The 126,908-nt window shown below is 36.8% G+C and overlaps 5 protein-coding genes across 11 annotated transcripts; 3 read left to right on the top strand and 2 right to left on the bottom strand.

Annotated features, from left to right (window-relative positions):
* Nucleotides 1-12,191: 12,191 nt before the first annotated feature.
* On the top strand, nucleotides 12,192-60,239 carry PRKD3 (protein kinase D3). 4 transcript variants are annotated; one of them, XM_070932523.1, is made up of 21 exons: nucleotides 12,192-12,270; nucleotides 12,807-12,907; nucleotides 17,171-17,244; nucleotides 17,918-18,172; nucleotides 33,571-33,709; nucleotides 34,188-34,319; nucleotides 35,331-35,482; nucleotides 36,194-36,383; nucleotides 38,851-38,928; nucleotides 42,351-42,537; nucleotides 43,834-43,957; nucleotides 45,109-45,186; nucleotides 48,525-48,801; nucleotides 49,371-49,423; nucleotides 49,888-49,960; nucleotides 51,785-51,891; nucleotides 52,211-52,372; nucleotides 53,635-53,733; nucleotides 54,167-54,434; nucleotides 56,651-56,736; nucleotides 57,946-60,239. In XM_070932523.1, exons 3-21 carry the CDS (start codon nucleotides 17,191-17,193, stop codon nucleotides 58,117-58,119), a joined length of 2,688 nt encoding a protein of 895 aa, XP_070788624.1. In that variant the 5' UTR covers nucleotides 12,192-12,270; nucleotides 12,807-12,907; nucleotides 17,171-17,190; the 3' UTR covers nucleotides 58,120-60,239. The 4 variants fall into 4 exon arrangements, 3 of the variants coding, with proteins under 3 accessions (XP_070788624.1, XP_070788623.1, XP_070788622.1); XR_011599744.1 differs by lacking the exons at nucleotides 12,192-12,270; nucleotides 12,807-12,907; nucleotides 17,171-17,244 and having other exon boundaries at nucleotides 17,287-18,172; nucleotides 57,946-58,389; nucleotides 59,345-60,239; XM_070932522.1 differs by lacking the exons at nucleotides 12,192-12,270; nucleotides 12,807-12,907; nucleotides 17,171-17,244 and having other exon boundaries at nucleotides 17,287-18,172; nucleotides 42,354-42,537.
* Nucleotides 60,240-60,669: 430 nt separating this feature from the next.
* NDUFAF7 (NADH:ubiquinone oxidoreductase complex assembly factor 7) lies at nucleotides 60,670-74,080 on the bottom strand. Its single transcript, XM_070950363.1, has 10 exons — nucleotides 73,883-74,080; nucleotides 70,631-70,794; nucleotides 69,800-69,880; nucleotides 69,493-69,603; nucleotides 68,173-68,380; nucleotides 67,086-67,144; nucleotides 65,473-65,586; nucleotides 64,704-64,847; nucleotides 62,419-62,592; nucleotides 60,670-61,466 (listed from the first exon to the last, which is right to left on the bottom strand). Exons 1-10 carry the CDS (start codon nucleotides 74,040-74,042, stop codon nucleotides 61,284-61,286), a joined length of 1,398 nt encoding a protein of 465 aa, XP_070806464.1. The 5' UTR covers nucleotides 74,043-74,080; the 3' UTR covers nucleotides 60,670-61,283.
* Nucleotides 74,081-74,290: 210 nt separating this feature from the next.
* CEBPZ (CCAAT enhancer binding protein zeta) lies at nucleotides 74,291-94,885 on the top strand. Of its 2 annotated transcripts, XM_070932517.1 has the most exons (17): nucleotides 74,291-74,451; nucleotides 76,152-77,689; nucleotides 79,192-79,423; nucleotides 81,334-81,490; nucleotides 82,067-82,155; nucleotides 83,455-83,508; nucleotides 84,126-84,228; nucleotides 84,322-84,390; nucleotides 86,028-86,094; nucleotides 87,844-87,944; nucleotides 88,759-88,816; nucleotides 91,221-91,414; nucleotides 91,663-91,746; nucleotides 92,409-92,464; nucleotides 92,550-92,631; nucleotides 94,066-94,204; nucleotides 94,426-94,885. In XM_070932517.1, exons 1-16 carry the CDS (start codon nucleotides 74,329-74,331, stop codon nucleotides 94,200-94,202), a joined length of 3,144 nt encoding a protein of 1,047 aa, XP_070788618.1. In that variant the 5' UTR covers nucleotides 74,291-74,328; the 3' UTR covers nucleotides 94,203-94,204; nucleotides 94,426-94,885. The 2 variants fall into 2 exon arrangements, with proteins under 2 accessions (XP_070788618.1, XP_070788617.1); XM_070932516.1 differs by lacking the exon at nucleotides 94,426-94,885 and having other exon boundaries at nucleotides 94,066-94,224.
* On the bottom strand, nucleotides 88,792-98,876 carry CEBPZOS (CEBPZ opposite strand). 3 transcript variants are annotated; one of them, XM_070932519.1, is made up of 5 exons: nucleotides 98,777-98,873; nucleotides 96,123-96,248; nucleotides 94,534-94,578; nucleotides 94,250-94,334; nucleotides 88,792-89,862 (listed from the first exon to the last, which is right to left on the bottom strand). In XM_070932519.1, the coding sequence occupies exons 2-4, from the start codon at nucleotides 96,226-96,228 to the stop codon at nucleotides 94,252-94,254; spliced, it is 234 nt and encodes a 77-aa protein (XP_070788620.1). In that variant the 5' UTR covers nucleotides 96,229-96,248; nucleotides 98,777-98,873; the 3' UTR covers nucleotides 88,792-89,862; nucleotides 94,250-94,251. The 3 variants fall into 3 exon arrangements, with proteins under 3 accessions (XP_070788620.1, XP_070788621.1, XP_070788619.1); XM_070932520.1 differs by lacking the exon at nucleotides 88,792-89,862 and adding an exon at nucleotides 93,889-94,166 and having other exon boundaries at nucleotides 98,801-98,876; XM_070932518.1 differs by lacking the exon at nucleotides 88,792-89,862 and adding an exon at nucleotides 93,889-94,166.
* A 1,114-nt stretch (nucleotides 98,877-99,990) lies between these two features.
* Nucleotides 99,991-107,252, top strand: SULT6B1 (sulfotransferase family 6B member 1). Its single transcript, XM_070950351.1, has 7 exons — nucleotides 99,991-100,186; nucleotides 101,544-101,656; nucleotides 101,993-102,082; nucleotides 103,551-103,677; nucleotides 104,497-104,591; nucleotides 105,582-105,738; nucleotides 107,122-107,252. Exons 1-7 carry the CDS (start codon nucleotides 99,991-99,993, stop codon nucleotides 107,250-107,252), a joined length of 909 nt encoding a protein of 302 aa, XP_070806452.1.
* Nucleotides 107,253-126,908: the final 19,656 nt, after the last annotated feature.

The raw sequence follows: 126,908 nt of genomic DNA, 5'->3' as shown, positions 1-126,908 counted from the left end.
AGTATGTCAAGGTGATGGATCTAGCCCAATAACTCACAAGATGACTTCTCTTTCTTAATTAAATTCCTTTATTTCAGGCCTAGATAAATCCTAGGCCTTATGGAGCCAGAGGTCACTGACCTTGGACCTTTCTCTTTCAGGTACACATCTGGAACAACTGGAATACCTCGTAGGTGTGAGCTATTATACCCAGGAGGAGGGGCTGGGAGGTAAGGAGTGGCTATGGGGGTGATGGGATATGTGGTTGGTTAACCCTTACAGAGCTGTGTACCAGTGATAGCAATACAGTTAGGCATTTACCATAACAAAACCCCCTCTAAATGTCTAACTGGATACAGGTGTGCAATGTTTACATACATGTTTATATACATGGATATGCATAGATTACATATAAACACATATTTTTGACATGAGGTATGAGTGTTGTTTATGTGGCAGGGGCTTTGTGAGTATGTCTGCGGTTTGCTCCACAGTATCGCAATGTACGGCCTTAATGAAACCTATCTCTGAGAACTGCCTGATTTGTTTGCATTTGATATCAATGTGCCTTGACCGTTGACTTACGGCATTGGCTCTTGATATTTTTATTGCTGCTTTGTTATCTTTGTGAATGATTATTGGGTATGAAGGTTCAGTCCAAATACTGTTGAGCAGGTCATCGAACCATACCAGGTTGTTTGTGGCCTTGGATAGGCAAATGAATTCCGCTTCAGTGGTTGAGATGGCTACCAGTTTCTGCTTCCCTGTATACCAATGAATGGGACAGTTGTTAAGCAGTAGTACATAGCCGGAAGTGCTTTTCCTGCTTTTTATGTCCCCAGCCCAATCAGCATCAGCGTAACAGGTCAGTTTTGGTCTTTCGGATATTTCTGGTTCGTGGCAGAGCTGCGCATTTATGCTGAATTTTAAGGCTAAGCAGCCTTTTGATGGGATATGGTAGGTTTGCTTATGTGCCTGGACAGTAAGTTGAGGGTCTCACATAGTTGGTGCTGCGGGTAGCGGGTTCGAATCCTGCGGTTGATCGTTCCTGCAGGTAGCCGGGCTCTGGCACTTGTTGTTGGTGTGCACAGTTTCTCTGGGTGGCTGTGATTCAGTCGCCCGGTCATTGTTGGCTGTCCTGATGTCCTTTTGGCTTCCAGGATTTCTTTACTGGCTTTTGGTTGCTGTGGGAGGCTTGAAAGCGGAGCTAAATGCGGCGGTGAGGTTTTCGATCGCCCTTTGCACCTCGAGATCGGTAGGTGATCTTTCTTTGGGTTGTGCCTGCTCTTCGTGGTCACTTTGTGGGTGCCCCTCGTCTGTTTCGGGGTTCTGACTTTTTATTTATTTATTTTATTTATTTTATTAAATTTCTATACCGCCCTATTCCCGAAGGACTCAGGGCGGTGAACAGCCACAAGATAAAACACATAAATACAAAAATTTAAAATAGATTAAAAATGAATTAAATAATTTGGCTGAATTTAAAATACCCCATAATTTAAAACAAATTAAAATTTATATTTAAAAGGGGAGAAGATTTAGGCCAGGCCAGCTTGATGAAATAAAAAAGTCTTAAGCGCGCGATGGAAGGTGCGCAGATCTGGGATCCTCCGTATCTCTGGGGGGAGCTCGTTTCAGATCGTAGGTTGGGGCCTAGGCATTTACCATAACAAAGTGGTTTTAAAGAGACAAGGGAAACAGCTTTTTCCCACTCTATGCATGATTGCTCTGTGCCCTGAGTTGGCTACCATAGTTCCAGTTTTATAAAAAAGGAAATAAAAAGAAACAATAGTATCAGTTAGCCAAAATTTGTATATAGTGTAAACACATCCATTGGGTGGTTTACCGAATCTTCTAAATGAAATCTATTTAACCCTTTTTAAATTGAATTTACAGTTCATAATAACTAGCTTCATTGACACAATAAACTAAGCCAACACCAAGCAAACATTATGACTGGATTAACCTGATCAGAAAGTTTTTTTATTTTTTATTTTTTCCAACACACAAATTACATCTTTTCGGAAAAGAGCCCTGATCCGGTCATCAATTTATATAGTTTTTTTCCCCAGCTTTAACAAAATTTTGTATATTCTATTTTGCCATAACACTTATTTCTTAATCTTAACTCACCTATCTCAACTAACACCATCTTAAAAAAAATTAAATCAAATTTACTTAATCAAAACAATTACCCTTCTATTAATCCATTTTAAATCTCAATTCAATTAATATCTCATAATACATTTCACAATTCTTAGCCTAAATCCTCACTATTAAGAATACAGGTCAAACATGTTTATGTTTCAAAACCTTATTTCCCTTTCTAAAACTTCCCCACATTTTTTTACTTCGTATAATGCTCAATAAATCTTTATTTCCCTATTACTTCACCAAATTTAGATCCTAGCTCTAATCCCAAAAGTATAGCAATTTAACATTGAAACATAGTTCTTAATTCAAATAAGACTACAATACAATTTTTGAATTATTTCCCACAATTCTATCTCTTTAACCATACCATTTGTATAAAAACCAGTTTGAGTAATTCTTATTTGTAATTCATAGTCCTATATTATTTCAATCTTCTTTTCTTTTTTGCTTAGATATATTATCAAAAATATTAAAATATTAAAGTTATTGAAAATATTCAAATTATTGCAATTGTTATAGGTATTTAAACAATATTCCAGTTTTTATAGTCATCAATTATTCTCAAGTAATATCATGTAACATCTTAATAAAAATTGATTCATTATGTCCATTGATATATTTTCTTTTAACATTGTCTATTTCTCATATATTATAGCTTCCATTCATATTTCAATTTTAAGTATCTGTAACATATTCTTCTCATATTTCTGTTAACCATCATTAATCTCAATATAGTTATTTTGTAGATCAAAGTCTTGGACTTTTCTATTTTACCCCATATTCCCCAATTCTTTCACTGTTAATCCCAGTGTAATCATCTTTATAACTATTGTTTTTCACAATATAGTCTCTAAAAACCTCCTTTTTATTATTACTATCCACCTGTGCATTTCTTATTCATATTTAATCACGTTGTCTTTGTCTTCTTTATTTCCAGCCATTATGTCTTGTTTCTTCATTTTCTTGTCTGCTTGCATATACTTCATTTCAGCTTCAATGTCCCCTAATTTTGTCCTCCATGTGGCATTTTAATTATTTTTCTTATTTCCATTCCAAGTCAAATACATCGATTTGTTCCTTCTCTAATTCCTGTGCCATTTTATTTTATTTATTTATTTGTTTAAATTTCTATACCGCCCTTCTCCAAATAGGACTCAGGGCGGTGCACAGCCTAAGTAAAAAACAAAGCATACAAAATTTAAAAAACAGTATTAAAATAATTAGATATTCTGGCCGCAAATTAAAACAACCCAATTTAAAACCAATTTAAAATTTAGCTCAAGCCAGTCTTTAGTCTTTTTAAGTTGATGTTATCCCAATTGTAAGAGTTTCATTGTGGTTCCTCGTTTCTTTTCTTTTTTTCCCCCCATAGTCAAGCTGCCTGCAGACAAAGAAATCATCCTCCACAAATTCTCACGGTTGTTATCTATAAAGTTCACGATTTCCCAAAACAAAAACCAAGTTGTAATGTTCCTTTTTACTCCAGAAGGGGTCTCTCTGCAATCCACAATTTCCAATTGTTTAACAAGTATCCATCTTGTTTCAGTTACATAACAATCTTATTGGCTTCTCTTTTTAGCTTTAAAAGTATCAAATCTTTTTATTAAAGTCCAGTCCAAATTTAAAGTCTTCCAATCCTTTGACCATGTCTCAATGTTTAACATTTCCAATTAGTTTTTTTTCAAAAATCAATTTTCTATCGGGTTTTTGTCTGTTTAAAGTTATATTTCAAAATCTTCTTTGCCTCCATGCTATTTTATCGCTAGGGGTCTTGTAGTTAAAAGATGTTTCCCTTGATGTTATTACAAGCCTGGGTTGGCTGTCACTCACCTGGCTTCGAAAAACTCCATTCCGTTCCACTTTCTTCCTGCTCAATACTTGATCCGGTTGTCCCAGCTTCGTGGCAGCTACCATGGCTGCCGCCCCCCGCCGCCGAGTCACAGAGAGTTCCCTCCAGCCTCCGAGGAACTTGCCTGTTTTTCTTGGTTGTCCGAGGTGCCTCTCTTTCTTCCCCGTCCCTGCAGGACGGTTCTAGTCCGAAGACCCATCGGTGGCGGTTCGTCAGCCATGGTTTTCGCAGGGCTCATTGGAGCCTGCTAATTCCCAGACTGTCTCACTGTGACGCAAAACTGGAAGTCATAAGTGGCTTCAATTTAAAGGAACCACTGGAGTTTTTAAATATGGAAGGAAGAAGTCAGGCACTGAAACTAACCAAGGTACCTGTTCTTCAGCAAACTGAGAGTGCTTCCAAGAAGTGCTTTCTGATAGCTGAGTTGCTTGGCAATGTATTACAATGCCAGAAACCCAACATTTTAGTTTAATCCAAAAGGTAGTTTGCTTCTTTGTAATTTAGCATATGGTATAAACTCTACCACAGTTTGTAAACCACAAATACTGTGTTCAGAAAGCATTATTTATTGAACAGTAGTTTAGAATATTGTGTGAGCATAGTTGGGTTAATAATTTCCTCAAGATTCACACCAGATGTGCCTTTATATGTGGTGTAAAGACATTAGCTGTCTGCCTCCTCCTCTGGGAGATAACTGGACATATGCAAACTATATAGAAAGACTATTATGTATATATTGCCATGCTGCAAAATATATTTAGATTAAATGTTTTTAAGAAGGCCATTCAAAGAGATTTTGATGCATATTAACACTGCTGCTTCAAGTTATTATATCACATTCAGTACAGTAATCAGAACTCACCACTGGGAGTTGGATATTTCTCTCCTGGGTAGATAATTTCCCTTGTTGTCAGAAAATTAGAGGAATCACAAAAGAAGGAGGGTCTTTATCCAAGCTGCAGCTGAGCTGACTGCGATGTGTTCAGTAATTCTGATTCATATCCTGTTATGAATCCGGCTGCCTTAACAGCATTGAAGAAGTGCCAGGATCCTGACAAAAGAACATCAGTGTTTTTGTGACTTGAGGATACTTGTTTGAATGGGATTATTTCTTGCAGAGTTGCATAGAACAATGTCAGCAATAGACATCTAACTCCATGGTGGCATTCACACAACATGCTGAGCTACAATTGACTTAATCTAATTTTCTGAGTTTGCAGACTACACCAAGTCATAAAAGAGCACATGGACTGGGACCACAAAACATCCTAGGCACCAGGAGCTGGTTGACTAGTTCGTAGTTCAGTGTGTCATAAACCACAGTCATTACACATTCACCCTCTCTAATAATTAAGGGCAATTTATGCTATCATTACCTCAGTCCAGCTCCATTCAACTAATCTTGATTTCAAATTTTGATTTCTGCAAAGTGACAATAATAGCCAAACTAGGCTTATGGCCATTTGATTAATTAGCTCTTTAGGATAGGAAAGAGGGAAGATGATAGTATAAATAGCCAAGCATTAAAGGGACATCTCTTTTTATGGAGTCAATTAGAATTTTAACCTAGCATAAATTCATATTTAAAATACTGTAGATTTCTTGCACAATTGTTGAGCATAATGTTACAGTGCCACCTAATGGTTTACTATGCTGAACAAACTGTTTTGACCAGTGTTTATGTACAGTACACGCTTTAATTAAACAGATTCTCAGTTATTGAATGACTTTTAGTTCTGTGCAGTTACTGTTGAATTTGATACAATCTATATCTGTAACCTGATCATGTTTGATAGTTAAAGGAGGAGGCTGCATCAAATATTGCAAAGTCAATGAATCTCTTCCATTTCCAGATTTGGATTTAGGATGACAGATATTGGATTAGGCACAGGTATTTTAAAGATGTGCTCCGTATTGTTGGACCACACCTTCTATAATCTCCAACCAGCATGGAGGGCACCAAATCAAGAAATCCAATCTGGCTATAACAGTTGTTGGAAGGTGACCTAAATTTATGTGTAAAAGCTTATTCAAGCTGCAGTTGGAATATTCATGTTATATTTTATTTTACACAAAGTATTTTGACTGTTTGTCAAACTATTTATTAAATGCATAATCTAATATGTAACTTTTGGGGGAAATTCTGATTTTTTAAAATAAAAGTTGGCTCAGAAGTAAGTGACATGAATTAAGTAGAATTTATTTTTAGGTAAGTAAATGTATACTGTATAGGATTGCAGCTATAGTATAAAAATGAGATGATGTAAGTTCTTAAAATTAATTGGGGATGAATGAGATGATCTAAAATGATTGTCTTTATTATGTAGTGAGATCAGGACAGAATTGCCAATGGGCCCCCGGAGATAGCTTGTTACGTATGTTGAAGTTTGTCTGTAGATGCCATCGTGGATTATCTAAAGTCAAGAAAGTCAACAGTTATTTAAACAATAGGTTGGTGTTGCAGGTCTTCCTGCTGGAAATGATTATAGTCTGAACTTCCAGAATAAGGGAGGGGCCTGTTGGCAATGATGTGTTCAACTGTGAGATTATCTTCTGGCACTACTGCTTTCTGGCTTGATAGTGATGGTTGCAGCCAGATGATTTCTAGTGATTTTACACACACACACACTAGATCATATCAAGTCCCATGACATTTCACATTTCTTTTGTGTGACAAGCACCACAGAAAGGGATAATATTCCTAAAACAATTGGAAGTTAATATATTTGTCATAATTGGTCTATCTTTTGAGCTACTGTAAATCCCATAATTGAAGACTGAGCCTGTAAATTTTTTGGAAGCTTCTCTGCTTTGAAAAAAGTTCTTGTCTTCATAGATTGTGTTAGGGTGGATGAATGAATAGAAATGTCCTTGCAGCATTTGTTTTTTGTAAGAAAGTAACAACAAATGTATGTGTTTTTATTCACAGTTCAAATTTTAACCATTTATTATATTATTTATTATATTTATTAAGTCTAATTTTGATGATAAAGTCTGAAGAGGCAGGTAATATCTCAGCCCATTTCTAATTTCTATCTCACAATCTTAAGTATAAAATCTTACTTTTTTTCTCTGGCTTTTGGCTACAATTAAGTTTCTGAATGATCAAAAAAAATTTACTTGCTTACATCAATAGATTATCAGTCTTAAATCATTTGTAACATTGTGCAGTATAATTACATATATGAACATTGTATTTGCATGATTATACGTATGAATGGTTAAATCAAAAGCTGCACTGAGTTTTAATTTCAAAAACAAAATAACCCTTTACCTTAGAAATACAGAATCAGAAAAAGGTTTAACATAAGGTTTGCAAATGGATGTTAGTGTTATTTTACTTTGAATAATTTTATATAATCAGCTCTCAATTCTGATCCATGTAAAGGAAGCTAAAGGGCAACTAATTATTTTGTTGAATCTATTGGATGCTTAATTTACAAAGATGCTTAATTTCAATTTAGCAATGGTTCTGATAATACTCAGCATCCATCTGTTATTATGTACAAACTGGTGTATGTTTGAGAGGAACTGGAAAATATATGAAAACTAAGCTTGATTTCACTTTTAATACTGACTACTGCTTTGGCTTAAAATGTTTATCTAATCAACTTCAATAATGTACAAAGTGCTTGTGAGGGGATATTAGTCTAGATTTAAAAAATGATTTATCAGAATTATTTAGCATGGCTCTTCACAATAACTTAAATAAACTAATAATAAACAATATTAAAAGACATTAATCTTTTAAATTTACAAATGATCAGAGCTCTACTGGCAGTTTGAAAGGAATATTTTAAAAAACTATTTTCTATTTACCTGCCAAAATTGTAATATAACTATGATATTGATATTACATAATACAAAATAAAAATGTACATTTTTGTTATTTTGGAATGGCTAAGACATAATATTTAACTATAATCAATAAATGTATGCAGTTGGATATGACATAGACGTATGACTTCATATAAGGTCTCTGAAACAATTCATAATATTCAATGGTTTGTTACTTGTCTTTTAATAAAGCTTTTAATACAAATACGTTTTCAAAATCTGTATATTAATTATTTAGGGATACTAAAAGGAAGATATTTCAAAGTAACACCCCCCCTCTTTAATAAGTCTTAATTATTGGAGGCGCCAGTGATTAAAGACACCGAGCTTGTCAGCTGGAAAGCCGATGGCGTGGGTTTGAGATCCCAGCATTGCATAATGGGATGAACTCCCATTACTTGCCCCTACTTCTGCTAACCTAGCAGTTTGAAAGCATGCAAATGTGAGTAGATAAATAGGTACCACTTTGAGGGGAAGGTTCTGTACGCCTTGGTGTATAGTCATGCTGGTCAATAATCACAAAAATATCTTCGGACAACATTGGTTTCCTCACCTAAGAAATGGAGATGAGCACTGCCCCCTAGAATTGGACACAACTGGACAGGGGAAGCTTTTATCTTTACCTTAACTATTATTTATTTCCAATTATAACTAAACTTGTAGTACCAAATAACTTCAGAAAATATGCACATGTCCATAGCTTGCAATCATCCTGAATCAAATTAAATGTGGCCATGTCATGGTCAAAGCATATAAAGAACAAGCCATAAATCAAAGGTGTTTCAAACTTATCTTTCCTAAAAAAATTGCCCCATCCCCCAGAATTTTAAAGCTGAATATCGCTTCAAAATCTGCTTGAAATCATGATATGAATGAGTTAATGCAAGCTGCTAATGTAAGTTTAAATAGATATTTGGATTCTGTTCAAATTCTGGGTTAGATAGTTTATTACTTTCCTTACTACTATGAGGAAAAATCAAAACATAACATTAAATATAAGTGCAAGTTGTGGAAAATGTACAACACAATATTTAATGCCATTGGCTCTTTGATTATCAAACAATTCTTCCAATTCACAAAACATTTCACAAAACATTTCATAATGCCATTATTTGGCATAATAAATTGAAAAACAAATTAGCATTATTCTCAGGCAAGTAGAATCTTTCCTTTTCTTCACTTCTTAGAGTACTACATTTAAATTCCTGAGGATTAGTTAAGCTTCATTTAAATCAGACCTATGGTTATCAGGTTGACAAACCAGAATTTTCAATTACATCTAGGAATTGATTTAAGACAGGAAGTCCTCAACTTATAACAGTTCATTTAATGACTGTTCAAAGTTACAGCACTGAAAATAGTGACTTATTACTATTTTTCACACAACTATTGCAGCATCCCAATAGTCATGTGATCAAATTTCGGATGCTTGGCAACTGATTCATATTTATGATGGTTGCAGTGTCCTGGGGTCATGAGATTAAGTTTTGGGACTTTCTGGCAAGCAAAATCAAGGGGGTAGCCAGATTCACTTAACTACCGTGTTACTAACTGAATAATTGCAATGATTCACTTAACAACTGTGGCAAGCAAAGTTGTAAAATAGGGCAAAATGCACTTAATAAATGTCTCACTTAGCAACAGAAATGTTGGGCTCAATTGTGGTTGTAAATTGAGGACTACCTGTAAATAAAACCTTACAAGCAGAGTTTTCTGAGTTGGATAGTAGGAAGTTATAATGAACTGAAGATTTTCTAGGATATGGTTATATCTTAAGAAAGAACAGGCAGCATCCCAATTGCATAAATAAGTAAACAGCTTTTAAAATAATTTAGTAAACTGAGATTATTATTCCAGAACAAATTGTAGTTTGCACTGTTTACCTAATATGATTGGTTAATGTGCTTTGTATTTAATTTCTAAAAACTTCATTGTTTGCTATTTGTATACATAAAACCCTGTTTCTTAACTACAAATATTTTTATGATTTACAAATACCAATTGGTTTAAAAATATTTACGGATTGTGTTCCAGAATAAAACCCAAGATGTATGCATGAATTCATGCATGCAGTTTGAGTAATGGGGATAATCGTGTGCAAAACAGATAGAAAAAAGAAAACTGCTTTTAGATAGCCTATGAAATTACTATGTGTTTATTCTCCAAGGGATAATAAGTTGCCTTATTCTAGATTCTTTTTGTATTAAATAATGGCACTGCTAAAATATGAACAGAAAGGCACTTTTAAGTAATAGATAGAGTTTGTTAAATTTCTTTCATATTCCATGCCTCTAGGAAGCACTGAGACCAGGCACCATTATTTAGTGGGAACTAGCAAACCACCTCCAGCAACCACTACAAATGATTTATCCCCAAACTGTATCTTGGTCAACAAAAGCAAGAGTAGCTGGATTCAAAACTCATGTTAAGTAGTAAATTGTTCAAAACCATGATCGCTGGGATCATCCATTAAGCCAGAACCGACAATGCATAGTGTTACTTAGTGCACTGTGTGAACTCAGCTATTGATCTGGGGTATTAACAAAACTTACATTTGTAATATCCTCACTTCTGCTGGCGAAGTGCCAGGAGGACAACAAAAAGCTACAGTATACCATATCCATTCAGCCTGAAAACGTATCAGTGCTTGAATCTGACTTCTCTCTAATAATTGCTTTGGACAGAGTTCAGACCAACCCAAACTCTTTTGTCATAAGGATAAGAGTACCAAGCTGTCAGTTCTCTCACATCTATTATATACTAGTTGATCAATCTTAGTGCAGAGAAAAGCAACAATGATGATTTAGGGGACTAGAGGCTAAAACATATGAAGAACGATTACAGGAACTGGGCATGGCTAGTCTAGTGAAGAGAAGGACCAGGGGAGACATGATAGCAGTCTTCCAATATCTGAGGGGCTGTCACAGAGAGGAGGGGTCAACCTATTTTCCAAAGCATCTGAAGGCCAGACAAGGAATAATGGATAGAAACTGATCAAGGAGAGATTCAATCTAGAAATAAGGAGAAATTTTCTGGCAGTGAGAACAATCAACCAACCGAACAGCTTGTGTTCAGAAGTTGTGGAAGCTTTCATGAAGAGAATGGGCTGTCAGAAATAGTGTAGGTAGGATCTCCTGCTTGGCTGTGTGTGTGTGTGTGTGGGTGGGGGTGGACTAGATGACCCACAAGGTCCCTTTCAACTCTGTTATTGCATTATGTGCTGGCATATCTGGGGGGCGGGCAGCCAATACAGGTCAGAGGCTGCTTTGTTCTTCCATATTTCGCAGGATCATTATCTTTTTACTGAGCCCCCTAGACCACCAGTCTTGACTTAGGAGTACAGTATACAGCCCACCAACACTACTGGTGTAAGCAGATAACTTTGAAAACCTTTCCATTATAGGCAGAGCTCCAGTGCCACGTTGACCCACACATTAATCAGCTACCATCTATGCTCATGTGGGATGGAATGGACCCAATCCAAGGGCTTCCTTTTTCTGGTTGAATGTGTCCTGCAACTCCAGGAAATTTGAGTTAAAAAGAATAAACCGTAAACCAAGTCGCAAAAATACAGGGAAACGAAACGAAGAGGCGCTCTGGAGAGGCAAAAACCTTTGCCACGGCAGCAGGCTTTGGAGGCCTATGGGGCGACAAATGGAGTGGATTATCCTCCTCAAGAGAGGAAGACACTGAGGACAGAGGGACGTGCTGGACGGTCGCGGGAGAAGGTGATGATCAAATGCGCTTGGAATTTGGGACACGAACAAGCGAAGCTCCGCTTTCTGGCTTCCTTCATCCCAGAGCTCGAGAACAGCGAAGGGGCTTGTAAAAAATAACTCGACTGAGGCTGCTCAGCGATGAAAGAGGCGAACCCAAATAAAACCTCGCGACGTCTCTCGGACAGGGGTTAGTTCAAACTTAATTCCTCCTCTCGCTCAAAAAAAAAAAAAAAAAAAAGAGCAGCAGAACCCCCCCCCTTTTCCCCCTTTGACGCCTGCATCTCCTGCTCAATCCCCCCCTCAAGACTTTTCTCCGCGTTTCAAGGGTCCCTGCGTAACACCCCCCCCCCCCCGCTCCCATTTTCGCTATTCAGAACATCAACCGCCACAGGCACTAGAAGTAACGGAAACTCGGTGCGCCTCCTTGGCGCCTGCGCCATCTCAACCTTGCCGCTTCGCCGCCGCGACGGCCTGGCGGTCGTTGTAGTTCTTGATGGCTTTCATTTCGGGTGGAAAAAGGGTGAGGGAAAACTTCACTTCCCAGCATGCTTCTCGTCCCCTCCCGTGTCTCTTCTGGGGCGGCTGAGACTTTTTTTTTTAGTGTATGTGTGTGCGTGTGTACATATATGTGCGAATGGGTGTCTGTGTGCGCGAAAGTGGGAGCGGCGGTAATAAGGTGCGTGTGAAGCCACCCCGGTCCCGGGGCGGAGTGGGAGTTTCTCGAAGCTACAAGTGAGTGGTCAAGAGTTACGGGTCGCGAAGGTGAAGAAACCCAGCAGAAGGAGATAACATGGAAAGTTATATCAGTCCGTAGGAGGCGGTAGTGCCGCCCTTCCCAGGGTACCGAGAGAGGGAAGGGAAGGGGAGGGAAGCCGAAGCGGAGCGGAGTGAGGCTCGAGTTAGAGGTGAGGGTTTGACTCGGAGGCACTTCAGCTTTTGCGCCAAAACGGCGACTGCCGCTTCAGGACAGATGTGACTGGGGGAGGTGTGTGTGTGTGTGTGTGTGGGGGGGGGGGGAGAAACAGGCCGACCCGGTCGCGTCCAGGTGTGGCAGGGCGAGTCTGTGAGTCTGAGGCCACATCATCTTCGCTCCCCTCAACCTCCCCCCTCCCGCCCCCAACTCTGAGGATGCTTCCAAGAAGAGTTGGCTGCTGCTTCGCCTTAAGAAAGCCTACTCCCTTTCTGAGGGAAGTTTCTTCCAGTTTAGTATAGCCGGAATCGAGATCTTAAAAAGATTAAGGGGAACTTTTTCTTTTCGAAATGCACAGACGCTCATAGAAGAAAAAGGACATCCCGAGAGCCTGGAATGGATCTCTCTGCCTGCCTTGGCCCAAAGATTTGTAAAGTGTATTAACAAGCACTGGTAAAGGTATAATTTCCCTGTGGAACTTTTCTCTCTCTCTTTCTCCCCAGTTTTCAGTTTGGCAGATTTGTAGCTCAGGCCTTGGTGCTTCGTGAATATGTTTCGAAGAGTGATTGGTGGAGCTTTCAATGATAGCCTGCTCGTAGTGGGTTTACATGGAAACAATCACACCGACACTTGTGAGTTTGAGGAAGTGGCGCATGGACTACTAGAGTAATTTTTGGTGAGGGAGTGTAATTAGGAATCTTTTTTTTTTAATTAAGGATGTTTGCAATATGATGATAATCTCATAATAACGGAGCGATGGTTGTTAGCCATAAGCTGTGAGTAATGTTTGATTGGGAAACAATGGTGTCAACAGAAAATGGAATGAGTCAATTCTGATGGGTGATTTTTCTTTATACATGACATCTACAAACTATGTTGGGATAATGCAGTTTCCAAACTTAGGTGGCCACTGATAACTTTACCAGAAGTTAACCGCGTTAGAGCAGTGATGCAGATTGGTAGTAAAGAGAAAAATCATGACTTACAAGCTACTTTCCACTTTTTATTTTTCAGTCATTTCTTATGTTTGAAGTTTATCAAATACAGATTGTATTACTGGTAGCAAGTCAGTTCACATTTTAGGGTCTGCATCTCAGTTGTCTGAATGAAGTATGTTAGTCATCTCAGTTACATTATTTTGTGTTATAGAGAGCTTCACATCGACAAGGTTGTTTTTTTTTAACCAAAGACAAATGAGCTTAGCCGAATTCAAATTTCCCTCCAAACAAGCATATGTAAAGTTGAGTTGCACAAACTCCTTTGTTATCTGCATCATTGTGCTGAATAATCTTTCTTCTTACTGCTGCAGTGTCTTATCCAATGTATGAAAAAGATATAATTGGATATTGAAAATTAGGGACAATTTAAAAAGCAAACAAACTTTGTGGCTCTCCTCTCCTTTTGTTGGTTTGGCAACATTTCAGTTGTTGTAGTTTCTTCTCTACAGTGTGGCTACTATGGAGCTTGCCAATTTGTCCATTGTGCAATTGAGATATTTCAGCAGCCAAACAATATCAGCCTTAGACTGCAGAGGAAATCACAGAATAATTACATTGTGGTTATAATTCATATGGGTCTTTATTAAAGATAAAGACTCACGTGAAGTCTAGGATTAAGATAAAGGATGGGGTTTGTCTCCACCATAGTAGAAGCACGGAGAATGAAAATATGGAAGTCTGCTTCAAATTCTTGGACCCAGAAGAGGCAAAAAAGGTTATTTAACTGGTTAGCAGTGAAAGGGTTAGCTTTTAACATTTCCAATGTGAAACTAATCACTTGGAATTTATTTAACTATGAGTGACCTATTTTTGAAGAAATGTCAATACAAACGGCTATTAAAAACAATATATGATATATTTTTTCTGAATTTAATTTTGGTGCTACTGCAGTTTTGCATGTGAAAGAGACATTTTTAAATTGAAGATGTAATCTGACTAGAGCGGTTGCTCCTTTCACATATATAAATATTAATTCTAAAAATTTAATATCCAGAAGTTATAAAATGTTGTCTGCAATGTGGAACTTGATGTTCAGCAGCCCTTGAGCTTGCCAGAGAAGAAAGTAGGAAATAAATAAAATAAAAATGATAGCAATTTTTCTTGACTAAACTTTTTTCTTGATTAGCTTGATTCACTGCTTTTGTGCCTTATACTTGAGAATTTCTTTACCACTTGTTAAGACAAACATTTAATTATATGACATGAAAAAGTTTTTTTAAATGTAAATATACAATAGTTAATTTAAGTGAATCTATTTTTTTCTTTACACTATCCATTTTAGCACATACAAAACTAGTATTGAGAACAATAAAATATTAGTCTTATAATTTTTATAATAAAAATAACTATAAAAAACTGAAACATCTGTGTCTTGGATCTCATGCAGGTTGTTGCAGCTTCCTCTACTTAGCTGGCTTTTTCTTCAAGTCAGAATGCTTCTGCTAAAATTTATCTCTGTTTTGGTCAGGTTATATGGTCAGGCTATATTTATTCTAGATTGTTCAGCACTGTGTAAACAGCATACAGTAATTATGCATGAAGATAAGCCTTATTGAAAATTCTATTGTTATCTTCTTGATTTGTTGAAGATCTCACTGGCACACAAATGAATATGTTTTTTCTACAAACCGTTTTCTGTAATTGTAGTTTTGGAGAATGTGACAGTGTAGAGACCTTGAAAAGTCAATAATTTATATCCATTTATGAACACTTTAAGGAAGTTTAAATTTGCTATCTTGTCTTTGGTTCTGTTTGTGTTAAAGTTATGTAACTTTGTTGCTTAATCCACTAAGAAAAATCTTGTTCTAACATTGAACTGAATCCAGATTTAGTCATGCTTAGAGTAGAATTGTTAAAACATTAGGACAAAGTATGATTACATCTGGGTGAAATCCACTGTAAATAAATAAAATATTGGATAAATGCTCCGAGTTTAATATAGCCATTACTCTACATTTCTTTACATCTAAAAATGTTATTTCTTAAGAAAATATGCAAAAAAATTGTCTTATAAAACAATACATGCTTATTTCCCTTGAATGAATGAACTATTATCTGAAAAGGGCATCTATTTCTATTATTGGTGTCAAGAGATATACATTTTAGATGTTTATGAAGATGTATATAATAGTATAAATAAGTACATATTATGCATTTAACACAATGCAATTTACTCTAAATAATCTCATTTTGAATTGCAACTTTAGTGTTGAATAGCAGAAGTAGAATGGCAACATATATTTATCAGTGTGAATTTCATTCCCATATGGACTTTGTTTCAAGTATTTTCTCAAGATTGGAAAGCAACATTCTATAAGTCATGAATGGTTTCTGTTAGAATAATGTCTTGCTTCTTCATTATGTTCAAGAGATGTATGTTCTGAATATGCAAATGGTGTTTCATTCCATTTATTTCTGCAGTTCAACATTTTATTAAATATGTAATCCTAACCATAATATGCTACTTCTTAGAAGTTTGTGGTCACAGCACAACTTTTGAAATATAAGAATGCATTTTCAAAATCAGAACCAAAAGAATTTATTATTGAATTTAGATAATGTTGAAACTAACTCATAATATTCTATATGGTCTTGCTTCCTATCCTAAACTAAGGTCAGGGCAAACAGGGTTTTTTTTTAATCATCAAGGTTATATACATCTCTTTTGGCTAGTGACTAAATTGTAATTTAAATTAATTTTTCCTAATGATTTAAACCATGATTTAAATTGATTTAATATTTAATATAATAATATTAAGTTGATTTAATTTAAACCATAGCTCACCCCGTTTTGAACCCACATAATGCTCCACAGTTCTCATTATGGGGACTAGTAACTAAATTGCAATAGAAGATAATAGTGCAGTAATTCCCAGATTTTTGGGGTCAATGGCACATTTGGAATTTTGAGAATTTGGGCACTCCCATCAAATGGCTGTCTTGGCCAACAAACAATGCACAAACAGGCAAGCAAGTAAAGTTTCTTGCCAACTCTTGCAGCCTCCCTCTACAAGCTATCATATGATCATTTTATTTTCTTTAGTAAATAGCTCTTTTTATGTATAATATTTCATGAGAGCATCCATGTAAATGAAAAGCTGACATAGCTTTTTTCCCAGTTGGAGAATTGTTGAGGATTGATAACTACATGAAATCAAAAATGCCAACACACTGCACTTTTAAAAGTATATTATATTGGGTTTCCTGTAATTGCAGGAAAATGTAGCATTACTGCACAGAATGTATCTACTTTGTATCTGTGTTCTAGATACAAAGATCAAAGATTCAAAGAGCACATTCCTGCTCTTGTTTTGAGAATAGTTATTTTTAATTTCTCCAAAATTACTTTTCCTATAACTTTCTATAATCAGTAACTCAAGGAAATTTAAAATTATAATATAGAGAGAAAGTTGACCTCTGTAAGATTGTTTACCCATTTAGTTCAGGGTAACTATCAGCAACCTTCCAGGCTCTTTCAGATCCCTTGATAAATGATCACTTTAAATGAATATGTCAAGGATTGAAAAGCTTGCATAAATGGTACCACACTTTGCTCCTTCTGTAACAGATATAACAATAAAGGCAATTTTTTCCCAATAAAATGAAAGCAGAAATTGTGACATGAGCAATGGTGAATGTAGTATTGTTTCTGGTTTTAACTGGAGTGAAGATTATGTAATGTTGTTAATATATGTGATATAACATGTTATTTTTTTCTTTTTAGGCAGTTCATAGCGGTTGAGAATGCTGCAGACCATCAATGTGAACCCAACACTTCTGTTTGATATACACATTTTAGTACAAATTTTGCTTTTTACTTTTAAAAGATGAACATTTTTCAGAATATGAAAACTTGGAAATAATTAATGTTCTCTTTTTTCTCATCATTGTTAAATGATAAAAGAATTCCTGAAAACGGAATAGCATTATTCAAGGCAATACTTATGACTTGAGACACTAATTATCTTTAAAAAACTGAAACATATGAACATTTAATGTAACTATTCACATATTGAATTGTGAAGTGCACTATTTCTAAGTGGGGCAATTTGATACTACACTCTCCATGCACAAAACCAACTCTACAGTTGTCTCAAAAGCAAAATGAAGATCCTCTGTGAAAAAATATTGTATATTTCTGTTTCTAAAGTGAACAATTTCATAATGATGTAAACTTCTCCCAATATCTGGATGTGGTGCTAAAGACAACTCATTTTTGACACAAGCTGTACAAAGAGAACCTTTCCTTAAAATAACTTCTAGCCAAATTTATACTCCTCAGCATGCACAGAATGAAAAGGAGAGTGAAGATGATTTAGACAAGAGGATATTTCTTGAATCATAAAAGGAAAATGTGAGATTCAACTTGCAACATTGCAGAGAATTTTTTTTGTCTGTATGTTGAACAGGTCTTGGTGGATTTAAATCAACTCAGATGTCATCAAACGAATCTTCTCCTCCATCTTTACAGAAGTTTTCTCCATCTGTATCTCATGCTGCTGCTCCACCTACCCCATCTTTATCTTCAAGTCCACAATCTGGAGACTCAGGCCGACTTTCCAATGGCAGCTTCAGCACACAAAGCCTCACCAACTCCAGAGGATCTGTACATGGAATCTCTTTTTTGCTGCAGATTGGTCTCACTCGAGAAACAGTTACAATTGAGGCTCAAGATCTCTCCCTATCTGTTGTTAAAGACCTAGTGTGCTCTGTAGTTTATCAAAAGGTACAGTAGAACACAGAGTTTTACTGATTTTAATGATCATGCTACTGTTATCTTTCTCCCTCCTTAGGTATTTAATTCAGGTTTGAATGAACATCCAGGAAGAGCAAAAATTAACATGCAAATTCTTATCTACATTGTCATCCATGGTGTCTTCCATATTTTGAGGATTTGATAGCATGAAACTTTTTCTACCCATTAGTACTGCATTGGAAATTTATAATAATTCTATTTCAGAATTCCAAATTCTGTGAAAAGATTATCTGAACATAGAAGGCTACAAGAGTTTATTGTCAATATGCAAAATGAACAGTGAATGGGATGGGAATGTAGGGACAGAATTTGCTTGCTTGCTGTTGTTCAATCCTTCTCTCATTTGTTTGTTAAAGCCTTGAACAATTGAATAAGCTTTCTGTGAATAAGAAAATATAGATTGATTATAGATGGATTGGGGAGCCAGTTTATGGTAGCGGTTAAGCATCAGACTAGAAACCAGGAGATTTGAGTCCCACCTTAGGCACAAAGCTAGTTGGTGACTTTGGGTGAGTCACTCACACTCAGCCTAGGAAGTAGGCAGTAACAAACCACTTCCAAAATCTTGCCAAGATAACTGCAGGGACTTGTCCAGGCATTGACCAAGATTTAACACTGATTCAAAGGGACCAAACAAACAAACAAAAAAAAAAAAGAATAAGAATAAGAATATGCATTTATTTATTAAATTTATATACTGCCTATCTTTCTGAAAAGCCACTCTGGAAAGCTTACAATTAAAATCTTAAATATAAAAAATATTAAATACATTAAATACAAAGACAAGAGGCAAAAATGGCAAGATGAATATGGAGATGGCCATTGGAGCAACCCTGTCAAAACCCCAGGGTAATTGGCAGACCCAGTTTTTATGCTCTTCTGGAAGGCCAACAGGCTGGGGGTGGATCTCACCTATATTCCATAGAATGGGGGGCCACAGCAGAAAAGGTTCTTCTTTTACACCTCACCAGCCACAGCTTTTTGACCAAGAGGGTCCACAGCATGTCCCTTTTACCAGAGCGAGTAGGATGGGCTGATATCATTGGGGCAAGACGGTTCCTCGGATAACCTGGATTAGGATTTAACAATGCAGTCCTTTGGTTGTCTGTTTAATAAATAGTACCATTGAGTTCATTAGATTTTTATTCACATGTTACACAATAATAGGCTTGTAATCTTTAGTGGAATTATGAATCTTGGAATATATTGTTTATTTATGTCATAGGGAGGATTTAATTTAAAATTTAGCATCATGGAAAGTTATTATAGTTTGCACATGATTGGCAATTTTTCATCCAAGTGAGTATTTGTATAATATGACTTGATTTATACTTCAGTAGTAGTATAGCATCTCCTTCAAAATTGGCAGGTTGTATTAGAATGAATGCAGCAGCAGAAAGTATGGTAGATTGAGACCCAGGTGTATGTTGTATTTCTGATACTATTTCCTCACAGAAAGTTTAGGAGTAGGCTTTAAATTTAGTATTACACCTTGCACTGCTGAGAAAAGCAATATAATATTTATATTCATAAAGAGAGCAGGAAAAGTGTGTGTGATTCACTGGGATTCACACTCAGTTTGTCCCTGGGAAAAATCTTACAGGGAAAACATCAGCCCAGGGGTGCTTTGGTGATTTGCCAAAAGTCAGACAGGAAATTTCTTCATCAAATGAGTATTTGAATGTAATCTTTTTACAACCAAATTCAGCATCTGGGCATCTATATTACATTAATCTTTTTAGATAAGAGCTCATGAACTCTGGTTTATCCTACATTTGCATGTACCAGCAATATAAAATAAAAATGCTAGTATCAGAAAGCCGGACTTCCTTTTACTTATTGTGGATTAGAGTGTAATCGGTTGATCGGACATAGGATCTAACATATCCTATGTTAAAAATGTATGCTTATTAACTTATGATTTGAAAATTGTATTATAGTATTTGCAAGTGAGATTTTAGTGGAATTCCCAAGAAATTATTACAGATAAATTTGGCAAGTAACAAAGCTGGTTTCTTTTTGGTCAGCTTGGAAGTTTATATTACCATTTGTGTAGTTCATTTCAACACTTGGACAACATACTTCATTTTTAGGAGAAATCTTACATTTATATCTTACAGTAAACATTCCTGCTTTCAAACTCATTTCTCATGTATATGCATACTTTAGTTATTCTAATATTGTTAGCTACCACTATTCTTTCTGTATAGATATTGGTTATATTTTTTCTTTATTCAGGCTTTTAAGTTAGTATCTTCCTGTTGATTCTTGGCAACTTCCAATTGTACAAGCACTTGGCTAAAGTTCAGAAGCATGTTATAGGAAGCCAATTGTACTCTAAAAGGAGTATAACTTTGGATTCTGAGTTTGTCCTTTCCAGTTGGCTTTAGAATGGTATATATGAACGAAAGCTCTTATTATGCCCATAGCAGCTGCAGAGTGAGCATATGTTCCATATAGACAACACACTTCTGATCAGGAAATAGGGAGGAGGGGTGCTTATATGTGGTGGATTTCTTTTTCATAAGGATTTTTGCAGCTGGTGCACAGGTGGCAGTATGACTCCAGTTGCATAAGTAGATCTCTCAAATGGATTGGACCATTGTAATCTTTGAGATGTACAACACAGTTTTAAAATAATATTTTAGACCATGTATTTAGATAATATATGTGTTATGAGAATATTTCACAAGAAGCTATATCGATCATGAGAAAAAAGTAATATTGAGATAATATCTTTATGCAGTGTCCAGAAAGTATATAAAATATTGTAAACATTTAACTTTCTAAAAGTTTTTAATCAGGCAAGTGAATTCACAACCAGGAAAGAATAAAGGAAAAAATAGGACAGATATTAAAGCAATATGCTTACAGGGTTACTAATTTGGATTTCTGAGAGAATTGGCACACCTTTAGATGGATATTCTGATATATAGAAAATGTATTGTGTTCAAGATTCATGGGGAAAAAACAGGAAATAAGAGTTAGTCACTCAAATGTGGCAATATTAAATCCAAGCTACTAATATAATCTGTGTCCATCATTTGAGAAATACATTGAGAACAGAACAGAAATTGATTAGGCAGCTGTTAAAATAGTTTCAATTATATAGTCACTTGCCCAAAGTAACTTGGTTGGTTTACATGCCTGGGGCGGCTAGAACTCACAATCTTCTGGTTTTTAAGCCAGCATCGTAACTATTATACTAAACTGTCTCTCAATTGGTAGACTTCTATGATGGGAGGTGGACCAGGGTAATTAAGGAAAGTTTTCTAAGGTTATGGATCAGTATATCAGGAGTCTAAAACCTATCAGAATACTATACAGAATACAGGATAATCAAGGTATTAATCTGCTGGCAAAATGAGAGCAATTTCAGTATTCCATGACAGTAGATAATTCTAGAGGCATAGCTCTATCCCCAGAGCTCTGCTTGATTCCTACATATTGAGATTCTGGTAAAAGATTTCAGAGAAGGGCTTTCTTTGACATAGTTACTTTTCTTGCCTTTCATTTTTTGCCGTAATCATTTTTTTCTGTTATCTGCTTTCTTTAATGTTTCCTCTTCTCTCTTCTGTCATCCCTTAAAGTGGTGTTCTCTATTATCTTCCCTTTTATCCAGTCTCATATACTCTAATCCTTTGAACTGCCAGAATTCATCTGATTCTGCATTTTTCTGTTTTACAGTCCCTTTTCTCACATGACTCATCCTTTCTGCTGTTCCAGAGAATTCTGTCTTCTATTGTTAATTGACTTCTTCAAAAAGCTACATGCTTCTAATACACCTATTCATGCTTCTGTTAAAGATTTACTGTAATATTACCTTAAAAATATCCTTTTCCTTAAGATATGCTGCTGAGTTATTTTTTTTTTTTCATCTTGCTTTAAGAATTTAGCACTATCTTACTATTGCTCTGCATGTGTGAAAGCTAGCAATGGTGTTCTGGATTTACTTATATCAAATTGTTCATTTAAAGACCCAACAGAAAGTTACCAGAAGTTAACAGCATTAGAGCAGTAATGCAGATTAGTATTAAAGAGAAAAATCATGACTTACAAGCTACTTTCCACTTTTTATTTTTCAGTCATTTCTTATATTTGAAGTTCATCAAATACAGATTGTATTACTGATAGCAAATCAGTTCACATTTTAGGGTCTGCATCTCAGTTGTCTGAATGAAGTATGTTAGTCATGTCAGTTACATCATTTTGTGTTATAGAGAGCTTCACATCGACAAGGTTGTTTTTTAACCAAAGACAAATGAGCTTAGCCGAATTCAAACTTCCCTCCAAACAAGCATATGTAAAGTTGAGTTGCACAAACTCCTTTGTTATCTGCATCATTGTGCTAAATAATCTTTCTTCTTACTGCTGCAGTGTCTTATCCAATGTATGAAAAAGATATAATTGGATATTGAAAATTAGGGACAATTTAAAAAGCAAATAAACTTTGTGGCTCTCCTCTCCTTTTGTTGGTTTGGCAACTTTTGTTGTAGTTTCTTCCCTACAGTGTGGCTACTATGGAGCTATGCATGTGTGAAAGCTAGCAGTGGTGTTCTAGATTTACTTGTATCAAATTGTTTAGTTAAAGACCCAACAGAAAGTTATGACTTCTGCCTTAAATTTTTTTTTTTTCGTTTGACAAGATGACTCCTACAAAAGTCTTAAATAGTAGATGAAAATTGAACAGTTTTTCCATGCTTTAATCTTTTCCCTAGAGAAAGTGTCTTTTTGCTTATTAATCCTGGCATGATTCAGTTACGGGTTTTATTCTGCTTTCATCTCTTGCATAACAATTGTTATTATAATACTTAATATTTAATTTCTAGCTAACTTGACAAAGACTTTAAAAAGCTTATGTGTGTTTCATTCAAATAAGTATGTTTCATTACAGATATATATGCTCTTATTTGTAAGAAATGGGACACGGTGGCTCAGTGGCTTAGAAGCTGAGCTTGTCGATCGAAAGGTTGGCAGTTCAGTGGTTCGAATCCCTAGTGCCGCATAACGGGGTGAGCTCCCATTACGTGTCCCAGCTTCTGCCAACCTAGCAGTTCGAAAGCATGTAAAAAAGGCAAGTAGAAAAATAGGGACCACCTTTGGTGGGAAGGTAACAGCATTCCGTGCACCTTTGGCGTTTAGTCATGCCGGCCACATGACCATGGAGACGTCTTCGGACAGTGCTGGCTCTTTGGCTTTGAAATGGAGATGAGCACCACCCCTGGAGTCGGGAACGACTAGCACATATGTGCGAGGGGAATCTTTACCTTTACCTTTATTGGTAAGAATAATACTGTTTTGACGAATAAAATAAAAAATCCATTAATTGTAAGTTTTTCTGCTCATATTTAGCAATCTCATCATAGCATAAAATGGTGTAACTGTCAGGAAATATTTGTAAGGCACCAGGAAATGTAATGTACAATGTTGTATCTCAAACATTCACTCGCATATGACTAGATTGCAAATATGTGGCAATGTTTACCATTTGTATTATTTCTCTTTGCTTGAATAATTTTGCTTACCTCAAGAAGGAATAGTATTATGGTTATATATTTATATAAAATATTGATATTAGGGGATTTGATTATTTATTTTCAATCAAACACAAATATTTAGAGTCATGCAGAAAAACAGAAAATGAATTTAAAAAGAAGATATATCCCTAATATATCATCAATACATCTATAATATTGAGTACGAACTACAGTAACAATTGAACAAAATTTAACAACTCTTCTATTGATTGCAGAAAACTTGTTGTCTTACATGAATGGGAATAGCCACCTCTTTTGAATTACCATAGTTATTAGTTAGGTTGAGTGTTATTAAACGAGCATGCTGGCTGTATAAAAAAAGATAAATGGAAAAACATACTATAGGTAAAACAATTTAGCTTCTTTGCTTTTGGACAAGAATATTTCTGAAACTTCAGTAGCCAGTCAAGTATAAAAGCTCACAGAATATAAAATGTTGACAATAATTAGCGTGGGAAGAGTCTTTTAAACAAGCCCACTTCAGAGAAGATAGGGCTTGAACTCAGTTCCTTTAAGGAGGATTGTTGAAGAGAAATTGCCTTAGTTCCACTTCTGTGACTAAACAAAGTCAAACATTGATAAGATAAGCTGGAGAATTTTGAGATTGATCTATATCTTTTCTTCCCTTGTAAGATAATTAGTAATAGGAAGTTGTCAGTGAAGAATATAGATTGTCCTTGATAGGAACCACTGGAACTGAAATTTCAGTTGTAAATCATAGCATTCATAAATTGTGGCATCCACTTGACCAGGCCTAATTTAGGGTGGTCATTAAACAAATTATGTGGTCATAAATCTGAATCTATTCTCTGGAATGGGCTTTTTTTTTTTTTTTTTTTGCCAGAAGTGGCAAAAAGCATTGTAAATAACGGTCATGTAAGTGTGGGAGACTGCAACCAGTCCCAGATATGAGCCAATTACCAAGCATCTAAAATTCATTCATGTGATTGGGCTGTGTGTACGACATTTTAGGATGTCTGGAAGCGCTTTACAGGCTGTAGAGCACTGTTTCTAAGGCTGTTGTAATTCCAAACCGTATTTAACAATCAGTAGTAAGTCAGGGACTACTGTAATTTGAGCAGGAAATTAAGATAGAAATTAAGACTAAAAAAATAGATAATACCCTGTTTGAATATTGATCTTTGTGCTTGAAATCTGCTTTGCTCCTCTATCAAAATACTGGCTGCATCCTCCAGCTAATAATTTTTCATGAAGATGTTTAATGTACAGCTGTTTAATATACAGGTAGTCTGCAACTTACAACCATTTGTTTAAAGAACATTCAAAGTTACAACGGCACTGAAAATAGTGACTTCTGACCGTTGCAGCATTCCCATGATCACCTGATCAAAATTTAGGCACTTGGAAGCTGGCACATAGTTAAGAAAGTTGCACTGTCTTGGGGTCATGCAACCTTCTGACAAGCAAAGTCATTGGGGAAGCCAAGTTCACTTAACAGTCATGTTACCAACTTAACAACATCAGTATTTAACATCTGTGGCAAGAAAGGTTTGTAAAATGGGGCAGAACTCACTTAACAACTGTCTTGCTTAGCAGGGGAAATTTTGGGTTCAATTGTGGTCATGAGTTGAGGACTACTTGTAGTTAACTGGGTGGTGTTTATTATATATTCTGTTATTATAAAAAGCAAAATGGCTGTGTAGACATTCTATATAATTCAGATGAAGTCCTAAATGAGCAGATGCTTAAACAAAAATCTCTAATTTTTCTAGGACTAAGAGGACAGCAGCTTGGAATTTCTTCAGCTTCTTAGATTTTCATTTAAAGCAATGTTTTTTAATTTTTTTAAATAAACCTTTCTTACCCTTATGAGAAATCATTCTTCTCTATACATCAGACTTAACTTTATGAGAACTGTTTCTCCTTATGTTGGACTGAGAATTTCCTTATTTTTTTAACTGTTTCTTTGAAACTGTTTTCCATTGTTGTCTATTTGATTTTAATGTATGGAAGAGATCTGTAAGGAAGAGATTTCAGATTTCACCTATCTTGTTTTCATCTTTTCTTATAAATCTAATCCTTACATTTCTAAAACAAACACTCAATATTTGTGATTTTCTTTAAATGTGATATATTATTTAATGACTAAAGTTGATGACTTAATGAAATATAAGAATCATAGGAATCAAAATTTATGAGTTTGAAAATGAAAATATAAAATAATTTTTAAGTATTTAAAAGTGTTATACTTAGTTTGAGTGTTTCACTTTAGCAAAAAAAAAAAAAATTCAAAGGCTCAACTAGGTATGTAACTTTTTATATATTTATCTTCGTAAGCAACAGTGAATTGACAAAACATTGTAAATAGAATTTCTATAAGAAATTTTCATTCAAGAAAGGAAGTACCAGGGATTGCTTTTCTTTTTGCAATCAAGCAAAATGATTAACAGAGCCATCCCTTCAAAATTATACATTTGAGAAAACAGTGCCATAAGTATGCTTTTTTAGGCGCTCGAATGCTCAAATTGTATAAGTTTATAGTTTCCCATTGTCTCTTCAAAAGTCATATATTCCTGTCGTGACATAAGTATAATTTTATTAATAAAAACAAAAGATAGCAAGCATGAGTGCAATTGTAATGGTTGATTTTGATTTTAAAAGTTACTCGAGCATTGCATTAAGCATTGCCTCTATAATATAGCAAATCAGGAGATTGTATTTTGAAATTGGGTTATGATAGTTGGTAATCAGTTGCAATTTTTTAAAATTCTAGTATTGTATAAATTAGATTATGATTTACTTTCAGTGTTCTTATCTTGATATAATTTTATTTAAATTAAAAAGTTTATTTATTGAATTTATATTCTGTCAGTATCAAATGTTTGACTCTGATAATTATTAGTCGCAAAAACTTAGATGGCAATTATATAGCCTCTGTTAGCCTTAGTCTCTACTTTCTCAAGGAAGACTATAATATCTAGTATAAGGAATTCTAGTTTAAATCATTTCATTCTTCTTGATTTATATAATATCATCTTTACCAAGCTCTTAATGTCCTCACAAGAAGAACGCAGATATCATTTAATGAAGGACAGATCTTTAGATGTTATATCTAAGTTCAAAAAGAAGAAAAGGAATTATGGGTAAATCAGTTTGATATCGTTTGATTTCCCCGAAAATAAGACCCTCTCTTATATTTTTTTGAACCCTGAAATAAGCACTTGGCCTTATTGCTATGCGCTCAAAAGCCTGATTGGGCTTATTGTCAGGGGAGTCTTATTTTGGGGGAAACGGTATTATTATTCTGAGCATATATTAAGAACATTGATCTGTAAGTGCTAAAAGTCTGGACTGCTCATGAATTTATCAAGAATATATCTTGACAAACTAATTGGTTGATAATTGACTACTTCTATAGTAGATGATGGGAATAATACAGAAACACTATGTCTTGATTTAATCAAACATTCTGGTTAACAAGTTAAACATGGTGGTGTGATAACTAACTGGGTGTACAACTGGCTTGAAATTTATACTGAAAAAAGATGGTGAGAAAAGATGAAAAGAATTCTATACCAGACCGTTCATCAATTGGGTCAACAAGGACCATGCCAGATGTTAAAAGTTCCTAGGTATTTGTTGACAAGTGGGCAATGGGACTCAGGAGCTAAAGCTGGTCAGGACCTAGCTCTGTAGGATTACTGAAAGAACAACAACAATAGATTAGACAAAAGAATATTGTGTTGGAAAATTGTGCCGTAATCACATATTATTAATTGGAAGCAACAAAGCCAGGGCTACTTAAAGCAAATGTTTGAACATTGGAAAATAATGTTCCCAGTCTCAAATATCACTGAACAACAATTAGCAGATCAAAGGAGATTCATTACTAAAAATAGAATATTCAGAGACATAGAGGCAAGAGATTCAGAAAAAATATGAAAATGAAATACCCCAAAACAATAGTAGAAGAAACTCAGATAAGAATAATTGTAAATATGAAGGGAACAGCTGATGTGAATTACAGAAATGATAACTTAGAAGAAGTAACAGCATCAGAACCAGTATAAGCCTCCATTGAAACAACCTATAAACTGATCCCCTGAAAGGAAGAATTAGAAGAGAAGATTATGTCATATTCAGAATTATCAATAGAAAGTACTGATACTTTCTTGAAAGTAGTTCCCTCATAAGATCTGGTACCTATAATGAATGATGTAAATAAGTTGCTTGCAAGGATTAAAATTACATCTGTCGAACAGACCAGTCAGCTTGCCTAAAGGACAGCAGTGGTGGTTACAGAAGAACTGAGTAATGAAATTAGAAAGCCACAAGTAAAATAATGTTTAATCCCAAAGTGGAAGATCAGACTGGAGGTTAAGGTAAAGAAATTAAGATCAGATGTAAATAGTTAAAAAAAAACATAAAAGAGATATTGACAAATGTAAGGAATCCAGACAAGTCTATTAAAAATATTGATTTAGCACCAGAAAAGTTGAAGAAGCTTTGGAAGTCAATTGGAAGACCTTATAAAACAACAGAAATAGTTAAAAGTTGAGTGAAAAAAATTAAAAACTGAACATCTCCTGGAAATGATCAATTGCATGGCTTTTGGCTCAAATATCTAACTACCTTGCATCCAGTTATAGCTACACAGCTTAATGAAGTTTTGCATAAAGGAGTCATCAGCAACTGGTTATTAACTGGCAAAACATCTCTAATTCAAAAATACTCAGCAAAAGGGACAACATCTGGAAATTATAGACAATAATAAGTTTGCCTACAATTTTTAAATTACTCACAGGCATAAAGGTGGACAACATTCAAAATTTTCTGTGGAGATTCTCAATCATCCAGGTCTTGGTTTTACCAAAGGTGCTATTTCCAAAAGACATCTGGACATTCTTGTTTTTTTCATTGAAAACGTTTTGCTTCTCATCCAAGAATTGAGAAGCTTCTTGGATGAGAAGTGAAACATTATCAAAGGAAAAAAACAAAATCCAATTGACTTTTAGAAAATGCACCTTTGGAACATTCAAGTTTATTTAGAAGGAAATAACATTTTTCTAGTAGAATAGAAAGGAAAAGTAGAGATACAAAAGATCAACTCCTGATTGATAAAGTGGTTTTGGAGAATTGTAAAAGGCAATAAGTTAATTTACACATGGTCTGGATTGATTATAAAAGCATCTTTGATTCATTACCAGATAGTTGGATCATCAAATGTTTGGAAACAATTGGTGTCATTAGAATTAAATATTAGAATGTGTATAAAAACGTTAGAAGGTACCGTATTTTTTGGAGTATAAGACGCTCCGGACTACAAGACGCACCTACCTTTTCTGGGGAGGAAAACAAGATATACGCTAGTCATGGATATGGGAAATAATATGAAATTTTACCAGTTTGGAACTGTTTTAAGTTTTTTTCTTTGCATAGATTGGTATTGTAATCAGAATCAGTAAGTTATTCAGCATGCAATCTGTTAGATGTAAAGCTTTTTTCCCCCCTCTCTTTATTTTCCTTCAGGTAACATTTTAATTAAGTTAGTGAAATGCTTTTTAAATTCCAGCTAATTGTTGATTCTAGACAGAAATTCTACAACAAAAGGACATAAAGAAGAAAATAAGGCTCATAAAACACTCACAATAACTCTGCCTCTGCCTCCCAGCAATTTGTCTTGCAGGAAACAGCAAACAGGCTGCTTTAGTTTCATTTTCAGCCTGATTATCACAAGAAAAAAAAATCTGCCTCCCAGCAATTTGCCTGCTGGCAATAGGCAATGGCAATCCCTGCAGCCTGAAACAGCTGAGGGTCAGGAGGCTGATCCAAGCAACAATCAACTGCTTGTACTAATCAGGCTGTGCTGAAGCTGAAATGAGCTGCTTGCTGCTTGCTGCAAGGAGGTAAATTGCTGGAAGGCAGAGGCCAAAGGGTGGGGGCTGGTGGGTGGGCCGGGCTACATTCAGACTATAAGATGCACCCAGATTTTCACTCTCTTTTTTTGGGGAAAAATGTGTCTTATAGTCCGAAAAATACGATATATAGAAAAAATATTGGAGCAGAGGAAGACAGAATTGATGGTTGGAAATAAAACAATTGGGCTTGTCAGCATTAGGAGAGGCATCTTGCAGGGTATGGGAAGAGCAACCATCCTAGTTGGGAGGAGATCTCAAGTGGGGAATTAGCCTCAACTCATTTTGTAAACACAAGGCAAGGTTTGAATTCTACACATGTGGATCTGTTTGTTTACACCTTACGCAGGGTGACTTTTTTGTCATTAACATGATTTCATTTTCAGTGATTTTGAAGGAATTAAATCTTGTCTGTCAAACAGCAAAAAAATGCTAACATTTTACATTTGCTTTATATGGCTGAACTGAAGATTTAAGGAAGATCAGAAATTGAAATACAGTCAGTGAGAAACACTGTAAGAATTTTGAGCACAAATATAGCAATATAATTTAGGCTAGAGAAATGTGCTGCAGTAGGAATAAAGTGGGGTAAAGACCACAAAGTAATTGAATTGAAATATTGAATGGCTAAACCATTAGGACGAAGCCTACAAGTATCTTGGCATTTTACATCAAGCATGCACAAGTTAGTATTTCTCACATCCAAAGAGTGAGAAAATTTCTAAAAATGGTGAATGGTGAAAACACCATCAAAGCCATCAATACCTGGGCCATACTTGTGATATGTACACTGCTGGAATTATTAACTAGACACAAACTGAACTGGACAGTTTGGACTGAAGAACAAGAAAACCGATGACTATTCACCGCACTACATCTCTATAGTGATTATACCTGTCCTGCCGAAATTGAGGCAAAACTGTCAAAAAAGAAAAGCAGTTAAAAGACAATGAAGAAGAAGCATTAAGGCAAGTTAAAAACGGGTACTTACTGTATATACAGGAAACAAAACATGAATATAGAAATAATTAATAAAAACATGAGAATCTGACAAAAGCATTACATGTTCAATTTCTACAAAATATTGAGGGGAAAATGGATAAAGATAAAAATCTGACGATTTACAATCGGAACACTGAAAAAACTGAAAATTTGATTTTAGCTGCACAAGAACATGCTATTTGAAATAATACAATCAAGGATGGAATTGAAAAGTCAACAAATGATTCAAAATGCAGATTATGCAAAGTAATGAAAAATTGGTAGGTACATATAGTTGAAAAAGTATTTGAAAATGATCAGGTTAAAATATTGTGGGATTTAGGAATACAGGCTGATGAAGTCTTGGCTCATAACACACCAGGTTTAATTATAGTTAAAAAAAAAGTGAATAATTTATATGGCAATATCGGGATAGTAGAGTGCCAAAGAATTGGAGAAGAATACAAAATAATAAGTTCTGAAAATCAAAATTTAAGGATTATGGCATAAACAGGTTGCAGTGACCCTGGTAGTTATCAGCACACTGAGTGCCATTGCAAAAAAATTTGGACAGTACTTTGCTCATTGACAAAATTTCCTTCTGTCACTTGCAAAAGACCACCTTGCTTGTATCCAGATATATCTGCTTCAAATAGAATTTAATTCGCAATCTAGAAACAAGCAGTTTCAGAATGTTTGAAATCTTATTATAAATATATGGTTACCATTTGATGATAACTCTGGGATCTGATTAATGTTGATAATGTTGATTCCATAATAAGCTAGAAGTAGTGTTGCAAAAAGTGAAGCATTTAATGATAAGCCTTAAAGCAAAAAATGTTTTGTTTTTTTTAAATTGGCAATGGTGACCTTGAAGCGGAAAATGGAAGGGTACTACAGTATAGCTATTTTTTTATATTTGGTAAACACTTTTCATGTTTAGATAGGAATTCAGCTTGTCATAAAATATGCTGGAGTTGGTAATGAGCTTAATCTATTGATACTTAGGTCCTTTTATTATGTGCTATTTCATAAATCTAGAAATGTTGCACATTGTGATGAATTGGTACAGGAGAAAAATATTTTCAATGCCAAAATTGCTAAGGACATATTTGCTAAGGACAAAGAATGCAGATGAGATCTGTTTTGAGAAATTATCTTTACCTAAATAAATAAAAGAACACAGACAAATACAAAAATAAAATTTCAGGAATATTTTCTTATGAACTGTAAACAGAATAGGATATTGAGTGTGAGCATATCCAACTGCCTACTTGACCATTTCTTTGAGAAGATAACACTTTTACAAAGCACAGAAGTGGAGTAACAAATAGGAAGCCAAAGGCACTAAAGACATGAGGTATGAAAAGAAAGGGAACTCCAAATTACTTTTCTTCTACTACATCCCTTTTTCTGATTATTTGTTCTTTAGCTGCTTCTTTCTTTTTGAGGTTCTCATCATGTCTGTTCAACCATACTATGTCAATCTTATTTTTCTCGAACTGTTCACTCCTCCATCATATATTTATTTTGTAATTCAGTCTTCATTCTCTCTCTACGAACAAATCAGCTCAATGTTCATATGTATGTATGTATGTATGTATGTATGTATGTGTGTGTGTGTGTGTGTATGTATGTATTTATTAAATTGATATGCTGCCTATCTTATTGTCAAGCGACTGGGTGGTTTACAACATTGTACTTGATTGGATACTGTTGTATTCAGTCTACATTTATTCAGCACTGATTTATTTTTAATCCTTTTTTTTTTTAATCTAACACATTTAATTATTCCATTCCTACTGCTTTCAACTTTACTTTTTGACATCTCTCAATTTCATATAACAAGGTAGGTAGAAGTTTGCACAGCCATTTTCATTTCTCTGAACGTTCATTCATCACAACAGATCATATACCATCTAGTACCTTTCATCCAGGCTTTGAACATTCATTTTCTCATTTATAGTTAATTATGGTAAAGTATAAAACATTCATTATATCCACCTAAAAATGAAGAAATGAAGCAAAAATATCTTGTAGTTTAGCAAATCTCATTTACAAGAAAGGCCAGACTACTCTCAGGATGTGTTTTTTTTATAATCCAGGAAGGATTAGCCCTTGAATTGGTGTATCACATAGTTTCTGTCTTAATTCTCAATATAAATACAGAAATATTAGAGTTGGCTATTTCACAAGAGATTAAAATGTACCGTGTTTCCCTGAAAATAAGACCCTGTCTTATATTTTTTGAACCCCGGAATAAGCACTTGGCCTTATTTTCAGGGAGGGCTTATTATTTTGGGGCATGCGGAGCAAGATGGGGCTCCTCTTGCTGTCTTACCTGATTTCCATCTCTGCGTTTAAATATTTTCAGGGAGGCCTTATTTTTGGGGGAGGCTTATTTTAGTGCATGCGCTCGGGCTTCTTATCACGGGATGTCTTATTTTCGGGGAACTAGGGTACTTGATATTTGTTTAACTGGGTACGTATATATTAGATTTAACTGTGATAACATCAACACAATATTTTTGTTTAGGTGTTTATTTCTTTTGTTTAACAATAAATGCTGTATGCATGTGTCAAGATTAATTGGTTTTATTGAAGTGGAATGTGTATATTCAGTAGCTTTATTGCATACAACATCAACAAAGTTTGATTCCATTTACTGACTTCAAATTTCTGAAGTATAAAGGCCTGTTATCTTTAAATTTATTTTTTAATAATCAAATATGCAAATTGTAATTTTTTTTATTGCCTCAATGGTACAGTTAGAAACTTGTAATGTTAGGAGACAATTTTTGTTGAAGCTTATAATATGACTTCAGAATGACCTTTTTTTCAGCAACAAATTACAGTTTTGTTTTTTGTGATTATGTTAGACAACACCTTAACAGTTTTATGTTAAAATAATAAATTATGACAGAGTAAATTATGGAATATTTTAATATAGATTTTTGTTTTTTTGTTATTGCAGTTCCCAGAGTGTGGGTTTTTTGGCATGTATGATAAAATTCTCCTATTCCGCCATGATCTGAACTCAGAAAATATTTTACAGCGAATTACATCAGCAGAAGAGATACGGGAAGGTGATCTTGTTGAGGTTGTTCTGTCTGGTAAGAATATCTGTTTTCAGTGCAATCCTTATGTTGATTATACCCTAGTATTACCATTGTTGGGAATAATTGTAATTAATAAATTAATTATTAATGTAATTAATAAATATTTTTAAATGCTCACACACTGCAGAGTTGATGAAATATTTTATGGAATTGATATTAAAGATGAAAACATGTAAACTCCTTTTTTAAAATTGGAAATTGATTCATCCTGCTTATTTAATGTAGTGACCTAATGTCATGGAATCAGTAGCTTTTTACTTTTGATTTCATGGGCGATTATATTTTAAACAGTATAAAATGTCATAGTTATATCCATACTGAAAATGGTATTTTTAAATTTTATGTAAAGGTATTTGTCTCATGGTCTTGTAGCATTTAAGGCATTGTATTCACTATATTGCCATTTTTTTTAGTACTTCAATATTCAGGAAGGCATTAAAACGTATTCTTTTTTATATATGTATTTTTAAAGCATTAGCTACAGTTGAGGATTTCCAGATTCGGCCTCACATGCTTTACGTTCATTCCTATAAAGCCCCTACTTTTTGTGATTATTGTGGAGAGATGCTTTGGGGCTTGGTACGGCAAGGACTGAAATGTGAAGGTAAGCCAATTAGTAACAATGAGTGTTATAAACAATGTTTCTGTCCTAAATCCCCAGAAGCAGTGTACAGTTATCGAGATTTTTCAAAAGCACGTTATTTGCATACCATAATCTAAGTTAATAGTTCTTTTCCTACAAGATGGATTTCTTGTCTAGTAAGATTTATGTTTGGTTTATGGTAAGAAATGATGCTATAAACTTTTGAATTCTTTGTAGAAGGTGTAGTGTATGCAAAAGTCCATGTTGGTGCAATATTAAAAATAATGAGATGATGCTGTGTGGGAGGATTTATCAGTGTAAATTATGTTTTATTTTCATACTTTTTATTTATTTATAAGTTATCTAGAACGAAAAACCTTTTCCACATATCTATTTCCTAATCATTATCAAGTTACTAATAACAAATGCTGGGTAAATTATGAGTGGGGACAGTTGGGAACAGCTTTTGAAGCAGCTGTTGAAGTCTGAAAAAAGTTCAGCAGCTTTAATAACTTGAAAACAAGTGTTTTGTATGCACTCTTGCACTTCTTTCACTGTGCATACAGAGTATACATCTCTTGTTAATTCTGAAGCACTTCTTCTGATGTATTAATACACAGGCACATTAATAACTCAAGTTCTATTCATTGGCTTGTACTCTAATCTAGTGGTTCTAACAGACTCAGGAGTACAGTGTTTAGATAATCTGCTGGGGAAAGAGCTGAGGAAAATCAGCAGCAGCGTGAATTGCATAACAGGCACTGTTTTCCAGCTTTAGCCAGGGTGAAGTGGGGTCAGAAAAGCAAATATTCAGGCCAAAAACATTCCATGCATTGCAGAGATCTGCTGTTAATTACATGATCATGGCAATGTTAAAGGTGTTGGTTCAGTTTTTCAAAAATGTGTTATCTTTGCCATATATTTTGCTTAATCTGTCTTTCATGAAATAGAATCCTAGAAAATGTGTAGCATCATCAGTAAAAGTCTGTTTATCTTCTCCTTTGCTCCTCCTCCCTGTATTAATTTCATTAGGGTGTGGATTAAATTATCACAAGCGATGTGCTTTTAAGATTCCAAATAACTGCAGTGGGGTAAGAAAGAGGCGGCTATCTAATGTGTCGTTACCAGGATCTGCACTTTCCATCCCAAGATCTATACAAACTGAATCTACATCCACAGAAGAGGTATTTAATTTTTTTCTTTTCAAAGAAGAATTAAAGGATTAAAAACAATTTGGTAAAATACTGTTATTACCCAAAGCACATAATCCTAATTCCTGTACACTTTAATCATAGGGAACTTTTAAGAGTGATATATTATTTAGACTTAATCTTAGCTGAGAATGGTCACTTCAAATAATCTTTTGCTTTTAAATGAATGTGTATACATGTACATTGGCATATTTTGGTTTATTGGGCATTTAGTTCACTTTTTAGTGCCTATCAAAACTGATAGTAGAAACAGTATTTTAGTAGACACACTATTCTACAGTTAGTCTCAATTTATAACCAATTGTTTAACAACTGTTCAAAGTTATGATGAAGCTGAAAAAAGTGAATTTTGATTGGTTCACAACATCCCTATGGTTAGTGACCAAAATTTGAGTGCTTGGCAATTGACATGCATTTCTGATGGATAAAATAGCTTCACTGGTTCACCTGAGTGCCATTTGCAAGCTTCCCAGCCACCTTCCAACAAGCAAAGTGAATGGGCGAAACTGAATTTGACTGCAACAAAATGGTTAACTCAAGGTGGTGAACATATCCAACACACCTTCCTCCTCGTGTTTTCCCTACAACAACCCTGTGAGATGGGTTGGGTTGAGAAAAAGTGATTGATCCAGGGTTATTCATAACCAAAGAGGGTTGAAAGGTTTTTTTGTCTTTTGTTTGCAGCGTTGCCATCCAGAACCTAGTAAAAGGATTCCTTCATGGAGTGGGCGTCCGATATGGATGGAAAAAATGGTTCTTTGCCGGGTGAAAGTCCCACATACCTTTGCTGTTCATTCTTACACTCGACCCACCATATGTCAGTACTGCAAGCGATTGCTCAAAGGCCTTTTTCGCCAAGGAATGCAGTGTAAAGGCAAGTGTTTTTTCTGCAAGTTAATGTCAACTATCAAGGCTTTAAAACTTTTTTAATTATAAAATTAAAGCTGAATAAGAAGCTTAAAATGGTATGATGTTCAAGAAACTATATCAATAAGATTACAGAAATTTTATGGAAGGCTCTGTTCCTCTTAACAATTTGCTGTTTGAATATACTGGATACAGTTGATGAATAATATTCTCTTCTGAGTTGAATCATTTGCCTGCAAGAAATTCTTTATTGGTTAGTATCACCTGCTGAAGGTTTAGACTGGGCAAAGTTACATTTTAAACATATTAGATTCAAAATTAATCCAGTGTGGCTAGTGTTATTTATTTTTTAATTAGTCTTTTTTTCTTTCTGACTTGTTTGTCTAAACTCATTGTGATCACAAAAAATATTAGTATTTTCACAAGATGAAAAAAGTTTATGATTTCAAATTCTGGTTAAAATCTAAATATGCATACAGGTGAAACTTGAAAAATTAGAATATTGTGCAAAAGTTCATTTATTTCGGTAATGCAACATATATTAAAACTAATATATGAGATAGACTCATTACATGCAAAGCGAGATAGTTCAAACCTTGATTTGTCATACTTTTGATGATTATGGCTTACAGCTCATGAAAACCCCAAATTCACAATCTCAGAAAATTAGAATATTACATGAAATCAATAAAACAAGGATTGTACATAGAACAATATCGGACCTCTGAAAAGTATAAGAATGCATATGTACTCAGTACTTGGTTTGGGCCCCCTTTGCATCAATTACTGCCTCAATGCGACGTGGCATGGATGCTATCAGCCTGTGGCACTGCTGAGGTGTTATGGAAGACCAGGATGCTTCAATAGCGGCCTTCAGCTCTTCTGCATTGTTCAGTCTCATGTCTCTCATCTTTCTCTTGGCCATGCCCCATAGATTCTCTATGGGGTTCAGGTCAGGCGAGTTTGCTGGCCAATCAAGCACAGTAATCCCATGGTCATTGAACCAGGTTTTGGTACTTTTGACAGTGTGGGCAGGTGCCAAGTCCTGCTAGAAAATGAAGTCAGCATCCCCATAAAGCTCGTCTGCGGAAGGAAGCATGAAGTGCTCCAAAATCTCCTGGTAGACGGCTGTGTTGACCCTGGACTTAATGAAACACAGTGGACCAATACCAGCAGATGACATGGCCCCCCAAATCAATACAGACTGTGGAAACTTCACATTGGACTTCAAGCATCTTGCAGTGTGTGCCTCTCCATTCTTCCTCCAGACTCTGGGTCCTTGTTTTCCAAATGAGATGCAAAAGTTGCTCTCATCAGAAAAGAGGACTTTGGACCACTGAGCAACAGACCAGTTCTTTTTTTCTTTAGCTCAGGTAAGACGCTTCTGACGTTGTTTGTTGTTCAGGAGCGGCTTGACAAGAGGAATACGACATTTGGAGCCCATGTCCAGGATCCGTCTGTGTGTGGTGGCTCTTGATGCACTGACTCCAGCCTCAGTCCATTCCTTGTGAAAGTCCCCAACACTTTTGAATGACCTTTTCCTGACAATCCTCTCCAGGCTGCGGTCATCCCTGCTGCTTGTGTACCTTTTTCTTCCACACTTTTCCCTTCCACATAACTTTCTATTAATTCTGCTTTGATACAGCACTTTGGGAACATCCAACTTCTTTTGTAATTACCTTTTGAGGCTTTCCTCCTTATGGAGGGTGTCAATGATGGTTTTCTGCACAACTGTCAGGTCAGCAGTCTTTCCTATGATTGTGATTCCTACTGAACCAAACTGAGAGACCATTTAAAGGCTCAGGAACCCTTTGCAGGTGTTATGGCTTAATTAGCTGATTAGAGTGGGACACTTTGAGCCTAGAATATTGAACCTTTTCACAATATTCTAATTTTCTGAGATTGTGAATTTGGGGTTTTCATGAGCTGTAAGCCATAATCATCAAAAGTATGACAAATCAAGGCTTGAACTATCTCGCTTTGCATGTAATGAGTCTATCTCATATATTAGTTTCACCTTTTAAATTGCATTACTGAAATAAATGAACTTTTGCACTATATTCTAATTTTTCGAGTTTCACCTGTAATGCCAATGTAAAATACACATAGCACCATGTCTGATGCTGACAAGGTAGACCGAGAATTCACAACTCACTTTCTTAATTGCAGTTTAGATATTGATAATTCAACTTCTGTGCTAGATCTTAGTTTTAAGCTATCTTCTTGGGAGTGCTCCAGCTCTCATCAGTATCATTCAGTTGGAATGGCTGAATTAAAAGAACCTTGCAATGGTAGTATTGCAACATACAGCTTTATGTGAAAATGCAGCTTTGATCCAAAGAATTATTTGAATTTTCTTATTATTTTAAAAATATGTCCTGAAAATAAATAAAAGTTACTTCCAAAAGAGGCTTCAAAGAGATTATAAAAAAATAATAAATACATAAATAAATAAAAATTTCCCCTTAATTTAGATTGCAGATTTAATTGTCATAAACGCTGTGCCTCTAAAGTACCTAAAGATTGTCTGGGAGAAGTAGTATTCAATGGAGGTAAGATATGTCTTGTAAGGTATTGCTGGAAACATAACTTTGGGTTAAGGCATGCATGCGTGGCTTTTCTTTGCACTTCTTCTCCATGTTCTGCTATTGCTATTAACTATCTAGAGACTGTCAAAACTAGCAGAGTGAAAGAATTTATTCATACAAGTTTTTGTTTGTTTGTTTTGTTTGTTTTTATTGGATTTATATACCGCCCTACTCCCGAAGGAGTCAGGGTGGTGAACAGCCACAGAATAAAACACATAAATACAAAAATTTAAAATAGAATAAAAATGAATTAAATAATTTGGCTGAGACAAATTTAAAATACCCAATAATTTAAAACAAATTAAAATTTACATTTAAAAGGGGAAAAGATTTAGGCCAGGCCAGCTTGATGAAATAAGAAAATCTTGAGCGCACGACGGAAGGTGCGCAGATCCAGGATCCTCCGTATCTCCAGGGGGAGTTCGTTCCAGATCGTAGATGCCCCCACAGAGAAGGCTCTTCCCCTAGGGGCTGCCAGTCGACATTGTTTGGTAGTCCTTGAATTATAACCGTAATGGAATCTACTCTTTATTGTCACAAATTGTGACTGTCATTAAGTGAGAAACCCATGTGATTACCTGATTTAATAACCTCTATCCCTGGTCTCCCCAGTGTGGGTACCTCAGGGGTGGGCAAGGCTCTGGGAGATCTAGTGCTGGCCCAGATCCTCCTGCCTAGTTCTCCCAACGCCTCCCTCCATGCTCTGTACTCTACTTCCTGCAGACCTTGATCTGGCTTTCCACCCCACTAGGTCCCATACCTTCCTCTCCAGCCTGCTCCCCATTGCTAATCGCACATTTACCTTCTGTACAGCAGGTATCTGGAGTTCCACATCTCATATTGGGGAAGGAGAGCAGGCTGCTCCACCCCCTGCATCCTAGCAGGAGCTCTACAATGACCATAATTTCAAAACTGGGTTGTAAGTAACTTTTGGGAGGTCCGTTTCAACTTTGAACGGTTGCTAAGTGACTGGTTGTAAGTCGAGGACTATCTGAATTACTAGAAGGAAATCAGTTGTACATAAAACATTATTTTTAGCAATGCCTGAAGTTTTAACAGGAGTTATTAGAATGAATACTTGTCTAATTCTTTTAAATTGCCCTGAAGAGGAATACTCACTACAAGTAGTCTTCAAATTATGACCAGCGACTTAGTGACTGTTTAAAGTCATTATGACTCACTCCCAAAAAGTTACTTATGGCCCGCTTTCAAAGTTATGAACCCATACGGTCTTTTGCCATTATGACTGACTACAGGGATGATGCAGCCATCTACCCATCCCATCCCATTGGGTCCTTCTATCCAAGGGAGATCAGGCCGGTTCTTGTGGGCACGAATCATCTGGAGTTTGCAAGTCTCCAGCTGCCTTTCTACCCAGAGATCAGGCCACCTGGAATTTGCAAACTCCAGCAAGCAAGGGGAGATCAGGCTTATGTAAAGCCGCTGGTGAGATCATCCATGGCTTTGGGGTGGAGTTCCATCAGTATGCTGATGACACCCAGCTGTACATCTCCACCCCAGGCCACCCCAACGATGCCCTTGAAGTGATGTCCCGGTGCCCGGAGGCCGTGCGGGCCTGGATGGGGAGAAACAGGCTCCGACTCAACCCTTCCAAAACCGAGTGGCTGTGACTTCCGGTGTCCTGATATAGCCAGCTGGCGCCATCGCTGGTTATTGGGGGCGAGTCATTGGCCCCCACGGAGAGGGCTCGCAACTTGGGCATCCTCCTGGATGCACGGCTGTCTTTAGAAGAGCATATGACGGCCGTGGCCAGGGGGGCTTTTTATCAGGTTTGCCTGATACGCCAGTTGCGTCCCTTTCTGGATCAGGACTCCCTACGCACGGTCACTCAAGCACTTGTCACCTCCCACCTGGACTACTGCAATGCTGTCTACATGGGGCTCCCCTTGGGGTGCACCTGGAGGCTCCAACTAGTCCAGAATGCGGCCGCGCGGGGGATTATGGGAGCGACGGGCCCTCCCATGTGACACCTCTCCTGCGCGAGCTGCACTGGCTCTTGGTGGTCTTCTGGGTGCGCTTCAAGGTGTTGGTGACCACCTTTAAAGCACTCCATGGCTTAGGGCCTAGATATTTACGAGACCGCCTTCTGCCACCAATTGCCTCCCACTGGCCAGTACGCTCTCACAGAGAGGGCCTTCTCAGGGTGCCGTCGGCCAAGCAATGTCGGCTGGCGACCCCCAGGGGGAGAGCCTTCTCTGTGGTGGCACCTGCCCTCTGGAACGACCTACCCCCAGAGATATGCACGATACCGGACCTCTGGACTTTTCGTCGGGCCCTTAAAGCTCACTTATTTCATCTAGCCGGGCTGGCTTGATCCCATCTTTTGGTTTTAATTTGAAATTAATTTTAACTGGGTTATTTTAAATTGTGGTCGATATTATTTAATATCTTTTAAATTGTTTTAATTTTTATATGTTGTGTTTTAATTTGGCTGTCCACTGCCCTGAGTCCTGCTGGAGAAGGGCGGTATAAAAATCAAATAAATAAAAAATAAATAAAAATATTTTACATATATACATGTATGCTCTACATTGTCCTGAAGATCAGAGTAGCAAACATTCCTCTATGAACAACAACAACAAAAAGACAAAATGCTGATTGACAACATGCTAATTCTTCTATCTTAGTAGTCACTGACTATCCTTTGCATGATTACAGAATTGCCTCCCCAAACTTAATTTCGATGTAAACATTTGTATAGAATGCTGTCTCATGTCATCTTAATTTGGTATTTCCTAAATATCATTTAGGAAACAGCTAAATTATAGTTTATATGTAGACAGCCTTTTTCCGAAGCAAATTAAAGCACTGTTATCAAATTTACTTTATGTAGCTTGATTTCTGTGGCTCTCTAAAGAGAGAATTGTTTATGTGTGTGTGTGTATTCATATGGTGTGGGAAGTGAGGACTGCTTATCCTTGGTTACCTGCTATGCTTGAGGCTATAGGAAAGCAGATTTAATTTGCATGGGCATTGAACCAGGTATAGAGGGAGTTCTGTTTTCAGATTGTCATCCTGTCTACACCCTTTCCTGGAAAGGTCTAGTCATGGTGTTGCATCAGAGGGGTGAGAGTCACCTGGCACTAGTGATGGAAACTATACTTATGCCAACTTTCCACTAATGGAGAATTGCCCTGTTTCTGGAAGTACCTACATGCACGAGATATTGTTGCAAAACAAAGCTTTGCCCCAAAGTTTCTGCTTGTTCTGTTTCTTGGCTGAGTTTTGGGGATTTTTTCAGAAGCCTAGTATATAAGGATAGATACTTAATTCAGATTGTATGAATGTGATATATTTCTTAATATATTTTGCACATATTAAATTGTAAAATTGTGAATTTAAAAATATTTTGTTGTTTTGGGAAGAAGAACCAGCTAGCCCAAGCCAAGATACCGATATGCCAATGGAGGTTGATAGCAGTGAAATGAATAGTGAAGTTGGGAGAGGATTGGATGATGTGGAGGAACCATCTCCTCCAGAAGACAAAATGTTTTTTATGGATCCAGCAGATCTTGATGGAGACAAAGATGAAGAGGCTGTAAAAACTATCAGGTTGGTGAAATCAAGGCATTGCACTTGGGATACACATATAACACACCCTTGCACATCATCCACTGCTTCCAGGTTTCTAATTCTGATATTAAAGACAATATATTGTGTAATTTACACTTTTGTTTATATGGTTTTTGATCAATAAGGAGGCTCTAAAAATAATTCATTAAGAGAAGCAATATGAAAATATTTTATTTGGTAAACCATGGAAAATGTGGCCTGAATTTATATGACAATTTTACTATGCTCATTTCAGTTCAAACTCATTCGTCATGCAAGTAAATTAATTTGGAAGAAAATGTAAGGAATCAGTTTTTACAATGAATGTATGTCTTGTTAAGTCAGGTTAAAGGAGCATAGATGCAAATCGAAAAAAAGCTTTTTGTACTCTTTATACGTGTGTACAAGTTGCAATGCAACTAATTTGCTCTAAAATTATTATTAAAAAGGTAGAGGAGCAAGTGTAGTTCATGGAACAAGACTGTACTTGGATAAATTGTTCATTTATAATTCATTACATGGCCATATAAAAGGAATATCTTGAAATTTATTCCAAATTATACAGTAGTAATATTGAAAACTAATTTTTCAGAATTACGTTGTGAAAACAAAGTTTGTAAGTTGATTTCTATAACATTCGCTAAAGTACTATCTCTTCATCTAAAATAAAAGTTCCTTTTATCTGCTGTGTGTTTTAAATCCTGTCCATGTATAAGTAGGGCTTGGCTTGAATAAACAGAACAGAATGCTCTCCTGCTGTGAATGTAGAAATGGAAGGTGACCTCTGGGTCTCATGTAGAATAGACTTTATAGTGCTTGTTTTGCCATGCAAAGGAAAGTTGAATGCAAGAGAATTATTTTCATTTATTCAGGAGTTTTGCCTTTTTACTGCATTTTTGAATTTAGTGTAAATCCTTTAATTTGACTAGAAAATTTTGTAATCTAGTTTATATCCCTTTTTGGGAATAAAAACGGTACTTAACTCCTGTTTTTATCCTAGCAAGATATTTGAACTGTTTTGATCATATAATGCAAAGATGTCCAATATTGGAAATAGAAAAGAGGTCTTCAGGTCATGGGGAAGCTTGTCCAGATTGCACAAAGTAGCCTAAGAGATTGCTTGTACACTCAGTCCAAGCAAATGGCTGATGAAGTAGATGCAATGAATGATCAGAGAGAGGCTTCCAGCCCAACATGCTAGGTAGCAGACTATAGAAGATCATTATTTAGGCATCAGTGGTGCCTGCTGCACCGCTGGGATGATAAATGATTGTGCAATTTATTCTTTTTCAACAGCCCATCCACAAGCAATAACATTCCATTAATGAGAGTTGTACAGTCGGTTAAACACACAAAGAGGAAGAGCAGTACAATGGTAAAAGAAGGATGGATGGTTCACTACACAAGTCGAGACAACCTGGTAAGTAATTTAGCTCTCTTCTTGGTGAAAAACTTTGATTTCCAAGTGCAGGACATTTTGTATTCCATTCAAGAAATGGAACTATTTAGCTGCTTTCCTACAGAAAGATAAAACTGAAAGGCAAGATGGAAAAATACAATATTACAAATGGAGACCAATGTGGATCTCCCCATCAAATTCTGTGAATAAGATAAGGTGATGACACAGAAAAGTTTTGTATTTAATCATCTCTTTTGAGGCATGGTGGCTCAGTGGCTTAATGACAGTGGAGATTGTTTTTGCTCTGGCAGTTTGATTCCTAGCACTGTGTTGTGGGTAAGCTCCCGTCATTTGCCTCAGGTTCTGCCCATCTAGCAGTTTGAAAGCATGTTATAGCAAGTAGATGAATAGGTACTACTTCAGTGGGAAGATGAGCCAGTGCTTTGTGCAGATGGTCAGAACCCTGCTGCTGCGGAACTTTTCCTGATGCAATGCCTGTTTGTCAGGTGACTTTGGCAGAAGGAGAAGGCTCTGGATGATGCTCCTAGATGCTGTTTGTATTTCTTTCTAGTGTGAAACTAACTCATCCCCTGAGGTGCATCTTGGAAAGCATATGAGCGTGAATGGAACGGGCAGTCTTATGCAGCAAATAATTACTCTGTATTAGCATTATAGTCTCCTGGCTAATGTGACATCACCATACACTAAATAAATAATAATCTTGAGGCATATAATGGCTTTCTTGTATTACATAAAGACTTTTGCAAAGCATTGTGACCATGATGCAGATACCTAATTCTGTTGCCTTGGATTAAGAATTGGGTTTAGCTCCTTGTGCCAGAAAATGGCATAGCCAATATAAGGAAATTGTTTAAATTCTGTGTTCATTTAATAATTATTTTCTACAGCAGTTTCAGAATGTTTAAGAATGTTTCATTTAGGAATGTTGTAACACAGATGATAATTTTTGATAAAAAGATCCAAACACAGGCAGGATTATTGAAACCTTTGAAATTGGTTCAAGTAAATAGTGTCTATATATAGTTTATATGCTGCATATATAAATGTACATAAAGTATATATTTAGCTGCTAAGAGTTTGATTTTAAGATGGGCAGCTATACAAAAGAAATGAAACGTTGCTTCCTAAACAGTAATTGTACTTTGTTGCAGAGAAAAAGGCATTACTGGAGATTAGACAGTAAAAGTCTTACGCTATTTCAAAATGAATCTGGGACAAAATATTACAAGGTAAAAGATTATCCAAATCTCATCTCCTCTTTAAAATGCTATTTGCCTATTATCATTTCATTTTATTTGCTTTCTGCTAGATGATGTATGATTTAAAACTGTTAATATGTCATTGATGTATTTATAATGAGATGTGGTTTTATAGTTTTTCTCTGGTGAACTACTTTCTGTTGTGATTGTGCATTACATATTATAATTTATATAGTTATAATCTGATAGAAAGAAATGAGGAAATACGGGCAGTTCTTGACTTACAACAGTCTGTTTAGTGAGCGTTCAAGCTTACAACGGCACTGAAAAAAGTGACATGACCATTTTCACACTTACGGCTGTTGCAGGATCCCTGTGGTCATGTATCAAAATACAAATGCTTGGCAACTGACTCATATTTATGATGGTTGCAGTGTCTGGGGTCATGTGATCACCTTTTGCAACTTTACGACAAACAACATTAACTCGACAACCATGTTACTAATTTAACAACTGCAGTGATTCACTTAACTGTGGCAAGAAAGTTGTAAATACATACAGCTAGTCCTAGACTTGTTATCATTTCTTTAATGATTGTTTGAAATTACGATGGCATTGAAAAGATGACTTCTGACTAGTCCTCATACTTATGACTGTTGCAGCATCCCCACAGTCACATAATCAGAATTTGAGCATTTGGCAACCAGCATGTATTTACAATAATTGCAGCATCTAAGATCAGATAATCTTTATTGTCATTTTTTAGTGTGGGTACGCTGGCACGTATTAAAAATAAAATTCTGTTGCCTGCTCTCAAAAGTGTACCCATACATAGCACACATATATATCTATATCTATCTATATCTATATCTATATCTATATCTATATCTATATCTATATCTATATCTATATCTATATCTATATATCTATATATCTATATATACACATACATACGCACACACACACACACACACACACACACACACACACACACACACATATACATACACATATGTATATACCTGCGCCCTAACATAATACTGTATGGAATAAAACTGGCTGAATCTGGATGTTCTGGATACTATGAAGCCTCTTCTTAGAAGTTAACAAGGAAAACAGGTTGTGAAGAGGATGTGTAGTATACCAGACAATCCTGCGTACCCTGCTCAAGCAATTCTTATACTGTATGCTATGTCCTGAATAGAAGGGAATGAACTGCCAATAATCTTTTCTGCCATCCTCACCACTCTCTGCACTGCCTTCCTGTCTGAAACAGTAAAGCTTCCAAATCAGACTGTAACGCAGTATGACAGGATGATCCCGATTGTCCCTCTATAGAAAGTGGTAAGGACAGGGGAAGGAAAATGTACTTTTCTCATATGATGCAGAAAATGCAGCCGCTACTATGTCCACTTCACCAGTGTTTCGCTATTGAGCGACCAAGCCAGCTTACTCATTAGCTGCACACCTAGAAATTTGATGCTCCTAACCATCTACACAGGTGAATCATTTATACACAACATTCATGGGTCAACAGCGGACTTAGGATGCAGCCCTGAGGAGAACCTGCGCTCAAGAAAATGGTGTTAGAAATATTAGTCCCAACTTGCACATACTGGGGCCTGTCAATAAGTAAATCAAGAATCCAGTTTTACAAAGGAGTATTAAACCCTAAGAGGCCCAGTTTGTCTATTAGATGCTGAGGAACGATTGTATTAAATGCTGAACTGAAGTGGACAAACAGCATTCGCACATCAGTTTCTTTCCTCTACGTGCGCCAAGGTCAGATGGAGAACAGAAGAAATAGTATCTTCTGTGGAGTGATTTGGACAATAAGCAAACTGAAGTGAGTCAAATGCTGGAGGGAGGCTAGATACAATAATGTCCTTTATTAGCCTTTCAAAACATTTCATAATGAATGGATGTAAGTGCAACGTTAAGATTCGTAATTGTAGGCTTTTTTTGGCACTGGCAAAATAATGGCTGTCTTAAAACACGATGGGACCACTGCCTGCTACAATGAAAGATTGAAAATATCTGTAAGAACACAAGACAACTCATCCGCACATTCCCTAAGAACATGCCCGGGGATAGTATCTGGGCCTGCTGCCTTCTGAATGTTAACTTTCTGCAATGTCCTCCGGACTGAGGTAACATCAAAGCTAAGCACTTGCTCGTTAGAATGGGGCACAGCTTTCTTTGCAGGGGTGCTATTTGATGCCTCGAATCTTCCAAAAAATGAATTCAGCTCGTTTAAAAAGTCTGTGTCACCATTGCATCTCAATGGAGCCACTTTATAATCTGTAATGGCCTGGATCTTTGCCACATACATATGCCTGGAGTTCATTGGGTCCTGAAAAAAGTTCTCAACTTTCTGACAATGGGCTTGCTTTGCTCTTTTTATGGCACTTTTCAAATTAGCTCTGGCTGTTCTAAGTTCCAACTTAGATTTTGCCAGATTTAAAAGTTCCAGCATATCTCCAGATTTCAGCATCATGAGAATCTTATATGTCAACCATAGTTTTTCATTAGCCCTCACAACAATGTTTTTAAGGACACAGACATCCTCAATGCACTTTTGAATATATGCAGACACAGTGTGGCATACTCCTCTAAGTATGTTGGTTATATGTTGCCGCTTCTTTAAACATGCTCCAATCTCTGCACTGTAATGTAATTTTGTAATGCTTCTATTGCTCCCTCTGTCCAAACCCTCATCTGCTTCACTGCAGGTTTCTCTGAGTATTAAGGGTTTATATGCTGGAACAAGCAGCACTGAGACATGGTCAGAAGAGCCTAGGTGAGGACGGAGAATAGCTTTGAATGCATTCTTAATGTTAGAATATGTTAGAATCTGACAATTTTTTCAGTGCCATTGTAATTTTGAATGGTCACTAAACATATTGTGGTAAGTTGAGGACTACTTGTAATAGATCAGATGTTACTGAATAATTTGCTAAATAATTAAAATATCTTGTACTATAGTGTAACCTCAAAAGTGAAAAATAATTTCAATATATAGCTCAGGGTTAAGCAAACTGGCACACTTGATGCTGGGAACTTCAAAGGTAATTAAACTTTACAGGCTGCATAAGAGAATTTCAAAAGGCCATTCACCGGATATATTAATCTAGGGAAAAAATACCATTTAGATTTTTAACAAGACATAACTTCATTGGTTTGGCTTCCTGAGATGTTTGAGGCTTCCTTGGAAGTATGAATAAGGAACTGGAATAAGTGTACTTACTGAAATGTTCTTAGCTGAGTGCATTAATATTTACCTTTTCTCAGTGCAGTCAGTTGTACTGTTGCGTATTCTTACAAAGAGGTCTCCCTGTTAGAGTTTTAATATTCTATATTTTCTGCAGGAGATTCCACTTTCTGAAATTCTTCAGGTGACTCAGCCACGGGATTTCTCAAATATGGTGCAAGGCAGCAATCCTCACTGTTTTGAAATAATAACTGACACAATGATATACTTCGTTGGAGAGAACAATGGCAGCAGTCACCATAGCCCTGTTTTGGCTGCTACTGGAGTTGGATTGGATGTCGCCCAGAGCTGGGAGAAAGCTATTCGTCAGGCTTTAATGCCAGTCACACCTGAGACCAGCACTTGCATTACTACAGGACAAGGAAAAGATCACAGTAAGGGCTGAAAAAGGCTTCATGATGATCTGCTAAATGACAAAGTACTGTCTTTAATATTGTGGGTCTCTTTCCTAGTATGCAAAACTTAATTAATGGCATTGTTTTATATGTAGTAGTTTGAGTTACATCACAAGTACCAACCAATTTATTACCCTTTTTTAAAAAGTACATTCTTAAGGCATTCAGTAAGAAGCAATACTTTGAGAAGAAGTGTTTAGTGGCTCTTTTGCACAATATGGAACAATTTACCATGACTGTCATCTAAACTTTATCCTGAAAAGATGCTGCTTGGCATTGCTTTCTTCCTAGTTTCAATTTATCTCACCAAGAGCTATAAAAGCTTCAGTTCATATTTCATATATTTAGATTCATAATTTAAATTAGATTGGCAATTTTTACCATAAGGCATCAGATAACTTAATTATTGTCCTACCAATAGTGTCCTAGCAATGACTTGATAATTTTACATGTAATTACTACAGTCTTCATTCAAACATGAAACTTTATGGAACACCATGTGAGTAATATCATGTTTAAAAGAGGGATTATATGTTTTTTCATTGCAGAAGAATTATGTGTCAGCATTTCTGTTTCAAATTGCCAGATCCAAGAAAATGTGGTAAGTTAACAAAATAAAAACAAAACATATTCTTCTAATCATTCAGTATTAATTGCCCCTTGATGGATATTTTATATTGAAATCAAGGATGTTGGAAATGTAAAGGAGCAAGTTGTTCACTTTTTTAAAATAGCCTAACATGCTATTTATTAAAAAAAAGATTGTTATGCATTTTAATAACAAAAACATACAATGAGAAATTTTGTATATGTACATTTCCTCAAGTGCAATTTGCATGAATTGGATTAAATATACAAGTATTCAAACTTCAGATATCAAAAGCAATATGTTATTGCATGCTTGAGCAGGTCTTTTACAATAATTCATCTTCAGAATCTCTGACACAGCTCTTCTCTCTTTTAACTGTGTGACATGTATCTGACATTCAAATTTCTGCTATGGTGTCATTTTATCAAGTGAGTGAACCTAATATTTGCTTTCTTCTGTCTATATCTTTTTCATAGGATATAAGTTCAGTGTATCAGATCTTTGCTGATGAGGTACTTGGTTCTGGTCAATTTGGAATTGTGTATGGAGGTAAGTTTGAATAAATATTACAGCACGTGAAATATTTTGTCTGTACGGTTGATATATAAAACAGACTTGCTCCTTCTTATTAATGGAAATATATGGTTATAGAAGTAATGTACTAATGGTGCAAGATTAATGATGTGTGATATACAGGATAGCAAAGATAGAAATTCAGTTCCAACTGTCTAAAAAATGATGGGAAAATGCTGGAGAGCTTCTGCCAGTGACTTTAGGCTCCTTTTTCCCCAATCTGGAACTTTAAAATCATTAAGACCATATTTCCCAAAATTGGGAATTGAAGTTTTAACACTTATGAGGGCCACAGGTTGAAGAAGGCAGTTGTATATTTCACAAACTATTTGGGCATAATATAAAACAGTTTCTTTAACATGATATCTTTTCATGGTTTCATTTTAGTAGATTCCACATTACAACTCATTTCTGATGCCATAAAACAGGTCTTTTTCATAAATTTAGTAAACTGATTCTTTGGCAGCTCTGCTAATCCCTAAAGTGCTACTTTTGTTCTTAGAAATATATATCTGATCATGAGTTTTATTTCCATATAATTAGCGGTGTCTTGTATAGTTGCCTTTTACTGGAGTGATAAAGTATCTCTCATCTACATTAAAATATTTAAGGAAGCTACTGTTTCTGCTGTCAATTGTCTTTCATAGCTTGTGTACCCTAGTTTGTTATAGATCCAGCAGTATTGAATAAGGAACTTCAGATGAGGTCTGGGCCTCTAAAATAGTAGCTGTATAAGTTACTTGATATCACTTTGTTTAACGTTTTCTGCGCCTACTGTGAATATTTTGTATACTCAATAGAATAATTAGGTATTATAATGTTATAACAGGCATTTCTTTGTTCATAGATCCCAATATCCTATAGAATTGTATATAAAGCAGTTATTGAAAACTTAGACCAATGTGAAAAGTACATTTGAAAATGAATAAAGTGCCTTTCCATTTAGCTAAAATACATTTGTTAAATGGGATATATACCCGTATTTATAAAATAGTATACTAGTATATCTTCCAAAATGTTGGACTTCTACAGTTGGACTAAGAGAAACATTTTAAATATTGTCTTCTCAACTTTAATTTCTATGGAGATTCTCAGTCATCCAGGTCATGGTTGTCCCAATTCCCTCTTTTGTCCCTCTTTTTTTTCAAGAGGCAACTGGACTTTCTATTTTTTCTTTGAAGACATTGAAGAAGAGCTGAAGAAGCTTCTTGGATGAGAAGCGAAACGTCTTCAAAGAAAAACCAGAAAGTCCAGTTGCTCCTTGAAAAAAAAAAAGCACCTTTGGGATCTCAATTTGAATATGTAAGAGTTTGTGATGCATATAACAGCCTTAAGCAGAAAGTTCAGGAACAGTTTTTACATTATATGGACACTCCATAGGCCACACAGGCATGTCTAGCCCTATTTTTGTATCTCCTGCCCCTGAATTCCTGGGATAGTGCTGCTGATATTTGGAATCAAAAGAATAATTTTTGGTTTAATGATTTCCAAGTCTTTCATTCTTTTTTAGTACAATTTTACCAGAGATGTGTTAAGTTTCTGGAAGTTTAACAAGTCTATTTAATGACAATTTAAACCTGTGTAATGAAAAGAATTGTGGGTGCTTCAATACTGGAGATTTTAAAGAAGAAATCAAACAACCACATACAGGGTTTCCTGCTTGAGCAAGGGGATTGGACTAGAAGATCTCCAAGGTCCCTTCCAACATTGTTATTCTGTTAAATCCATTAAATACATCAACACTGCCTCTTTGTGCAAGACTACCTGAGAGACTTCCCCTTTCTCTTTGTATTTGTGCAGGTAAACATAGAAAGACTGGAAGGGATGTGGCAATTAAAGTCATTGATAAAATGAGATTCCCTACAAAACAAGAAAGCCAGCTCCGCAACGAAGTGGCTATTTTGCAGGTACAAAAATGATGTAAAACTGCATCACAGTGTGTTTTTTTTAAATTAGAAATTGTGAGTGTATAATAAGCATCTATGTTGAGGTGCAATTTCTTGTGGCTTTTTTTTTTTTGGTGTATTTCTTTATTCCTGTTAGATTACCTTTTGACCTGCTAAACAAAGGAACCATTGTCCTAAGTATTACAAAGGATTGCCTGAGTGCTTTTGAAATAGTAAAGCATAGAATGGTTTTCTTTTGTCTGAATACTATCTGTAATGAATCCTTCCTGAGTTTATTCATTTGATATTTTGTCTGAGTCAGCACTATATATTTCCTTAGAATTTGCATCACCCTGGGATTGTAAACCTGGAATGTATGTTTGAAACTCCTGAAAGGGTTTTTGTTGTGATGGAAAAACTTCATGGTGATATGTTAGAAATGATTCTTTCCAGTGAGAAAAGTCGGCTTCCAGAAAGAATCACCAAGTTCATGGTCACTCAGGTGAGTCTTTTGTTTTCAATTGTATGTTCTCTTCCCTAGTGAGAGAACCTTCTCTATTGTGGCCTGTCTTTGGGGAAAGTCCAAGAATGATGGGTATACAGGTAGACCTTAGAAACAGTTCTTAGTGACTTAGAAACAGTTCATTTAATGACCATTCAAAGTTACAATGACAATTTTTCACACTTAATGAACATTGTAGCATCCCCATGATGCTACATGATCAAAATTCAGATGCTTGGGAACTAACTTGCATGTATGACCCCCATAGTGTCCAGGGGTCATGATCACCTTTGGCAACCTTCTGACAAGCAAAGTCAATGGGGAAGCCAGATTTACTTAACAACTGTGTGACTAACAACTATAGTGATTCACTTAACAGCTGTAGCAAGAAAGGTCGTAAAATGGGGCAAAATTCACTTAACAACTGCCTCACTTAGCAAGAAAAAAATTGGGCTCAATTATGGTCATAAGTTGAGGACTACATATATACTCTCTTTGAGTGGCCTTAAAGATATGATTACTCCTGACTGTTTTTTAAAAAAATGATGCCAGGTTTTAGTTTGCAATCATACCATTGCTGTTTTCAATACTTTGTGTTGCTTATATAATCACTTTATTTGCTTTAGGCTAAAAATGTTTATTTTTTAAAATTGAATCAAGGAAGCTTTAATTTGAAAAGATGTATGCAAATATAACAATAATTCTGTTGTATATGAGGAAAACATTATCTAAAGCATAGTAAAGAGACGATCTTATACTTAGCAAACTTCATTCTTGATTTAAAAAGCATATCTTATCTTTATACAGCATTTGCTGAATATTAAATGCATATAGCGTGTTTTAGACAAATATATGTGAAACAAAGTCACTTTACTTCCAAGAAAAATTACAGTGTGTGCAGGTAATTCTAATTGGGGATTAATATCCTAATATTGTATTCATTGTGTACTTAATAGGAATGGTAAGAGATTGAGATTTCATGCCATTATGAAGAAATAATTCACCTATCAGTTACATTTGGAAGTAGCTGAATGTAACTGGCTGAATAATAATGCTGTCTCTTTGGGAAACTGGATTAGAGCCCATCCCCTCAATTCTTTTTTTTTTTAATTGAAGGGTAGAATTCTAGAAGTATTCCAACAAAAGAGTGCATTTGCTTTAAGACAAATATTGAATTGAAGCATAGTCTCCTGGACTTGTAATGTCTGTTGGATTCTTGGTACAGAACTGATTTTGAAAATACTGTTTCCCTTTTTTTAAAGATACTTGTTGCTTTGAGGAACTTACATTTCAAAAATATAGTGCACTGTGATTTAAAGCCTGAAAATGTACTATTAGCATCAGCAGAACCATTTCCTCAGGTGGGTAAAGAAATAAGTATTCTTTGTATAGCTGACTGTTGTGGAAGAGGAAATCTAGAATAAGATTTAACCTCTTTTCTTAAACTTTCTCTTTTTTTTAATGATTGACAAAATTATTATTTACAGCTAGAATATTTTTTCCTCTAATTTAGCTATATTTGATTTGGGGAAAAAAGTTACATTATAGTACTTTTCCTGGACTAATGTGCTCATCCTCCAATAGAATTGGAAAAAAAAAATAGAGTTAATTTAGAGTTATACTTAATAAAGTATAACTAATGCAAAGAAACTGTTATAACTTGCTAACTATATTGACCGTATTTCATGTTTGTAAACACTCCATACACCCTATCTGATTTTTTAAAATCAGCCATGATAGTTTGTTTTTAAGCTAACTGCATAGTAACTTAAGTAAAGAATATTTGTTTTACAGGTAAAGCTGTGTGATTTTGGTTTTGCACGCATTATTGGGGAAAAATCTTTTAGGAGGTCTGTAGTAGGAACTCCAGCTTATCTTGCCCCAGAAGTACTTAGGAGTAAAGGCTACAATAGATCGCTGGATATGTGGTCTGTGGGTGTCATCATCTATGTGAGCTTAAGTGGCACATTTCCATTTAATGAAGATGAAGACATAAATGATCAGATTCAAAATGCAGCATTTATGTATCCACCAAATCCTTGGAAGGAAATATCTAATGAAGGTAAATATCATTAGAAAACTTATATTTCATGTTTTCTGCATATTAGTAAAATCTATGGCATTTAATTGGAATATGGCAATTACATGACAGTAAATTAGATGAGTCAGTGACTACTATTTGGGAAGCATTCGGAATCATTTTCCTGTGACTTGAGTAAAAGGAAAATAAAGCTTTTATTCTAAAATAGTAAGCTGCCCACTTAATGAGTTAAAGCCTGATGTGTACTGTAATTAATAGGACTTTTCTTGAACTTCTTAAAACTTCTCAAGCTTTGCTATTATGAGGCAGCATATTCTGGGCTTTGCCAGCTACAGAAAAGGAAGGAGATTTAATTACTGATGAAGCTCCATACTGTAGTCTGCTCCCTGTGAAAAAAATGTTTTTTAATTACAGTGTGTTTAAGTAGATGTAATATATCTATTTTCAAAGCTACTCTTCAAGAGCATTCAGAACAGTGGTGGGTTGCTACCGGTTTGCCCCAGATCGGGCGAACCGGTAGCGGTGGCGGCAGGAGGCTCCGCCCACCTACCCAGATGTCACACACGCGGTCATGAGCAAACCAGTAGCGACGGGATTTGCAAACCGCTACTGATTCAGAAGCTTCAAATGGTGCAGAGTATGGCAGTGAGAGCTTTGGGGCTTCTAGAATGGCCCATATTACACTCCTGTTCCGCAAGCTGCACTGCCTACTGGTTTGCTTTGGGGTGCAATTCAAGGTGTTGATTATTACCATTTGTTGTGGCCCGCCAGCGGCCTGCGTGGATCGTGGCTGATCCCGACGAGGCTGGTGTGGTGTCGCGCTAGCAACCGGCACAGCCGGCGCTCGCGTTGGACAACGAGGAGGCTGAAGAGGATGTGGTGCCAGAGGCAGAGACTCAGCCAGGGCCTTCAGAACCTCCAGAGACTCCTTCAAGTGGAGATAGCGAAGTGGAGGAGCCTCTCCTCAAGGCTCGAGCATGCAGGGCTGCCAAAAGGCAGGAGTGGCTACTCAGGAGGAGGAGGTTTCCTCGAGAGTAAGGCTTGAGGATAATTGGCCACTCCCTTAGCCTATTTAAGTCACACACCGTTAGTAAGTTTTTTGCTAGAAACAACTTGTAATTATCGTCACAGCATTTTTGGAAAAGTCTTATCGTATCTTGCTTTCTGGGCTGGTTGCCAACCTTTGGTTTATTCTTGCTACTTTATAAATTTGATAAGGACTGTTGGTGTGTGTCAATATCCTCGTGAATCCGGAGCTGGGGTAGAACACCATTAAAGCCTTACATGGCATGGGTTCAGGTTAGTTGAGGAACCATCTCACCCCAATGGGACAGACTCACCCCATCCATGTGGACAGAAGAGGTATGCTGTGGATCCTGTCGGTCAAGAATTGCAGCTGGCAAGATCCAGGATCCCCTTCTTTGCCATGGCACTGCCATTGGAAGATCTTGCCCTTCCTAACCTTCCATAAGTCCCCCAAAACCTGGTTCTGGCAGTTGGCCTGGGTTCCCAATGGAGGAATGTCACACTGAAGATTGATTCCACCTCCCCCCTGCACACCCTGCTCCCTCTCCTACCATCTTTTAATTATAATTTTATATTCTTTGAGTATGCATGGTTTTACTGCTTTTAATGCTGTAAGCTGCCCAGAGTTGCCATGTGGTGAGATGAGTGGCAAATTTAATAAATAAGCCTAAAACACTAATACTAAACATATATTTCCTCAAAAGCTTTTTTGGTTTGTAGACTTATAACGTACTATATTTCTCTGTTTTGAGTATGCTATATTGCTATTAGGCACATTTAATTCTGATGCTGTGTATGAATTGGCTTCTTGGTTCTTCTTTTTTTAGTTCAACTGCATACTTTTTACAGACTTTAATGATAGAAACTTGAAGGGGGTGCTGAAACCCCTAAAGCTTGTATGGAATGCCTGCAATGAAAATTAGGAAATAGACAAAGCATCAAATAAGTAATTAGAGGATTTCTACTTTTAAGAAACAGTCTAACTTGGTTTCAAATTAAAGAATCTTGGTGTTTATTTAGAGGTAGATGACCTCCTTTATGATTGTCAATTTTTTTTTAAAAAAATTGTTATTTGTATCACTAAATAACTTTTAACTCTTCCTCCAGAATAAATGTATCCATATATATGAATGTGAGATGGGTGTGGGGAATAGATAGAATGATGGAAAATGATGAAATATTTACCCTGATTGCTTTATTTGCTTCCTCAGCTACTGATTTAATAAATAATTTGCTTCAAGTGAAGATGAGAAAACGTTACAGTGTTGACAAATCACTCAGTCATCCTTGGTTACAGGTAGAGTTACATACCATACTAATATGAATCATATCTGACAAGTCTGCAATGAACTGAGGCCTTGAAAATATTTAAGAATGTTAGTCAGTTCAAACTTTCTATCATCTTCCCTGTCCCATTTTTTGGAGGTATTATTCTGCCTTTTTAACAGGTTGTGTTCAATTATCAATAATACTCATGTATTTATGTATTACTATTGGCTTAGATACTTTTTTATATTTATTAATGTCCTCCTCCTCATTCTGAAAGAACATGGAGCAGGCTGTAGAATAACTTTAGGTTTACAAAAAGCAAAAAAGAGCCCCACTTAATTATTCAGATTTAATGGTCAACTCAGATGGAGAACCTAGATGATACCCACTCACAGGATGTCTGTTGTTTGTCCTCACCAACTATTTATTTAGTTAGTTAGTTAAGTACATATTAGATAATACATATACGTATAAGCATGAATTGAATACATAAAATAGATACAAATAGAAGAAACATTAGGACAGGGACGGTAGGCACGCTGGTGCTCTTATGTACGCCCCTTACAGAACTCTTAGGAATGGGGTGAAGTCTTAGGTTAAAATTTTGGGGTTTGGGAAAGAAACCAGAGTCAGTTAATTTTAATTAATTAATTAACAATTAATTTGGTGGCCTCTCTATGGAGAGAGGGGCTTAGGATAGCTGATAGCTGCAGTGGAGCATCAAGAAGGCAGTTTCTTGTGGCCTTGGATACATAACGGTTAAAAATATAAAGCAACACTAATTCTCACATTTTTTTTAATCCCCCAAATCAAATCTATTCTGTAAAATTTGTAACATTGCCTAACTTATCCCATGTATTTTACTAGCTTATATTTTCTGTTCAGCTTTTAAACAGTCAGCTGTTTTACCAGGTATCCAATCTTGCTTCTGGTTTAAAATATTATGCATCATTTTGTTTTTAAGGTGAATAATTTCTCTATTAAGAATATTCTTTTGCTTGGAAAGGCCAAAGCAGATGGAATTGTCTAACCTACCATAACTATTATATATATATATAAAAAGCTATGTTGGATTGGATGTTGTTAGTAGTTTGATGGGAGATAAACTCTAAAGAAAAGTTTTTTTTGAAGGAAATTATTGTCACAAATACATGCATCAATGTGGTGATTGGGAAATGAGTTTGTACTGTATTTTGAATATTGTTAAATTTTCCATTAAATTTTTTTCTCTTTGCAGGATTATCAAACTTGGCTTGATCTTCGGGAGTTTGAAACTCGCATTGGAGAGCGTTACATTACCCATGAGAGTGATGATGCTCGCTGGGAAGAACATGCATATGAGCACAATCTTGTATATCCCAAACATTTCATTATGGCTCCCAATCCAGATGATATGGAGGAAGATCCATGATTCATTGGAAAAAGCATTTTAACCAAGTTCTGATACTTTGGAACAATTGATGCTTTTGGTTGTTCAAAAGATTCAGTGTCTAAAGCTATGAAGGCAAGATCCTGCATCACTTTGTGGATGGACATCTGGGAAGCATCTTTATCTCTCTAGTTTCTATGATTATGAATATCATCCAGCACTGAGTTAAAAGCCATGAAGTATTTCTGTAATATTGCCTTATTGGTACATCACAGAGATGTTACTGACAGCTTATGTACACAGAGACTTGATGTATGTGAATTTTCTTCTTCTTTTTTTGTAATTTACACAGTAACAATTTTTAATGTTTTCTAGTTCTTATCTATTTAGGCAAAGATACTATTTTCTGGTATTTAGGTAACATTTATAAGGAAGCTATAAAGAATCATGAACATATATGCCATGACCAAAAACTAGAAATATGCAAAACTTTTCATTCTGAAATGTCTTGAGTACAAAACTTCATGAAACTTTGCAAACATCCTTTTCAAGTGCAAAATTGAAAAAATGAGGCATATAATTCAATAAAACAGTTTGTTAAGCTATGGGAATGCAGAATAGTAATAGTACCTGAATACCATACACACTGTACAAGTTACTGCAACTTAAGTTGAAATTCTGATAATGTGTTCTCATCTCTGCATATATCTTTTTTTTTAAATTGCAAGATTCCTTGGCCATTTTATTACCTAGGCACTCCAAAATAAAAATGCTTTTGTTACTTTTCTACCTTTCTAGCAGGTTTGTAGTCACTTTCTGAGTGCAATTCTCTAAAAATTAGATGCTAGAAAAATAGATAATTGAAGCATTTAATATAAGAAAGCTATAACAGAATATAATGCAATTATTTAATATGAAAAGAATATCATTTCATTTTTATATTGGTTTGTGTTAGCCAAACACTCCTATTTTCAGTTGTAGCATTTTCTAATATCCCAATTTCAGATATTTTATAATTGACAGACCTTTTTCAAGATGATGGGAAGTAAAATGCAGAAAGTTATAACCTCATCAATTCATTTTAATCCTCATCAGTAGTAACAGTCAGAATGAGTTCATGCGGAATGAATAGTATTTTATTGATAGATTACTCCTTATCATTTAATAATTAATGATGGAAAAATTGAGGGACTGTACTGAGAAAGACATGCATAGGTATAGTCTTAATCAGAATTAAATCTAGAAAAAAGATATTTCTCTTTTCTAGCTAATGAACTAATAATTTGCCAACTGCTACCTTGCCCGCATTAGATGTTAAGAGTCAGGATTGGAAAAGATATCCACTGCAGAGATGGGAGATGATAAATACATCTTGCTGATTGAAAGGTAATATTCAAAACTACTTAAAGATATGCTGGAAATTGACATAGAATAGTTGAAAATATTCTCTCTTAGACTGAAAATACCCGAGCAAGCTAAATCACAGCCTAATCTCTATTAGAACTGAACGTATCTGTTTTTCCCTGTCTTTTTTATAAATTTATGCCAAAACAGAATCATAGATGTTCCCAGTGGTATTCATTAACAGGGCTATTGTATATATCTCCTTAGAAATATATCCCACTGAGTTGAATGGGACTTACTTCCAAGTGAATATGTAGAGAGTTGAATAGCTATAATTTAAATAGTTACAAGTCACTTCTAGAGAATGTATTGTACTTCATGTTACGCCTGTTAGGTTATTCTTTTGTTTTCAGGATAACAATGTTTTATAGCAGTAGAACAAGAATACAAATGTTATTGGGGCCAAAGAAAAAAAATAACTGGAATGTTTTTATTCTATAAAGATGTTACACATACTCTACAACAATAAAATTGCATAGCTAGCATTCTTAAACTGTTCCTTTGAATGCCTAAATTACTGCATCAAAACTTTAAATTGGCATTTTTTCTGGATGAATTTGTACCCAGAATTGCATTAGCATTAATACTTCTTTTTGAGGTTAAGTTGCATTCATCGAAAAATAGTGCTGTATTGATTCTAGAAAATACTTTAGTAAACCCTATAGTCTTAAAAGACACTGTCAAGTACTTTTTATATTTTTATATATCTCATTGTTTGTAAATATCCTCTAAGCTTGAAATAAATTTTATTTCCCTACTGTGTTTTTTCCTATTCATAAAAAGACTTTTGCAGTAAGAGATCTATTGAAATATATTAAAATTATTAGTATTACAGTATTGTCAAGTTTGAATCTGTTATGTAAAATTTGGTCCAGTTCTAGATTTTTCCTTAAGCTCACTAAGATGCACTACTGGAGTGAAATATGATACAACAGCCAGTGTTTTCAATGATATTCTTGGCAATAGCTTGTAGCAAACTTGAGCTGCAACCTTTTTGAATAGCCTCTGTTTAGCCAAGTCATGTTGGATGTTTTATTATTATAAGCATGATATAATAGTTGTGGAATTTAGGAAGGAGTCCTCAGAAATTAGGACAGGCTGCTTAAGTTAAAAAACAAGAATGAGCCAGTGCTTATATCGTTTTCTGTCCTTCATTTTTCTGAAATGAATTACATACCATATTAACACATTAACCATTTATTACAACAAAATAGTACAGAGCTGCATTTACAAATGAAAAGGAGCTTGCACTGTTACTCGATTTGTACTAGCTCTCTGTTTTCTGAAGATAACCTGCTCGCTAGTAGCCATATACAGGTAATCCTTCTCTTATGACAATTGAGACTGTCGTAAAGCACAGCCCCATCACTTAGTGATGGCAACTCCCTGCAGTCCTGGTTGTTGTTTATTGAATCTGTGACTGTCAGTGGGGAAGCCAGCAGGAAGTTGCAAGCCCTAGGTTGGCAGGGAGTACTGCTAGGTTGAGAAGGGAATGAGGGTGTGTGTGAGAGCAGTGAAATTATTTATCCCACAAATTTGGAAATTCTCAAGAGCAAATGTTAATTATGAAACCCTTTCACAGTACAGTATTATACATTTTTTTTCATCTAAAACTCCTGCCTTTCAGCAGTATTGTTTTGTTTTTAATTTTACCATATCAATGATTCCCTATATTGGCTACATGTTACAGGAGTATGATTGAAATCTTCCACTGTTAAAGTCAACTCTCTTCCTAATAGATCTAAGTATAGATCCTTAGGGAAATCTAGATTTTTACCAGAATGCATATTCTGATTTGGGGTTCATTTCCATAAAAGTTCTCCAAAGCCAGCAACAGGTGATGAAAGTGAATGATCTAGCTTAAGTCTGTGATGAGGTAAAAGGGCAAAAAAATAAAAGCGTTCTCCCATTTTATCCATGAGCATTTGATAACCTTGAAGCAGATGACTTCGAGTGACTGCATCATCAGCATTCTGCAGTAGAACCTACATTAAAAAAAGATATTATTTTCCCATCCCCAAATTCACTCCTCTCCTTCCTAATCTGTATATAACATGTAGTTTTAGGCAGGGGTGAAATGCTTCCGGTTCGGACTGGGTCGCCCAATCCAGTAGCAATGGAGGTGGGTGGTTCGGAGAACCGGTAGCAAAAATCCCTCCCCACCCCCACGCCCATCTGAGCTGCACAACCATCAAAGGCTTTTTATTTTATTTTTAAAAGCATTTTTTCTACCATCTCTTCGGCCAAAAAAATGCTTTTAAAAGTAAAAAAAAAAGCCTCTGCCGATCAGGCAAGTCAGCTGGGATCATCAGAGGCTTTAAAAAAAAAGAAAAGTCTCTACCGATCAGGCAAGTCAGCTGGGATGTCAGAGGCTTTAAAAAAAAAAAGCCTCTGACGATCAGGCAAGTCAGCTGGGATGTCAGAGGCTTTTAAAAGCATTTTTTACAACCTCTTCCGCTGAAGAGGTTGTAGAAAAAATGGTTTTAAAAGTAAAAAAAAAAAGTTGGCCATGCCCACTCAGTCATATTACCCCCCCCCACCTAGCCACGCCCACAGAACCGGTAGTAATAAATTTTACATTTCACCACTGGTTTTAGGTATCAGTTCTGTCTGTTGAGTAAATGCAAGAGTCAAAAGCAATGATTTAAAAAGACCAAACAACTTTTGATTTCTTTTGTTTTCCTGAACAAAAGAAACAGTGGTTAAGATAGAAAACTAGCTTCAATCTGACTTCAGCTCTGAAATTTTCTCTTTTTGTAAGGGCCTAAAGATGTGGTTCTGACAGTTGGCTTGGGGCCTGTTATATATATATAAACCCAACTTACCTCATAGGGTTGCTGTTCAGATAAAATGAAAAGGTTTCCCTACATAAGTTGCTTTGAGCTCTTGGTGAAAGCAGGCTATTAATGAATAAATTAACTCAAAATTAGTCCTCACCTGCAATCTAACATCAATGCCCATATTTTTCAAGAATTCCTTTTGCTTTAAAGGTCCCAAAGTGGCTACCCTTTTCTGTACCATTCTTCGCAAGTAGCTGAAATCTACATCAGCAGTGAGATCTGCAGATCCTGGTGACAGTAATACATCATGAAGTTTATGACCACGGAATCCCTGAAAATAGAAAATAAATAAATGTGTGCTCTGTTAGGTTATGGGTGGTCAATTTTATTTTTGAAGGTAAGAGTCCTGATTATTGCTACCCTGTTTGTCAGGGAATTAGGATTCTTGCATCATACCTTTTTAAAAGAATAAATTATTTTCCAGACTTTTTAAAAAAGTGAAATATAGAAAATTAGTCAACTCTTATTTGATTCTGTCCTCTCTAAAAAGGAAGTAGGTACCTAGGCAATTGGTTTGAGTCTGGAAACAAAGGGACTATGCAATGTGAATTATTTCAAATATTTAGGGCCAGTGGATTGCATCCAAGGATATTAAATTTGGATGGTTTCATGAAATCTTTATTAATTATATTTGAGAAATCCTGGTTAACATGAAGTAGCAGACAACTGAAGAGGTAAATGACCCTCATCTGGTGGGGAGTGGGGGAAGAAGAGAATCAATGGAAAGGCAGACCAGACAGCCTGTATTGACCTGGGAAAATGTAAAATAAATTGCAAGCGATTACTAGGTAAATGCTTGGAAACACACAATACTCAGAAGCCACTATGGATTTGACAGCCACAAAGCAGGATAATTTTACTTTGTTTTCTGATTAGTAATTCCTTATTGTGATTGTCATATACAGTATCTTGATTTCAGCAAAGTATCTGACAAACTATCCTTGACATTTTTAAACAGCTTAGTATGTCTGTCTTGATGGTGTGTCTATAAAATGAATCTAAGGTTGGCTCAACAATCATAGTCTAAGAAGCTAATCAATAGTTCTTCATAAAGAATGAAATGTCAAGCAGCTCAAGAGTGGGAAGCTCTTCAGAAACATGGATGAAATGCAGATATAAACTTCACTGGCATATTGAAACAGCAGTCATAAAACACAATGACAGTCCTGGAGATGTGGGGAGAGCACTACAGAATTTATATCAAATCATACTTCAAATCCTGCTTTTATAAAGTGGGAGGTTTTAAACTAGCCTTTTCCATGCATTCAGGCCTGTCTATTGGAGACAAATGTTTACATTTTTTTCCATTCCTGCTTTTCTCCTAGATAGCTGTTACAGGCTGGGTTGGCAACCTTTCACAGTCAGAGCCCTAACATCAGATATTAAATGAGAGGCCACAAAACTCAGTTCTAGGGATGAGCTCTCCCTATACAGGAAGAGGGGAAATAATGCTTATCAAATCTGCAATTGACACATTACTGGGCATGACAGCCAGGACTCTTGAAGATAGAATTAACATTCAAAAATAATTGAATAGGTTAGCAAAATGGGCTAAAAATAATGGAATGAAATTTGACAAATGCAAAAGTATGCACTTAAGAAACAGGAAAAAATGCATACAAAGGGGAATATCTGGACTGGGAACAATATGTGTGAAAATCATCTTAAAATTGCCACTGATCACAAGCTGAATAGAATCAGCAATGTGCCAGAGCTGCCAAAAAGGCAAACTGAAGAATAGTTTCTAAATTATGGGAAATATTAATTTCACTGTGTCTTGCACTGTTTAGATTTCATCTCAGTTCTGGGTGCATCGCTTTATGAAAGATTCAAACAAATTGCAACAGATACAACAAAAGGCAATAGCAATAGGTAAGAATGCTGAAACTCATAAGGATAAATGGAGGGATTTAACTATGTTTAGTCATATGAAAAAAATAGGGTGATGACAAGGCATTCTTTGAGTACTAGAAGAGGTAGTGCATGGGGGGGGGGGAGACAACACAGTCTCTGTTATCCCAGAATAGCAAAAACTAGTGATAAGAGCAGTTTCACATGGAACCAATTAAGAGAGAAGTGGTTAACTGACTTTAACTGGAAGAATTTAAGAAGAAGTTGGATAGTATCTGGGTACATTAGTGTTTTGTACTAAGCACAAGTTTACAGGTGATGGCATAAATGGCCTCTTCCAAATCTACAATTTTTATTTTAAAAGGATGTAACTTTTCATTCAATATAAATAACTTATAATAGAGTGCAATAAATCTGAATATTTGTAGGTAGGAATAGAAAAGTACTGCCAGTTTGTATCTCTTCCTCTTTCTACCACCCAACTGAAATCCACATATTCAAACTACAATGAAGTTATACGAATCAACTTACTCGGAAAGTATCAGTTTTGGTTCCATCATGACCATAATCTATAATCAGTGCTGCTCCTCCATTGTTTTCAACATTAGAAGCGAGCTTCTGGATGGTGACACCAGCATCAGGACATACTTCCACATGATCTCTGGATTCTTGATCCTAATATAAAATATAAATTGAACTATAATTGTTAAAATGAACCATAATACCATGTTGCAATATACATCTTGTACAAAGGACAGTGATTTCTGAATTATTACTTTCCTTGCTAAGCACCATGTTTATAAGAGAACAGGAGTTTTTCAACAGAACTTCAATTTCTAGACAGATTTAGGAGAAATATAGCAATAAATTAATTACATAAATACTATCTTAGTAAAAGATTCCTGAAAGGAATTCATATGAAGAAGTTAACTCTGATGCATATGTTTACTAGAATATATGACATCAGTTTTAATTTAATTGTAATATTAAACATTTTGATTAAATCAAGGTAACGAACTTAATATTTTGCTGTGAAGTAAATAGACCATTACTGCCTTTCTAAAAACAAAAAAGGAATATTGCACATTTAGTTCTGTCTGGCATAGCTCTTCCATATTACTACAAGAGAAATGCATAAAACAGCATCTGAAAAGAATTTATAACAGTTACGATTGCTTCCGCTAAATACATTTTAAAGAATGATGATCTTGGACCATTATAGAATTGCAGTACAATTTCAAAAGAAAAACCCACCAGATTATATAACCTAGAAATAGAATTAAAATAATCAGAAATTTACATGTATGAAGGATTTTGAGGCAGGAGTGGCAGATGGTGCAAGGACAAATCGCAGTTTATCAGAAGCTTCTGGATCAATATCAACAAACAACTCACGCCACCCATTTTCTGTTTTCTGTTAATTGAAAAGGCAAAATAGAATACCATGGATTCATTGGATAAGTATACTGATTATCACTTCTGTTTAGGCTTGTTTAAAACATGAATCTCGAACTTAAAAACTAATAATTTTTAATTCTGGTGTTAAGTAAAACGTTTTAAAGACTAACATTGGAAGTTTTTCATTTAGCAATTTATACAACGAAGTGTATCTCCAGCTCAATATTTAAATTAACAATAAAGCTTCATAAACAAATTTAACTTTAATTATACAGTTAGAAGTATTTTTGTTTTTAAATGTGCCTATATGCACAGCAGCATCTCTGAAGTGGATTGTAGACCATGAAAAAAGAAGAAAGGACAAAATATCTCAGGGTAGATATTTCAGAATTTTGTTGCAAAAAATTGCTGAAGCGCAGAAGCTACATTAGTTATTAAGGTAGTCTGCACGCACAATCCTGCAATTTCGGAACTAAATTCTAAGTATTGGAACATTTGTTAGTAATAGCACATCTAACAGACCATGATCACCCATGACTAGATGACCTTTGTCTAATGGGTTTGCTCAACAACTGCAGCATTCGCTTACAATCACAATTAATGCTGTGCATTGAGGACTATCTGTAGTCATGAATTTGATCTTTCCTTCTTTTGCATTTGTGATTGTGCATAGGGTGTCTCAAATTCATCTGCTGTGGGTCCATGAAATCTGCTGTGTAATTTACAAAGCGTGATAATTACATTATTCTTTTTGTTTTGTGACTTATGTAATAAGTACACTTATAAGATTATATAGTTACTTGGAATATGTGTCAATACTGTAGTTATAAACTTATATATTTAATATTACATAAAAACTCCGGTTTCTTATATATTAAAGAATATATAATTGAAAAGTTCTCAATAATGTGACTTTTTTCTTATTTGCAAATATCACATTAATACATTCCTCATAGAATTTATTATAATAGCTACCGTATTTTTCAGACTGTTAGATGCACCACAGTATAAGTCACACCTAGATTTTGAAGAGGAAAACAAGAAAAAAAATAGTTTTGGGCCTCTGTGCGTCCTGTTTTTGCCCTCCCTGGCCCCCAGGAGCACTCTGCAGGCCTCCCAAACCCTCTGCGCGTCCTGTTTTTGGGAAAAATGGGCCCATTTTTGCCCTCCCGAACCCCCCACACGTCCCGTTTTTGCCCTCCCCAGCCTCCAGGAGCACTCTGCAGGCCCCGCAAACCCTCTTTGAGTCCATTTTTGCGAAAAACGGGCTCGTTTTTGGCAAAAATAGGACATGTGGGGGGGGGTTGGGGGAGGCCAAAAATAGGGCTGTATTCAGTCTACAAGACGCACCGACATTTCCACTCACATTTTGTGGGGGAAAAAGTGTGTCTTATAGTCCGAAAAATACAGTATCTTAAGGTTAAAAAAAAAGGTCCCTATTTCTACAGCAAATATTCAGCAAATACTCTAAAAACACTGAATAATTTTTAAGCCAAAACTTGTGTGTAATCATACCTGAAATTTATGAATAGGCAGAGCATCAAGAAATTCATGTGCTAAATAAAAACTATTGCCTAGGTAGAGTGGAAAAAACGATCAGTCAAAAATAAAAATTCCTTAATTTCTTTAATATACAGCCAAAATCTTTATTAGGAACTATTTTTATGAATGACTCATTTGAGCTAAATCATGAGTCGAAATTTATGATTTTAGTGTACTCAATTATATTTCAATATATGTTGGAGGAGTAAGTGCTTTTATTTTACTTACCAAGAAAACTGCATATACAAATGAGAAACAATGACTGTTGACTGCTGGAGAGAACCTTTCTATCTAGATCAGGGGTGTCAAACTCATGTCGTCACAGCGGTGTCATGTGATGTATCGGGACTTTTTTCCCGTTCGCTAAACAGGGCGGGGGCAGCATATGATGCATCTGGCCCGCGATTTGACACCCCTGATCTAGATGGTTCCTGAGAGTCAATACCTATTTGAAACCTTAATGGATCAAGACTTCTGGATTAATTTCGTTACATACAGATTACAGATTTAGTTAGAGTGCAGTACTGCAGGCTACTTCTGCTGACTGCCTGCAATTTAGCTGTTCAAATCCCACCAGGCTCAAGGTTGACTCAGCCTTCCATCCTTCCGAGGTGGGTAAAATGAGGACCCAGGTTGTTGGGGGCAATATGCTGACTCTGTAAACTGCTTAGAGAGGGCTATAAAGCACTGTAAAGCGGTATATAAGTCTAAGTACTATTGCTATTGCTATACATCAATAAAACAAACTTGATAGAATTTGTACACAAATCCAAGAGGATGCTACAGGCTTAACATTTCCTGAAATAATTCTTAAATACAAAATGAGGGTCTACTGCAAAACTATGTTTACAGACATAAACAACTGACTCTTTCAAGGATTTAATTGGATATTTTGAATGAAATGTTTTCATGTTCATTAAAGCCAAACCATAGTTACGTGTACCTTAACTCTAGATTATCTCCCTTCATTGCAAAATTTATCTTAATTTTAACTATTGACTAATAAATAATTCTTAGTTTCAACTACTGACTGAAAAGCAATAAATGAAGTAGTTCTTACCTTCTGGCACTTCATTCAAGTTTCTATACCAGAAAATTGGTATTCCTGTTTTACTAATTCCTTGCATGTAAGCACTGGAGCTTTCTGGCAACTCTACTTTCTCTTTTGTCAGCACCGATGCCTGCATTTCACTTAATTTTGGACTGACTTCCACCAAATGAATAGAAATTTCACAGTTAGCAAGTATGGAGCTCAGTTGAGTAAAAACCTATGAGCACAGAGAATTACTGTTACAGCTTACATCTACTATCTGTCTGTTCATTCACCCCCCCCCCCCCAAAACTGGATTTGGAAACAAGAATCTAACATATTTATTTGGTTGGATAAATCTAATCTTTTTCAAATTTATTTGCTGCCATCATTACCTTGTTTTAATTAATTTTTTTGTCCTTTTCCTCTTCTTTCTTTTTTCAAGCTTTGCCTATTCTTGTAGCACAATATGCTAACTACCACATTAGCCTCAGTGTCCCACTCCACACCAGTTCTATGTCACTGAGATAAATCTCTCAGGTAGCATACAATATTTTGGAATGTCTACAAATTGATTCTGGTGGCAGTGGTTAAAGTGCAGTATTTCAGGCAAACTCTGCCCACAGCCTGGAATTCGATCCTGACTCAGGCTTCCATCTTTCCAAGGTTGGGAAATGAGGACTCAGATTGTTGAGAGCAATATGCAAGTAAAGCTTCTATGTTGTAAACTGGTCAGAGATGCTAAAATTCTACAGCTATTTTGTACTAAAAAGAATTAAATAAAAACAAGTCACAGTAACACATAGCTATGGCACAAAACTGACACTTAAAACAAATAGACAGTTGACAGTTGAATAAATAGACAACATTGGAAGACACTTTTACTTTGGTTTATACTTTTCTCAATTTAGAAATGCTGTTTTGTGATACAATATTGAGACAAAATAGGTTAGAATTTAGAATAAAACAGTCGGAAGGGGCATTGGAGGTCTTCTAGTCCAACCTCCTGCTTAGGCAGGAATTCCTACATCAGTTCAGACAAATGGTTATCCACTCTATTCTTTAAAACTTCCAGTGTTGGAGCATTTACAACTTCTGGAGGCAAGCTGTTCCACTGATCAATTGTTCTAACTGCCAGGAAATGTCTCCTTAGTTCTAAATTGCTTCTCTTCTTGATTAATTTCCACCCATTGCTTCTTGTCCTGCCCTCAGGTGCTTTGGAGAATAGCTTGACTCCCTCTTCTTTGTGGCAGCCCCTGAGATATTGGAACACTGCTATCATGTCACCCATGGTCCTTCTCTTCATTAAAATAGACATACACAATACACAAAAAGACTGTTTTTACTTACCCTTAAAATATCGTCTATAAGACTACCTCTTCCTGGGCCCAGTTCCACCAGCTGAAATTTTGGAGATTTTCCTGTAGCCATCCATTCACTAATAAACCAAATACCTATTAACTGAAGAAAAAAAAAAGCTTTTTTAACTGCAAACCTGAGTGATACATGTGTGTATATATATACACGTATGTATATATAATATATATAAAAATCACAGGGAAAATAAACCTCCCCCCCATATTTTGCACATAATCTTAAATGCTTGTAATTTAGATAATCATACACATGAAAAAAATAACTGTACTTTTATAGCTACCTCTCCAAATATCTGACTTATTTCAGGTGAAGTAACAAAATCTCCCTGTTCTCCAAACATATCTTGATGCATATAGTACCCCTGTGGGAAGAGAAAAAGGAAATTAAGTATTTATTATTTGCAACACTCAAAATCTTAATCCTTGATTATATTCTTCTGCTAGTCTGCTTTAATTCAGAAAATTTGTAATAGTTCTCTAAGAATGATAAAGTATACATGAAAGGTTCCACACCTTGCAATATTATTTATCAAATGTATATAGGAAGCTGAAATTATGTAATAGCAGATTTGCTGCAATGTAAAAATAAGGTTTGAGATGAAAAAACAAAAATCCTTTGTTTAACATTTATATTTTAAAATGAAAAAGGGCTATTTATTTGAGTAGAAAAGAAGGGACGAGCAAGGATCCTTTGGGAGAAGGATATATATACATACAGTGGATATATCTATACCTCTATCCATCCATCCATCCATCCATCCATCCATCCATCCATCCATCCATCTTGAATACATAGTGGAAAGAGGAAGTTTGAGAGTTCATAAGATTGATGCTATATGGAACAAAACTGTGACTGAATCTGTATGTTCTGCATTGAATACCACGAAGCCTTGTCCCAGAAGGTAAGAAGGAAAACAGATCGTGAAGTGAATGTGTAGCATACCAGACAATCTTGCAGACCTTGTTCAAGCATCATTTATATGCTGTGTTCTGGATAGAAGGATGTGAACTACCAATAATCTTTTCTTCCATCCTCACCACTCTCTGCACTGCCTTCCTGTCTGTTTTAATCCCACAAAGCTGACTTCTATATATTTAATATGTCATCATACCTTCAGTGGATTTGTCAAAACTTCCCGCATATATTCAGCAACTGTAATAGGACCAGTTGATTTTATTTTCATAATGAGATGTTTCAGCATTGGAGTCATGAGGCTTTTGTCTGCTGCTTTATTTTCTGAACTAAAGTGCTGGCATCTCAATAGAGTGGAAAAACCTGCATAAAAAGAAACATGACATATCCTCAAATAATCAGTTTTAATATGTGAAATACTTTTCCAACTATTCATTTTCGTATGTTATTTAAATGGCATTTAGAGAAGTTGAAACTTCACAGGGACTAAGCTAACATTTAATTAATTTAATTTTGTGCAACATTCAGGCAATTGATCAGTCCTCTTAAAATTCTCCCCTTCTATTGTGAATTTTTATTAGCTTCTGGCTTATTTTAATGAATATGTGCTATTTCTACTATTGTTATTATTGCTACAATAACTAATGTATCAAAAGCTAGCATCCAAAACGTCTAATCTAAATAAATTCACATCCTATTTGTTTTCTTTACTGATTTCAAAATTGTAGATTTTTAGCACAATGAATATTTTGTAGATGGCTTCCATCACAGGGCTGACTAAATTCCTCAGACTGCTAATTCTTCAGGCTAGTCCACCTCAAAGTTATTATAAAAATACAACTGCACAGCACTGAGCTTGCAGGAAAAAATTAGGATATACATCTAATAAAATTGAATAAAGCTAAATAACCAGCTATTGGCATCCTACCACATGCTGGTGATAATATAATTACTGTAAATATTAAGTTTGTCCCAAAGGTGCTTTTTAAAGAGGTAACTGGACTTTTTCTTTTGAGACGTTTCACTTCTCATCCAAGAAGCTTCTTTAGCTCTTGGATGAGAAGCGAAACGTCTTCAATGAAAAACTAGGAAGTCCACTTACCTCTTGGAAAAAGCACTTTTGGGACAACCATGACCTGGATGACTGAGAATTGTCCATAGACCCGGGTGGATAAAAATTGATGATTTTTTTTAAAAAAATAAAAAACTCAGATTTTTAAAACTTAAATCGGATTATTTTTATTTTTATCAAATTTATTTTAATAAAATGCTTTTGGAGTAAAAATCTATCTAAAGATAGTTTTGTATTTGACATACATTAATTATTTAGTTTATTCAGTATGAAATGGAGCTAAGTTATGTAGCATCAGGCTGTATATTCTGCAATATTTACATTTTTGGTAAACTCATTCAATGAATCCAAGCTCTGCAAGCTGAGATAACATGCACTTGATGTATTCCCACAATTTCACAGTAACCATGAGATAAATCATAAAACAAAGTTCAGGAATTCCTTTATCCCATTGTTTTGTAAATCTATGTACACTACAAACTGTATGATTGTTTGAAGAGAAATGCATCTGTACCACCAGGCTCTAAGTGTGAGGAGGAAGGGCAAGCAGCAAAAATGAAAGTGAAACCTTCTAAGCAGCTTATAAATATAATATTAAAGAGCACCTGTCATTTCAAATCCATCATGGCAGTGCCTGTTAGCGGGCATCCGATCACCTGCTGCCTGCCACATCCCTCACTTTGTTGTGTCACTGCTGCACCAGCCATTCCATTAAAGTGAATGGGACGGTTGGTGAATCAACAGCGGGTCAGAGGAGGAGCCACTGCGGGACAGACATGACAGTTGCTCTTTAAAAATTATGATTTAAATCGACTTGATTTAAATCAAATCCACCCTGCCAGAGACATTAAAAGTTTGTGGAACAATGTTCTTTTCAAGACCTTCCTGAATTGCAAGTAGAGATTATTTAAAGGAAGAGAGTTACAGTTGAAAATCACTGCCATAGGATTCCCACCAAGGACTTCCTAAAAGGCAGATCCTAAGTATCCCTTCTCAATATAAGTGCAACAGAGCAGTAAATTATACATGAAAGAGAGGGTCCTGGAGATATCTGGGAGATGGACATCTGGGGAGAGGTACAAGTACACAACTGTAGAATTTATTGTACACTCTATGCATACTATCATAGCAGTTTCTTATAGCTTCTGTTCAGTGGTGGGTTGCTCCCAGTTCGGTCCGGTTCTTGCGAACTGGTAGTAAAAGCAGCGGGAGGCTCCGTCCACCCCCCCCCGACATCATCATGAATGATCTGTGCAGAAACGCACATGCGCTCCCGTTGCAAACCAGTAGTGAATATAAGTAGAACGCACCCCTGCTTCTGTTCTAGGAGCCAAACCCTTACAGCAGGGATCCTTAAACTGTTTAAACAGGGGGCCAACTCACAGTCCCTCAGACTGTTGGGGAACCGGACAGGTTGGATGAGCATGACTATGTGGCCATGTGACTGGGTGGGCATGGCCAATTTAACGGTCCAAGCAATACACACAAATTAAACTTTGATTTATTATGCTCCTGGGGGTGGAAAGTAGGTTAGTGAAGGGATGTGGCTGCCTTGGGGTGCGTATGAGGGATTTCTCTCTGTGTGTGTGTGTGTGTGTCCCTCCCTCTCCCTAAAGGCCAAAAATGGGTTCATTTTTGGCCCCCTGAGGCCTCCACATATACCGTTTTTGGTCTCCCTGGCCTCCAGAAGGCAGATGGGGACCAGCGGGTAGGTGGGGTAGCCTCGTGGTCTTGTGCGGGCCAGATTACCCGGACCACGGGCCATAGTTTGAGGACCCCTGCTTTACAGGACAAAAGCAGGCCAGCCCTATGTAGTAATGAGTGGCAAGGGAAAGGGCAATTTTAATCATAATGATTACAGAAATATATTATCCATCATATTAAATACATATACATACATAGCACTATTTTTTCCACTATGTATTCAAAATGGGCTGATTAATATATGTGTATGTCTATAGGACATGTATGTGTTTGCATATATGTGTATGGAGTGTGTGCGTACATGTGTCTACACACACACATTTTCTTTTGAGAGGACCCATCAAAATTTCATTTTTAATTTGTGCCAGTGTGTACGCAGAAAAAGTGGTAATAATAAAAAGTGACAATAAAGGTTATCTTATCTGATTATCTTAAAGAGAAGCAGCGGCCACTTTAGATAGAAGCACTTACCAGCTATTGTCTAATACTAAAAAAAAAGCAAGCTCGGGACTTGGCTGGTAGTTTTACTCCTTTAGTTTGAGGTGCAGATACTGCAGGAGGTGCAAAAAGCAAGCCTGCCAAGCCCAGCTTGACTTCACGGAAACTCCAACCCGCTTATATTTTAAAGTTGCAAATTTGGCACCGAAGAGCATCACGGAGCTCCACAAGACTTACTTCGGGATAAAGGGGCACAGACTCGCGCATTCTGGCGGACCAAGCGAAGAGGCCAGCCCCTTGCGCTGTCCTTGCTGCTAAGGAAACCAACGGAGCGTCCGCACCGCACGCCGAAGCGCGCGGTTTGCCACACAGCGCATCCTGAAAGCACGAGCCGCATTGCCTTAAAGCCTTCTAGCCGTTCTCAGTCTTGCCTCCGCGCACAAGTCCTGGCAGCTCACTAAAAGCGCTCTTTCTTAACTAACCAATTCGATCGACAGCCGAGGCTACGGTTGTCCTACACATATTCTTAGATAACCGCGAGGTCTTCCCCCACCCACCCCGATATATTTTAGGAAGCCAGAGACGCTTCGTTGTAGTTCGTTTATTTACTCCCTATCTTCCAAGTCCTTCCCTTTGAGAGGTCGCTCCTCCCTGTTTCCCGGAAACGAGGGGAATCGCTATGCATGCGTGGTCTGGCCGGGAAAATGGCGCCGCCGGAGCGTGAGGAGGTCGATAGCGACGACGATGGGGCCGACGATGAAAGTGAATTTACGCTGGAGGAGGTGCTGCGCCTCGGCGGGACTAAAGTAAGAGACAGTCACTGAGGCAATAAGGGACCGGAGTATTGTGAAAGCCCGTGTTTAGGAGGGAAGCTGAAATCCTTGGCAGAACATTTTATTCATAGCGAGGGTTTTTTTCTTATTTATTCGAAGAGTTGGTTGAGTGCTGTATATTCCCCCCCCCCCGTGACGTGACTGATCACGATAAAGTCCTTGGTGCCAGCTTGCTGGCTTCTAGGTGTGTGGAGAAAACAAATCCACAAATGCCAAAATTTGTGGCATTTTTGATCAGCATCTGGTTGGCCACTGAGAATGCATTATGAAACTAGATAGCAAGCAGGATTTTGCCAAATACAGCCAGTATCTCTGGCACCGAAGTGCATTTAAATGATAAACTTTTAACAGATGATGATGCTTGCAAAATCTTGAACATATAGTTACAGTGGTTTTGGATTGAACAATTTGGGAACAGATTACCTATGTCTTTTCTGGGGTGGCAGAAGGCTTAGGACACTTGGTTGAGCTGTTAATGTTTTGGGGTCCCCCCCCCCAAATGCAAAGTATAACTTTTCTCTTAGCATACTTTTTTTTTATTTTATTTTTTTAAATAGTTTTTATTGAATATAAATATTAAAAAAGACATACGTAACATATACACAACAAACATTTATACAACATATACACAAAAAGAATATGATTTCTTCTTAAGCATTTTTTCAGAGTGACATTCTACAATTCTACTTTTTTTTTTTTTAATTTGATTTATATGCCGCCTTCTCCGAAGACTCAGGGCGGCTTACAATGTGCTCAGCAATAGCCTTCATCCTTTTGTATATTTATACAAAGTCAGCTTATTGCCCCCACAACTGGGTCCTCAACTTGTGACTGTTTATTAAAATCCTAACCTAACACAAAAGCAAAACGCTGTCTTTCTGTCAATCTTATCAATTAGGTACAGGAAACTTTAATATTCAACAACCTTTCTAGGCTCCAACTGGTCCAGAATGCGGCTGCGCTGGTGGTTATGGGAGTGACATGGCGCTCCCATGTAACACCTCTCCTGTGCGAGCTGCACTGATTCCCGGTGGTCTTCCAGGTGCGCTTCAAGGTATTGGTTGCCATCTTTAGAGCGCTCCATGGCTTAGGACCTGGGTACCTACGCGACCACCTTCTGCCACCAGTAGCCTCTCACCGGCCAGTATGCTCCCACAGAGAGGGGCTCCTCAGGGTGCCGTCGGTCAAACAGTGTCGACTGGCGGCCCCCAGGGGGAGAGCCTTCTCTATGGGGGCACCTGCCCTTTGGAACGAGCTCCCCCCGGAGATACGGAGGATCCCGGATTTACACACTTTCCGCCATGCCCTCAAGACTTTTTTATTCGAACAAGCTGGGCTGGCCTAACTCTTTTTAATTGCTTAATTTTAATTTTAATTTGCTTTTTAAAAAAGGGGTGTTTTAATTAGTATGGGCCAAATTTGTTTAATATGTTTTAAATTGTTTTTAAATTTTATATTGTATGTGTTTTATCTTTGACTGTTCACCGCCCTGAGTCCTTTGGAAGAAGGGCGGTATATAAATCTAAATAAACCTAAACCTAAACCTAAACTTTTGTTTTGGGTTACTTGCAATATATCTTGTCACTTCCCTGTTTGATTTAATTGCTTATCACATGATTTATCAGTTGTGAATTAAAGGCACTAATATAGTTTATTGATTTTATTTTATACAGCAAGATTATATCATGCTCGCTGCTTTGAATGAATCAGAAGAGCTTGTAGATGGGGGCAAAAAAGGAGCAATTGACGATTTAAGTCAAGGTGAATTAGAGACATTTATAAATTCACTAGGCGTGAGCAAATATTCAAAAAAGTTCCTGGAAGAAGAAGAAGAAAAAGAGAAGGAAGCAGCAATAGAACCAGAGAAAAAATCTCCCCCAAGTGAAAATGCCAATCAAAAAAGAGTAAATGTAATTACGGTAGGAAAAAAAGAAAAAGAAAAAAAAGTAAGCAAAGTAAGTGTTCAGTTGAATACTGCTAAAGTGAAAAAGCCAATCCCCATTAGCAATGAAAACAGTACATCATTGCTGAGAACAAAGAAAGCAAAGGAAGAAGAAGCTTTTCAGTTTCATGTGCGACAGGCATTGCTGATAAAACCAGGGGGGAAATGGTATGATCTGGAGTATACTAATGAATTTTCTGCTGAAACTCAAAATCAAATTCTTGTATCCAGTTGCAAAGCCTTGGCTGAAAAACTTTATGAACAGGAAACAAACCTCTACAAAAACAACACAAATTTGAAGAAAGGATCATCGTCTGCGTGGATGAAGACAGTGGTATCATCAGGAACACTTGCTGATAGAATGGCTGCCATGACTCTTCTTATCCAAGATGCTCCTGTTCACTCACTTCAATTTATAGAGATCCTGGTTAATATGATCAAAAAGAAAGGCAGCAGAAGGCAGAGCTTAATGGCCTTGGATACTTTCAAAGAACTTCTCGTGTCTCATCTCTTGCCAGATACTCGAAAACTGCACACTTTCTCTCAACATCCTTTTGACAATCTGGAGAAGCTTTCAAGTGGCAACAGGGATTCAAGAGACAGGCGCTTAATATTGTGGTATTTTGAGCATCACCTGAAGCACTGGGTAGCTGAGTTTGTGCAAGTGTTAGAATCACTGACTCATGATCCCTTGATAGCAACAAAGGGTCGTGCACTATCTGCAGCCCATGAATTGCTCTGTAATAAAGTAGAGCAAGAAAAGGCTTTCCTTGTTCAGTTGGTCAATAAACTGGGAGATCCTCAGAACAAAGTAGCCACTAAAGCATCTTATCTTCTTGAGACTTTGCTTCATAAGCATCCCAATATGAAAGGAGTAGTGTGTAATGAAGTGGAGAGGCTTCTCTACAGATCAAACATTAGCCCCAAAGCACAATACTATGCCGTTTGCTTTTTGAACCAGATAGTTCTTAGCCATGAAGAAAGTGAGCTGGCTAATAAACTCACAACACTCTACTTTTGTTTTTTCCAATCTTGCATTAAGAAGAAGGATGTTGGGTCTAAAATGCTTAGTGCTCTACTGACTGGAGTGAATCGAGCATATCCTTATGCTCAGACTAGCAGTGAAAAAATAAAAGACCAAATGGATACCTTGTTTAAAGTTTTACACATTGTGAACTTCAATACTAGCATACAGGCCTTGATGTTGCTGTTTCAAGTGATGGATTCTAATCAGACTATCTCTGACCGATATTACATAGCCTTATATAAGTAAGTGCCATGCATATTTTGATTTGTCAGATATTGTTTTCTCAAATAATAATTATTACATTTTAAAATATATCTTTAAATTGTGATATTATACACAATTACACTTCAGTCACCTCTCTATACAAACTAATTACTCATATCTACTAACCTGTCTTTTTGCAGAGTTCATGCATGTGTAAACTATTTGGTTTTTAAATAATACTTTAAAAATTACAATTACAAAGATAAAAATACAAACTAAAAAAAAAGAATAGAAAGAAAGAATAGAAAAAGCAGAAAAGAAAAATACAAGTATAGTAAAGAAAAAAGAAATATGTAAAGAAATGACATCCCACTTCGTCATAAGTATTAATGATTTTAGTAATTTATCACTTCTCTTAAAATACAACAAATGATCTCTTCTTTCCACATTCCATCTCTTATCTATTAACCAATCCTTAAAGCCACCACATTTCAGTACTAATTATGAAAATCCATTAAAGGATATCAAGAGATAACAACTTATCTATTTTAACATTGATAAAATTAAACCAACTTTATATTCCTTCCTTTTATTTTTAACAGAGTTCAAATAATATCCTAGAACTTGATTTCTTTTCATATGTCAGCCCAAAAGTTCTTAATACCTGAGAAGTATTTAATAAGACATGTTTGAAAGTGATTAGAAAAGGTTGTATGCAAACCTGCAGTGTCTATAAAGGCACTGACTGTGGCTTGAGCAAAATGGAGATGTTGCTGTCTCTAGAGTTCTAATCCCACTCGAGACTGCTGTTTTGCAGTCTTCTCGAGAGGAGCAACTATATGGTGAGCAATCTCAAGTTCTCTTGTCCAGAGAGGAATTCCGATGAACTGATCTACTCTGGTTCTTCATTCCACCATATTTGCCAGCTCTGCTTTTAGCCATTTTCTCCCCTAGATGTCCCCATTTTTGAATGTTCTTAGTAATTTTTTTCATCTTCCTTCTGAAATTCTCCTGGTGGTTGAAACAAGAACCCTTATTGTAACCAGAATTTCTTCTGCCATTTAAAATTCACAGTTTAGTGATAATGTAAACCTGAAATTGCAATGAATATGGAATTCTTCATTGAGGCTTGATGATTTTTAAAAATCATTTCATAAACAAGTTGTAAGTATTAGGATTGTTCATTTTTTAATTTGTAAACACATATATAAGCATGCTTTTAACTGTAACACATTTATTCTTAAATTTAATTGAATGAAAATAATCATAGCATAGTGCTTCCAGAGATCCAACAAAAGGATGTGTCCTCCTTTTTGTCCTTCTGTCCCCTTATATCCAACAGGCATGTGCATAAAATAAAATATTGTCCAGTTTTGTGTTGGATTTTGTAACTTTGAATGGTGACTAAATGGATGGTTATAAGTCCAGTATAGTTAGCTTCTGTAAAACTCTCTTTAGGTTATCTCATTAAGCAAGGAGAGAGATAGTGGAGATAGATAATAAAATATTTGCAATGATCTAATATGAATATTTTTTGCAGGAAGTTGCTAGATCCTGGAGTAGCATTATGTGCCAAACCATCCATGTTTCTCAACCTTATCTACAAATCTTTGAAGGCTGACACAGTATTGCGACGAGTTAAAGCTTTTGTGAAACGATTACTTCAAGTCACCTGTGGACAAATGCCACCATTTGCCTGTGGGGCCCTGTATCTTGTGTCTGAACTTTTGAAAATAAAACCAGGCTTATGGGTACAGCTGCAGGATCATGTGGTATGATATGTTCCGGTTGCATGTTTTTTCTTAGCCTACCTTATCTACTAACTTAATTTTTTAAAATGCTCTTTGAAGATGCTTGTTTTACCAATTATCCTTTAGTTGAGAGGATCAACTGTTAGTGGTATATTGTGTATAATTAGAGTCAGATGGGTCTGAGGAATAATATCTTTCCCACTGAGTTGTAATAGTTGAAAAATAGGAATAGCAATGGCACTTAGACTTATATACCACTTCACAGTTCTTTACAAGCCTCTCTAAGCGGGTTGTATGCTGACTACAAAGTCAGCATATTTCCCTCAACAATCTGGGTCCTCATTTTACCGACCTCGGAAGGATGGAAGATTGAGTTAACCTTGAGCTTGGTGAGATTCGAACTGCCAAATTGCAGGCAGCTGGCAATCAGCAGAAGTAGCCTGCAGTATTGCATTCTAACCACTGTGCCACTACAACCCATCAATGATGGGTACAGTAGAACCTCTGGTCGTGAATGCTTCTGACTATGACCAAATTGGGTGACAACCAAAAATTTCGTAAATTTTTCCATCTGGTTGCGAACAAATACTTGGGTGGTGATCAAACACAGCCCTGGCAGTTTCCCCAGCTGCGACAATTTCCCCTTCCGCACCATTTTTTTGGTACAAGCATGTGCAGTCAGTCTCATGGTCACGACCAAATCGGGTTGCGACTGAAGTCATGGAATGGATTATGGTGGTGACCGGAGGTTCTACTGTACTGTAATTTATAATCTTGTGTTTTATTTTCAAGACCAAAATAAATATCAGGCCCTATGCTGGATATCATATATTTAATTTCTAAATGAAATTATTGCAGAATAATTTTAAGGATTTGTGAACTGTTTTGAAAGTCAGTTTTCTCTAGTGGTTAAGGTATTGGAGTTAGACCACAATAACTACCCTAGGGGTGAAAGTCAGTTGGATAGCTTTGAGCCAATCACTTTTTCTCAGCCCTAGGAATAAAACAGAACAAATCACATCCAAAATGCTCTGTAGAAAACTGCATAGACTTGCCATAGAAGTCAAGGTTGACTTGAATTTTTCCTCCAAAAACATCCCCTTGAAAGGTTATGACTTAAAGGTTGTTTTGTCAAAGAAATGGTATGTTAGACACAGTCAGTTTTAAAATGTATAATTGTATTAGGTCCAATTAAGTTGTCCCAAAAATTGAATCTTTACATTCGATTAACAGAAATAATTACATTTTAGGAAAAAAAGGACAGTTTCATTCTCGTTGATACTTGGGTTTCCATTACGTTTTATTAGATAATGTGCTATTGCATTGTTTTTAAAGCCCTAAATGTAATTTTGTGGACCGCTAGTTCAAAATAAATACCATAACAAAATCAATTCTGGGATTTTCAAAGTCAGTTCTGAAGATGTAGCTATTTATCTCTGTAATCTTACACATGTTTAACAGTAAAGACTACTCCAATTAAGATTGGAGATAAGACTATAAAAATGTAATGAAATATAAATTCTGTTCACTGATGTGCCTTATGTAACCGTCTGACATTTGCTTTTGCTTTTACAGTTTACAGTTTACCCTTCAAACTGCTTTTTGCTGTTTTGAAGCAACTTTCTGTCTACGTTTATAAACTATCTTGAAACTATTTCTGTGATTTTTGGAAGTTAATATCAAACTGTATTTGCTTGTTTATCTTTTAAAACAATGGTCCCCAACCTTTCTGGAGCCATGGACAAGCAATGGAGGTGGGGGGGGGGATGGTTTTGCGTGCACATTAGCTGCTTGTGCAAATGGAGCTTTGTGTGCTTGCGTGGCCTGGTTTGCAGTACGAGTCCGTGGACCAGGGTTTGGGGACCCCTGTTCTAAGAGCTATCTTGTTTTCTATATTGATCGTTCTTGCTTAAAACTGATTCTTTCTATAGGAATCAGATGATGAGGAACATTTTCATGATCTTGAAGAACAAGAAGAAAACCTTGTAGATGCAGACAAACAGATAAAAAATGAAGATATAGGACAGTCTACAAAACCCCATAACCAGGCTTCAGAGGCATCTTGGATACATCACCAGAATCTAGCAGGTAAAAATGTTTTGAAAATCTATTTGTTCAACTATCATTACAATAGGGTTTGAAGTTTTAGCAAATCGTTTTAAAATTTGCAGATTTTAATTTGAGGAACATTATTCAGAGTTTGCTTTGTTATATGAAAGAGTTAAAAGAGTCAGCAGAAGGATGTGAATACTAAAGTGAATAAGTCATTAATTTTCCCAAGAATTTTTGAAAAATAAGAATACAGAATGGGAATTGAAGTAATAGGAATTTTGTTGGGCTAAGAGTCAAATTCTTCCAAGAAGAATTATTATTTTCTTGATCAGTTGGATTCCTGCTTTATCTAAAATATCTCATTCTCTTTCTACTATCATATCATTAAAAACTATACTTGGAGTAGTAAGAGCCATTAGCTTGCCATGCTGCTCTTCACTGTCTTTTGTCATGTAAACCACATGGATTTCGGGTCCAGGACGTAAAATACACAATAGCTAAGGTGTTGGAGAAGTTGTTTATTGTAAAAAAGTCTATTTCTTGTTCTGTTCTGTTAATTAGGTATTTCTGTTAATTTATTTTGGAAAGCAATAAAAATCTCTTCTTTAACAGGTAGCAAAGGCACAGGTAGCTACGACCCATTATCCCGAAACCCTTCCTATTGTGAAGCTGATAGAACAAGCTTTTGGGAACTGAAGAAGGTACAAATTTTCAAGTATGAAAAATTAAGAGGAAAAATCTGCCTAATGTGATGATATTATATAGATATGTGTGTGTGTGTGTGTGTATAAATATATAACAACTCATTTATGCTGCTTCAGTCATTCTATTCCACCTGATGATGATATCATTAGCCATATCTCATGCTGCTTTCCCAGGCAAAGCACAAAATAAGTGAGTATCTGAGCCAAAAATGATTGCCCAGTCTTTACAGCATTGGTTACAGAGTACACAGACTCAAATCCCTCCTTACTTTCTTTTTTTTTTATTGAAAAGTTTTACAAAAAAACCCCAAGAATTTTCTCCCCCCCCATGTTCCCCCCACCCTTCCTCATCCCACCCTCCCCCCCAGACTTCCCAGAGCAAAATACAAGGTATTTCATTTAACAATCATAAACTAGATTAACCTACTTATCCTCAAAGTACTAACTCCCCCCCTGAAACCTTAACTCCACTATAGGTAACATAATACTTCTAATACTAACATTCATTCATAAGCTATTTGATATTTTCTTTTCTGATACTTATTTTGAATATAATCAATCCATCTTCTCCATTCCGATACGTATCTTTCTTGTGTATAAATCCCTCCTTACTTTCAATGTCTTGGATAAGTCATGTTTCTTACCCTAATCTTCTTCATAGGGACCTTGTGAAGCTAAAATGAGGAATGCTGTGTCTTAAGATCCAAATGAAAAGACAAGTAGAATTATAGAATTAAATAAATAATAAAATATGATTTCCTATCTTTAGGGCAGTGAGGAGAATGATTCCATTAGATATTTATACTTAGCAAACTATATATACATTTTGGGAACTCTGGAAGGTACTGTTTAGAGCAGGGGTCTCCAACCGTGGCAACTTTAAAACTTGTGGACTTCAACTCCCAGAATTCTGGGAGTTGAAGTCCACAAGTCTTAAAGTTGCCACGGTTGGAGACCCTTGGTTTAGAGGGCACAAGATGAATAGTCACTCAGGTGTGGTATTAGAAGGAATTGAAATTCTTGAGTTTGCATTTTGCTCTGATCTTTCCTATCTTTTATTCAGTTTTAGGTATGCAGGTTTGAGTATTTACTCAAGTACTCAAATAACTTTAGTACTCAAGTAGTACTAAAGACCTACGTCTTTAAAAATGTATTATACCAAAGAAATTATGGTAATAAATATTTGTACTGTGCAATTATTTTTTCCCTTTTGACTTGAATAACTCTTTGTAGTTTTAACAGTATTAGAGATTTTAACATCTTAAAATATTGAACATATAATTTCGGTCTTTCTAGCTTTCAGAACACTTCCATCCATCTGTGGCTGTTTTTGCAAAAAGAATTCTAGAGGTTAGTTGAATTTTTTATTTTCCTTTACATTTTGTCCATGAATTGTAGAGAAAGGCTACAACACAGAAAGGAAGCAAAAAACAAATGGGGGTGTAATTTGCCTACCAGTCTAGTTTAAGGTGGCCATCTTGCCAATTGATTATATTAAACATAGACATAGTTTAGACATAGACTTTGTCAACGTATTTCAACATGCAGATATTTGATTTTCATTTCAACAATGTTAACGGATAAATGTATTGATTCTATTTGTTTGGTATTTACATGTCTACTGAGTAGAACAGGAAGAGTTATTACTATCTTGTTTATTCTTTAAGAGACTGGAAGTACTGTTTTGATCCAGATAATATAGAATTACAATTTGCCCCCACAGTTTTAAGTAGTCAGTGTCATATCCTGGCAATCTTCCTGTTAATAGTTCACTTTAAGTAGATAAGACTTGTTTAGTTAATCGAATTTATATGGCTGCCTATGTCACAGGAAGGGACTAATAAAAAACAGAACATATATAAAACCATTATAAAATCATAAAAAAATAGTATTAAAATTAAAATTTCCACTGCATATTTCTTGGTGCTAACTGTAAATGTAATTTTCTCTCTCTCTCTCTGATGCAGGGTAATTACATTGAATATTCAGGTGATCCGCTACAGGATTTCACATTAATGAGGTTTTTGGATCGTTTTGTTTATAGAAATCCCAAAGCTCACAAAGGCAAAGGTATGAAGCCTTTAGTTTAGTAAAGCATCAAAGATTAAAGTTAACATGAGCAACTATTATAAGCTTGTTTGATCTCTTAACTTATTTTTGCAGAGAATACCAGTAGTGTGGTAATGCAGCCAAAGAAGAAACAGTCCATGAATGATGTGCGAAATCTGGCAGGTAAAATACCTTGCAATTATAAAGATTATCACTAGTAATTTCCTGTCATTATTATAACACTGTTGTAATGTCCACCTGTTTCAATAGAAACCATAAAACGTGTTATGTCCATTGAATATCATTCTCTGAAGTCTTCTGAATCAGAGGGTCCTATGAACAGAAATGCCTATTATACAAGGGAAGTTTTTTGGTATTTCTCCTGCAGCTCCCAAAATACTAGCTATATTTTTCTGCAGTTTTCCTCAATTCTCTAGAGCAAATTTGGACTGGGTTGAATTCAAGGGTCTTAGGGATAAAGGAGATAATTAGCAAGCACATTTGGTTTTTCCATTCCTAGAGGCTTCCATCGGATCGAAGAGATTTTCATGAATGCAAATGTAGCACTAGACTAGGAGTTACTCAATTTTCTGATATAATTAAAAATAGTAATTTTTGGGACGGCATTTCTTCTAAGACAGAGGCCCCCAATCTTTTGGGCACCAGGGACTAGTTCTGTGGCAAGAGGTTTTTCTGCGGGCTGGAGTGTGTGTGGTTTTGTATGCTGCCTGCATCCCGCAAATGGGGCTTTGTTTGTGTGGCCTGATTTCTGGCATGCTGCAGACCGGTGTCGGTCCATGGTCCAGAGGTTGGGGACCCCTGTCCTAAGGTACCACATAATTACATTTTTCTGACTAAATGGTTTAAACAAGGAAAGTAATTTAAACTTTCTTAAATATATTATATAATGAATGTTATTTGTTCTGATATTATGTATTCGTGTTTGCTTGGGGTAAAATTTCAAATTGGCAGCTAATCTGAATTAGAAGAATTGTTGAAATATTATTTGTCTTTCTAATTCCAAGAACTGATATCTTTTTGTCTAGCTTCATTCTCATGAATTTAGAGTAGCAATTAGAACTGGATACAAGAGGAGGAATAGGGATTTGTCTCTCTACCTTTCTCCTAAAAAGTTGAGTACAATATACACACCAGGCATACCTATATAATTTTAATTCAGAAGGATTTTTTTTTTTACTTGCCTTGGAATTTTATAAATAGGGCATTTTCAGTAGCATTGTGACAATGAATGTTTTTTTAAAGAGAAAAAGATCTAAAAATTTTGGAGGATTGTAAGAGGATAAATAAACTGTAGTAAATCATCTAAATCATCACTTTCTTTATTCTCTTGGGATGCTGGTACTTCATCAATGAACCCCTCCAGCAGCAGAGGGACACTAGATGGATACAACCCCCAATGAGCCTCATTAATTGAATTCTCCGTGTTATAACACTTCTTTTCGTTAAAGCTTTTGAATCAAATTAATTTATTTAAAATATGTTGAAATGATATTGATAATTTCAAATTCTGTTGTGCTTTGGGATCCAAACGGAAAGAAATCATTGTATTCAAATCTCTTATTCAGTAAATTTAGGATAGGAAATAGGAAACTTATGCAGAGAGGATACTTAAGTATCTGGGCTTAAATGTCCCAAGTTCCAGAGTTGTTGCTTCTTGTCAGCCTTATATTATTAAGAATTTAATGTGTTCATAGGTTTCTGTTGTTTATATAAATCTATTTTTATATAGAGCTAGCAGCATTAATCAGTGTAAGAGTAATCTATATGACATATGACATATTTAATATTTCTATTTCTAGTGAATAGTAAAGAATTCCTTTCACAAGACGAAAGCAAAATACCTGTAGATGAAGTATTTTTCCACAGGTAATTACATATTTTTAAAAATTATACTTTGGTATACCAGTTATCCTTTTATCCTTGACTGAGTGTGGGGAGTTTTTTTTTTTTCTTACAAGTGCATATTATCTTTAGAGCAGTGGTTCCCAACCTTTTTTTGGCCATGCCCTTCCTAAGCATCTCTAAAATCCTGATGCCGCGCCCCCCCCCCTTTCCGGGGTGACATATAATTCTTATTTTACTCAAAAAGTGAACTCTATTCACCCGGAGAAAGCCTAAAAGGCCATTAACTTGGTTTAAACAAGGTTCAAATTGCCTCCATTAAAAATCAAATTGCCCCCCCTGCCATCAGTTTCAGTAGCTGTTTTGGGAAATCTTGCTATTGATTTTTCAGCCCTGATATTCTGCTATTGAGAAGTAGAGAGCAAGCCCTCACAAAAAACCTTGCCTTGATAGCATCTTAGGATATAGTATTTTGCAATGTATTCAAAAGAGTCACTTCAACAAGAGTGCTAGCACCAGATTAGCATCCCCTTGAAGCATTAAATCAGCTATGTCGTCTGGAAAACTTTCATGGCTCCTTTAAAGACTATCTCTAGCTATTTGCATGTGCGTCAATTGACTCCCAGTAGGATGTCTAGCAAAATGAAGCCTGTTGAATCACTTATGTCAGTCAAAATCAATATTAAAGAATTAACAGTACACAAGAGAGAAGGAAAGGTAAACAACAGCAAATAAATAGAAATGATTGGCTGGAAATTGTAATAGATCAGTGAACAAATCTATCCAGACTTCTCACTTGAAGCAGAAATGACCAGGCTCAAATGATCTTACTTGGAACACATTAGGTGAACACTTTGCTTTCTGGAGAAAGCTTTGTTGCTGGGAATGGTGGAAGAAAAGAGAATCCAGCAAGGTGGATGGATTCATTCACAGTGGCAATGGGTGCATTGTTGGAAGACCTGATGGATCAGGTTAGGGACAGATTGTCATGGAGAAAACCTACCCATGTGGAAACTAACAGTTGACACTGATTTGATGGCATGTACTACTCAATTCATAATAAAACAGTAATAGGTCAAAATAATTTTTCATGTCTGTCATACTATATTACTGGGGAATGTTGAAAGGGTTCTATTTTTATCTCAAAGCAGTATATGGCAAAGTATCTTTGTTAATTGAAAGAAATGCCTTCACAGTTGGTCTAAAAAAGACCTTTCGTCTTAGCAGATAATAAGTGAAGTGTAATGGAATCTAAATGTATGGTGCAATAATTTGATAAACATATTTGCTTTTCTCAAGTGATATCAACCAATTGTGGTTTCAAATCAAAACTACCGTTATGGTAGGATTGAAAAAAATGGATGACCGGTCTTCAAAATTCCAGCCATCGCAGGAACCCCATGGTTATGTGATTATGGTCTGAGTGCTTGGGTCATGATTATGATGCCAGGGAGCCACAGTCATATGACCACTATTTGCAACCTTCCCTGCTGTCTTTTCATAAGCAAGATCAATGGGGCAGCTATCAGGGAAGGTGGTAAGTTGCTTCTTCCTGCTTAATGACCTGCACATATTGGGGTTATGATTGCATTGCTTAGCAATGGTGATCCTGTTCCTCATTGCCATTGTAACCTAAGGACTACCTGTAATGACTTTAAAATGATACAGTGTTTATAAAAGCAAAATCCTGAACTGTTTGTATTACTTGAATAGATTAGACATATCTCACCAAACTAGTTTTATGTACATGTACAATATTCTTTTGATTCTCAGGTTTTATAAAAAATTAGACTTGGACAAAGAAAAAAGGAAGCCTGTGGGAGATGATGAAAGTATAGAAGATGTGGATGATGAAGAATTTGAAAAAGCATTAGGTAAGGCTATGCATGTTGTTCTGTTCCTCCTTTCAGGTAAATAATCATAAATGATACACAGAACATTTGATTTACTTTGAATGTGGCAGTTACTATTTTACGTCAGTCTTGAAATCCTGAAAATGCTTTCATTTCCCTCCCACCTATACTAAAGAGAATTTAGTTACTTTAAGTTACTTTCTAACATTTTCTTTTTGGGTTTAATTGAAAGTAAGTCCTAGCTTGATTTTTACACATGCTCCCAATATAAGCCCTACCCCCAAAACAAGCCCTAATTAATATCCCGCCCACTCCAGAGTGCATGGGTAAAAATTAAGCTAGGGTGGGGATTGTGGGGGTGGAGCTGCCCTACTTTGGACAGTTGTAGCCTGGCCTCGCACATCCTGGTACCTGTCTTGCCAGCTCATTTCTTCTGCAGCCGGCAAGGCTGGCAAGGCTTTCCTGAAGGCCTCTGTAGCCGATAACAAAGCTCTGGATCGATCCGGAGCTCTGTTATTAGCTGCAGAGGCCTTCAGGAAAACCTTGCTGGTCGCAGAAGAAATTCCTGAAGGGCTCTGACAGCAAAAAGGAAGCCAGGGCTGATGCATGCAAGTGAGGTTAGTCAGTGGATGACATCCCCCAAAATAAGACCTGGTCCCTTTTTTGGTGGCAAAAAAATATAAGACAAAGTCTTATTTTCAGGGAAACACGGTAGCTGCTATTTTCCTTCTGTGATTCTCTACAATAAATTATAATAAATCAAACATTAAAAATTTAAATATTTTAATTTTGACATTACAATATTGTACTTCTGAACCTAATTTCTTTCTTTCAGATTCATTTGAACAAGACAATTATTTTGGGAATGTTGAGAGTGATCTTAATTTTGCTGGGTAAGATTTTTAAAATTCTGTATATAAATTCTAAAGATAACATTAATAACTGGCTTAAACTAGCACTAAGAACTGATTGTACAATATATAGTGCATTGATGTCTCAGGACTTAAAAAACCACTCCGTTAATATTACCTTATTTTTTGCACTATAAGACGCACCGGACCATAAGACACACATTAGCTTTAGAGGAGGAAAACAAGAAAAAAAAATTCTGCCTCTGCCTACCAACATCCATCCGGTATTCATCCTTGCAGCCTGGTCAGCTTCAGCACGTTATCTCAGCCCCAACACATGGCTTGTCAGGGCTCTGCTCCATTGCGCCCACCACCGGTCAACTGAGCTATCTGCTGCTGCTGCCGGGAAACACTGAAGCTTTCGCTGCTGAGCAGATGATTGGCGGTTGGATCGACCTCCAGGAATACCACCGATCAGCTGTTCTAGGTGGCAGGGATCGCCGCTGCCATTTGGCGGTATTCCGGGTGGCCAATCCAACCACCGATCAGCTGCTCGGCAGCAAAGGCCTCAGTGTTCTCCGGTGGCGATGAAAGCGGTGACAGGTGGTGGTGGCGAATGCCGCTTCCTTCTGCCACAATATTCGCTCTATAAGATGCACAGACATTTCCATCCACTTTTTTGGGGGGGAAAGTGCGTCTCATAGTGCGAAAAATATGGGATATCACTGAATGGTATTTAGAATAGCTCTTCACTCTTGAAATGTTATTACCAATCATCCAAATTACTGTGAAATTAATGTAATTTTATGCAGAACATAACCATAGAGCATGCTTGTTTTCTTTTAGTTATTTTCTAGGCTTTTGGCTTGAGCAAAAATGAGACAGCTCTGAGAATTATCTCTACTTTAGAAAGATCTAAATATACCTTAGTGATTTACCTGATGTAATATCAAAAAAAATTCTTAACCTTTTGCAGTTTTTGAATTGTTTTGTTTAGAAAGGATAAAATGTTTTTTAAACTAATACTTGTCTTCTGAAGTGTATGTCTTATGTCCTCAGTCAGCTTGTCCTTGAGGTCGAGAAGAAACCTGTAATGTAATGTAAATGTAAATGTCTCAGATCTACATTTTAAAATGTACTTCTGTTCCATGTATGAAAATAATTTTGATAATGTGTGTATGGAAATAAATTAATCCCCTTTTTCAGTTCTTTTTCCCAACATTTCATGTAGATTAGAATTCCTTTTTCATCTAGAAATACTGACAGTAATATAGAGTGCTTGGGCTTGAAATAAGGAGTATATAAGAAACAGTTGACGCAGAGCATTTACCTTCTTGGCATTCATTACAAAGTAAAACTTTGTGTCAACTGTTTTTTGTATATCCTTTCTATTTCAAGCCCTATTAAACGAAAATAAGCAAATGGAAAACCAGTAGAATAAGCAATGGATCATTTTTATTTGTATCATCTCCCTTCCCCATTCAACATATTTGGAGTTTAGTGTTTCCATTATTGAATAGTTGAGATCACTTTTTTCTTATTGGCCAAGAAGACAGAAACCGGGAGAGCCATTGATGCTTCAGTGTATGTTTTTGTTCCCATTGGTTCAAGTTTCGTATGCTATGAAATGTTAGCGTTACAGGAGAACAGGATTTGGGATGGAAAGCTGATCAGCATTCTTGGATTATATAAAGAGATTTAGAAGATCAAATTTAACTGTTATGCAGTTTTGTGAAAGTATCTGCATCAAACCACATTTATGGTGCAATCCTATATGTCTAAATTTATGCACATTTATAGCTAGTTCCCAGTGAAAAGTTCCTTTTATCAAGTGCTCCAGCTTTGGATCAGAGTTCTAGCAGCTGGCTGGGTGACTTTGGAACAGTCATTCTCTCTCAGCCCAAATCACCTCACAGGGTTGTTGTGGGGAAAATAGGAAGAGGAAGAATTAGGCATGTTCGCTGCCTTGAGTTATTTAAAAAACAACAAAGGCAGGATATAAAATAATTATGGGGTGTTGAAATATCACTCTTGGTTTCAGATATTGCTATTTTTGATGCAGATTTTTATCTTTTTCCTTTTGCATAAAGTTTGGTTAATTTGTTCAATATAAAGTAATGTAGCATTGATGGCTGTGGTTTTTCAGAATTTCCTTAATTGAGCCATCAGCTTAAGTGCAGGTGATAAATTCTAATTTGATTAGCATTCATAAAGTTACAATACATATTAACAACAATTATATATACTGTTCTAGTCAAAAACCCTGGGAGATATACAAAGAATATAATCTGGGCTATCTCAAAATAAAGCACCACAATCATAAATAAGATACTCTTTCTCCACCAAGTATCAAATCCACAAAGGCCTATTTAAAAAGGAAGATAAGAATTGTGAGAAAACGTATATAGAAAGATATGTATTTAAAGTTTATTCCCATCATTTTTAGTAATATAAAAGTCAAAAAGAAAAAGAAGAGAAATTCAAATGACGAAACAGAATCAGAAGACTCTGAGGAAGACAATTTTGAGGACCTTGATGATGAGGAAGTCTCTCTGAGTAGTATGGATGAAGACTTTGGAGAAGATATTGATGAAGAGGGAGGGACTTTCATGGATGTGTCAGACGACGATAACACTCCAGGTAAACAATGGTTCCCATAGTCCTAAAACTTTTTACTCTTGCTAAAACAGTTAAACCATATAGATAAATTGTTCTAATTTTAAAAGTTATGCTGTAGAAATCCCTGTGGTTACTCAGAGATCTATGAAATCTTGAGTTGTTCCAATATTTGTAATATGCAAGTGTTTCCAAGTGGACATCAAAATTTCATGCTGTAATTTTCAATTTTATTATGTAATAAAGTTTTACTAGCTTCTTTTTGTTAACAGATGAAAATAATGACACTGCAATCACACCTGGCAGTAAGAATGGCAAAAGAAAAAAAGAAATGGATTTTGCTGGATCAGTTAAAGGTAATATAGGTAAAAGTAATACTTTTAAGACTTGACAAATAAGAAGCATGAGAAATTCATGTTTCTGTCAAAATACCAAGGGATTAGCACAAGTTACCAGAATTATTTTCTTTCCAGTGCACAATCACAAGCAGTTTTAGACTGCATCAGGGATTTATATTAGTGACATTTGGAAGGTAATAAGGGATTTAATTTTATTTATGAAGTCTTTAAATGAAAGTAATTCCAAATTTTGCACTGCAATATAATTTCATTGAACCCCACATTCATTTTGTTAAAATGAATGTTGTTTCTAATTCCATTATAAAACAATTTACCAATCAATCCAGTTTTTATATCTGAGGAGTGGCTAATGTAACATCAACTTTCTAAAAAGTAAGAATTTCGGTGAGGGAGAAACATGGAAATTTATAATCTATTGTTAAATTTATTCCTTCTAAACCAGTGGAAAGTGGTAGGTTCTGTAAATGAGGATGTTACTGAGTTAAGAAACTGGATCTGTTCATTGTATAATATTTCTATCCAATTCTGATCTGAGGATTTTTCTAGTTCTCTCCAGCCTCGATTGATTCTTTGGCCACCGCTTTGTTATACCAACAGCAATGAATGGTTGCTTTATGTAAAACTGCAGAAGCAATTGCTGAATGCTCTTTTTCTTTAAGGGTCAAAGAGAAAAAGAAAACTCAAAGATACTGGTGTTGCTGCTGCTGCAGAAGAAGTAGGTGTATTAATTTTAGTATCTGTTAAATGGTGTTTGATTTGAAGGCATTCAGAGATCTAATTGTGTTGCATTTCTTTTAAAGTTTGGTCACTTGCTGGATGAAAATATTGGGTCCAAGTTCGACAATATTGGAATGAATGCAATGGCCAACAAGGATAATGCAAGTAAGTAACTAGTATATGAACATCTTTGACATCCCACCTCAACAGGGTGTACCTACTGTAAACATTCTTACTGATCAGAGCCATTATTGTTGGATTGGTTTGATATTATTGTTGACTCCTGACAACTGCTAGGAGTAATCCCTATAGTGTTTATTAGGACTAAGGAAAGTGGATGGAAGTACTTAATGTAGTTGCTAACTGCTTGGTAGTGTCTCGTCACTTATACTTACTGAGTTTTTATTTTTTGTAAGATGCCTAGAGTCACTGAAAGTGAGTGGGCAACCATATAAATTTTCTAAAAAAAAAAAAAAAGATAACTTTTGTGAAAAGGCTTTTAAGCATTGTGCTGTTGAGAGGCTTCCATTTATCATGTTAAATAGAATTTTAATGAATCTGCTACTGCCAGTCCTTTTATGCCTGATTCTTTATTATGCTTAATCTTTTACTTAGCATATAAAATACTTCTTTAGAAGTGCTGGTTAGATGAAACATACATAGAAATATACAAGGATTGGTATCCTGCTCTTTATTCCACTGGGAGCCTTGGCTAGATTTCTTTAGCTTCCAAAATAAGGTCAAACCTATATTCAGTCTGTAGTATTTCTATATAGAGATAGAATGTAAAAAGTTTACTTTATAAAATTATTCAGACACAGGGTGGATTTGATTTAAATCGAGTTGATTTAAATCACAATTTAAATCATGATTTAAATCACTAGTAAAAAGGCTTGATTTAAATCAACTCGATTTAAATCATAATTTTTAAAGAGCAACTGTCATCTCTGCTACTCCTTTGACCCACTGTTGACTCACCGATAGTCCCAGTGTTGCAGAATATACAGCCTCATGCTACATAACTAAGCTCCATTTCATGCTGAATAAACTAAATTATTTATGTATCTTAAATAGAAAACTATCTTACGATAGATTTTTACCCCAAAAGTTTTTTATTAAAATAAATTCGATAAAAATCAAAAAAATCCGATTTAAATAAAAAAAATCCGATTTAAATAAAAAAAAATCTGTTTTTTTTATTTTTTTAAAAAAAAATCATTGATTTTTATCCACCCTGTTCACACATGAAAAAGCAATTGCCTCAAAGCATAACTGCTGAGACCTCTATTACTGTTTTTTAAATATACTGAGCTGCTTACTTTAGATATATTTTGAAAAGACACAAAATATGTGGAAATGTGCAGTAATAAGATTGAAGAGCCTGCTGAAAAACAAACAAAACAAAAATGGAGCCTTTTAAAATACCTTTTACATGCTTTTTTTTAATGAAAAAATGCAACCAGAGTATTTGTGGTTTGATCTTTTGAATGTCTTGCCTTACAAATACTTTGCATCCAAATAGAAAACTCTGCTTTCAAATTTAAAGAGTGTACTTATTCCATTGATTTATCTAATTTATTCACTGTCTTCCTCTGTTAGATCTCAAACAGCTCAAGTGGGAGGCAGAACGCGACAAGTGGATTCACAATAAAGACGTGAAAAGCATCATCAGGCAGAAAAAGAAGTTCAGGCACAAACCACTGAAAAACAAACAAAAATACAAGCGAAAAAAATAAATGTAAATTCTTTTGATATTGACTACCACCAAATTGTTTCTACTTACTTTTAGGGTTTTTTTGTAAGCCATTTCTCTTCATCCAATTCTTTGAGCCCATAAATACCAGCCCACTCATTACTCTTGTAATAAACTGTGAAAATAAGAAAATGCCTTAAACTTGGTTGAATTAAGAGGGAATTTTGAAGATATGATATTGAGTATATTTTTATTCTAATTTTCAGAGGGAAGTCCTGCAGAATGATGTCTGTACCAAAGAACTATATTTTTTTAAAAATGACTTGTTTCATGGACAGAAAGAATTACACTTGATAATTATTAACCAAACATACCTTCCAAAACAGATGGACACCTTCGCTTCATTTTATGTCTGAAATCTGGGGCAAAAGCAATTTCTGTTAGTGACAAAGTACTACAGCAGACTTTAAAACAGTAGTTGTACAGCATATACATTTTTTTACATTATCCTAATCTTTCGGAATTCACTACGTATGAAATGGTAGTTTGTAAAAGAGACAGAGCAAAATGTCTCCTTATATTTTCAGAAACTTTGAAGTTAATATCCAAAGAATACTTGGGAAACTCAACTATTGTGAAATAAGACAGAAATATCATGTTTCATTAATTTTTAAAAAATGGAAGGAGTAAGAATAAAGGCCTCAATGATACAGCGAGATTCTCAAAGATCTGCACTGGAATTAGTAATATTTAATGCAGGGGTGGGCAAATGTGGCCCTTTTACAACCTGTGGAATTCTGGGAGTTGATTTAATGCATTCATAAAGGAACTTAGACTCTGGTAGCAATGAATAAGTTGATGCAATTTTTCTGATTAGAACAAAATGGGATAATGAAGACCTTTAAAATCTGGAACAATGAGCATTAAAATACAGTTTAGTCTAAGCAAGTGTAGAGTTACGGACATTTAGAAAAAAATAATATTAATTGCAAATATGCTAGAAGGATCTAAACTAGTGTTGATTATCCTTTAGAGCAAGGGTCCTCCATCCCTGGGCTGTGGTCCCCTACTGAGCTGTGAGTCATTTGGATCCGGGCCATGGAAGAGGGTTTTAAGATGTATGTGCATGGATCCCTACTTGAGCAAGCAGCAGGCGATCAGATGGACTCTATTTGCACGAGTGATGGGTGCATTTGCCAGCCATTCGCACAGAACCATCCCCGCTCCCTCACCCCTGCTTGCAGACAAGCAAAGCCAGAAAGGGAGCTCTGCTTTAGGGGATTTTGGAAATATGATGAATAGTTTGACAAAAGCATCTCCTTATGAATAAAAGAACAGAGGAAACTAATGTAAAAATAAGTAATCTCTTAATACAAATCTATTTTGATATCTGAAATGTGGATATAGCTCTCGTCATCACACCTCAAAGATAATAGTATGCTGGGAAAGGTGGAAGGAAAGAGAAGAAGAGGACAACTAGCAGATTCAGTTACAGTAGCAATGAGTGCCATTGGGAGACGTGAAAGAAAAGGTTATAGAAAGATCATCACAGAACATATCTATACAGTCGCTAGGAGTTGAAAATGCCTTGGCTGCACATAAGCAAATCTAATGATAGTGAAAGTGCAGAAAATGTGGACTCTGAAGATTACAATATTTATGAATTAGTCAGATTATTTAATAAGGATGTATAGAAAAGGTGTTTTCCCATTGTAGATCTAGCATGAACATACTTATCTATAATGTATCTATTGCCACAACGTTCAAGAAGCCATACCTTTTCCTGGTCTTACTCAATAACACTAGGGAAACCCAGAAAAAAAAATAGCACATGGTTTCCTTATGGTGTGACTGACAATACAGTAAAGTGTACCAATACCCGATCCAAAAACTTTTTCCCATTTCAGATACGACTGCCCACATCAATGAAGTTACTTGACATAAAGTTGTATCAGATTCTTACCTTCACTCGAGTTCATCTTGTAATACAAAGTATATACTCCCAGAACTCCAATAACTTCCAAAATTAGAATTTTTTTGAAGAGCCTGACAGAAGTTAGGGGTTTCATTGTTCAGCCAATCCCAAATCCTAGTGATAGAAGCGAATAGCGGTTATTGGTGACATTTCAGTAGTGACTTTAAAATTAAAAGAACAAGAAACGAAAATTTTACACAAAGAAGCTGAAAGGGACAGAACTAAAGATGTATGTTTTCCAAAGTCTCAGTCTGTTAAATCACTGCTGAGGTACTGGATGTTCCAATGATTTTCATTTTGAATCAAATAGTTTACTTTCAACATTCACTCAACATGCATGGCAAGAATGGAATGTCACTTAAGAATGTGTGATTTCTCTTTGTTAATACCGTTTCTCTGAAAATAAGACATCCCCTGATAATAATCCCAATCGGGATTTTGAGTGCATGCGCTAAAATAAGCCTCCCCCTGAAAATAAGCCCTCCCCAAAAATATTTAAATGCAGAGCTGGAAATCAGGTAAGATGGCAAGAGGAGCCCCATCTTCCTCCACGCACCCCAAAATAATAAGACCTCCCCGAAAATAAGGCCAAGCACTTATTTTGGGGTTCAAAAAATATAAGACGGTCTTATTTTGGGGGAAACACGGTATATTGTGTAAACATGTAAAATGTTCAGAATGATGTGAATGTACACATGGTTTTCATGGACATGACTATTGGCGTTGAGGATCTGAATGGAAATGAGAGTTGGATGCAGTGGAAATAGGGTCATTAAGGGCAATAAGAGGCAATGGATGATGAAGGTGAATACTAAAGTGAGTGATAAATACAATAATATATTTATTTGGTAATATATTTGACTGATAAATCACAAAATATGTATAAGGATGAGTGAATGGGCTAAGGAAATAAAAAAACTGGGTGCATGGAATTGAGTTCCCAAGAGAAAGGTGAGTAATTTAAAGCAATGATCCCCAACCTTTGCAGCTTAGTGGCCTGGGAGGGGGAGGAAATTGGGTTGTAGGAGTGTCGGGTTGGTGAACACGTGGGTGCACAGCTGAACTTGTGTGAGTGGTGGGCTGATGTGCATACACGCAGCTCGACTGCAAGTTGAGCTGTGCACGCATGCCTGTGCTGGCCCGCTGTGCACAAGTTGAGCATGTGCACACATGCTGTCCTGCCTTTCGTGCGGCATGATTCTGAATAGGCCTTGGCTCGGTATTGGGCCACAGCCTGGGGATTGGGGACCCCTGGTTTAAAAGATAAGGCAATATAAGAATGTATGGTTGGTGGAAGAAAAGTTTTCCAAGTGAACAGTTAAATTAAGAGGACTAATTTAAGAATTATAATACCTCTATTCAAGTATAGTTGAATTAATTCTGTAGTTCTGAAAGAGCCCTCAGTCTGCAAAATACACGGATTAAATTTTGAAATGAATCTGACCTCACCTGAATCCTAAGAATAGTGCAATGTAGTAGTTAATGCACTGAATGCCATTGGCCAGACCATGTTCTAGTCAATTCTCAGTCACACATACTCAACGATTGAGTTGGACATGACTTTCTCATGCTATTGTGAAGAAAAATGAGATGAGGGAGTGCTTATGTCCTACCTTCAGATTCTGAAGGGAGGACAATAAATTTTTATTATGGTCATGGACCAGTATTACAAATAAGAGCATTAAAAGCAACAATAATAAAAAACAAAAAACAATGTATTACGATTAGTGAATTATCAGTAGGCAGTTACCATATGCCTAATTTTGCATACAGTATAACAAAATCTGGCCACATTCAGGGAAGCTGCTTCATGCTGATCTGATAATAGTACTTGTACATAAAAGAGATCAGTATTTCTTGGTATTTTATTTGGTGACGTGTATAATATAGCCAGACATGAGCTATAGTTTCAATGGCCCCTTGTCCACAGGGACACAATCTCAACTTATATGGTATTTTTTTTTGTATCAGCCCTCCAAACTGCTGTAGGAAGTGCATTGCAATGCACTAAGGTTAATGCCCTTTAGATTTTTGGGACAACTATTCTATAAAAGTATCTCACTGCTTTAAAAGGGGAAGGTAGATTACTAAAAAAAACATTCTTGGAAAGAGCAGTCTGATCTGATCTTTGATATGTAATTTGAGTGCACTAAGTACACACTCATACCCCAAAGCAGGATACGAATCTATTAAAGAAACATTAAAAGTATAAATATAAACGCTAACATTGCTCACCAAAATTTGCTCTAAAACACTTGCCAAGGCTTTTGCTGATGATGACTTCCATTTTATCATACTGACAGTGGGGTGAAATCATATGACTGCTGTGGTAACAGGTATTGAATTGATCAGCATGCTGGGTGGGGAATTCTGGGATCTGAAATCCACACATCTTAAAAGTTGCCAATTTTGAAAAACACTTAGGTTAGTCCATCCAAAACACATTTGGTGCTACGGAGAACTGCTATTTGCTCTCCAAAATTAGCCCTTCCTCCTGACTCAGAGGCAGATAACTCCTCGTTCTAGCTTCAGGTGAAACTCGGACTTTCTATGGGTCCCGTCAATGTAGAGCTGGTAAGTTTCCCCGCAAAAAAACATGCTGCTACTTTTCTCTTAGGACGAAATACGCAAGCAGCAATTACCATTGATAGTGCCCAGACACTCACAATCCAAACGTCCTCTGCGGTAAGAGAAGCTTCCGGTCATCCTTCCATGCCTCTTTCCTTCTTACCTCCGAGGGAGGAGCTAAGCCTGTGCGCGCAGGCGTAAAATGTTTTTCGCGTCTGGAGGAGCTTAGCTACTACTTTCCATTCTGCGCATGTGCAAAGGTGACCTCGTCGAGTTTACGCAATTTACTTGAATCCCGCAAATAACGCCTTTTGTTTTTCGTTCCCGCGGCGGTTTATAGAAGCAATAAACCGGCAGAGCAGAGTACGCCCTCTGTCGGCGTCTTTCGGAATGAGCCTCGCCGTACAGTAACAATGACTTTTGATCAGTTCGAATAAAAATCCGTCACGCAGGAGCGATGCTAAAAGACGCTCGGGGAATTTGCGAGTGGTACTTCGTCTCTTATTCCTGGGGCTCGAACTACCTGCTGCAGGTGCAGCTCTGCATGCTGCAGCATTTGTAAAACATCATAATGGCTCCCTTATATAGAGTTATGTGGTGGAAACTGAAAATAATCTTATTGCACTTTGCCCAACACTGTAAAAATTAGGATGGCTACACAGAAAAGGTGCTTTGTACCTATAATTTGGGAGGATCTGGTATGGCTACCATGTTACTTTTCAAAGTTCTTGATTATGGTATGTAGGAAGTTAGCACCCACCCCTTTTAAGTATAAGAAATTAAACTGTAACATCCTTGGCTGCCAAGGATGAATCTATTTCTGGTTATATGGTGTTTGTAACTCTGATTAGCCATCAAGAGTCACTACAATAAAACGGGTGGCCATATACATTGCAATAAATTTAATGTTGATTGGAGACGCTTTTTAAGCCATTTAGAGTCTCTCTCTCTCTCTCTCTCTCTCTCTCTCTCTCTCTCTCTCTCTCTCTCTCTCTCTCTCTCATCTATTCTACTTTGTTGACCCAGCCAAATCAAAGTTTCTTGGTTTAAATGGGGATTACCTACAAAAATGTAAACAATATTTAAACAAAAGGACTTAATAGTTTTTTTCTCTTGGAGAATAGAAAGGGAGGAGCAAAAGTTGGTAATCCAAGCAGGCTGGCTTTCTTATATAACGCAGAAAACAAAAGGATAAGTATAATGCTGTTTTGTCCACCTCTCAAAATACCTTTAAAAGCTTTTGGTGCCTTAACAACAGGATAGTTAGCTTAGAACAGAGAAAGCAACCATGACAGATAAAACATTCGTAGAAGAAATAGAGAAAGCGCTGGAAAAATCCAAAGGTCTTAAACTCCAAGAACTTCTCTTTTCCTACCAGGGAATTCCTTATCCGAATTCAGTGTGCAGTGCAGAGACGTTTCAAGCCCTGGAGAATTTTGAAAGCAGAAAAGATGATGCAGTGTTGGTGTCCTACCCCAAATGTGGTGAGTAGAATTCTTGTGTTATTTTGTTGCCAAATGAGATCATAAGCAACTATTAAAAAACACCTTTTTAATATTGTCTATCTGAAGGTGTTACATAATATTTATCATTACCCTTGAGATGGTTTATACAGAAATAGCACCATTAATTCTCCTTTTTCTAATAAAACTTTTTGTACCAGAATTAGCTTTACAATTATTAATTGGGGTTAAATGCTGCATTATGTAAGTAAACCACTGTATATAAGCTGTACATAAAGGAGAAAACAGGATGGTAAATAAAATGTTAAATGTTATTATTGGAATATGTCAGTTAGCATTGCATTAGCTTATTTGAAGAGGTTTTTAAATCTTAAAAGTGTTTTTATAATAATGAAAAATTGCCATGTGCCATTAACTGATGATTTCAGTGCAAATGTATACTTTAGTTATTTAAAATGCTTTATATTATTTTAAGATACATTTCTTTATGGTTCAAGCATCATGCTAAGTCATTTTTTAAAAAATTGGCTTAGTGTAGTGTGTGAATGTGGTTTATTCAACAGAGTATGGGAAAGCTATGAGTAAACTCCAATAATGGCTGATTCAAAGATTTCAGCTAAATCATGACGTTATAATTAGGCTTAAAACTTAGTTGCATTCATTGTCTTGCCCCTTCACTTGTGTCCTCCAACTATTATTATTTGAAGTTTTTTTCAATCCTAACTTTATTATTTTTATAAATAAACAACTCAATGCAGTGAACATATCCCATACACCTTCATCCTTCTATTTTATCCACATTCACAATCCTTGAGATAAATTGGTCTGAGAGAGAATGACTGGCCCAAGTCATCCAGGTGACTTTCATGCCTAAAGTGAGACTAGAACTCAGTCTTCTGGTTTCTGTCCTGGTGCCTTAACCACTAGACCAAACTGGCTATATCTATTTCCTCATTTGTAATCTGCTATGCTTTCTATGATAGTGAACAAACACTCCCAACACCCCAACTTGTCTTTGAAACAAAAATGGAAATCCCAACTTGAAGTAAAAATTCCTTTTTGATTTTAAGGCATAAACAAGGATATTTATTTAATTACACGTGTGAGGGAATATATCAAAACATAGAAGAATGCTTTTATAAGATGAAGCAGCTATATAGCTTATAATTTAACTATCTGGTGAAGATACAGCTTTAAAATACCATACAATTAATATTACTTGTACACTAATTGAAATCAATGGATAGTTTCCATCTCACCATATCTAGCTGCAAATTATTTTCCATTAAGTTGAGGTAATGAAGCCTTGCTGTCTTCTACAAGAATAATGCCTTCCTTAGATTTTATTATGATTTTTCCTGTTTTTTTCTTCCCCCAGGAGCAAATTGGTTGATTCTCATTGTGAATGATCTGATTGCCACAACGTTGAAAATTAAGCAGGAAAACAAAGAGTTGCCATTTATGGAGTGTGGAGATCCAGAAAAGTTTCAGGTTAATTAGTAACAAAACTTAGCTTTCCAAAATGGGATATTTCATCTGCACCGGTAGTTGTTTTTGCAATGAAATAAGGCAATAGAGAAAGTTCTCTTGTCTGGAATGTGCCTCTAGTTTTCCAGCAATGTCCTGTAGTATGTTTGGCATATCTCAATATTGTTCTGTTTGGTGTCATACATGTGCAGATGGGATTTACAGAATCAAAGTTATTCTAACTGCCCTTTTATATAGGTGATGAATTACTTTTAAATATCAGTAGAACCAATCTCTGTATATGCACGAGTGGCCTATTTGATATGTTTTTTTCCCCTTTCCTTGTTTTTGTTTGTAAAGAGGATGAAACAATTTCCTTCTCCAAGGATTGTGGCCACGCATCTCCATTATAATTATCTGCCCAAATCTATTTTCAAAAATAAAGCCAAGGTAGGCATTTCACTGATAACATTTATTTCTGCAGTTTCTTAGATAAGCAATTCATAGGAGTGTTGTGGGCCTACTGTAATATTTATGGAAATGATATAATGTGTGAAATTAGTCAGCTATGTACTGTAGCCTGTAGGTTACTAACAATCAGCTAGCATGACAAAGCATTGAGAAAACTGTAGTCCAGAACATTTGGAAGGAAAGTATCTGATGTAGCCTAACAGATATTTTATAACACTATGTATTGCCACAGTTTAGCTACCAGACTATAGATACATATTAGGAACATAGGATATGGAGTGTCTAGTAACCCTACTCAAAGTAAATTATTTATTTATTATTTATTATATTTTTATTTGATTTATATGCCGCCCTATCTCCATAGGACTCAGGGCGGCTCACAACAATAAAATATCTGAATAAAAGCGTGTTAAAGTACAAGTTAACCCCCCAGTCCAGGCTGAACAACCATGTCTTTAAGTCGTGGCAGAAGGTGCGGAGGTCAGGGGCCAACCGGAGCCCCAGAGGAAGTTGGTTCCAGAGGGTGGGAGCACCCACAGAGAAAGCTCTGCCTCTAGGGGTCACCAGTCGACACTGTCTAGCTGACGGCACCCTGAGTAGGCCCTCCCTGTGAGAACGCACCGGGCGATGGGGAGCTGTTGCTGGTTGCAGATGGTCCGACAAATATCCTGGACCTAAGCCATGTAGGGCTTTATAGGTCATCACCAGCACCTTGAATGTCACCCGGAGGGCAACCGGCAACCAATGCAAGTCGTGCAGGAGAGGTGTAACATGGGCGTATCGGGAACCACCCATCACGATCTGCGCGGCTGCATTCTGTACCAGCTGAAGCCTCTGGATGGTCCTCAAGGGCAGCCCTAGGTAGAGAGCGTTGCAGTAGTCAATACGGGAGGTGACTAGCGCATGAGTAACTTTCCTAAATTTATTTATTTATTTATTAAATTTTTATACTGCCCCCTCTCCCGAAGGACTCGGGGCGGTGAACAGCCAAGATTAAAAAACATATAATATAAACATTAAAAAACATTAAAATACATTAAAATTAATTAGGTAAGAAGCTCCTTTGACCACAAGTGGTCAGTGGATAAGTGGCAGCTGTGTGAAAGATGACATTTTATGCAGCCCAAATCTGGAAGACGACAAAATGGCAGCAAAGAGAGAACTGAAAACTAATTTTCTGCTGCCATTTGGTGGTTGATTGGATTTTGGCAGTCTAGATCTGGTAGCCTTTCTAAAGATACGACAAGAGGATTTGGAGTATGGGTGACTGCTTTCTGAAGGATCCCATTAAACAATTAATAGGTGTAATTTCAACCTCTAGTTTCTTTTTAAGTGTAGTTTAGATAGTGCTAATCATCAGCATCAATAGGGACTTTTGCTACTAATACGGTACTTTCATTCATGTCACTGGAAATTTAAAATGTCTGTTCTTTTTTTCTTACCTTAGATATTGGTGTTGTTTCGAAATCCTAAAGATACAGCAGCATCGTTTTTCCATTTTCATAATAATGCACCAACCATTCCCAGTTATAATTCATGGGAGGAATTTTTCCCAGAATTCATGAATGGAGAAGGTAGTCTTAATTTCTCAGATTGGCTCAAATATAATAACTTGGGGGAACAGAATGCTAGGCTAATCTGATCAATCTGGGCATCAGGGGAAAAAAATGAGTTGTACCACTACTATGATTTCTAATAGTAGTGCTATCAAACTTGCTTTTCTAAGAAGTAAGACACCCTCTGGAAGAATGTTGGGCTTTAAGAGAAATGAAAATGATATGATCAGAGCTTCATTTCTGTGGTATACACGAACACATTTCTATTGCCCCTAAGGAAAAAGACCTCATAGATTTTTGACATAGCATTAAAGCTTGCAAAGTTTACATGCTGGATATGACTTTGGGATAAACAGCATAGATAGTCAGGATTTTGAGAACTAATTGTTGTCTCTAGCCAAAGCTGAACTGAGAACTCTCACAAGTGCTTTCCACAAGAGCTGGCCCGATTTATTTGGAATAGCAAGACTTTTGTAGTCTTTGTATCTTGAGAGCTTATGTAAGTAGAAACAGAAACTTGTTTCCAACCAGCAGAACAAACACCATTAGCACATTGCTTGCCAGGAGAAGAGATACTATTACCTTACAACTCCTATTGTCTTTAGAGGATTGCAGATCTTTTACAATTGATATGAAGGTTGATGCCTGGATACAAGAATAAGGAAATGAAAAGGAAATAGGATGTTTAATAAAAAAAAGTTTTGCCTCAATACTATATGTTATCCGGAGAGAATATGAATGCAATAATATATAGAAAAATAACTTGCTGTTATGCTTTGTGCAGACTTTTTTTTTTTTCAAATAAAGTCATTTTAATATACTGCCTTTATACTATAGTTGCCTGGGGATCCTATTTTGATCATGCTATTGCTTGGAACAAACATATAGATGATGAAAACGTTCTGATTCTGATATATGAGGAATTAAAAGAGGTGGGTGTATTCATAATCATAGGCAAAGCTTCTCTATGTACAGCAGATGAAGGGAGGTTGTTCCAAACTCTTATTGGTTTTATAAGACATGTCATGATCAAAAGGCTGGAATTCGAGTCTTAGTATATTCTATGGGTCATTTCCTTGTCCTGTTCTGAAAGTTGCGAGGCAGCCTGGAACACCTGAAGAGTAAGTGGTTGGAAAAAAAGTTACTTCTCTCACCAGTGAATAATCCCATGCACCCATATCCTAAGCCCCTGGAGTTATAGGGCAAATGACCTAGGCCTTCTTTTTTGATTTTGCATCTGAAGATCTTTTAATGCTCTAATGGCATTAAAAATATACTTTAAACTCATTTTCTGGGCCATTTTGGCTTCATTTGATTGAAAGCAATTGTATTACACAAGTCGAAAAGTTATTATGGGAAACAGGAAGAACAAGCTCTATTGGAGAAAGCTGATACCCTATTTTCTTAAAAAAATGCCACATGTTTATGATAATTTCCCCTAAAATGTATCTTAATGATGTAAATGCCTTAAGTATTTGTGTGCTTGTGTGAGAAGAGATTTAGATACTACTGAACTTATTTTTACTCTTTCTCCTTTTCCACCATATATACCTATTATGAGTTATAGTCTGTATCAGGGGTGTCAAATTCGTGTTGTCATGTTGTTGTCACGTGATGTATCGTGACTTTTTTTCCCTTTTGCTAAAACTGGGGTGGGAGTGGTCAGTGCATGTCACATCTGACCTGTGGGCTGTGAGTTTGACACCCCTGGTCTGTATGTTTCTGTATAGAGTAGGTATATTGTTTGCGACTTCACTATATGCTCAAGTCAACAGATCTAACAATGGGTTTTGAATCTGAAGCTACTCAAGTTTACCCTAAGAAATACAGCTTTTCATAACATTAACATAAATAATGCATATCAAATATACAGTTTATACAACTTATGTAGGATATTAATCATATCACAATATTGCTTTCAGGATCTGGTTTCGGGAGTAAAGCAAATAGCTAATTTCTTTGGTTTCCCTGCTACTACTGAGCAAATTCAGTCCATTGCAGACAGAAATACTTTCCAAGCAGTGCGTGATAAGTCACAGGAAACACATGGTGTGGCTGGTCCCCTGCTCTTCCGGAAAGGTTGGTTAAAAAAAAAAAGAAGGAATCAGGGAAATAGTATTTTTCTAGTATTCCCCTCTATCAAGTTTCCATTAGTAAGTGATGAGCACTCACGACATCTCTCCTTATGAATGTCCCATAATTGTATGCAGCAAACATACTTCGTAGGGTTTACAACTACAGGTAGTCCTCAACTTATGACCACAATTGAGCCCAATTTTACTGTTGTTAAGTGAATTTTGCCTCCTTTTACGACCGTTCTTGCCACAGTTGTTAAGTGAATCTCTGCGGTTGATAAATTAGTAACCTGGTTGTTAAGTGAATCTGGCTTCCCCATTGACTTTGCTTGTCAGAAGGTTGCAAAAGGAGGATCACATGACCCCAGGTTACCTTCAGGGGTGGGTTCTACTTACCTTTACTACCAGTTCACAATGGGATCGCGCTCACGCGCTTGCTTCGAACTATGATGACATTCGGGGCGATGGGCGGAGCCTCATGCTGGTTTTACTACTGGTTCTTGCGAACCAGTCCGAACCGGGGGCAACCCACCACTGGTTACCTTGCAACCATCATAAGTATCAACCAGTTGCCAAGCATCTGAATTTTGATCATGTGATCATGGGGATGACGCAAAGGTTGTAACTGTGAAAACCGCTCATAAGTCCCTTTTTTCAGTGCCGTTGTAACTTTGAATGGTCACTAAATGAACTGTTGTAAGTCAAGGACTACCTGTAAAAGGTTGATGCAGGCCTATCCATATTTTCTGGTGCCTCCTCATCAAGTGGGTGGTTTCAGAATGTCAAAAGTTATATTTAAATTTCTGAAATTGGCACATGGGAAGGAAAACTAGTATCTGATATTGTTTGTGGTAAATAAAAAAGGAGTCATGGTCGAGGGGAACCCACATTTTTGTTGATTCACCCCCCCCACACTTATCTGAATTGGCAGTGCATTGGTTATCCTATATTTTTAAAAGGGTGAGTTTAAGATTAAGATGTGCATATTTTTAAAACACTAATCATTACTATAATATTTGTATCCAAGTTCTAAGGAATACTGGCCCTGCTGAACTTGTTTTAAACTCAGTCAATTTTCACTTGCTGTGGCTGCCTGCAGACTACATAACAGGGTGCGGGCATATAAAGAGGTTTTGGCTTCATTTTCACCACTGGCTCTGGTGCTTGTACATGACAGGAAATGCTGGAAGCAAGACAATAGATTTAATAGATTTGGCTAAGGAGGAACCATAGAAATTTGGTGGACGGGTTCATATTTCTCTAATCCTCAGTGCATTGTATCATTTTTGCTCCCAGTGATCAAATTACAAATATTTTGAATTGTTATTAGAACTATCAAGTAAGTGATTCTGTTTTCTTTTAGCCTCCCATTTTCTTTTTGTTGCAGGCATTGTAGGAGATTGGAAGAATATTTTTGACAAGCCTCAAAATGAGCAAATGGATGCTAAATTTAAGGAATGTTTAGCTGGAACGAAGCTGGGAACCAAGCTGAAGTATGATGTCTACTGCAAAACCTGAACGTGTATCTTGTGGAAAAAATATTATTTTTATGGAAGTTTTGACTGCTTGCATAAAAAAGGATATAAGCAGAATACACATTTCACTATAGCTAATCTGTGAAACTCTTTTAATATCACATTTCTAATATAGGATAAATCTGTATTTAGCCAGACTATTTCATAGAACAAGACAATAATTTTTCCCAGATATATGCAAGCCTCTATTACAATATTACTAAGGACAAGAGGACAATGACATGATCCTAGGCTTCTTGGGAAAATGTGCCTGTACAAATAAGAGTTTTGAAGCACCAGTAGCCAGAGTGTATCTCATATTCCAGTTGCTCCATTCTTCTGTTATTTGGAGGAAAACTGAAGTCCTTGCTCCTGAAGAATTTGATATATGGAAAGGACTGACATCAAGAAAGTGAGGTAGTTGCGTCATTTCACTGCTACTTTAGAACTTTTAAAAAGACAGACTATCAATATTGATCTTGGGCAATTCTGTGTGAATCACCCCAAGGAGAACAGTGATTTCCCATGGATATCACTGATTTTCATTCTGGGCATTGAACATTGAGCAAAAATATTCATATTTGGGAATGTCTGATTTTTAAGAGACACTGGAAGGAGCTTATAATTTTAAGAATGATGAGCATATCAGAAGTAAAGTTTTATCTAGAGAGGAGGGAAAAGCATCTTGTCAAGTTAACAGCCCTTCGTTTACCTTGTAATGCAATAATTCACATATTAATATTGAATTATGTTTATTAAAACATAATTTATTCAATATTAAGATCAAGATGGAAATAGAAAATGAATGTGTCTAGATTTTTACATGACTTATTATTATAGTACCTGGGATCACACATAGTAGCCGGGATCATACAATCTGTTAAACCAAAACCAAACCAACCATATTATATCTTAGCCTATTGTGTAGCCGCACATAAATCTTAGTAAATCAAATGTTCAAATTCATCTTTCATGTTTTCTAATGTGGCATAATCTGTTACCTTTGTTCATATAATAAATACTTTTGATACATAAAAATGACAATTTAGTTACAATTCTGGGGATGCAATAATGGTTTATAAGCTATTTCTCCCTACAGCAAAGTCATATTGTGGCATTACTCTGTGGCATTGGTCTGTTTGATAGAATGTGCTATAAACATAAATATAAAATACTCAAACTGGTGAATTAATTTGAAATGTAGTCACTATATCAAAATGATTTTTTCAGCATTTTGAATAGAAAATCTGTGATTGTTACTGTAGCACATGTACTGATTATAATAAACTGTTTTTATTGTAAATTTTGTACGGATAACATTTATGTTCAATTGCTAGAGTATTGCAAAGCACCCACTTCAAATTCCTTACCCTTGTCCTACCATATACTGGACTGACGTCTCTGAAAGGATAAGTCCCTTTAAATCATCAGGCAAGAGGCAGATTCTCCTAGATCTGGGCTGTCAAACTCGCGGCCTGCGGGCCGGATGTGTCACGTCCAGGCCATGCCACGTCCAGCTTAGCGAAGGAGAAATGTGACATGATGCTGCTGTGATGCTAGAGTTTGACAGCCCTATCCTAGATTGACAAACCAGTGTATGAGTTTGTGCGATGTCTTGCAACTGAAAAGCTTAAATTAATTGCAGGAAAGTAGTATAAGTGGATCATGGAAGTCAGGCTGTATAACAGAGATAAAAAAAGAACAGAGAAAAAGGTACAGCAGTCCAAGGAGAAAGTCAAGAATCAGCTACTTGGCATGCTAGCTGGTCATTCTAGGACTTGTAGTCCAAACGTCTCTGAAATGTGCCAGGTTGGGGAAGGCTGGTATTTTGTAATGTTCAGCAAAAAAAGACCATTTGTATTAACAAGATAGAGAAAACAATTTTGTATGAAGATAGCCTTATGTTAGCTTATTTTACCATTTACGGCTTTGCCAAATACTTTATTTTAGGGATGTCAACCTCAAGGCCCGTGAGCTGGATCCGGCCCGTGGGGTGCTTAAATCTGGCCCATGGGGCAGGCCTGGAGATAACAAAGGACCAGCCCACAGTGCCTCTGGCAGCCAAAACGGGGTGTGGGGGGGCTGCGCCCAGCCCCCCATGCCCCATTTTCAGCCTGGATGGTCTCCTGCAGCACTCTCCCAAACAAAATGGGGCACGGGGGGCCCTGTGGCTCCTGGTGCCCCATTTTGCCTGGCAAAGGGTTGCAGGAGGCCATCCAGGCTGAAAATGGAGCAGGAGGTGAGGTGGGGCAGGCACAGCCCCCTGCATCCCGTTTTGAACAGCAAAGTGCTGCAGGAGGCATCCGTCCTGTCTCCTCCCCCCGCCGGCCCACTGATTCAGCCCTCAAAGAAATGCTGATGCTGATTAGGCACTCAAAGAAATCCAGTTTATTTATTTATTTATTAGTTTGATTTATATGCTGCCCTTCTCCGGAGACTGAGGGCGGCTTACAATGCTTTTAAGCAATAACCTTCATACTTTTGTATATACCTGCTTAGTAGGGCTTTTTGGTCCCCCCCCCAAGCGGTGTTCTATTTTTATACAAAGTCAGTTTATTGCCCCCACAAACCGGGTCCTCATTTTCCCTTCCTCGGAAGGATGGAAGACTGAGTCAACCTTGAACCTGGTGAGAATTGAATTGCAGTAATTGCAGGCAGCTGGCAGCTAAATACTACTTTAACAGTAGTTTAGTCCACTGCGCCACCAGGCTCTTTGACACCCCTACTTTATTGGAAGCATCAGACTACAATATTTTAAAGTTTTTGCATTTTCCAGTTGAGGTGAATGACTTATCAAATTGCTAATATGATTATTTACTTTAATGACGGATTGTTTGATTATGGTTCTTGAGTATCCCAGAGAGTTAAAAAAGAATGGATCAGAATTCAGTTCAAACTAAGTATTCATGGGAATGACCACCAGCATGCAAGGCCTTTTTTGTGGGAAAATACTTTTTTTCTGTTATCCTTTTCTCTGTCCTTTTCTCTTTTGGAGTGGAAATGAGATGCTGTATGTTAAACACCAAGCTTTCTATCTCTGCAGGCTATAGATTCATCCTTGCTTATACGAGCAGCAAGCTCACTAAATGAAAAGAAGAGGAGCAGATATTGTAGAATAAATCTCAGAAGCAAATTCTGTTGTGTCCAGTGTAGCATATTTCTGTTTAAGAACAAGATTGCAGTCTTAATATTTATGATAGTAATGAAAACCAGATAAATATATAAATAGTATGTATAGAATTATGAAAGAGAGGCTGTTGTTTTTCCCATCTCCTTTCAAATGACAAACTGCATATCTCCTCCGAAAGAAAGATGGTTATATCTATGAGTTCAGCACATCAATAATCTAATACATAGCAAGAAAAAAAAGATGACAAAGCTAACAGAAAGAAATGGAATCAAAGTAAGATAAGGTGACATTTTCTAATTTACAAAATAGCTATGGTTCAAATAGAAGCCTTTCCCAATATTTAATGGGAAATATAATTAATGTTAGATTACAAAAGCTGGGCCATTAAAATACAAGATAGATGACATCAAATAAATTCTGAAGGGAGCCTGGAAATTAGATCAGGAGCCAAATGGATTTATAATAAAGGCTAGTGGTAGATGTGAAATCCTGTTCTATTATATTACAATGGTAATTATCTGCAATTGTGTTTCTACTAATTATAGTGCTTTGCTGAGAGCACTAGCGACTTGGAATGAATTTATGGTGGAAAGGACTCTATGATTTCAGTCCCACCTTAATTGTAGTATAGCAATGGTGGTCCATTTTGCCCTTCAGAAATTAAACTACTTTGCAATTATTAAGAACTGCTAATAGTTTCAGGATCTGCATTTGAGAAAGGTAGAGAATAACTACACTTAAGAAATGGAACATTATAGCAGGTATTCAATACTCGATTCTATCATTCATGTACTTACAAAAATGCTTAACTTATGTGGGCAATTTTCCAAGGAAGGAACTTAAGTGCTGTTAAGCAGTGCAGCTGATTTCTTACATTAGCAAAACTGGTAATTTTTAGCCATCCAGGGGGCCTCTGCAAATATGAAGTAATATTGGAAGTAGGCATGTATATTTTTACCTGCCAAGCAACAGCTCTCTCATGAAAAATGTTGAGTTTCGGCACCTGAACATAAAATGTTGTAGAATTATATATTAAAAAAATTATACAGAACATAGGCTGAAATTCTAAATGCAGGAGTAAAGTAGCTGAATTAGAAGGCCAGAAAACGGTAATTCTGAATAACCTGTGCCAGAGTTTATTACTTTTACAGTTGAAAACAAAGTATTGCTACCAATCAACCTGCATCTGTTTTGAATAATGACAAAAGCAGTTTTAAGATTTGCTAATGATGTGATGTACTTTATTCATATTTACATGTATTCCAACAAGGCTTACTGCTAAGCAGTTGTACAAAGAATTGCAGCTTTAAACTGATTTCATATGATTTCATTCCTTATATATGCATTCTTTTTAAACCTTTCCCAGCATATCCAAAAGTCACATCCCAAGCTCGCCTCACAATCAAACCAAGGTTCTGTGGGTGTGGCTTATTTTGTGGGTGTGGCTTGATGGTCATGTGACAATTATTTAGGATTTAGCAGAGGTACTGGTCTACCAGGCTTTTAACTGCTTGCAGAGCTGTACCGATCTACCCATTTATTTTTGCAGGCACTGATCTACTCATATATTTTTGCAGGCACCGGTCTACTCATTTGTTTTCTTTTAACACTGATCGGCTGTAGGGCGGCCCTTTGAAGCCCTGCGGCAAGAGTTTAAACAGTTTTTTTCCCTCTAGCCATCAGCTGGGACTCAGGAGGCAGCAATAGATTGGGGGTAGGGCCAAATAAAAGGTAAGAATAACGTGGGGTGGGGTGGGTGGGGGTGGGGGCGGGGCAGAACCGGTTCAGTGATGTCATATCGTCACCGCTACCGGCTCGGCAAAACCAGGAGGAACCGGGAGGAACCCACCACTGATATGGAGAGATTCAACCTAGAAATGAGGAGGAACTTTTTGACAGTGAGAACAATCAACCAATGGAACAGCTTGCCTTTGGAAGTTGTGGGAGCTTCCATCACTTGAGACTTTCAAGAAAAGATTGGACTGCCATTTGTCAGAAATGGTGTAGGGTCTCCTGCTTGTGATAATAACATTGATACATATACATATTATTGTCAACCATCTTTCTATAACTCTAACTCATTTGCCAGAGAAAAAGGGGTGAGACAGTAGATGTAATTAATTGGTACACAAACTGACAGATCAAAACTTTCTGATGGGCAAAAAATTTCCAAAAACTCCTCTAATTTCTTCTGACTCCTGTTCATTGAAACCTACAAGGTATGCTAGGGCTTTAATTGTTTGGTCAGTTGGCATTTCAACATCTTCTCTACTGCTATCCCACATTGAAAGGGCTACTATATATGTTGCATTATAAAAATCTGGGAATTTTATGTGACATAGAAGTGAAGCACTCATGCCCACAGTGCAGAACTCTTATGATTATGAGAGTGGAATCATAGCTGGAGCCAAACCTTGTTGAAATCCTTTGATATCTTTATAAGTATGGGTTAAGCCTTTAGTTGGGAAAGCTATTGTTAGCACATCAAGCACATTTTATTCTTCAAATTGCCTTTGAAGACTGTTTGGAAGCTTCAGTCGATATAAATGTTCTTTGTAGCTGTCAATTATGCCACTGCTCAAGATCCTGCATTTGGTTGCTGGTAGGTTTTTGTGTACAATTCAAAGGACTGTGTTCTCTATAAAATTCTTTACAGGTAGTCCTTGACTTACAACAGTTTGTTTAGTGACCATTCAAAGTTACCACGGTAGTGAAATATGATAGTTTTTCAGAGTTACAACCTTTGCAGCATCCCCATGATCATGTGATCAAAATTCAGATGCTTGGCAACTGACTCATATTTATGTCCCGAGGTCACATGATTCTCTTTTGTGACCTTCTGTCAAGCAAAGCCAATGGATAAGCCAGGTTCATTTAACAACCGGATTACTAACTTAACAACTGCAGTGATTCACTTAACAGCTGTGGCAAGAGAGGACATAAAATAGGGCAAACCTCACTTAACAAATGTCTCATTTAACAACAGAAATATTGGGCTCAATTGTGGTCGTAGGTCAAGGACTACCTACCTGTGTAGTGTGCCATCAAAATATTTTCAAGATTGCATTCTCCAGCCAGAAGTAACCATCCTGTCCTTACAGTACATGAGAAACTCCTGGTGATCCCATATTTTTGTGAATTAAGTCAGGGAAGTGTCTGTGAGTCAGAAGTATGCTGTCTTAGGCCCAACATTATGGAATAGCCTTCCTTTGGACATTATAACTCCCACTGTGATGGCTTTCTAGAAAGAACTAAAGATTAAATATTCAGAGGGGCTTTGAGAGCTGTTGTCTTGCTGCTTTTTCATTAATTGTTAATGGTGGGATGCTGTGTAATACCATAGGACTGTTGTGCCAGGGAATATTATTATATTATGACTGTGGGGTGTTAATTGGATTTGTTATATTACCAAGGACATTTTGGTGTTTATTGTTTCATTGTTTTATAGTATTGTATGTATTGTGAATGTTTTAGAAGTTGCAAGCCACCATGAGCTGAAATAAAATTGGCAACATACAAATTTTACAAATAAATAAGTAAATTGTCAAAAACTGCAGAACATTTTTACTCTTCAAGTTGCTCTGTACTTATTTACTATGACTGCTATTCATTAGTTTTGTTTCATTCAAAAAAATATATATTTGGCTTTTCCATTCAAGCAATCAAAGACATGCCTGATCTAATTAGAGGTTTAATTTCTACGCTACATGGATTTAAATTAGTTCCTGTTATATTTTTAGGGAGAATGAAAGCTGTGAAACACAAGGCCAAAAGAAAACAGCCATAGCATGAAGCTAATGCAAATGATCATGAAAGAAGCTGAAGCAGTTGAGATTCAGGAAAGCACAGGTGAAAATACGTCCCAGAGCAGATCACAAGGCGAGCCCAGTTTACTCTTCTTTCATCTTGCAGAAGCTGGTTCACCATGTAATCTGCTTCCTTGCTTAATACGGTGTCCAGATGTATCACATGAATGAGCGGCATATGTATCTGTGCATTGGCTGAATGATAGAAACCTTTCAGAGTAATTGATCTGTTTGGACAATTTAGGAATTGAGACATAATTGGTCATAATTGTTGTGCAGCTGGGGGTTCTTATGGATTTCTAGCAGGAGTTCCTTTTTTCTGTAGTACACAGCTGCAGTTGGATACAGCAACTGCTACTGGATGCTTTGTTGACATCATAGGACAGGCTGCCAGAGTGTTAATGTGGCCAGCTTCTGCTGGAGTTTTAGCCCTCTGATTATATTGGAGGATGTATAGGTGAAAAGTCAGAGTGGTGCAGTGGCCTAGTGGTGGAACTCTCACCTCACAATCAGGAGGCTGTGAGTTTGATCCTAGGTAGCAGCAGATATTTCTCTCTCTGGGTACAATGAGTAAATATCAGCTGCGAACTCTGCATTGGTGACAAGAAGGGCATCCAGCCAGTAAACACTCAGCTCCATTCAGTTGTCCCAACTCCACTCCGATGCAAGCGATTATGGGGTCATTAAAAGGCAAAAAAAAAAAGTCAAAAGTCAATGCCATTTGCAGTATGACTTTCTGCTGACAGTAGGCAGTTCTCCTGGACAGGCTGAGTGATGTAGTCGTGGGGAATGCAGGGGTTCTGCTTCAAGGAAATATCTCCATTTACGCTCTATAGAATGGTCCAGGCTAAACCTTTTAAGGATTGGGGAAAAGCTGTCAGTCTTATTGCTGGCTTCTTGTTATGATATTCTTTGGAGTAGAAAGAGACCCTGAAGCCATAGATCAGTTACCCATGGTTGTTACTCTTGCCAGTGAGCACATCAATTAATGACGTCTGCTTATTTTTCCAGGAAATGGGATTAGGATTGCAATTAGGATCATTGATGGTTGATAGTTACCTCTGTGAATTTATGGACCAATGCTGTAATCACAATGAGGATATCATACCAATCAATGATGTCTATAGTGGGCAAAAGCTTTTCGAACATGAGATTTTTAACATTAGTGGTAGGCAAAAGAGGAACAAAAACCCTCCTTTCTTAATGTTGCTGGGAATCTAACCATTGCATCTATAAGTCCCTCAGACTCTCAAAACTTTAGGCTCATATGCCAAGTTGTTGATATTTTAAGAGGTACAGTTGGTACTTTAAGTCAGTGTGAAACTTCTAGGAGGCATGATAAAAATGGACCTTGTTTCACAGGACTACCAAACTTGCCAGGATGGTCTAGAACAGAGCTAAATAACTCGACACCCTCTAAATTGCAATTTCTATCTTGGATGAAGCTAATGGGAATTAATGTCCAAACATATGAAGAGGAGCAGGTTGCTAGTCTCTGATTTACAGATTAACAGAGTTGGAAGGGACCTTATAATTCATCTAGTCCAACCCCCTCCACCCCCACCACTCAATTTCTGACAAATGGCAGTCCAATCTTTTCTTGAAAGTCTCAAGAAAAGCTCCCACAACTTCTGAAGGCAAGCTGTTCCATTGGTTGATTGTTCTCACTGTCAGAAAGTTCCTCCTCATTTCTAGGTTGAATCTCTTCTTGGTCAGTTTCCATCCATTATTCCTTGTCTGGCCTTCAGGTGCTTTGGAAAACAGCTTGACTCCCTCCTCTTTGTGGCAGCCCCTCAAATATTGGAACACTGCTATCATATCTCTCCTGGTCTTTCTCTTCACTGTTCCAGAACCTGTTCAGACTCAGCAGTTATGATTTATCTTGAATTAGAATCCATTTCCAGCCCTTTATGGTGATCATAGGGAAAGGTGTGTGTGAATTTTAAGGAATGATTGTGTGATATTTGTTTACACATACTTATCAGGTTGTTGGAAGGAGGGGATAAGGAATTTTATGCAAAGTGCAGAAAAGATAAATAGTAAGCAAAAGCAACTGGGGGCAGGGAATAAACTACCCTTTCCTTTGTCACATCTGTACATCATTTCAAGCTCTTTCAACTTCTGCCTCTCTTCCTTTGAGGTTCTATTCAATTTCATTTAATCACAACTTTCTCAGCCTTCCTGCTCAATCCACTCATTCTTCCTTCACATATTTATTTTATGATCCATTCCTCATTCATTCTCTCTATATGACTTGCAATTTGAAGCCCATTGGGTAGGTGGAGGAGACTGTAGAGACAAAGAGAAACCAGTAGAAATGTATTACTTTCTCTTCCATTCACAGGACTTTCTGCTGTGTCATCCTAAACAGAAAGGGTTACTTTTAAGAGAAAGCAGATTAAAGTTGCTTTTCATGGGGTGTAAAAAAAAAAAAAGCCTTACAGCCCTCCCCCCACCCCCATGCTTAAAACTCACTTCTACTGAATTAAGGGCATTCTGGAATAGATGATAAAGATTATGAAATCCCGCAGGAGAAATAGAACTAAAGAAAGTCCCATTGTGGAAGCAGAAATTATGTGAACCTTTTAATCCTAGGTTATATGTGACTCACCATGAATTGCAGGTACTGCATTTTTAATAGCTACATTGCAAAGGGCATGTTGATAATTACCAGTGCTGGGAAAGAAAGAGTTAATCTGTCCTTCTCTACTTGCTTGGATTTAATAATCCTCAGGACCTTGCATCACATTTTGTGTAGTTTTGCTGTTGTTTTCATTAGAAGGAGATAAGGAAGCACAGAAATGCTCAGAATAAAACAAAAAGAATAAATTTGTTTATTCCCAACTGGGGACTTTCCTCTCCTTTCAAGTAGGTTTTTTTTTTCAGGGTGGGGTGTGGGGGAGACATTTTGGCAAAAAGCCCTTACCAAATCCAACACCAAGTAAGCAGACTTCTCCACTTCTATGAATCAAGGGCCTTTAAAATATTTATAATAAAGCAGCATGGAAGGAGAACAGAAGAAAAAATTACAGACAGAGAGTCAAATAGAAAAGAAGCTCTTCCTTTGTGGATTGCCAGCCTATGGTTTGTTAAGCTTTTCACAAATATTTAATTAGACTGACTGCATTAAAAACATAAAAGAGGTATGTCAGCATCCTCCATTGCGTTACCTTTAGAACAATTGCCTTTTCTGGACAGCATGGATCTTCATGGCAGGAGGTAAGTAGAATCTTTTCAAGACACAGCAGATGATGAAACAGAGATCCACATTTTCTCACCCTTTCTCTTAAAAAAAATTCTGGGCTCCCAAGCTTTGTAGTGTTTGTTACATTCTGCATAAATTGATTTTATGGTTATAAAAGGTTATAAAATATTGTAGTTCTTTGTGTGGCATTACAAAAATATAGATTGGCCCTGGACCTATAGCATGCTTAATTGGGTCTATCAATGATAGTTAGTGCATGAAAATTTTTTAATTTTGGCTGTTTACCGCCCTGAGTCCCTTCTGGGAGAAGGGCGGTATACAAATTAAATTAATAAATAAATAATAAATAAATGATGGAAATTCCAAAATGATTCTGTTGACCTGATTGACTAATTCCAGTGTTTAGATTTAACCCAACATGGGCAAATCTTGCATAGGGTTAACAAATTCATCCAGTTAGTCAAAGCTCAAGTACATACATAAAATTACTACATTTTGTATAGTAATATTCTGGACACCATTTTGAAATTCTGTCAGCCAGTGAACATGCTTCCTTAGTGCTGACTGACTGTGGATGAAAATATCTTCCCCACTCTCAGCCTACTGGAAGACATGCTTGTTGCATGTACTTATAGCCAGTAATGTGATTATATGGATTGCTTTATGCCCACTTCCAGGGGATAGTTGATTGTTATAGTTGGAGATATCTATCTCCTTTTTCATTCATTCATTCATTCATTCATTCATTCATTCATTCATTCATTCCATTCATTCATTCAATATTTGACCTTCTCCATCATTAAAATCCTTGTTTTTCCTGCAAGGAATATTTTATTTCTCATGAGCATTTGTGGGGGCAAATCTCATGTTTGGAGAGACTGAGAAAGAATAAAAGCTTTTGTGTGTTTATGTGATGGCTTGTCTTCTGCCTTTTGTGGCTATGTTGGGGAAGAAAGTGATACTGGGTTCCATAAAGTGCCTTAAGTGGTCAGAGTTGGAGGGGAAAGGGCCGTTAGAAGACAGGGCAACCAGCAAAGATGCTTTAGTGTGACTTGGTTCTTGGATCTCTTCGGTTGTTCTATTGTTCTGTTGTTCTTTTGTCTCCCTCTCTGTTCTCATTCATATATATTTCAGACTTTATTATTGTTTATTAGATTAATGTGCCACCCATCTCATCTAGAGGTTTCCTGATCAATAGGGAAGGAACGCACGATGCAAGGAAGACTTGTGAGCTTTCTTCTGATGCAGAGTTTCCCAGATTCACCAACCACTGCCTGTGAAAGTGGACATGATTCTGTGTTCCCAAAATGGCCAATTTTGAACTAGGCAGTGTGCTGTTGGAATGGCCAGTAAGGAGGTTTAAACTGGATTAATATCCAATGGGATTTAGTAAGTCACGGAAATGACAGGTAAAGAAGATAAGTCACTCCTCTGCTTTTCCAAAGACAAGTCCAAGCAGGAAGCACTGAAACATTCTTTATATACATAGCAGTGCATGCATTTCTGTTGAAAGTCTGATTCCCCCGTATGATGTCATGAGGAGATGAAGCTGCAATATTCATTGTTACAATGACAACATAGAGCTAATCACTGATAAAAATTCTTCTTCAAATTAGCCCAAAAAGATCCAATGAAAGAAAGGTGTCCCAGTAGCTTTCCTATAAGAAAGAGCCTTTTCTCTTCAGAACTAATTAAATCTTAGTTGCAGGTTATGAGTTTTTAAAATCTAATTCAAATGTCACATGGGTAGAATAATGTTTCACAGGCCAAGCGGGCTCAAATAGGATGAGAGGTAAGTTTTCTGTGTTTTCATTTAAAAGCAATTGGGGATTCTTCTGGCTTTATTTATAAAGATGTTTTGGAGTTATTATGGAGAATTCTACTCCAACCCCCACTACATATGTTGTCTTTTGAAAAATAAAAGTACTATAAAATACAAAGGCAAAATGTGATCTTACAATTACTAACTGCAAATCCTTTGTGATAGATTGATAAAATAAACATGTATTAAATGCATATTTCCATTAGGTGGCAATGTTCCATAAACTTTGAATGTCATGGCAATTGGTTTCATTGATTGGAAAAGCATGGCCTGTCTTCTTAATTATGAATAGGCTGTGTTTTACAAGAAAGAGAGAGAAAAAAGATCCAGCTTTACTAAGAGATGAACTGAAGTGTCTACCTCAAGTGATGGTTTGGGGGCATCCAATGTAAGTTAGTTAATGGTAATTTGCAGTTAAGAATGCACTGGGTGACATTTGGGTTTTTCACCCCAGGCATCATAATGTTTGCAGCTGGTTCTAATGATACATATATCTTTGGAATGAAACAGTAAATTGTTACTACCAAGTTAGCATTCAAAAAGGGTAATAATTTTAGGGTTTCCCTCCCCCCACAACGGGAGGCTTCAAAGCAGTGCTTGGTCCTATCAACCTTTAACAGGAATGGAAAACATACTTTGTCAGGAGACTTATTCAGATTACAAATGCTTCTCTTTCTTTTCTACATCGATCTTGAGTGATGTAAGGGAGACTCAAAGGTGGTTGGAAAATGAATGAAAATTCTCCCCTGAACACATTTTATTCTTCATTGGACAATTCATCGTAATGAGGCAAAAACTATGACAGAATTATACATTATACCAAACTCTACAGTGCTGCCGATGGAAATAGAATTTCTCATCCTCATAGACCCCCAATTCTAGAGAAATGTGCTGGCTATTGGTCTTTTATCTGGTGTAACAAGAACACCGTAAATAGGTCTGCCTTTTGTGGATCTAATCACTTTTGTTTAAGGAAGCAAAACTAGCTTGGTCTTCGAATTAAGTAGCAAAAATCCACAAGAAATGTTTCTAAGAGTTAAGAGCACCCTCTTTTTTGTCTATAGAACTATAGTTGATATAGAGGAAAAAGGTTGCTGTAAATTTTCTTTGCTCACATAAAGCAGTGTGTATGCTGATGCCTTTTTGACTTAACAATGAATAATTAAACATGCAAAAGCTAATCCTTAGTAAATTAATTCTCTTGTAAACCCCCTTAAAATGGAGGCAGAAAAATATCTATGCTTTTAATGCATTTTAATATGTGTATGACCCATATGCTGTTTTTATATATATTTAAAATTCCTTACAATATATTCTGAATAAGAATTCCAGTGGGTGGAGTCAAGAAAGAGAGCCTTTTCTGCTATGGCCCCATCCCACCATTTGGAGGTGGGAACTGCACCCATTTCTTTTGGCCTTCTGGAAGGGTATCAAAATTTAGCTTTGCTGGTTGGTCTGGGGCCCTGAAGGGGCACTCACCACTGGATGTGGTTGAAAGGTGGAGGTGGATAAGAAGACCTCATCCCCTATTTCCTTGGTTCTAGTTTTTAACTAGAAGCTTTTAAAATTTTTATTTATTTATATTTATCTTTTTACTCTTTTCAAGCCATCCAGAGTTGCCTTATTCGGGAGAAGGGCTGTATGTAAATTAATTAATTAAGCAAGCATATCTGATATTTTCTTTCATTTATTGATCCTTTCAAATACAGGACAGGATCAATATTTCTGATATGAAGGGGGGATTTATATTTGTTACTCAGCAAATCTTGGATTATCAGTCTCAGGTACATTTGGCTAAGACTGAAATTTCCTGGAAAAGGTGAAACCTGCACCAGATGTTTTGCTAATCGTGGTTTGCACATTCAGATAATAGTGATGTGTTTGATAAATCAGGTGAAGAAATCAGGCTTAGGGTGAAGTGGGAATCCAGTCAGCTATGATTGTGGAAGGTTTACTTGGGAGTATGTGTAGATATCTGTAAGGAGACATACATCTAAAGAGAAAGATATATGTCTTTGCTTTTTATATATAATTTCAAATTCTTTTCATGCTCAGGTTATAGCAGGGACAGTTGCTGGTTTACCCCTTTAGCTTACTTGTTACATGGGCAGGAGATTTTCTGGGCCAAGTAGCATGCACTGTTATTTATGTCCCGATTTGTTAGATTTTTAAATAGAATAACTGATGGACCTGCAAAACTGAGTTGGAATCCAGGTTGTTTCACTGGAGGTGATTCCATCATCCAAAAGAGAAGTGTCCTGCCACTGGGAATTTGCAGTGGAGGGAATATTTTGCTGGAGTTGGGCTGGTAATTCCTTATTTCATCATAGATCCTTCAGTTTTCCCCTTCTGCTTATTAAAATCACTGGTACCTAGATTTAAAAAGGTAAGTAAATTACATAGTTTTCCATCTTCTGCAGCATTTTACAAAACAAGGTAAAGGTAAAAGTTTCCCCTGTCCAGTCATGTCCAACTCTAGGGGGTAGTGCTCATCTCCGTTTCTTAGCCAAGGAGCCAGCATTGTTCAAAGACATTTCCATGGTCATGTGGTCAGCATGACTATATGCTGAGGTGCATGGAACATTGTTATCTTCCCACTGAAGTGATACCTATTTACCTACTTGGATTTACATGCTTTCGAACTGCTAGGTGGGCAGGAGATGGGGCAAGTAACGGGAACTCCCTGATTGCACGGCACATGAGTCTTGAACCCAGGCTTTCAGCTTTCCAGCTGACAAGCTTGGCATCTTTAACTACTGAGCTATTCCACACTCTTTACAAAAAAATAATAATAATCAGAAAATAGCATCTCTCTCATTCCCTCCCTCCCTCCCTCCCTCCCTCCCTCCCTCTCCCTCCCTCCCTCTCTCTCTTCCTCTCTCCCCCTCTCTGTCCCTCTCCTATCCTCCCCTCTGTCCTCTCTCCTCCTCCCCCCCACTCTCTCTATGCACCATTCATGGTCACAACTGATATCATAGTTCTGGTGTGAAAAATACTTTCCTTTGTGACTGCTTGAGGCAGTCATCTCCTCCACACAAAGATCTTTCCTTTAGAAAATAACACCTGGGCACCATGTTTCTTTTGCTAGAAAATTATCATGTGGAGAAGCTGGTATATGAAGAAGTGAGGATGAGAAGGAAGATTGTGACCCCTTTGAGATTAAATGGTTTATTGCAGAATAAGCCTTTGTAGGCAACATTCCAAGTTGTCATATGGTGCATAACAAAGTAATCTGTCATGCGTCTGATAAAGTGGGTTGTTTCTAGGGGAACTCATACTACAATAAATCAGTTTGTCCCTGTGGTAACGGTATGGTTTCCATTTTTGCTGGAGTTAAAATCAGCTTAAAGTAACAGTACAGAAAGCGCCTGTTAGTCATTCTTAAGTACTGTAAAGTACAGGCCAAAAAAGGAAAGTGTGCAATCTTTTGGACATTGATCATTGCAACAGGAAAACAATGTGTATCTGTGTGGGTATGTGTATATCAAAATTGCCTGACCTGCGTCAACTCAATTAGGACAAATAAGTGTTCTTTATCTGTTTAGATAAGTGTTCTTTTTTCAAACTTGGTAACTTTAAGATATGTAGGTTTTAACTCCTAGACTCCAGCTGTCAGTATTTGGCTGAGGAATTCTGGGAGGTGAAGTCCAGCCATTTTGAAGTTGCCAATTTGAAAAGCACTGGCTTAGATGATTGAAATAAAACTGGTTCTCTGATCAGTGATGGAAAGGAAGAGGATCACTTTCGCCCCAAAGACTCACATTTTTGGTGGGTCACTGAACACATTTGAAATTTTATTAAGATTTCATTGGATCTTTCACGAAATGGCTGTCAGAAAGTCTGGGGCCAGACAAAAAATATCTGCCTCTTAGAAGACTGATTGATGAGGCTGAAGGAAAATGAGTTTTCCTGAGAGCAAAATGGAATGCTGCCCTTTTGAATCTACAGTTTTCTGCTTCATCATCCATTTCATAGAAGACAGATCCTTTCGGGTAGCCTGACAAAGAAGCAAAGTACAAACCAGGGGTGCAATACTAAAGCCAGGAGGCAGAATGTAATAAGTTCTCATTTTATGAAAGACAACTGGTGATGCCAAGGGAGACATACACACTATATCTATGTGACCTACTCAGCTATAATCCTAAACCACAAAGCACACTGATGACTGTTGAACAGAACTTTCAGATTTACAAGGTTTTGGATGGATTTGAAGAGTGCCCAGGATAGATCAATGCAAGATGACAGTCATTTTGACTTCAAGCAACACAGCCTAAAATCTAAAGGCTACATCCAGCTAGTGTAGAATAGTGATTTATGCTTACTGACAGAGCTATATAGCTGATTTTCAGGCACAGAAATGAAATACAAATCCCCCACATGTGCAATCGTACATGTGAGAGACAAAGTAGTGTAGTGATTAAGATGTGGACTAGAACCAGGAAGAGGTTCAAGTCCCTCCTTAGCCATGGAAGTTCTCTGGGGGACTTCTTCTCCCTCAGCTCAAACTATCTGATAGAATTGTTGTTGCTGGAGGAGAGAAAGTTACTGTAGGTATATATAATAGGTGATATTGAACTGGAGCTCATGTAGGCAATCTCCAGTTCTCTCCTTAACCAGAAAGGTTCCAAGTAACTGGTCCAGAGATGAAATCGGTAGCGGAAATTTTGAGTACTTCGGAGAACCGGCAAATACCACCTCTGGCTGGCCGCAGAGTGGGGTGGGAATGGAGATTTTGCAATATCCTTCCCCTGGAGTGGGAGGGAATGTGGATTTTGCAGTATACTTCCCCTGCCACGCCCACCAAGCCATACCACACCACACCACGCCCACCAAGCTATGCCCACAGGACCGGTAGTAAAAAAAATTGGATTTTACCACTGAACTGGTTTACTAACTGATTCCTTGGTCTTTGCCACAGTCTTTGTCTCTGCTTTCACAGACCTGTTTTCAGTTTATATTATCTCTTGCGGAAGTCCCCAAGTTAAGCATCTTTTCCTTCTGACAGTTTTGCAAAACCAGGCCATATTCCTCATTCCTGGCCCTCAGAACTACCTGTCTGCAGGACCAGTTAGCAGTGAACTGAATCAGAAAAAATAAAACTGGATTCCAGAATTCAAATGAGAGTTTTTTTCCATTCCACTGTAGCAAAACATCAACTGATTCCACTCTCCATTCCTCTCTCCCTGCCAGATCTTTTTGTTCATTCTAGTCTTTTACCTGCTATAATGAACAAAATCAGAACTTCAACTCTCCTCAGACAAGAGGTGGGGAGATGAAGGAACAAAGGAGGAAATGGAACAAAAGAAACAGCATGACAAGTGCAGAGTGCTCTGTTTCTTTCTCCGTGTAAGCTTCACTATCATTTATTTTTACAGTAAGGTCTGATTTATGCAACAAGGGAAAACCATTTGAAAATCCTGCATGTGGCCTGCTAGCTGAATACATACCATGCCACGCCAGGCTTCAACTTCTTACAAGAAATTGTGAATATATTTTTTCCAGCAATTGCCAGTGCGTGTTAAAGTATTGAATCTTCAGCATGGGCAATATCAGGATCTATGGATAAAGGCAGCAGCCTGTTTTGCCAAATTTGGGATAAAACTGGAAGAATTACAATGAGAGATTCAGCCTAGTTGAGAGCAAGGTGTGGAAAACTGAAGCTAAAACTGTTATTTTCTTGGAAATGGAGTGCAAGAAATGGGTCGGAAGAACCTTACTGAAGCCTATCTTGGTTGAAACCCTTCTTCAACACCACAAGCTACTTAATCATGGCAGCCTGTACCCTTAGGGTAATGAAGTAACCATCTGATATACTTGATTTAGAGTTATTCATAAAAAAACAGGCCCTCTGAACTTGTTTCATTTATTATCATGGAATTTTTACTGGCAGGGAAGGGGAGGAGGAGTAGCACAAATTTCTGCCTCGAATGTCAAAATCACACACTTGCTCTTGAATGCAATGGACTGAACTCATCAAGGCAGGAAATGGCAAGTCTTTGCATTGCTTTTTTCACTTTTGAAGAAGCAGGATGAGAAAATGGGCCCCTCCATAAATTCTTTATTGCCTTATAATGTGAGAAGGGTGATTCTGAGCAGAAAAAAAATGACTACAGAGAAAGCAACTGCACCCAGATTTTAAGGAAAAGACTGAATGGGAAATATTCCTGTAATATGTGATTTTTATTTTGGAGACTTGCTTGCATTTTGAATAAAAAAGTACATCCAGAAATTGCCTCGAGGGATTATTTTGGATTGTTGCTTTTGTTTGGGCTTAACACACTGAAGTGCTAGCTAAGTGTGGACAACATCCTAGACCAACTAGCTTGTATTTTAGCTTAATGTGTTGGATGGATTGTGTTATGTCCTTATAAGGACATCCGCCCTGATTGGCTGCCAGCCATCGGGCGGGAGATTTGAATCCCTGTCGAGGGGCGGTGCGTCTGCCGGGAGCGAATATAAGGAGAGCTCCGGCAGCGCGCCAGCAGTCTTCTTTTACTTGTTACATTGTAAATAAAGTTGTTACATGTATCGAGCTGGTCACGTCTTCTGTTCCTGCGCCTGATCTAACACTGGCGACGAAGGACTAGAGAAGAGAACCTGAGAAAGACTCACGGCACGATCGCCCAAGAGCTGAAGTCACTTCACCACAGCGACTTCCAGAATGGCTACCCCGCAAGCCCCGATGACCGCGCTGAACCCGTTCGACCCAGCCCGGGAGAAGTGGAGGTCATACATGGTCCGATTCCGGCAGTTCCTGCGAGGCAATGGATACCAGAACCTCGATGATGAGAGGAAAAGAGCCCTCTTCCTGGCTCATTGCGGATCGGACGTCCTAGAGATGGCGATGGACCTCGTGGCACCTAGGGACATCGAGGAGATGTCCTGGAACGACCTGCAGGACGTCTTACAGGAGCACTATGCACCTACAGGCACCCCCATCGCAAACAGGTTCACCTTCCAGCAAAGAAACCAGCGGGAAGGTGAATCCATCAAAGAATTCGTGGCAGCGCTCCGCCAACTCGCTGCCAACTGTGAGTTCGATAATGTGGACAACGCCATCCGGGACCGCATTGTTTTTGGAATGCGAGATGTGGGGCTGCAAAAGAAATTCCTCAGCAGGAAGAGGATTCCGCTTAAAGACGTCCTCGACGAGGCAACAGCGGCGGAGACGTCCGAACAAGCAGCCGCCGCAATGGTAAAAGCAAGAGGGATCCATAAGATCCACAAGTCGGGCCCAACCTCATCAGACGAGGCAACCACTCAATCCGAGTCTGATGAGGAAATGGCCGTCCACAAGGTGTCCCGCCCTCCCAGGCGGGAAACACCACAGCATGGCGACCGTGGAGAGCGATGCGGCAGCTGCAGAGGCGACCACCCCAGAGCAACCTGCAGATGGAGGGACGCGACCTGCCGCCGATGCCTGAAGAGGGGCCACATCGCCGAGGCCTGCAGAGCCACAGACCCAGCCCCGGAGCCGCCCAGACCGCGATTCCGGGAAAATCGCAAAGATAATCAGAGGACATCCAAACGGTCCTCAAACCAGTCCCGGCGCGGGGAGGAGGAATATCCCCGAAACAGAACGGTGCACCAGACCACCACCATTGCTCACACAAGCGACGAGGGGACCACCAAGTTCCACGTGACGCTGCTAGCAGAGGGGTCTCCGTGCAAGATGGAGGTAGACTCCGGATCCGCCT

Source organism: Pituophis catenifer, unplaced genomic scaffold (assembly GCF_029215685.1).
Source record: "Pituophis catenifer annectens isolate HBS135680 unplaced genomic scaffold, rPitCat1.0.hap2 SCAF_1, whole genome shotgun sequence".
Taxonomy (NCBI): Eukaryota; Metazoa; Chordata; class Lepidosauria; order Squamata; family Colubridae; genus Pituophis; species Pituophis catenifer.
The sequence above is the reverse complement of the archived record's forward strand: the minus strand, read 5'-3'. Positions and strand labels throughout refer to the sequence as shown.

Coding starts and splice junctions, on each gene's coding strand:
- PRKD3 (XM_070932523.1), top strand. CDS start 17,191: ATGCTGCAGACCATCAATGTGAACCCAACACTTCTGTTTGATATACAC. Junction 48,802..49,370: donor AGGACAAGGAAAAGATCACA/GTAAGGGCTGAA, acceptor TTTTCATTGCAG/AAGAATTATGTGTCAGCATT. Junction 51,892..52,210: donor ACGAAGTGGCTATTTTGCAG/GTACAAAAATGA, acceptor ATATTTCCTTAG/AATTTGCATCACCCTGGGAT.
- NDUFAF7 (XM_070950363.1), bottom strand. CDS start 74,042: ATGCGGCTCGTGCTTTCAGGATGCGCTGTGTGGCAAACCGCGCGCTTC. Junction 70,795..73,882: donor CTGTGCCCCTTTATCCCGAA/GTAAGTCTTGTG, acceptor CTTTTTATGCAG/GTTTTTCCACTCTATTGAGA. Junction 69,604..69,799: donor TAAGTCAGATATTTGGAGAG/GTAGCTATAAAA, acceptor TTTTTTCTTCAG/TTAATAGGTATTTGGTTTAT.
- CEBPZ (XM_070932517.1), top strand. CDS start 74,329: ATGCGTGGTCTGGCCGGGAAAATGGCGCCGCCGGAGCGTGAGGAGGTC. Junction 82,156..83,454: donor GCTTTTGGGAACTGAAGAAG/GTACAAATTTTC, acceptor CGGTCTTTCTAG/CTTTCAGAACACTTCCATCC. Junction 84,229..84,321: donor CAAAGCTCACAAAGGCAAAG/GTATGAAGCCTT, acceptor TTATTTTTGCAG/AGAATACCAGTAGTGTGGTA.
- CEBPZOS (XM_070932520.1), bottom strand. CDS start 96,228: ATGAAACCCCTAACTTCTGTCAGGCTCTTCAAAAAAATTCTAATTTTG. Junction 94,579..96,122: donor CAAGATGAACTCGAGTGAAG/GTAAGAATCTGA, acceptor CTTTTGCCCCAG/ATTTCAGACATAAAATGAAG. Junction 94,335..94,533: donor GTGTCCATCTGTTTTGGAAG/GTATGTTTGGTT, acceptor TTATTTTCACAG/TTTATTACAAGAGTAATGAG.
- SULT6B1 (XM_070950351.1), top strand. CDS start 99,991: ATGACAGATAAAACATTCGTAGAAGAAATAGAGAAAGCGCTGGAAAAA. Junction 101,657..101,992: donor GAGATCCAGAAAAGTTTCAG/GTTAATTAGTAA, acceptor TTGTTTGTAAAG/AGGATGAAACAATTTCCTTC. Junction 104,592..105,581: donor TATATGAGGAATTAAAAGAG/GTGGGTGTATTC, acceptor TATTGCTTTCAG/GATCTGGTTTCGGGAGTAAA.